The 144,179-nt window shown below is 41.9% G+C and overlaps 3 protein-coding genes across 3 annotated transcripts; 2 read left to right on the forward strand and 1 right to left on the reverse strand.

The window, feature by feature from the left end:
* Positions 1 to 700: 700 nt before the first annotated feature.
* LOC147454840 (UDP-glycosyltransferase 76E1-like) lies at positions 701 to 3,740 on the reverse strand. The gene is made up of 2 exons (XM_086516662.1): positions 3,107 to 3,740; positions 701 to 2,169 (listed from the first exon to the last, which is right to left on the reverse strand). Exons 1-2 carry the CDS (start codon positions 3,693 to 3,695, stop codon positions 1,226 to 1,228), a joined length of 1,533 nt encoding a protein of 510 aa, XP_086372788.1. The 5' UTR covers positions 3,696 to 3,740; the 3' UTR covers positions 701 to 1,225.
* A 28,097-nt stretch (positions 3,741 to 31,837) lies between these two features.
* Positions 31,838 to 91,612, forward strand: LOC147454841 (putative pentatricopeptide repeat-containing protein At3g01580). Its single transcript, XM_086517081.1, has 2 exons — positions 31,838 to 32,036; positions 87,827 to 91,612. The coding sequence occupies exons 1-2, from the start codon at positions 31,838 to 31,840 to the stop codon at positions 89,854 to 89,856; spliced, it is 2,229 nt and encodes a 742-aa protein (XP_086373207.1). The 3' UTR covers positions 89,857 to 91,612.
* Positions 91,613 to 135,177: 43,565 nt separating this feature from the next.
* Positions 135,178 to 139,703, forward strand: LOC147454842 (pentatricopeptide repeat-containing protein At1g73710-like). The gene has a single exon (XM_086516663.1). It carries the CDS (start codon positions 135,245 to 135,247, stop codon positions 138,038 to 138,040), a length of 2,796 nt encoding a protein of 931 aa, XP_086372789.1. The 5' UTR covers positions 135,178 to 135,244; the 3' UTR covers positions 138,041 to 139,703.
* The last annotated feature ends 4,476 nt before the right edge of the window (positions 139,704 to 144,179 follow it).

Genomic DNA, 144,179 nt, shown 5'->3' on the forward strand with positions numbered 1-144,179 from the left:
TAGTGTAGGCTACAATTCAAATTTCTATGAGGCAATCGATGCTCAAGATGACATTCCTTGTAAGGCAAAAAGTTGATGGTAGCATAACTGAGATATAACCGAGGTGTATCTAGTAGGAAGTTGTTGGTGTGTCCATGGTAGCTTCTTTATCAACTTGATCTTCTACATATGCCCATTATGAGCTACAAAGATGGTGTTAAAGTTATGGCATCTCAAGCAAATAGCCCAAGGTGATATTTATTTTGGCTTTAAGTATTTATTTTACTTATTTGTCATTTTCTTGGGTAGAGAAATTTACTAAGGGGGCTACTAAAGGGCCCCCACGCTAGTATAAAAGCAACACCTAGCCCCCATTGTATAATCACTAATTCATTGTCAATTGATTGGTTCAATACTCTCTCTCTCTCTCTCTCTCTCTCTCTCTCTCTCTCTCTCTCATTATCCCCGTTGCTCTTCGCTTCTACATCGTCGACTTTGACAGACACATACCACAGTAGGCTACATGGTCAACTTGCAAAGGTTGCCCTCTAAACAATCACTAGGTTTGACCTCTTAATTAGCTAGCATGTGGCAATTGCCAATAAACCACTAAATCCATATTGAAAAGATTCTAAACTTTGGAAGATAAAGGAACTCACCCTTCACGATAGAGCCACCTCTACTTTGTCGTAAGACCATCACACATCAATGTAAGCATAAGAGCAAAACAAAATGAAAATACTTCTCATAGCCAAGCTATTGAATTTCACAATATAGGGTAAAGATAGCCTTCTATAGAAGCAATAGAAGAACATGATGATGCACTAGGTGGTTCATTTTAGTAAGGAAGTTAGCTTGAGATGTTCCATGGCGTTTAGCCACATGCTTGAACTGGAGGGCACTATCCTTCAATTCCATTCCTTCCTCTTATAAGCTTTTAGGAGGAACTTTACCAAACCTTTCAAACATTCCACAACCACAAATGCATAGTTACCGGGACGGAAAGTCGGAATGGGGAACGAGAACGGGCATGAATTGCCATTCCCTGTTATGGCTACTCATATCTAAGACACGGAATGGGGATTCCAAATAGGAAGTTGGAATGGGAACGGGGAACGGAAGCCTGAAAATGGCCATTCCATGTAACAATGCTTGACCAATGGTCTATGCCTGACCAATGGTCTGCCTAGCCTCATTACTAGTAGCTATGGGATTTGCATGCTTCAACAACACAGGTAAGTTATACTTAACCAGGTCTCGGACAACTACTAGGAACACAGAGATGGAGTAGATAGTCCACAAACCTGAGGATGTTAGAATGAGATGTTCCATGAGTGCCAACAGCATGTCTTACCACTTGCTTGAAATGGAGCGCCCTCTCTTTCACCTCTTGGTTTCCCATAACTTCCTCTATTGCTTTCTGTGCCGCCACTGTTGTGAAGCTACCATCATCCTCCCTCTCCATCTCCACTCCAACCTTCCAATCTTTTACCACAAATCTCGCATTGCACCTCTGCTCTGCTGCTCGAGGGCAGGCCACCATGGGGATTCCCTCCCACAGGCTCTCTAATACAGAGTTCCACCCGCAATGTGAAAAGAAGGCACCCACAGCAATGTGCTTAAGCACCTCAACCTGCGACGCCCATGTCACAATGATGCCTTTCCCCTTAGAGACAGTTCTTTCCAGAAAACCGTCCGGCAAGCTTTCATGGAGATTAGGAGCAGGGAGAGAGTCCATACGGACAACCCAGAAGAAAGGATGGCCACTGGCTTCAAGCCCTAGAGCCATAGACAGCATCTCCTGTAAATTCAGCTTTGCGATCGTCCCAAGTGCTACATACACCACAGAGGCTGGCTTTTGCTGGTTAAGCCACTCAATGCCCTCAGTCTGATCATTTGTGCCGGAATCAAGCGGGTTAGATTCAAATAGTGGACCCACAGGATATATGGGGAAGCCCTGTGCCTGCATAGCATCATACACAGTGCTCTCCAACCCATACACGGAGTGGACCAGGATCCTGTCTGCATCCTTTGCTCGTGCAACGGCTTTCAAAACAAACTGGTACCTCGAATGCGACACGTCACTTATCTGAAGCAGGTCCCTTGGCAGTTCTGTCAAATGGAATGCAGGAAGGCCTGGAATAAAATCGATCAGAGGAGCCTCAAGCTTCCATTTGTCTCCAGAGCCCTCTGTTTTCGACACGAAACGAAGAAATAGGGTCATCAGTAAACCAACAATTAATGACAAAATCCCTTTAAATTTGTGATTGCTGAGATGTACTTGGCACAAAAGAGCAAAAAATAATGGATTCATAATGCTGCTAGCTTGTTTGAAACAACTCGTGGTAAAAATCAGCACACAAAAAGCCAGAGACAATCTCTGGCAACAAGATCCATTAGCTACCATTAACAACAGAGGCAAGTGAAGGTGACGGTGTTTTGGCGGACAGCATGGTAATGACTTAGATCTCTTAAGATACAACAAGCCCACTATAGCCTAAGATTAAAGTAAACGACTATACCACTAACTTTCATGATTTCAGTCGGATATACTCTTTTCTTATTATATGAACAAAAAAGCTCCAAAAATTCTCCGCCCTTCAACCAACTTGCAGGCAAAAGCCAAATGCAAAAATGCATGTCATCTGATCCTTCCCTTTAAATAGTACAAGTGGCAGTCCATTTCTGTGACCCATTGTGATATTTGGGAGTAAAGAAACCTAAGCCTGCCCTTAAATTTCAATTACTGAATGATCTCACATTCATGTGAGACAGTCTAGACATATAGATGCAAAGGAAAAACGCACGAAGTTTTACTTTGTTCCTAGCAAAAGAATTCACCTGATTGCAAGATACCCAATAAAAACCTAATTCCATTCAACGATTTCGTCGCTATATTGTCAAACAGACATAAACGGACATGAGTATTGCTGCAATCTAACTTGAGGAGGTCAAATTCGTTGTGATATAAGCATCTACACAATGCAGACTAAAAACCCTCGTCAAGGCTGCAGATTTACTAGACTTAATCCTCCCCTTTATGTACAGAATGCATTTCACCTGGACCTTATCAATGTTTCCATGAAGAAATACCAAGAAAACCAAAGCGATATGCAGGTGCACTTACCAAGTAGTGGAAGCATGCCTTTGGCTATTATTTGTGGGAGATGGGAAATCATATAGTATGTCGTGCCATTCCCAGTCCAGAAATTAACTCTTGGTATTTCAAATTTGGCTGCCAAATCCTGTGCACCCGGTAGAACTATGTCGGAGATAATGCAACAGATGGGGGGCCATGATGATGAGTGCATCTCTGACGCCGGGGAAAACCCATCTTCATTCACACCGTCCTCACATTCATTGCCACCACAAACCTTTGAGGCAAGAGCAGCATACTGCTGAAGAACAGCTTCGATGGCATTCTGCATGATCGCGACCGAGCCTTGCACTTGCGATGTTGTGGGGAACTCATGCTCTGCGGTAGGGAGCCCGTCTTCAACAATGTGTACGCGAAGGGAAGGAGGAAGTGCAGAGAGCTTGTTGCGCTTGAGAGCAAGGGCGTGAGCACGGGCGGGGTAGCTAAAGGAGACGAGAAGGCCCTGCTGGTGATGCGCGGACGCAAGGAGGGCTGCAAAGCGAAGCATGCCATTGACATGGCCCTCTTGGATGCCGGGTACCACGAGCACATGCCGATAGTGGTTGCTAGCTCCCGCCATGAAAGCTCCCACCGAGATCTAGCAGGAAGCTTATGCCTTGTCGCATTTTCAAATGAAGTCCTCGTATGACGTGTCCCACTAAAAGGTCCGTTTCGCACTTTTTGGCTTTTAAAAAGCAGCCTTAGTGTTGTGTTCGGTTAGACAAACTAAAAAGAAGCCTTAGTGTTGTGTGTTGTGTTGGGTTCAGTGTTCGGGAAAAATCATTTTCACAAACATACAAAAATCCCTCCAAGACAAATCTGAACCGGAAATTTTACAATACCAGCTAATATTTTTGCAAAATTACACTTTTTTTCATGTATTTTAAGCAAAATTTTCTCCTTCTTGCCCTCCCCTCAACCGGCTACTTTGATTTTGCAACCGGCTCAAGGTTAAGCTGAGGCACACTTTTCCCGAACATTGGTTGGGTTAGGCAAACTTTCATTGTGTTTTGTGCCACAATGGACACTTACCTTAAATATTATTTTCATTTTAAAATATTAAATGAATCTTCCTTTTTCAGCTTTCATTTCACATCCTTGACTTCAGTTGCATTCTATTCTTTCAGAATGCTAAAGTGAAGCTTCACCTTGCATAATTCTTGTAAATTCTATACATATACATACATACACACATACATATATTTATTTATTTTACACATATACATACACACACATATATATATACATTAAATGAGCAAACGATGATAAAGGAGAAAAAAATGGTGAAATATGTGAGAACTTAGTTCAAAATTCTTGCAAATTCAAAAATTCGACGAATAATTTCCGGTTTGCTTCTTTGCAAGGAGGAACTTAATAAAAGAGATATCCTTGAACAATGTTTTACCTTATATAATTCTAGTTAAACTCAACCTAATGATTTTATCATTTTCTTGTTATTTTAGAAAGCCAGAGTGACCCTTTCACTTGTTTTCAAGGGTTTCCAAAATGCCCTTCAAATTTTTCAAAACGAGCTCACGCGATCTGCCTACGGCGGGTCTCGCTCGCTCCCTTCTTGCCTGCTTTCGATACTTTCTGCCTACAACCTCTAGCCTTTCTTGCTATCAAAGCAGTGCTTGCTTGGTTGCGGGGAGGCTAACCTTTCTCAGTTCCACGAGGCCTACTTTGGCTGCCTTTGCAGGATATCGCCTATCTTTACTTTTTAGGGGTTACGGGGGCTATCTTTCTTTCTTGATCGTATATCTCGCTCGCTCCCTTCTTGCCTGCTTTCGATACTTTCTGCCTACAACCTCTAGCCTTTCTTGCTATCAAAGCAGTGCTTGCTTGGTTGCGGGGAGGCTAACCTTTCTCAGTTCCACGAGGCCTACTTTGGCTGCCTTTGCAGGATATCGCCTATCTTTACTTTTTAGGGGTTACGGGGGCTATCTTTCTTTCTTGATCGTATACAGCCTCTCAATCTTACTAATGAGCGCACCTAGAAACACTCACACTATATCTAGTCTTATGTCTCTATTTTCGCTTTTGAATGTCTCTATGTGTTTATGAATGCATGTAATGTGGTGTGTACATACCTTGGTGTGTGTGTGAGTAGATGTATATGTACATGTGTGTGTGTGTGTGTGTGTGTGTGTGTGTGTGTGTAGATGTATATGTACATGTATGTGTGTGTATCTTTATACATCTCCCCACGATGCACATCACGTTCTTCCTATGCTTGAAAAGACCACCAACTACCTTACGTTAAGCAAGAGGGACTTTCTCTAGTCTTGCTTCATGATGTTTTTATACAAAGTCTGCATTAAATTCTTGTAGGTAGTTAACACAGATACACATGTACTTGCCATACAAATTGACAAAAAAGTAGCAATCTCGCCAATCTCTCTTCTTGAAGCTGTGGTGATATCCACCTTCTTCCTATTGTTTCCTTTCTTCCAAAGGATAGTAACTTGCACTTGTGCTATTCAACGTCTTGCGTAGAGTTACATGCATTTAAATTGCAAGTATAGGTGATCATATTTCAAAAGGGGCCTTGGTTTTGAATTTAAGGAAAATAGCCTAGAACTTCCTAGCAATCCAAATGGGAGAATTCTGCATTCAAAGCATGGCAAAAACTTGTTGGCATACATATTAACCACAACTCCATGTCTTCCATCATCCCTTGACTATTGTTTTCATGATTAACTATTGATCGGCAATTAACATGTCTTCCATCATCCCTTGATATTGATTCTTGATTTCATGATTAACTACATTGATTTCATGATTAACTATTGATCGACAGCTAACATGTCTTCCATCATCCTTGATTATTGATTCTTGATTTCATGATTAACTACATTGATTTCATGATTAACTATTGATCGACAGTTAACATGTCTTCCATCATCCCTTGATTATTGATTCTTGATTTCACTAAGAATTCATTTGCTCATGTTAACTATTTATTGTTTTCCACATGCCTTCAAAAGGCAAACACAAAATTTGGATAACATATCTCTCTCTCTCTCTCTCTCTCTCTCTCTCTCTCTCTCTCTCTCTCTCTCTCTCTCTTCCTAACATTTCAATTGATGTGTTTAGCTCCTAAAACTTGAGCTTTGCTCCAAAGGCATGGGGCGCGGGCTTATGGAAGCATCTCTTGGGATTAGAGTGCCCTGTGTTAGCTCCAAATGGCTATTGGAGATTTGTGAAGCAAGTGCAAATGTTGCACTTGTGTTGGGACCATCCGCCGATCTATAGCATGCCTACCAATCCATAGCACAAAGAGAGAGAGAGAGAGAGAGAGAGAGAGAGAGGATTACCAGCTCGTAGCCCATAGTTGTTGTCGTCCACTGCTACATCCCTCTCCCTCTCATCAATTGTAGTGTACCATAGCAACAATGGAGTTGGCAGCTTGTATTTGTTATTGTATGTGCTCTCTCTCTCTCTCTCTCTCTCTCTCTCTCTCTCTCTCTCTCTCTCTCTCTCTCTCTCTCTCTCTCTCTCTGTGTGTGTGTGTGTGTGTGTGTGTGTGTGTGTGTGTGTGTGTGTGTGTGTGTGTGTGTGTGTGTGTGCGCATGCGTGTGCACGCATGTTTGTCTTTCACCAAGCCTCTGGCTGCCTGTTTACCTCCCACTGTCTTGTCCAAGCTCGTGGGTTTTGGTACCCTCCCAACTTCCTTGGCTCACGTTGTCTACCAACTCCGCTTGCAGCCACGTGTCCTTCCTGCACTGTGGCTTCCATATAAGAGTAGAATAGATTCTAAGAGACTCCACTTGGAGAGAAACCCTTGCTCCACACTATTTGGAAAAGGTCAAGCACTTATGGTCTTGTCGTTGTTTGAGCATATTTTGCAAAGAAGGCATTCCAAGTAACAACATTCCATATTGGAAGCTTGTGAATGACTACTTATGCTTTTAATTGTGCATCACTTTTGATTTTGGACCAATTCATTGCCAAATATGATGTTTCTTCCAACTACCCCAAACTAACCATCTCAACGTGATTTTTTTTTGCTCATGTCTTTGAGATGTGCACACATGGAGCAAAAAACTGTACTCTTCATGATGGAGCATGGACAGGTGTAACAAAAGAGTGTGGTGATGGTAGGAGCAAGAACAAATTGAGGCATTTTTTCCATGATGGGATTAGAGCAACGGAGCATGGTACTACAAATGGTTTCCCTCCCACTCCACCTATTGGGGATAGATAGTAGACTAAGAGGGAAACTGCACAGAAAACACAAACCGTGTTTCTATTACCACTCACATATTCTAGTTAATCCGCTTGGGTTTGGGAAATAAAAATTTCATCTTGTGTTATTTCCTTTGGAACATATGAACCAAAATGGCATCGGTGGCAACTGCACAACGGTTAGAATAGCCCAATCAACAATTTATGCAACACAATCTTCCTCTTTGCAAACCATTGGACCACACTCTCATGGTTCGGGCATCATTTGGAGGCTAGGAGGAACATAGAAGCATAGAGGGGAATGGTTGCAACTTTGGACTTACCTCTTGATAGGAGTAAAGGAGGAAGTTGGAGAGACAGATTGTGTACCGTCAACACATCTTGTATATCTCCTACTACATGCCTGTGCCAAATGTGGTCGACTACTTCATACACTTTTAATTCTTAGTCCTCGCCCCTACAAACGGCTTTGTTGCTTTTGTTATTCGCATTGATTGTGCTGGCTACGCCACATGATACCTTCGAGCACGCGCAAAAATACAAATGTTGTGTGTGTGTGTGTGTGTGTGTGTGTGTGTGTGTGTGTGTGTGTGTGTGTGTGTGTGTGTGTGTGTGTGTGTGTGTGTGTGTGTGTGTGTGTGTGTGTGTGTGTGTGTGTGTGAGAGAGAGAGAGAGATTTCAACACACGTATCAAATCTCTTGGAGAGAAAGAGAGGCCATTAATGTGGCACCAACAAAACTTACACCTTTCAGGTGGTGAATTGAAACGCTTGAGTAGGGATTGGGGAGTATCACCATCGTAAAAAAAACTTTGGGCATAAAATTTTGAGAGTCTAGATTCAAGACAAACATGGAACTGTCAAAATTGTCATGTGATCAAACCCAAGGCTAGTCTCACATGCTTGGACAAGTCACACACCATCAAGGTTGAGCTACGTTAGCTTGGCGATTGTAGGGCAGGCAATCAGTTGAAGACCAAACATTCTTGCATGTGGTTCTCCCAGTAATCCACAGTCACAATAGGAGCGTAATAATGGTGTTGGTGATGATGCCAATGATGATAGCCCTCTCTCTCTCTCTCTCTCTCTCTCTCTCTCTCTCTCTCTCTCTCTCTCTCTCTCTCTCTCTCTCTCTCTCTCTCTCTCTCTCTCTCTCTCTCTCATGCCTTTTCGCCTTCTAGAAACCCCACACCCCAAAAAAGGCTCTTCACCTTCTCATATATGATCCAACAGTTTGCGTCTCAATCACGTCCACCTGCACCCCTGCATACATGAACCCTCTTGTTGAACCATGTGACACGCCAAAATGTGCTTATCCCTTGCTTCTCCATAATAAAGTAGAAAGATATATGTATATTTATATTTATATATATCCAATTGTATACATTAACACAATTTATTGTAGCTAACGTGGCACTCTAGTTGCCTGCCTTTAGAGGGATCCACCATAGCCCATTTATCTCTAAAGGGCCATATATTTTTAATGTGCCCAATTGCAGCATGTTAGCGCCTCATAATCCCATATGCACCCGAATAGTAACCTACTTTATCTTCATGGGCCAACTAGCCCTACGAGAGGATCGCTTCCAGTGCCATCGCTTCCATGGGCGGCGGAGGTGCATGATCAAGCCCATGGCCAGACTCCCCCATATTGTCTGGTCTGATAGCGTGCTCACGAAGAACCCACTCAAACCTCTGACCGATGCTATTAGCAAAAGCAAAATGGCAGGCACGGACTCCACGCAGGCTTCTTAAGCACTGCTTTTGGTGTTGTGGGAACAAGGGAGATGATGTGGAAGAGATGGGCAACTATGGGAAAATAAACCGAGGGTGATGGCGCAAGAGCTCAAGGGAAAGATCAGCCTGGCGGAGCAGAAGCAAGATGGCAGGTGAGGCCTAAAGTACTTCTCTCCTCCTCTCTCTCTCTCTCTCTCTCTCTCTCTCTCTCTCTCTCTCTCTCTCTCTCTCTCTCTCTCTCCCCTCCCCTCCCACCTCTCTCTAGAGTCTAATCTCTTGGAGAAACCTTGCACAAGACTCCAACTTTTAACTCCAAGGGGAGGTCTAACGCATGCCACAAAAACCTCTAGCCGGTGGTAGCATGGCCCAAGGCCAGCTCTCGCACGTGTGATACAGTGATAGGCATCATGCTTCCAAAAGCCACATGAGCATCGATGAGGTAGGCTGCAAGTCTGCCAGCCACTCTTTTCACTCCTCCATTTCCTCTCTCCACAAGTTCACCCATGCCTCGACTTCCACAAAATGCTGCCCTAGGCATCAGAAGCCCCACCAGTCATATCTTGCATGATATGCAAATTCCATGATTCTACAAAAGTGTACTTTAGATGTGCACGGTAGGTACAACTACTGAGTAGCACTGGCATTTGCAATAAGTGTGCTTACCTGGGCTAGTAGCGGCCATACAGTGGATGAGCCTTGGTGCTCTCAAATTAGAGGGTCATTGGACCCCTCTCCCCCCAGCCAATCACATGCACAATGCATTTCAAGCACATGGGTAATCTTTGGGCAAGTGTCCTCCTTACCCCTTTGAGAGAGAAAGCTTGAAAATATCTAGATATTTTTTGAATTGAACTAGAAGCCCATTGGACCTCTCTTTAGCCCAGCCAATAGGATTCAAGCACACCATGTGGCTAAGCATAGGGAGAGTCTGACATGTGTCCATGTGCCCCTTGAGAAAGGGGGTGCTGCCCTTTGGGTGAATGGGAGGTTAATTCAAAGATTCCCCTAACTTTGGGACTTTCCCCCTCCTTTGTAAGATCTCTTTTTGACTCAAGCACCTTACCCCCCATGCATGGGAAGCTTCTCAAGCACCATCCTCATCAAGCACGAGAAACACCTCAATCACCTTAGTTAGCAAGCACGACAAGTACCTCAAGCAGCTTAGTCAGCAAGCACGACAAGCACCTCAAGCTTAGGTCGAGTTCCCACCTCAAGCTCAGCCCTAGCTTGCGTAAGGTCAAAGGACTTTTAACACTAACCATTGGAGGTCTTTAATGAAGCTAACCCTAAGGTCTTTTAAGCTCCATTAGCTAGCCTTGCTCTTTGATAGACCATCTCTCATTTGGACCCCTTTACCACATTGGTCCCGTGTTGAGATAGATCCGTAAGCACATGTCTATATTTTAACCCTTGTTCCCGTTTATTATCCCACATTAGATTATCAGTTTAATATGAGAAAATCATTTGGATTGGTTAGATATTAAATTTTATGACATTACCTCTTTCTTGAAATCATAGTCGTCCTCGACTATGAGGTAGAAGAGATAAAGCCTTAGTCATTAGTCAATTCTTCTTAACGGGTAGAGGATCCCTTTTTACCCTACGACATCATTCCAAGATGGATGACTAATCCATTTGGTGCTTGGGAGACATAGTTGCCGCAAGCATGTCTGCTCTTTAGTCCATTTCATTCTCCCAAATAGAGTGACAAATTCTATTTGGTGTTTGAGAAACGTTTGTCATCACAAACATGATTCTAAGTATGCATACTACTTAAATTTGTGCACAATAAAAAGAGAATTAGTCTTATAAGACAAAAATATTGATCATTTAAAAGAAACATATACATTTGCTTACTCTAATGTAGCATTGTAAGCATTGACAAGGCTCATGTTGTCCTTAAGTTGTATTCCTTGCATCCATCTAGTATCTTTAAAAGGATAATTTTTTAACTTAATAAGATACCGTCATATAATTTTACCATGTCGTAGTACCTTGTCTTCATACCAAAGGATAGCTTCGGGTTGTAGCACCTCTTCTTGGTCTTCGATTTCGGGAGGGTCTTCAATAATTCGTTCACTTGGTGGCTCTCCTTTGTAGGGCTTAAGTAGGCTCACATGAAAAGCATTGTGTATGAGCCCATGGTTGGGAAACTTGAATTGATAAGCCATCTCATTGATTGGCTTCAAAATTTGAAAAGGACCATAGTATCTTTTTGCTAGTTTAGCATAATACTTTTGATGGCCCTCAGCAGTAGCTTTTTGCCTTTGTTGAGAGATGGATATAGCCTCCTTAACCTTTTGAAAAGATTCTTGCAGATCACGGCTATACTCATCGGCAGCAAAGATCTTCCCATGTACTTTAAGTAGCAAGGGACTTTTAGGTCTTCCCTCAATGATTTCAAAAGGTGCTTTTCCCGTAGAATTATGTACGATATTATTGTACGCATACTTTACAAGAGGTAAGTACTTTTCCCATTGTGAGCGTTGATCTACTTCGATAACATAAGTCTTTAGTAGATCGAGTATCGTAAAATTGGCTATTTCACTTTGGCCATCCGTTTGTGGGTGATAGGCCGAAGAGAAATTCAATCTTGTTCCTAGATTTTCAAAGAGGCCTTTTCAAAAATTATTGGTCATTCTAGAATCTCTATTTGACACGATGGATGTTGGCAATCCATGGTGTTTGAAAATTTGTGATATGAAGAGCGTTTCCATTTGGTGTGCCTTATAGTTTTTTTGACAAGAATAAAATATGCTTGCTTGCTAAACCTATCGACTATTGTCAATATTCCCGTATTCCCATGGATAGACTTGGGTAATCCAAAGATAAAATATATGTATATACTCTTCCATGGTGAATTAGGGATTGGCAATGGTTGGAGTAACCCAGGTTGTTTCCCTCTATGATACTTAATCTTTTGGCATACCACACATTTTGAAACATACTCTTGTATGTCCACTTTCATGGTAGGCCAATAGAAGTATGTCTCTACTCCTCGAAGAGTAGGTTGAATGCCTCTATGCCCCGCATAGGGAGGAGCATGGGATTCATACATGACTTTCACACGAAGGGAGTGGGTAACACATAGCCTATTTCCATGGAGAAGATAACCATCTTGCAAGGTAAATGGATTCTCTTTCTTCCCCAAAGCAAGGGCTGACATTATGTCTTTAAAGTTAGGGTCAGTAGCATACTCATCTATCATAGAAGATAGATCATTGTGAGTTTCTATAGACACCGCATTAACTTTTGGTCGTCGTGAAAGTGCATCGACCACTTGATTGTGCTTACCTGCAATGTGAGCAATATGAAAATTAAATTGCGAAAGAAAATTTGCCCACCTCATTTGTTTGTCGGAAAGCTTTGTTTGCGTCATGAAGTACTTGAGACTTTGATGGTCAGTTTGCAAAATAAATGGAGTCCCCAATAGGTAGTGCTTCCATGTGTTTAGGGCTTGTAGAACAGCTAAAATCTCTTTCTCATAAATGCCCAAGACTCATTCATCCATATTGAGCCTTCAGCTCTCATATGCTATGGCATACCCTTCCTAAAGCAAGACTGCTCCAAGGCAATCACCACAAGCATCACATTGGATCTCAAATGGCTTTGTGATCTGAAGCATAAGGACTCGTGGGCGGTAAGCTTCTCTTTGAGCTTGTCAAAAGCATTTTTCTCCTTAGAATTCCATGAATACTTAATGTTCTTCTTTGTTAAGTCATGTAATGGTCCTGCTATTTGAGAGAATTTTGCTATGAAGTGTCTATAGTATGCACACATACTAATAAAGCTTCTTAGCTCATGTAGATTCCTTGGATTAGGCCATGCTTTTATTACTTCCAACTTTGATGAATACATACGAATCTTGAGAGATAATATGACCTAAGTATTGAATATCTTGAAGGAAAAATCCGCTTTTTTTATTTATTGAGAAAAAGATTGTTCTCCCTCAATGCTTGAAAAATCACTTGAAGATGTTGCTTGTGTTCCTCCAAGGACTTGGAGTAGATGATAATATCATCAAACACTCCAGTGAATGTGCGGTAGGGTCTAAAAATTTTCTCCTTTAATCGATTGAACGTGGCTAGTGCATTAGTCAAGCCAAAAAGCATGACTAGATATTCATAAAGGTCGAACATTGTACGAAACGCGGTCTTTAGGATATCTTCATTGGCTATCCTTATTTGATGGTATCCACTTTTAAGGTCAATCCTACTGAAGTAGGTAGAGCTTGAAGCTTATCAAACAGATCTTCTACCTGAGGTACGGGAAATCTATTTTTGATAGTGATATGATTTAGTGTGCAATAGTCGACACACGTGCGGTAGGTACCATATTTATTTTTCACTAAAAGGACTGGAGAACAAAAGAGAGAGGAGATAGGCCTCACCATCCCTTTGTCTACCAATTCTTGTACTTGCCTCATGATCTCCTCTTGTTGAGCTTGGGAAACTCGATAAGAAGGCTTGTTAGGCGGTGAGCTTCCTAGTAGGAGCTCAATTTGATGGTCATCATCCCCTCGTTTTGGAGGTAATTCCATAGGGATATCATCAATGAACACATCTTGGAATCCTTTTAGAAAGTTAGACAAGTCTAACTCTTCTTGATTCCTACCATTTACACTTGATGAATCATTATGACCTTTTAAGGTCTCTTTGACAAAAATCATGTACACAAAAACTGAGCTTTTCCTTGATTTGTCAAAAGCAGGAGGATTTACAAGTGGTATAGTACGACCATACTCACTAGAGTCTATATACATGCTCTTTTCCATGTAGGTGAAGTAGATTCTCCTTTCAGGGAACTTCATCTTGGCAGCCATGTGGTTGAACCATGGTGCCCCTAGGATAGCATCCTCATGTTGGAGAGGAGAGATGGAAAAGTCTTCTTTGTTGACGTAGCTTTGGACATGAAGCCTCAATTTACCAATTAAGGGAGTAATGGAGGCTTGCTATCCCTTGAAAGCTGTGTCGGCCATTACAGTATCTACCATCTCGAAAGCTGGAATGCCCAACTTGGTGGCCAACTCCGTTGATATGAAATTGTGAGTAGAGCCAGGGTCAAACAAGATGAAGGAATCATGCTCCCTTATCTTTCCCCAAGAATAGGAGAGAGGTGATCCTTTGCAATGAGCATCCTCTTTTGGAGCTTCGATAGTGGAAGCTTTAGGAGTCTCATTACAGGCATTTCTCTTGGGGCAAGAACGATAACCATGTCCTTGCTCCCCACACGTAAAACATTTGTGGTCCTTGAGAAAAGCTTCAAGCTCTTCAGGAGAGAGTTTGTTTTTACCTTTGTAAACTCCCTTCTCCTTGGACCAATTGTTGTTGTTGTTGTCGGAATTTCCTTGGGAAAATTTTTGGGCGTGTGGTTTTTCTCTTTCCATCACTTTTGTCTTTGCTTTCCATGGGTTTGACATTCCGTCTAGCCCCTTTTGTTGAAAATTGATGCGCAAAGCAACCATAGTGTGGTGGATTACTTCGGTGATAGAACTAGGCCGTTGGGAGTTGACGTACTCGGCTATCTCTTCAAGTAATCCCACACAAAATTGTTGCTTTTGCTCAGCGAAGTCGATCTTTTGAAAGACAGTAGCCCTGAGATGTAAATCCCAAAACTTGTCCACATATTTGTGGATAGACTCATGAGAGAAGTTTCAAACTCCGCGATTCGGTAAGCACTTTGTCCTTTGCATCGCTTGCAAGGAATTGCTTCATGATGGAAACTCATAGAGTTTTCCTTGTCTTTGGGGCTTTGCCGTTGCCACAAAGGCTATCCCCCCATTGACGAGCCGATTTTTGGAAGTGCATAGCTATATGGCGTAGCTTGGAGAACTTCGTGAAGCCCTCGTCTCCAAAGGCCGCGTCAAATTGCTGGATGAAGGCCAATACTTTGTCGATAGCACCAAAGGTGCCATCATAGGTGAGAAAAGAGATACTATTTCCTCCCTCTTTGAAATTCTTGAGCTTTTGAGACCTTCACCATGCAGGGTAAGTTTTGCGATGTCTCCCCTCTTGTATTCTCTAGGAGAATAGCCATAGCTATCGTTGGAAGAGGAGAAGGCGAAGAAGAAGGAGAAGATGGTGACCTTTTTCTTGCCCTTTTCTTCCTTTGTTTCCTCTCTTCCCTTTTGGAGTGACAAGGATGTAGAGTATGCTGGTGATGGAGAAGGTAGGAAAGAAGACTACGCACACACACCAACACACATCGAGACACACACAAACAATCGTTACCCTGCAGCAGCCATTCAACGTGCTGCTCTCACTCTTCTTCTCTTTGACCTATTATCCAAAGTATATTTACAACATGGTATAGTCAGTGTCCGGCCGCCCATAGCACAATGGACATATTCTTTAACATCATATTCTTTAACACTCCCCCTCAATCATATGATGGATTTCCAATTCTTCACGAAAGTAGCAAAACTTCTCCTTTCCAAGAGCTTTTGTAAATATATCCACAACTTGATCATTGGTCTTCACATACACCAAATCAATCTCACCTGCCAAAACTTTTTCTCTAATGAAGTGATAATGTACTTCAATGTGTTTAGTGCGAGCATGGTAAACTGGATTCTTTGCCAACATGATGCTGCTAATATTGTCACAATAGATAATGACACTGTCAAGATAGTCAAAACCAAATTCTACCATAAGTACTCTCAACCATGACTCTTCACATGCTGCCAAAGCTGATCCACGATATTCAGCTTCTGTACTTGATAATGCTACAGTTGATTGCTTCTTGCTACTCCAACTTATCATACCATTGCCAATGGAAAATACATAACCACTTGTAGATATTCTATCCATAAAATCTCCTGCCCAATCTGCATCTATGTAACCATAAAGACAAAGCTTCCCATTCTTTTCATAAAACATTCCATAACTGACAGTGGCTTTCACATATCTCATAATCCATCTCACTGCATCAAGATGACTTTTACATAGCTTCTGCATGAATTGACTCACAACACCCACTGCATAACTCAAATCTGGCCTTGTTATTGTCAAGTAAATAAGACTTCCAACCATCTTGCGATACATAGTGACATCCTCAATGTAATGTCTATCATCAATCAACTTCACATTTTGATCAAGAGGTGTATCAACCGTTTTGCACGCTGTCATTCATATTTCTCAAGCATATCCAATGTGTATTGTCTTTGTATCATCCAAATTCCTGATAAAGTGTCGACAATTTTAATTCCCAAGAAATATCTCAACTCAGCAAGGTCCTTCATGTTGAATTCTCTCAAAAAACTCTTCTTGACATGAAAAATTTGTTCATCATGACTTCCAGTGAGAATCAAGTCATCAACATAGATAACAATAACGACTATCTCTCCATCAACATGCTTCAAAAACAATGAGTGATCAGCAGTAGACTGTTTAAATCCAATATTCTTTAAGAATCTGGTTATCTTTTCACACCAAGCTCTAGATGCTTGCTTCAAACCATACAATGCTTTCTTCAACTTACACACATAATATGGAAACTCTGGATGTTGATAACCATCTGGCTGTATCATATAAACTTCTTCTTCCAAGTCACCATTCAAGAATGCATTATCGACATCCATTTGCCGTAACTTCCAACCAAACATACTTGCCATTGCTATCACCAATCTGACTGTTGTCATCTTTGCAACTCGACTAAATGTCTCATCATAATCAAGACCTTTTCTTTGTGCATAACCTTTAGCAACAAGCCTCGCTTTGTATCTTTCCACACTACCATCTGACTTGCACTTGACTTTGTATACCCATTTTGAACCAATTGCTTTCTTTCCACTTGGCAAGCAAACCAAATCCCAAGTGTCATTCTTCACAAGAGCATCCATCTCATCATCCATAGCTGACTCCCATTCTGATTTTCCAATTGCCTCTTGAAAACATGTAGGCTCTTTATGTTGCACACGTGAAACCATGTATGCATAATATGTACGCATGTAACCGTTGTATGTCAATCTATCAACTGGATAACGCACCCTCTTTGATCTTCTCAACTGTGGTGCACTCTTCTCTTCAACTCTTGCATATGGGGGTACATATTCTCAGTATGCTTACTGCCAGGTGTCCGCAAATGTGGTAAACCATGCTCTTCATCGAGGCTTTCATCTCCAGAACTCTCCTCAACCACTTTCTTCTTGCCTTTCTCGTCTTGCTTCTTATCTCGCAAACGACTGCTCCATGGGTTGACACTTCCTGTACTCTCCTCTGCCATATGTGGTCCTGAAATAGTTCTTGTTGATGGTCCTGGCTTATCAACAACATGACGCACATTCTCTTGCTCTTCATATTCATCTTCTATCATCACTGGCTTTGGTTTATACCATGGTTCATGCTCACAAAACCTGACATCTTTACTGACATAAACTTGTCTTGTCGTAGGATCATAGCACTTATAACCTTTCTTTTCAACTGGATAGCCCAAGAATATACACTTCACTGCCTTTGGTTCCATCTTCTTTCTTGCTTCATTTGGCACATGAACATAGCAAACACATCCAAAAACTTTCATGTAGGAAACTGTTGGCTTGATCCCATAAAGTCTCTCATAAGGTGAAATTTCATGAATGGCAGCTGTTGGTGTTCGATTCATAATGTGTATTGCTGTATGAACTGCTTCATCCCAATATGTTAATGGCATATTCATCTCATTCATCAAGGCTCTTGCAATCTTTGCTATGACTCTATTCTTTATCTCAGCAACTCCATTTTGTTGTGGTGTGTATCTGCAAGTAATCTGTCTTCTTATTCCTTGTTCACGTAAGTAATCATCAAAACTATGTGACATGTGCTCTCCCCCTCCATCTGTATGTAGGCATTTAATTTGACAACCATTCTCTTTCTCAACCATAACTTTGAACTTCAAGAATACCTCAAATGCCTCTGACTTTGCCTTTAGAAAGTAAACCCATGTCATTCTGATGTAATCATCTGTGAATGTGATAAAATATCGACAACAATTTGGCGTAGCATGATCACAAGGTCCCCAAATATCTAAATGAACAATTTCCAAAGGACTTTAGCTAATTCTCCCCCTCTTTGGAAATGGTAAACGAGATTGCTTTTCAAATTGATAAGCTTCACAAACATGATCAAAATTCAATCTGCCAAACTTTGGTAATCCACGCACAATTTGATTTGATTGCATATGCTTTAGTCTTCTAAAATTGACATGACCAATCCTCTTATGCCATAACTTTGCCCAATCATCTTGAGTGGCTGATTTGTTTGCATACATACCGCTGTGTAAACATGGATCTCCAGCTTCCAATGAGAACAAGCGACCTTTCTTTCTTCCACGTGCCAATATCTTGCCTGGTCTGCCTTTGGGAAACTCCTCTATGAAGCATCCATAATGATTAAAACGGACTTGCAACCCTCGATATGTCATTTGTTCAACTGATGCTAAATTCTTTGTGATTGAAGGCACATATAGAACATCTCCCGATGTGTTGTATGTCCCGTCTTTTTCTAGCAATGGAACTGAACCAACATGCATAATCCAATGCATAGTATCATCACCTGTAGCGACAAACTCATCCTCTTCTAAGTTCTCTTTTCTGTCAAACCATTCACCATGATATGTCATATGATTTGTGGCACCACTATCAAAATACCAATCATCTGTATGATGTGGCTCCACCATGCTTCCAACAACATGCTCCATAGGAAATAAATGTCCACTTGATCTATTGTCATATATAATTTGATCATGAGGATTGTATCCAGCAAAGTTTCCTCCATGTCTGCCATAACCTCGGCCTCTTCCACCACGATCATGATTTTGATTTAGCCTTGTGTAACATTCTCTTTCAAAGTGACCATAAATGCCACATTTGTTACAATATCCATCTCTTTGAGAATGTACAAATCATCCACCTCCACGTCCACGAGGTCGGGCTCTCCCTGTGCCTCTTTGGCTATAATCATTGTAAATTTGACTTTGTTGGTTTTGCCATTGACCTCTTCCAGCATTGTTTCCACGACCATAGTTTCCTCTTCCACCTCTATTGTTTCCACGACCTCTAGAGTAAAAAACCTGATCTCTGGAATTAATATTTGATGTAGAAGGACCTGAATTGTCTAAATTCACCTCTTCTTGCAAACAAAGGTTTACTAACTCTTCAAAATCAGCATGTGTCCTCGAATAGATATAGATGTATCCAATGACTTGTATTCCGGTCCCAAACCATTCAATGTCACTGAAACTAAGTCATCATCTGGAACTTCAACATTAATGCTCGCAAGATCTTCCTGTATTTGCTTTATCTCTGTCACATAATCTGATATGGATCTATTTCCTCGCCATACACAATGTAACATTTGCTTCAAGTGAACTTTTCGTGGTTCTGTATTGGAACTGTTCATTCTTGCTAGTATCTCCCATGCTTCCTTTGAAGATTGAGCCTTCTTCACATGTGGTATAAAGAAGTCACTAATGCATAGTGAAATCCAATGCATCACTTTCCTTGAATTCTCGATCCACTTCTTGTAAGCTTCTACTCTTTCTTGCCATGTTTTATGTGCTTCAATATTCTCTCTGTTTGGTTCCAAACCAATCTCGGGACACTCTTGTTCACCTATAATGTAGTCTCATAAACCTTTGCCCATGATAAAGTTCTCCATCCTGTAAGACCATATGCTGTAGTTCTCTCTGGTCAGCTTCTCTCCAACAATCTGTGTGACTTGAGTTGAACTTTTACCATCTTCACTCTCTCAATTTCTTCCAAAGGATTTTGACAAAATTTCGGCAGAGTTCCGTTTGTATTTGGACAATATCTCAAGTGACAATCTCAACCAAAGTGCTCATAAACACTGACAAAAAATCTCTCACTGCCAAGTGAAAATCCACTGACTCACTTTGCCACAGACTGACTCAATACTATGCATAAATAGTCTAAAACAATGTCCACATAGACCTGTATGCAAATGCAATCCATACGTTGTCCTGTACCACATATCCATACATCCACCTTCTTCCCATAGTCGTAAACGACATATGAGATCTTTCGCGGGGCCAGTCAGGGGTTCGCTCCAGTACCTAATCCACCTTGCCAAGGTACCAAATCTCCCAAGGCAAGGCTTCAAAAAACCTCACTCGACCCTCACAAAGGCTGCAGTTTTCCAAAATACATTAACCACATATCCATACATAACCACAAAGTACTCAATCTGACAATATAACCGCCTCAACTTCTTCCCACAACCTTTCTTACATAGGCGGTTGTCCATAACGGACCCACAACAACCAAACATAATCTTCGATAACACAATATCATGATGCAAAAGCTCTATGTTGCTCTCCAAAACTTGTATAATGCTGAATTCTTCACATGTAACCTATAAATCTACTGCCGAGTGCAAAACTGGAAATCTCCTATGCCTATGTGAGCTGGCTGTTTGCTGCAGAAAATTTCTATTTTTGGCAAATCTGAGTATGCCAATGCGTCCGGAATGCCCAAAAACATAAAGATAGACTCCTAGATCACTGTATTCCGAGTTCGAGTGAGGGAGTTATGACTAAAAACCTCTCTTTTTGACTGTTTTCTAGAGCTGCAGAAATCTGTGTATTGACTGTAGCTCCTTAAACTAAGCTCTGATACCACTTTGTAGAGTGCGTAGGTGATGGAGAAGGTAGAAAAGAGAACTACGCACACACACCAACACACATCGAGACACACACACACACAATCGTTACCCTGCAACAACCATTCAACGTGCTGCTCTCACTCTTCTTCTCTTTGAACTATTATCCAAAGTATATTTACAACATGGTATACTCAGTGTCCGGCCGCTCATAGCACAACGGACATATTCTTTAACAAAGGAGAAGGACTATGGGTTGACCATTTCCTCTTGGGAGGAGTTGGCGATTGTCTAGACATTAGTCTTCGTAGAGCCACATCTTCAGAGGAGCTTAGGGATTCATTACTTTCTTGTTCTTTGTATTCCTCCTCTCGTATGGGAGAGAGTCTTCTTTTGGAGGTCTCATCAAGAGACCTCCTAATTTCTCTCTCCTCTTGGAGAGGAAGGGAAATCCCATAAGCACGAAGTTGTTGAGTAACTTTGGCTTGCAAAGCAGGGTTGCCCATAGCTTGTTGTAACCTAGTAACAAGATAATTAACAAACATGGGGGCATCATCATTAGCACCTTCATGTGCAAAATCAAAGTTATCAATGTTCATTCTACTCTCTTGGTTACTGTCAGCCATGTTAATTAAACTTATGTGTTTACTTAGTGTATGCTTTGGCAATTCAAAACCTTAGCTGCTACTCCTCTTAGCCTTTGAAAATCAATACTTAAGCAGCTACACCCACTGCTCGAATTGGTTAATTATAGAGAGTAGTGGAGTGCGTCTAACATAGTAGAATTGTCGAAGGATATATTCTTTTGGACTTCTTATGTCTCAATAATGGTAAAGCAGTAGACAAGTCTAAAAAGACCCCATTATTAAGACCAAAGCTTCTGAGGTGTGCACCATATCCCACATAGTGGACTCAACAAAACCGATGATAGATCCCAGTCCCACTTACCCTAATATAATTAACAAAAGAAACAATTAATAGGCTACTTAAGAACCTCTCTTCTTAAGCAAGAAAAGAGAAACCAAATGCTCTGATACGAATGTAATGGAAATGGCCTATGAACTTTAAGAGTAGCGGAATTAGGAAATTAGAAAAAGCACTTTTGTGAGCGTAGCGGGTGATCTTAATTGATGGTAGCAACATAAAAATCGTACTTAGTTAACTTGGCATGAACAATACTTTTCGAAGAGTCAGAGTTTAGAGAACATGAAAACAGTTGAGGACCGGATTTATGTGGAGCCAATCCCCCCTCCAATAGACATTTATATGATAGTTTCTCCTATCAAGAGAGACTTGGTATAATACAATCTTTGTGTTCCTTGTGACCTAGGTGATGCAATCAAGATGGAAAGCTTCATGGATCACGAGCATAACATAAACTTTGTAGGAAGCATTAACTATCCCAAGCCTAAGTCCCAAGGCCTCAAATACCTTCGAAGGTGGAGAGAGCTAGCAAGGAATGAGGGTAGGGAAGAGGAAGAAGAAACATTCCATAGAAGAAAGAAAGAGTTACTCACTTATCGTCACTCTTCTTGCTAGCATACATAATAGCATAGTAATGAAGATGGAGAAGATGGATGGCAAGCTTAAGCATTGAAGCATGGCTCTTGGTTGGATTTGCATTCCATAGCCAAGAGTGCTGGTGTAGGCTCTCACTTCTCAACAAGCTTGGAGAAGGAGATAGAGTTCCTCTACTTTCACCAAGTGAGATTGAATTATGAGTGTGTGAGAGGTTTATACTCCCCAAGCATACCCCTTGCTTGTTTTAGGCGAGCCCTCCTTTTTGCTCAAGCCTGAAGCTCATTGGACCCCTCTCCCCCTAGCCAATCACATGCACAATGCATTTCAAGCACATGGGTAATCTTTGGACAAGTGTCCTCCTTACCCCTTTGAGAGAGAGAGCTTGAAAACATCTAGATATTTGTTGAATTGAACTAGAAGCTCATTGGACCCCTCTTTAGCCCAACCAATAGGATTCAAGCACACCATGTGGCTAAGCATAGGGAGATTCTGAGATGTGTCCATGTGCCCCTCTGAGAAAGGGGGTGCCCTTTGGGTGAATGGGAGGTTAAGTCAAAGATTCCCCTAACTTTGGGGCTTTTCCCCTCCTTTGTAGGATCTCTTTTTGACTCAATCACCTTACCCCCCATGCATGGGAAGCTTCTCAAGCACCATCCTCATCAAGTATGACAAGCACCTTAGTCATCAAGCACGACAAGCACCTCAAGCACCTTAGTCAGCAAGCACGACAAGCACCTCAAGCTTAGGTCGGGTTCCCACTCAAGGTCAGCCCTAGCTTACCTAAGGTTGAAGGACTTTGAACACTAACCATTGGAGGTCTTTAATGAAGCTAACCCTAATTTCTTTTAAGCTCCATTAGCTAGCCCTTCTCTTTGACAGACCATCTCTCATTTCGACCCCTTTACAATTGGCCCCGTGTTGAGATAGATCCGTAAGCACATGTCTATATTATAACCCTTGTTCTCGTTCATTATCCCACATTAAATGATGAGTTTAATATGAGAAAATCATTTGGGTTTATTAGTTATTAGATTTTATGACATTCACCTTCCCCTCCAGGTTCCGGCGTCCTTTCGATCATCCTTACATGTTGCCTCCCATCCGATCTCCTAGGCGTCCACGCTACCCACGTTCATCACCTCCACTTACGGCTCACAATGCCTCAAAGTCCTACAAGATGCCATGTGGACTCCCTGGAATACTCTTCTACATAATAGAGTAGAATAGATTTCCAAAATACCCCTAGTTGTGAGATTAAATTTCTCCAAAGATAAAAAAGAATTGTAGCTTTTTATAAGAAGCCTGATTGTCTATCAATACAAGATGCTAAATCAAGAATGTGAGTTGGTAATGTAGGCTTTGGAGATGAATTGATTCATTATTTTTAGACATAATTGCCTTTTTTGCGAGGTAATTTGTGACAAATTACATGCTAACCGCTCAAAAACGGATCTCAATTTTAAAAAAGGAATAAAGATTATAATATCTTGAACAATCCAACCAAAATATATACAAGTGTATTTTGGGAATTTTTAAAATTTGAGGGTTATTTTGGAATTTCCACAAATTAGAGGGGTATTTTGATAATTTGCCTATTTTTCAACGACACACATTGGCAAAAAAAAACTCAACCTTTAACTTTTGTCGACACTTTCCTTTCGGTTTAGTTTCCTAAAGAGCATTTTCCTATATTGTCTGTCTCTATGCCTCGCTTCCCTGCCAATTGTTGTCCCACCAATTTCTCCTTTAACTTTGCTTTTCAGCTTGCATCCATGGTGAGCATTGTAGAAGATTCTTTCTTGTTTTCCTTTTTGAAACATTGCCTACACAATTCCTTTTTGGACCCTACATAAGTAGTCTTTATAAATTAAAAAAAAAGCAAAACTCACAGTTGTGAGTGAATTATATTTATCAACCCAAATAATTACAAGGTCTTGTCATGCTCGTGTTGAGCCATAACGTCATCCAGGGACCATAATTACATCGGCTATCAGGATAGCCATCCCACCCAACTCGCCCCCTTATCCTTGATACATAGGATCCCTTATCATGTTCTCAGTAGTCTTAGTAAAGGGTTGGATTTTGGATGCATCTCTAGACCATTGGATAAAGCTTGTGGATTAGTGCCACATGGCAAGCTAATGATAATAAACTTTTTATTTTTACTTTTTTTAGGCCTTTGTGAAAGGTAGTTGACATTTGTGTACACCTCTCTTTAAAGAGGGCATCCAGTATTGTGTCAAACATTATTTTTGACATGCCCCAAAGGAGTGAGGTGGTAGTGATGCTTCCCTTTTAGCTAATAAAAAGGAGAAGTTATTTTGCAAAAATAGGGAGTGTTTGATTGGTTTGAAAAGGTGGAAGTATTTGTTCATGTACACTTTCACGTCATTTGCATCTTGAATTGTGATAGAAATGAAAGAAAAATAACTTCGCGTAGTAGTTTATTTTTGCAGGAGTTTTGGCCATTATGCATGTGACCTAAAATCACGCATGTCATTGATCTCTGTCTCCCTCTCCCCAAATTACAAAATCATTTTTCTCTTTGAGAGAGCGGATTGTATTCAACCATTTACATGCTTGAGCCTATTCTCTTACACACAATCTCTACCATACCAACCATTTAGCTTAGCTCCTTGGCTTAGCTCCTACTCTCTTAAATGTGACACCAAACATTGAGGCAGTGTAGGAGAGCCTCCTTTTGCATACACATTCTCCCTTTAAAATTGGAGAGTGTGAGTATTATGCATCAATGGAGCTTAAAAGACCTAAGGTTCAAGCTCCACTAAGACTTCCATAGGCTAAGGTTCCAAAATTCAATTAAAAAATCCAATGGCCAAAAGTGGGGAAAAATGGATGGTTATGGGAAGACTAAAAAGTCTTCCCACATCCCTAGGAAGGAGGGGGCAAGCCCTAAAGGTAGGGGAAGAGAGAGAAACACACACACACACTCCCAAGGTCTCCCTTTACACAAAGGGAATAATGGACACATGGAAGGCTCCTACCCAGATGCTCCCAATCTCCCCTCAAATTCTATTGGATGACCATAGAGGTGGACCAATGAGAATTAGGCTATAGTAAAATTAGTCTAATCAATTAAAAATTCTTAATAAAAGAACCAATAGGAATCAAGCTCCCTAGAAGACTATTGGACAGTCTACCAAGGGGTCCAATGAGCATCAAGCAGCCCAATGGCTTGCTTGATTCCTATTGGCCAGAAGACTAAAAGGTCCAATGAGAGTTTTAATAAATTATTTTAATTATCTAAAGCTCTCACAAAAGGGGAAAGGGGGACACTTGTCACAAGACTATCAACTATGCTTCTTAATTGCTATTGGCTAAGCTCTGCAGGAGCCAATGGGAAGACAACAAGAGCACCACTAACTACATGACAATACATGACAACCTCACAATTTCTAGCCATGCCCAATCCTTGCACATCTCGGTCTAGTGGTGCACGAAGATCAGGACCATCGGGTAATAATCTCATCTTTATTGGTCAGTGACTATATATTAGGGTTTTTGAAGTTTGTGTGCGCTATTGAAGTTCGATTGAGCTATTTTACTTCGTTTGTCGAAGTCTATTTGGGCTTTTGAAATACACAAGTCATTTTTGAAGACTGTTGCATTTTTAAAGCCCGTTCGCGGTTTTTCAACCATTTGCCGCTAGCTCTAGCAACCTCACATTCTCTAGCCATGCCTGATCCCTGCACACCTCGGTCTAGAGGTATAGAGAGATCTGGACCATCGGGTAATAATCTCATCTTTATTAGTCAATGCCTATATTTAGGTTTTGACATAAGTCTATTTTTGAAATCTGTTTACGTTTTTGAAGTCTGTGTGTGCCATTGAAGTGTGATTGCGTTATTTTACTTCGTTTTTTGAAGTCCTTTTGCGTTTTTGAAGTACACAAGTCACTTCTGAAGATTGTTGCGTTTCTGAAGTCTGTTTGTAGTTTTTCTACCATTTGTCGCTAGCTCTAACAACCTCACATTCTCTAGCCGTGCCTGATCCCCACACACCTCGATCTAGAGGTACACGGAGATCGTGACCACTAGGTAATAATCTCGTCCTTATTGGTCAATGTCTATATATTAGGATTTGACATACATCTATTTTTGAAATTTGTTTTTGTTTTCTAAGTCTGTGTGTGCTATTGAAGTCCGATTGTGTTATTTTACTTCGTTTGTCGAAGTTCGCTTGTGTTTTTGAAGTACACAAGTCACTTCTGAAGACTGTTACATTTCTGAATCAGTCCATTTGCGGTTTTTCAACCATTTACCGCTAGCTCTAACAACCTCATATCCTGTAGCCATGCCTGATTCCGCACACCTTGGTCTAGTGGTGCACGGAGATCAGGACCACCGGGTAATAATCTCGTCTTTATTGGTCAATGTCTATATATTAGGATTTGACATAAGTCTGTTTTTGAAATTTGTTTACGTTTTTGAGGTCTGTGTGTGCTATTGAAGTCTGATTGCGTTACTTCATTTGTAATGCACCTCAATGTGATTTGTGCGAGTATGAAAAACTAGGTTCCTCGCAACTGCCAATGCGCTCTGACTATCAATGTAGATAATGTTGGTAGTGTCCTGTCCAACACCCAAATCATCCATAAGGCGTCTGAGCCATACACACTCAACCGTAGCTGTGAATACTGCCCTAAACTCTGCGTCACAACTGGAAGTGGCCACAGTAGGTTGCTTCTTGCTCAACGATGATATACACGAACTGCCAAGCATGAAACAAAACCATTTGTGGACGCTCGCGTGTCAAAACAACTAGCCCAATCTGAGTCTGAAAAAGCATGTAAGTCTGGTGGCAATGATCCCCCCTTGGGATAAAACAAGCCAAGATATAAAGTGCCACTAAGGCAGCAAAAAATCCTTTTGACAGCTTGCCAATGCTTAGACCCTGGGCTATGCATAAATATGATGACCTGTGAGACTGCAAATTGCATATCCGACCTTGTGTTGCATACGTAAATGAGGCATCCAACAACATTTTGATAAAGAGTGACATCTACAGGATCACTAGCATCATGAAGACTCAATTTCAAACATGTTTCCATGGGAGTGGCAATAGATTTGCAATCCTCAAGTCCACACTTACATAGCAATGTCTCTATATAACTTTACTGACACAAGGCAATACCACCACTACACTGCTTAAATTGTATACCCAAGTAATGATGCAACAACCCCAAATCTTTCATCTTCAAAGTAGCATGCAAATCAGCCTTAAATTCAGAAATATGTCTCTCATTCGGTCTAGTGATCAGCAAATCATCGACATAAAGAACCACAATGAGAAGTACATCACCCTCACGCTTTACATACAATGTGCTTTCTGTTGGGTTGTTACGAAAGCCTTGTTTGACCAAATGAGTGTCAGCTTTCTCATACCAAGCACGAGGAGATTGCTTCAACCCATACAAAGCCTTCTTACATCTTCACACTTTGTCCTCTTGTCCTTTCTTGAAAAAACCGTGAGGCTGCGTTACATAAATTTCATCAAATATGTCACCATTCAAGAAAGCAGTAATAATGTCTGATTGATGTACATCCCAATCAAAATGAGAATGCACAGTAGTCATACGACAAGTGGGAGCAAAAGTCTCTTCATAATCTATGCCTTTTTGTTGTGCATAACCGTTTGCAACAAGTCGAGCCTTATGGCGATCGATCTCACCATCTGGCTTGTGTTTTGATTTGTACACCCACTTTGTACCAATGACCTTTTTGCCAGGAGGCAAATCACATAAAGTCCATGAGTCATTTTCTATAAGTGCATCATATTCTGATTGCATGGCAGCCATCCAATTTTTTGAATTCTGTGCTTCATCAAAAGACAGAGGTTCTTCAACATCATGTAAGCTAGACACAGCCAAAGCATAAGAATCTAATGCATAAGATGCATGGTGAGAGCCTGAACGAGTACGACTAGACAAAGGTGCATCCAATTTACTGTCACGCAATGTATGCACCATCCATTTTGGCATACCTCTAGCCTGCTCATTTTTAGCCCTTTCCTCATCAAGTACATCTGCATCAGTAATAGGCTGATCTGTAACATTTTCACAAACCCCCATAGGCAGTACATTTGCCTCATTGGAATTTAAGTTCGTATTTCCACCAATGAAAAGAGGCAACAAAGTGTCATAAATGTCCCGTGAGCTTACATTATTGTCTCTAGTAGACAGCAAGGGCTGAACAGAATCTTCCACAAACACTACATCTCGTGAAACCAAAATACGCTTTGTTTGTGGATGATACAACTAGTAACCTTTGCTTTCAGCACTATAATCAACAAAAATACATTTGACATCCTTATCACCCAATTTTGCGTTGTGTTTGTGGCACCAAAGCATATGCCAAATAGCCAAAAACATGCATGTGCTCAATAGAAGGCTTTCTATCACGCCATGCTTCATATGGAGTAATAGACTGCAAAGCTTTTGTAGGACACCTATTTAGTACATAAGTGGCACACATGATGGCTTCAAGCCAAAAAGAATGTGGCAAAGGTTGACTTTTGATCATACAACGTGCCATTTTTGTAAGTGACCTGTTTTCCTCTCAACAACACCATTTTGCTGAGGTGTATAAGGCATTGTACATTGGTGTTTTATCCCACGACTAGCCAAAAATGCATTAAATTCATGAGACATATACCCCCCCGAGTCGGAATGGAGGGTGCCCATAGTACATTTTGAGACATTTTCAGCAATAGCCATAAATTGTTTGAAGCACATAAAAACTTCGGACTTCGCTTTAACTGGAATACCCATGCATGCCTGGAGTAATCATCAATGAAAGTCACAAAGTAAAGGTAATTGCCCAATGACGGAGTTTGCATGGGCCCACAAACATCACTATGCACAAGTTGCAACCTGCATGTGGCCCTAACTGAGCCATCCTTTGGAAACTTCAAACGTTGTATCTTACCCAAAATACAGCCTTCACAAACATGTTTGACAGGTGCTTCAAGAGGCGGCAAAGAAGCAACCATATCATATTTTTGCAAAATTGAACCATCCTTTCGAAACTTCGAACGTTGTATCTTATCCAAAATACAGCCTTCACAAACATGTTTGACAGGTGCTTCAAGAGGCGGCAAAGAAGCAACCATATCAGGTTTTTGCAAACGCAGCAAACAGGCAAAATTCATATGACCAAAACGTGCATACCAAAGTTTTGCATCTGAAATAGCCCTTGAATCAGCAATTGCATTTGCAAAATTTTGTCCACACTTGTCATACAAAGTGAGCTTATACAGCCCACGACACAAAAGCCCAGATGCAACAATTTCATCACCAAACTGAGATCATGAACTGTATATCTGTCATCCACAAATTTGACTACAAGTCCAAGTCTAGCAAGTGCAGATACAGACAAAAGATTCTTCTTGATCCCAGGTACATAAAGTGCATCAACAAGTGTGAAAGAACTGCCATTTGCAGCAGCAAGCACAATCTTTCCAACTCCCTGAATCGGATAAGAGGCATTGTTGGCACAAGTGATTGAATTCCCATGAGGACAGACTCGAGAGAGGTGAACAATTCACGATGTGAGGTAATGTGCTTTGTAGCACCACTATTGAAATACCACACATGTAAATCTGCATCAAGTGACATGCATGCATCATGGACAACAGGATTGTAAGTGCACTTTGCGCTAAAAGCCCATTTTGCATCAACATCAACATCACAGTCTCCTTTCACAGAAGACTCAACAATGGCTGCATTTGTAGTGGAACCAGCATTTGCAGTGGAACCACTCTCTTTCTTCTTAGCCTCTTTGGCCTTCAACTTAGGACACTGCTTGATCAAGTGATCATTAGCTTTACAATAATGGCAACACATCTTTTTTTTGCCCTTATCACCAGAATTTCCAGACGCATTGCTGCTAGCAGAAGCATTAGGAACAGAATTTTTGCCACTCGCAGCAGAACCATAAGAAGTGGCTCCACTGACGTTACCACCCTCTCTTTGAGAAGCAATAAAAGCATGTTCAACTGCACGCTACCTAGTCCTGTTTTTTCTGGAAAGTGATCTTGCAAAAGTACTAGAAAAAGTCAAGTAAGAATCTGGTAAGGCATCAAGAACAGTCTGCACAAGGGAACTGTCTGAAATGACTTCACCTGCAGAAATAAGTTGCTCATTGATATCCTTGACACCAGCCAGGAAAGTGTCCATATCATCTTCCTCATGCATAATCTTTGACTCCAGCTCTTTACGCAGCAAAGCAATTTTAGCCTCACTGCGTCTTGCATAAAGACCAGCCAAAATATCCCAAGCCTGTTTCGTAGATTTTGATGAACAAATGTGAGGAACAATGGTGCGCTTCATAGACAACGCGATCAATGCATGAGCCTGCACATCCTTTACATCCCAACGAGATTGTTCTGTCGTAGGCAAAACAATTCTAATAGCAGGAATCCTTGCAACAAGACCTGCCACATCCTCAACATTGCCTGCATCCTCAGAACCAGGACGTACATCAGTGCCCTACACAATATTCCAGACGCCCTTTGACACAAGAACATGTTGCATCATGTAAGCCTACATAGGGTAATTGTCGCCATCCAATCTGTCCTTAGCAACAAACATCTTGAACACATCTGTGTTGTTGTCAGCCATGGTAAATGCTGCACTTGATGTGAAAACTGTCCGAAAAGAGGAGAAATGAAGCGGGAACAACACGTGCTATATAGCACAAACTGTAGAGACTGCAAGGCACCTGTTATGTAGAGAACGGCACTGACAAAAATTTTACACAAAATGACGAAATAGCCTGTGTAGTACTGCTTGTCATGGAAACGGAAACCGAAATGAGCCCGAATCAAAAATTTGAGCTGCGAACGCTCGCCAAAGCTCATTGAAATCGGAGAAAATGAGCAAGCGTGTGATGGAACTGCTGGCGACTAAGCCCGAGAGGATGCAACCTACTCTGATACCAATTGTTGGAATTAGGGTTGCAGAGAAATGCACACAGCGTGGAGAAGACGAAGGAAACTCAAGGCACACAATAGAGAGTGTGTTACTTAGTGTCAATGGAAAGATAAATAGCCCTAGAGTGATGGGCGTATATACAATGCATGGGGAAAAAAACCTCCTAAAGAGGGAAAAAATGCCCCGGCGGTCCTAGTGTGTTCACACACATCACTACCATATGTATATGGTAACAACAACACCTATGATAAGTCACAATTAAAAAATTACAATATAGTTGTTTAATTTTTAAATTTATCTACACAAAAATAACAAAACTCATTATAAAATAACATAAATCAAAATAAATCTTTCTTTTAATGATAGAATATCGTTATCTTTCTTTGTTAATGATAATTTTTAATTAATATTATTTATAAAATAACAAAAGTTCATTTTTTATTTTTATTTTTTGGATTGATAAATGTGTGTGTGCATCGTATATAGTGCGTTTATATTGTTTAATGTGCATTTTTGTTTATCTGCGTGCATGTTTATGTGAATGTGTGTCTGTATCTGTGTATGCAACAAAAAAGAATGATAGAGCACTCACATGTGGCCTATTTGAGCAAGAAACAATTGAAAAAATGTCCTCAAACCTGTAAGAAAAAAACACACACACACACACAAAAGAGAACAAATCTACTAGGAAACTTGAAAAGAAGCTTACCTTGTTGATGGGGAGCAGCGTATGAGTGAAAATCTCTACTCCGCCAAGTCTGAGGCAGCAGAACTGCAGCAAGTGAGGAGGAGGAGGGCAAGAGAGGAAGAGAAAAAAGGAGCAAAATGTGCAGGAGAAACCGCGGGTTTTGTTTTTGCAGAACCTTTCAGTACAGGTGCCGATATGTACGCCTGTATAGACATCGGTTTGCACACCGATATGTGCACTGGTATACGCGTCGAAAATTTAAAATTTAAAATTTTAAAAAACTTGATCTCCCCCCAAATTTACCTACACATATACCGACGCCCGCCATTGACGTTGGTAATCTAACGTTGGAATTGAAACGATCTCTTGTATTGCCTTGAGTCAAGAATCTCTCTCTCTCTCTCTCTCAAACACACACACACACACACACACACACACACACATACACACACACACACACAGACACTCACACACACTATTTCGAGTTCAAGACTTGTCAAGTAGATCTTTGAGATTTGTCTTAGCGAATAAGAAAAGGAAATTGTAATAACCTTTGTGGAAAATTGGTTATCACAGTTCCCTCTTAAATACCAGGTCTTAAGTTCAAGACTTGTCAGATAGAGCTTTGAGGTCTCTTGATGTGCTCCTACGACATTAAAATTGATGAGCTCGAAGCATAAGCAAACAACTTCTCTCACAGACATGGCACGAAGAAAAGAATAGACGAGAGAGGAGAGGATAAGTACTTCGTGGATAGCAAACATGAAAAGAGGGAATTAGTCTCTTTTTTTTTCTTCCTCTCTCTCTCTCTCTCTCTCTCTCTCTCTCTCTCTCTCTCTCTCACACACACACACACACACACACACACACACACACACACACACACACACACACACATGCACGCGCACGCATTGGTGGTCAAGCCCCTCGGTTACCCTCTTTGTCTCCCTCCATCAATCTTTATCTCCCTATAGACACATGCAGGCTGGTAGGGAGCTGCATATATTTGTATATGTGTGTGCGTGCATCTCGGGGGGGTCGCGGGGGGGAGGGGGGTCACTACATGTAAAACCTACATATCACGTGCGTTCAAAGACTTTTTATAAAACCCCTTACTAGTGAATTTTTCACCAATGAAAGGGACCCTTTTCCTATTCAATCTGTAAATGTTTTTCCAAGATCATTTTTTCAACACCCTTCTATATGTGAAAATGTGAGAAAATATAAAATAAAATAATCCCTATTGTTGAACCCACGTGATAGTGATTTTTTAATTGTAGTGACCCCCCGAGGTGTGCATGCACACACAAAGTGAGGAGAGTGAATTGTAGTCCATGAGATCGCTCAAGGAAGATGAAAATTCTCTCTCTCTCTCTCTCTCTCTCTCTCTTTGTCTCTTATCACACCTTGAGATTAAGACTCACCGAGTAGAAATTTGATATCTATTCAGATTTTTTTTTATGAAAGTAAAAATTCTCTTCTTCTTTCTCCCTCATTCCCTTTCTCTCTCTCTCTCTCTCTCTCTCTCTCTCTCTCTCTCTCACACACACACACACACACACACACACACACACACACACACATGCGTGCGCTTGTGGACATGCACATGCACACACATACATACACACAAGTTTTGAGTTCAAAGCATGTCGGGTAGATGTTTAGGATCCCTCCAATGAATAAGAAGAGGAAACTATACTAATCTTTTAGTGTGACAATTTGGTTAACACAATTCGCTCTTGAGAGCTAGGTCTTCAATTCGTGACTTGTCAAATAGAACTTTGAGGTCTCTTGATGTGTTCCTATGACTGTAAAACCTCTCTCCTTCTCCCCCTCTCTCTCCCTCTCTCTCTCTCTCTCTCTCTCGCTTTTTAAGCTTTAAGTCTTGGCCAAGTGGATCTTTGAAGGCTGAAATGCAAAACCCCATATGATTTGTAGGAGTGGCTTTAGGTAAGTGATTTGATTTTGATCTAGAGCTATTCATCATTGATTTATTTGCTAAGTGCTTGTTTGCATTTAAAATCGCTGAAAAGTATCCTTTTGAGAAAAAAACGCAATAAAAAGAGTTCTGCGGATATTTTTGCATGGTTGATTGGTGATGAGCATATAAGAGGGCATGTGCAAGGGTTCTATGAAGAAAAACTGCAATTATGTAAACTTGAACATTATACACGTATAATGTCTCAAGGAGCATCTGGAGACCAAATCTGAAAAATTTGATTGCATCAGTGTGTTCAGAAGGGGGGTTTACCCTAAGCACACATTGAAACTAGAGGTTTAGAAGTGCTTGTAAACCAATGCTAGAGACTTGGGGACGCCTGTGAATGATTTCTATCCAAAAATTCATCAACAGACATCATACACATATGATGTCTAAAGGGTGATTTTGGCAACAATTTTGAACTTTTGAGATTATACCCATCTTCTGCATGTTGTGTTGAGCACATACACAAAATCTCATATCATTTGGGCATATAGAGTGAGAGTTAAGGATATTTTACTCTTTCAAGGGATTTAACCCTAAAATTGATGATTTTGTGCAATTTTGACATCCAAAATTTGCTGTGAGAACATATTCTTGTTCTACACACTAAGGGCACCTCTGGTAGAAACAGAATGAGCAAAAGACATCATATGTGTACAATGTTTTAGAGACCAGATCTGAGGTCATATTTTGGGACTGAGTGCATCCTTGTGATCTACAACATGCTATAACTTGCACAAAAAGTGTCAAAATTCAATTATGGAACTTGTTGTGCGTTGCCAGTGTAGTGAGGAACGAGTGAAATTCACTTCATTTTGACCAGTTAGACATCATATGCGTATGATGTCTAAAGGGCACTTCTAGAGACCAAAATTGAGATCTGAGCTTACCAGAGTGTTAAGCACCACAAGACAAACTCACAAATCAAATTTTGTCAAAATTTGAGCACATAGACATCATGCGCGTATGATGTCTCAAGGCCAGATCTGAAAGTCAAATTTCACTTTTGACCACATAGGGGGTTGGGAAATGATGTGTTAAGATTGCTTGCAAAATTTCAACTCATTTGGACATATACTTTTGCACTTACAGAGAATTTTGCAGATACAAGAAGATAAAGGTGAAAGTGCTGATTTTGAGCAATTTTGACCTTTAAAATTTGTTGTAATTACATATTCTTGTTGTATGCATCAAGGAGTACCTTGGGAAGAAATATAAGTGAATTCTGAGCCAAAAGATATTATACGTGTATGATGTCTCATAGGCCAGATCTGGGTCAAATCAGACATTTGAGTATACTTCAGTGTCCTAGAGCATAAAAGAAGTCCCTAACCAAAATTTCATAGAATTTGAAGCTCGTTTGGGCTTGCAACGAGAAAAAGACAGAAAACTACAAATTCATGCTTGTATTGGTCTTAACTTGCTCAAAAAATGTCCAAATTGAATTCTAAAAGTAATGTGAGTTCCTTTAGTGGTGGACTACCTCTGGAGCAAGATTCATCTCATTTGAAGCAAAAAGACATCATACTACGCGTATGATGTGTTTTTGGTGATTTTGAACATTTTTTGAAATTTTGACTATGCAGGGTATATAAGCACACCATTCTAAGCACAAATCTGTTAAAAAAATCTTCATTCTGAGCAAAAAGACATCATACGCGTATGATGTGTTTTTGACCCTGTTGAATCCAAAATCAATGTTTGCATGTTCTACGGGACCTTAGAAGCCAATAGCCAAGTTTCATGGAATTTGGAGCATATTTGGGCCATTAAGTGCCAAAGGACAGAAATTGGGCCAGAGTCAGGCTTGAACTAATCATAACTTGCACAAAATTGGTTTAAATTCAATTTTGAAAGTTGCTGAGAGTTTCCCAAGTGGTAAAGATCCTCTAAAGTAAAATTCACTTGATTTGGTCACAATAGACATCATACGCGTATGATGTCTCTAGTCCTAATTTGGAGATGAAAACTCACCTGGAGCTTCTAGAAGTGTTAAGCATTGTAAAGTAAGCCTAGTGACCAACTTTCAACATATTTGGGTCACATTTGGTCAAGATACATGCAGCAATCCTTGATCCTGAAACTGTTTTGAGTGTTGTTTCAAGTGCAGTTCACCAAAATTGCTCTAACTTTTGATACATAACTCCAAATTGAGTCAGATATAGCTAGGAGAAAAGCTTGCGGGCAATAGGACGCACCTACTTAGAGCTGAATTTTTCCAAGGTTTCCTAAATCCAAACTTTTAGGGTACCCCAAGACCAGTATCCAGAGGTCAGAAGACCACTCAGACTTGACTTTTAGGGACCTGAAAAAGGGCCAAAGGTTCTTATTGAGGACTATTTTAAGAGTATTGAGTGGGTCTGATATTAAGAAAGCTAAGATCATTAGGATGGAGAGCCAATCTACCAATCCTCTTATAGATATGACCAAAGGTAGGGAAAGCCAAGCTAGAAGTGATGAAATGCCAAATTATCCACATTTTGACACAAGCCCAACTACATTACCACCATGGCTATACCCAGATGCATCCATATAACGTGAATTTTACAGAGGTGGACATTTGGTCAATGAAGGACCACAAATATCTCCACCAAGCATGAGAATTCCTACAAGAATTCCAAAAAGGGAGCCACCTGGATTCCCTTCTAGAGCGATAACGAGAGATGAAATGATCACGGAGATGGCAGACATGCCTCCTCAAGTGAATCTGCCTACTGGACCATGCTTGTACCTAGATGCAACCATAGAATGTGACTTTTATAGAGGTGGAATTACGGCCACAACAGGACCATATGTACCATCACCACCCCCTATAACTTACTTCTATCCAAATAAGAGTAGAACCTTGAGAAGATATTATACTGAGAGTGAGAGTGACACATCTTCTCAGAGGAATGATTCACCAAGAATCCAACCCACATTAAAGCCAAAGGTATCTAGTGAGCGAATGAAGCTTATAGAAGGATTAGCTCAGAGACTTGCTCCTCTAGTCAAATCTGACCTCCAAGAACCTCTATGGTGTGAAATTGAGAGAAAATGGATAAACCATACGAGAGAAGAGTGTTAATATAGCATGAAAAATGCTAGGGAGAGGTATGTACAACCTATTTTAGTAACACCTACTCCACTAGATACCTTATGGGGAATGCGCCAAGACCAGGAGGAGTTTCAAGGCCACAGCATGTCTCAAGAAAACAACCTCTACTGTCAGGTGCTAGAATGCCTATAGACATGAGATACACGTCAATGATAGAAACATCTAACAAACAAGTGCTAGTACCAGCCACAATATATTATAAAAACCAAAGTGGGTACTGCCCTTCAAAGCGATAGGAGATGAGAGAAACACATGGAGAGGTGAGGATGGTACAACCTCCACCTCTTGCGTTTCAACATGAAGAATGAAGATACAAGATAGACAAAAGGACATTGCGGTTTATTGCTAAGATAGAGAAAATAGAAATTGATGCGAGTCAGAGACATGTGAGCCAAATATGGATGCACCTAGTCAAAAAACCAAGAGCAAACGGAACAGTTGGAAAGCTAGAAAGGCTAGGAAGCATGTAAGGAACGAGATCAAAAATCCCTAGCTGAGAAGCTCACGCAAGTTGAAGAGAAGATAAGACAACATGAGGAAATGGTTGCACCTTCTCTTACGTAGATACCTCAACCTCCAGGACAACCATCCACAGATGAGAAACCAAGAAGTGCTAGTTCAGGAGGATCGGTGTTGGTCGAGAAGGTTAATGAGCCATTAAATGCCCTCCTAAAAGCCTATGAAACAAGGTTCAAAAACAACCAAACCCAAGAACAGAAGTGGATGGCATATCCATATGCGGAACTAGAAAAAGACATGCTTGAAATGTGCAAGAAAATGATTCGAACAGCCCAAGCTTTACTAGAACCACAAGTTGGAAAACCTGAGGGTGTGATCCTTGTCCCACCTACACCACTAATCCCACCAAGCCAAGAACAAAAAGAGCTAGATTCTAGTCACGAGCACGGATGAAAGCTCAAGGACCACGCATTAAATCCAAGGATAGTGTTGAATACCACCGATAACTCTTCCAAGGGATTTCACATAGCTATACCCGACAGCTGTAAAGAAATAGATGATCTTGACGAATTTTGGAAACAATTCGGAGAGGTCAATGAAGCAAGTGAGCTAAGTAGACGAGTAAACCAATGGGTGACGGAAGAGGAGTGTCTCTTCCACCAATAGAGGAATTTGAGACTGGATCTCAAATGAACCTAGAAGTGGAATCGTATTAGGGAGACAAAGGATCTGTACAGTCTATGGATAGTCAACCCCATTCATTGAGAACACTACCATCCTATACGAGAGTATACGAGGCCAAGTCAGATGTTATTGTAGTCCCATCACAAAGACTGTCTCCCAACAAGGTCATCGATTTGAAAGGGTTGATAGATATTCTATCTACACCAGTCACTTGTACGAGTCTTACCAAACGGCGAGCGAACATTCTCGAGCAAAGAAAAAATCGAGCTACTTTCTCACAAACATTGAGCTTTGTTATAAGGAGCATCTCATGTGGCATTCTATCAATATTGCAGTCACAAAATATTTTATTTGATTTTTTGAGTTTTTTTTTTAAATTTTGGAGGTTTGATGCCGCTACCATGCTGACTCTCTCTCTCTCTCTCTCACGTCTATAGGTGATTTGAGAAACCTCTCTCTCTCTCTACCAAAAAATGGAGGTTTGATGCTGCTACCATGCCAACCAATGTTCAAGAAAAGTGTGCATGAGCTTAGCCTTGAGCTGATTTTTTCACTATTTTCTCTCACAAATGTTCTGGGTGAGCACTGGATGTTGAAAAATCAAAATAGATGGAGAGGGAGAAAATCCGCTTGGAGAATTCATGAAAATAGAGTTAAACTATAAAAAATGTCGATTAGTGGAAAAAATTTCCTAGGTTTGATCTATCGTAAGGGAAATTTGCATGATTTTCCCTGGGAACATTGATACCAACTCTCTAGACCAATCAAGTGGATGGATCTACTTCCATACCAGAATATAAAACCTTATACCATTAGCGACGTCTCCAAAAGAAGTTAGAACTACCATGGACTCTCACCATGACCCCAAACCACCTATCCTACCATGAAGCTCTTGGCTTTCTATTGTACAAAGTCGCAACAAAGTAAAAAATTCCTCATTATTTGCATGAGCCCAGACACGGGTTCTTTATCATGACTCCACAGCTCTGACTTGTCTTCATTCCCATGAAGATATTTCCAGGTGCCCTTCTCCCGCTTCTTCAAAATAATGTTAATTTGAGTAGGCCTAACAATGACACTGCATTTCTCAGGTACCATAGCTTTACACAGACACAAGACACCCAGACGATAATCACCCAGGCGATAGTTCTTGCCGTCAATATCATTCACGGACCTTCAAATCCAAGGATCTTGCCTTAAAATCCACATCAATATCAATTTTCTCCTTGGAGGCCCCTTGAAGAGAGATATCTAGATTTACTTTTCGACATCCTGATCCCATCTAAAACTAACAAGCTTTATAATGAGTTGACAATCTTCGACTTTTTGAGGTATAAAGTAATGTAGCCTTCCCTTGATATTGCGCAGACAAGGCTTCTACCATTTCTAATGTCTATATCTCAAAGGATATAAGACTCTGCATATGAGGCTGCGATGATGTTGCGTAGCTTGCTCAAGTACAGCTTTGAGCTCTTCTACGTTCTCTGAAATATTGCCAACCATTGCAAGCTCCACAAGTCTCTCTCTCTCTCTCTCTCTCTCTCTCTCTCTCTCTCTCTCACACACACACACACACACACACACACACACACACACACACACACACACACACACACACACACACACACACACTTTTGTCTAGACTCTGCAGGTGACTCGATGAGTTGAGAAGTGTCTCTCTCTCTCTCTCTCTCTCTCTCTCTCTCTCTCTCTCTCTCTCTCTCTCTCTCTCTCTCTCTCTCTCTCTCCCCCTCTCTCTCTCTCAACTTGTAATAAGTGGCCGGATTTTATTCACCAAAAAGCAAGTACAACAATGTAAGAGTAGGGGAAAAACTACAACCGCAGATGGGGAGCAAAGCTAGTTGATGACACCCTGTTGCAGCTTGGTTGGTAGGGGGTCAATATCACGACAGCTGGGGGGATTAATGTACTCATCATGGAGGGCGGGAATCGGCATAAGTAGGCGTTATAATATAATGATGGGCCTCCTGGGCGGCATAGGACGGCGTCGTTAATCGCAAGGGCTATTCATTCAAGGAACCGTGGCACAATTTGTGGAGGTGCTGATTGCATAGCCGAGATTGACACCGCATAGGTCAGGAAGGGCGGACACACTGGAGCTCTTGAGCGTAGAGCCCAAAGATGCAGACAACTGCTTGATGTAGCGCTCACGATGACGCGGTCTGCCCTCACCGCCCTCACCCCTTGGTGAGGGAGTACAGTGACTTCACCCCCTTGCACTATCCCGCAAGAGATTGCCGCCTCCCCCTTCTCGGCAAGACTACCCGCCAACACCATCACCACCACTAGTGCCGCCACCACCCTGGAGGTGCTGCTTCTGTTGCCTTACTTTGCACTCACGGACACACAAGCACTATCTGGCTAGCAGCACTGCCAACCTCACTTTCTCTGTGACTTACTTGCTTTCCTCTCTCTCTCTCTCTCTCTCTCTCTCTCTCTCTCTCTCTCTCTCTCTCTCTCTCTCTCTCTCTCTCTCTCTCTCTCTCTCTCTCTCTCAAACTTTAAAAAAAAGCTATTGAAACCATTCCGCGTCCGCGCGGAATGGTTTCAGCAGCTTTTTTTTTAAAGTTTTTGATAGAGAGAGAGAGAGAGAGAGAGAGAGAGAGAGAGAGAGAGAGAGAGAGAGAGAGAGAGAGAGAGAGAGAGAGAGAGAGAGAGAGAGAGAGAGCATTGTATTTAAAGCCAGAGATACTATGCCGCACGAGATTGCCACCTCCCCCTTCTCGGCCAGACTGCCCGCGAACACCATCTCCACCCGCTACCACACTGGAGCTGCTGCTTCTGCTGCCTTCCATGATAACGCTCGTCTTACTTTGGCCTCGCGAACACACAAGCACTATCTGGCTAATAGCACTGCCAACCTCTCTCTCTCTCTCTCTCTCTCTCTCTCTCTCTCTCTCTCTCTCTCTCTCTCTCTCTCTCTCTCTCTCTCTCTCTCTCTCTCTCTCTCTCTCTCTCTCTCAAACTTAAAAAAAAAGCTGCTGGAACCATTCAGCGCCGGCGCGGAATGGTTCCAGCAGCTTTTTTTTTAAGTTTGAGAGAGAGAGAGAGAGAGGCGCGGAATGGTTCCAGCAGCTTTTTTTTTAAGTTTGAGAGAGAGAGAGAGAGAGAGAGAGAGAGAGAGAGAGAGAGAGAGAGAGAGAGAGAGAGAGAGAGAGAGAGAGAGAGAGAGAGAGAGAGAGAGAGAGAGAGAGAGAGAGAGAGAGACTTCTTGGCTCTCAAGCTACCTGCTACGGGATTTGTACGCGAGCAAGAGAGAGGCATGATGAGCGTCGGCATGGTAGGTAGAGGCACAGGCTGCACAACCGATTATCAAGAGGATGCATGCTAGAACCAGTCCACGCCGGCGCGGACTGGTTCTGACATGTTTGCAAGGGCAGACACTACTGAGAGAGCGAGCCACAACACACTACTGAGAAAGTGAGCCACAATGCATCATACAAATGTAAGCAATGGCCTACAATTGTTACCGTCAGCGGCTGCCTCTTGCAAGGACCATGAGGTCATGAGAGACTCGCAGTGTTCGGGAAAAATCATTTTTCCAAACATACAAAATTAATTTCCTTGTTAATTTCAAGAGGAAATTAGGCTATTTTTAAAAGATTTTTACAGTATTTTTGTCTATTCTGGGGCAGCATTTCTCCTTTTCCCGTGCCCTCAACCGACATTTTTGAAATTGAAAACCGCACGATATTAAGCTGAGACACATTTTTCCCGAACACTATGAATCACACACACACACACACACACACACACACACACACACACACACACACACACACACACACACACACACAGGGAGAGAGAGAGACTCTACATCCACGATACGCCATTAGCCTTTTACTTAATGGGCGTATCCCATGATCAGGATGGGAGGATGCATGCTGGGACTAGTGATCCGCGCATGTGGGATGGGTTTTGGCACGTTTCACAATGGTGGAGACACGGGAAGGGGGTGGCCACATCTCATGCTACACAGTAGAGGATGACTTGGAAGCAGTAATATCGCATGTCTCTCATTACTTTGCAGTCAAGTAGCATGTGATGTCTCATTACTCCACATTCAAGTATTGATCACTAATATTGTTACTCCATTTAGACTCCATCTAGTTGCTCACTTTCTTTGACCATCTTCTCCGAAAGGCATGTGGTATATGATCCTTTGGTGTCCAGAATTTTGGTTTTGGTGTGATGATGACGCTGGTCACCCTTGCTCCATGGAAGCATCTCTCCTTCACAATGCATCATCCCTGTCATGCATAGCTTAAGCTTGAGCTCCATCTCCCCATCTCTAGCTACCCAATGCATTCTGCTTCCACCCTCGTCATTAGCATTGTATTCTTTGCCCAATGATCGATTGCATGAGCAATGGTTTTCTACTGGACACATAGCTATCAGGTCAAGATTGGGTAATGATTGAAATCTGCATTGGAGTGTTCATTATGCTCATCTTTGTCGCTATGTTGGCTCAACTCCACAAGCAAATATAGGAAAATAGAGAAAAACCTATCTCTCTTGATTCCCATTGTAGGAATACCAGCCGGAATTCCTCAAAGAGGCCTTGGCCATCCATTCAACGGTGCACCAGTTCATATTGACAGTTTTGTCAAAAAAAAGTGGTGGTTCAAGCAAGTCAAAATATTGAAAAGGATGTGGAAGATTGGATACTAGAGTAAATCATGCAATTAGTTGGGCTTCAGAATCTCCTTTCTTTGGTAGCTTGTTAGTAGAAAGGTAACATGACTGTTGGGATGACTTCTCTACGCCATCATAGAAAAATTTAACGAGAAAGCATGAGAGCTCATAGAAGCCTACATGTTGCAGCAAAAAAGGATTGCATGCCTATTAGCCTCATAAGAAGGACCTTCATGTCAATGTTGGAATTAGGGTTGCAGAGAAACACACACAGCTTGGAGAAGATGAAGGAAGCTCAAGGCACACAATAGAGAGTGTGTTACTTAGTGTGCAATGGAAAAATAGATAGCCCTAGAGTGATGGGCGTATATACAATGCACGGGGGAAAAAACCTCCTAAAGAGGGAAAAAATGCCCCGGCGGTCCTAGTGTGTTCACACACATCACTACCACATGTATATGGTAACAAATCCCCCCTGGAGTGATGCGGTGAACGAGAGCTGGCACATGAGTAAAGGGAAGTGCCATGCCCTGAGGACAGGATCAATCCACAAAGGGGAGTAAGCTCAAAGCTTTGCGGAAAGCTTCAAGCTTCTCACGAGACAATGCCTTTGTGAAAAGATCTGCAAGGTTGTCCTGTGTTGGCACATAAGCCAAGCTGATCTCTCCTGCTGAGAGCCTCTCCCTGACATAGTGGTAATGCACCTCAATGTGCTTTGTGCGAGCATGAAAAACTGGGTTCCTCGCAACTGCCAATGCACTCTGATTGTCAGTGTAGATAGTGTTGGCAGTGTCCTGTCCAACACCCAAGTCAGCCATAAGGCGTCTGAGCCATACACACTCAACCGTAGCTGTGAAGACTGCCCTGTACTCAGCCTCACAACTTGAAGTGGCCACAGTAGGTTGCTTCTTGCTCAACCATGATATACATGAACTGCGAAGCATGAAACAAAAACCACTTGTGGACACTCGCGTGTCAAAACAACCAGCCCAATCTGAGTCCGAAAAAGCATGTAAGTCTGGCGGCAATGATCCCCCCTTGGGATAAAACAAGACAAGATGTAAAGTGCCACTAAGGTAGTGGAAAATCCTCTTGACAGCCTGCCAATGCTTAGACCCTGGACTATGCATAAATCTGCTGACCTGCGAGACTGCAAACTGAATATCTGGCCTCGTGTTGCATACATAAATGAGGCAGCCAACAGCAGTTTGGTAAAGAGTGACATCAGCAGGATCGCCAGCATCATGTAGACTCAACTTCAAACCTGTTTCCATGGGAGTGGCAATAGGTTTGCAATCCTCAAGTCCAAACTTACATAGCAATGTCTCTATGTAACTTTTCTGACACAAGGCAATACCACCATCACACTGCTTAAACTGTATACCCAAGTAATGATGCAACAGCCCCAAATCTTTCATCTTGAAAGTAGCATTCAAATCAGCCTTAAATTCAGCAATATGTCTCTCATTTGGTCCAGTGATCAGCAAATCATCAACATAAAGAACCACAATGAGAAATACATCATCCTCACGCTTTACATACAATGTGCTTTCTGTTGGACTGTTACGAAAGCCTCGTTTAACCAAATGAGTGTCAGCTTTCTCATACCAAGCACGAGGAGATTGCTTCAACCCATACAAAGCCTTCTTATATTTGCACACTTTGTCCTCTTGTCCTTTTATGACAAAACCGCGAGGCTGCGTTACATAAACTTCCTCAAATATGTCACCATTCAAGAAAGTAGTAACAATGTCTGATTGATGTACATCCCAACCAAAATGAGCTGCCAATGCACATAGAAAACGCACAGTAGTTATACGACAAGTGGGAGCAAAAGTCTCTTCATAATCTATGCCTTTTTGTTGTGCATAACCCTTTGCAACAAGTCGAGCCTTATGGCGATCGATCTCACCATCCGGCTTGCGTTTCAACTTGTAAACCCACTTCGTACCAATGGCCTTTTTGCCAGGAGGCAAATCACATAAAGTCCATGTGTCATTCTCTATAAGTGCATCATATTCTGATTTCATGGCAGCAATCCAATTTTCTGAATTCTGTGCTTCATCAAAAGACAGAGGCTCCTCAACATCATGTAAACTAGACACAGCCAAAGCATAACAATCTGATGCATAAGATGCATGGCGAGAGCCTGAACGAGTACGACTAGATAAAGGTGCATCCAATTTACTGTCACGCAATGTGTGCACCAGCCATTTTGGCATACCTCTAGCCTGCTCATTTTCAGCCCTTTCCTCATCAAGTACATCATGTACATCTGCATCAGTAATAGGATGTTCTAAAACATTTTCAGAAACCCCCATAGGCTGTACATTTGCCTCATTGGAACTTACATTCGTATTTCCACCACTGAAAAGAGGCAACAAAGTGTCATAAATGTCCTGTGAGCTTACATTACTGTCTCTAGTACATGACAACAAGGGCTGAACAGAGTCTTCCACAAACACTACATCCCGTGAAACTAGAATACGTTTTGTTTGCGGATGATACAACCTGTAACCTTTGCTTTCAGCACTATAACCAACAAAAATACATTTGATAGCCTTATCATCCAATTTTCTGTGCTGCACTTGTGGCACCAAAGCATATGCCAAACAGCCAAAAACATGCATGTGCTCAATAGAAGGTTTTCTATCATGCCATGCTTCATATGGAGTAATAGACTGCAAAGCTTTCGTAGGACACCTGTTAAGTACATAAGTGGCACACATGATGGCCTCAAGCCAAAAAGAATGCGGCAAAGCTTGACTTTTGACCATACATCGTGCCATTTCCGTTAGTGACCTGTTTTTCCTCTCAGCAACACCATTTTGCTGAGGTGTATAAGGCACTGTACATTGGTGTTTTATCCCACGACTAGCCAGAAATGCATTAAATTCATGAGACATATACTCCCCCCCTCGATCGGAACGGAGGGTGCCCATAGTACATTTTGAGACATTTTCAGCCATAGCCAAAAATTGTTTGAAGCACATAAAAACTTCGGACTTCGCTTTAAGCGGAAATACCCATGCATGCCTGGAGTAATCATCAATGAAAGTCACGAAGTACAGGTAATTGCCCAAGGACGGAGTTTGCATGGGCCCACAAACATCACTATGCACAAGTTGCAACCTGCATGTGGCCCTAACTGAACCATCCTTTGGAAACTTAGAACGCTGCATTTTACCCAGAATACAGCCTTCACAAACATGTTTGACAGGTGCTTCAAGAGGCGGCAAAGAAGCAACCATGTCAGATTTCTACAAACGCAGCAAACTGGCAAAATTCAGATGACCAAAACGTGCATGCCAAAGTTTTGCATCTGAAATAGCCCTTGAATCTGCAACAGCATTTGCAAAATTTTGTCCACACTTGTCATACAAAGTGAGCTTATACAGCCCACGGCACAAAATCCCAGATGCAACAATTTCATCACCAAAACTGAGATCATGAACTGTACATCTGTCATCCACAAATTTGACTACAAGTCCAAGTCTAGCAAGTGCGGATACAGACAAGAGATTCTTCTTGATCCCAGGTACATAAAGTGCATCAACAAGTGTGAAGGAACTGCCATTAGCAGCAGTGAGCACAATCTTTCCAACTCCCTGAACTGGATAAGAGGCGTTGTTGGCACAAGTGACTGAATTCCCATGAGGGACAGACTCGAGAGAGGTAAACAATTCACGATGTGAGGTAATGTGCTTTGTAGCACCACTGTCGAAATACCACACATGTGAATCTGCAGCAACTGACAAGCATGCATCATGGACAGCAGGATTGTAAGTGCACTCTGCGCTAAAAGCCCATTCTGCATCAACATCAGCATCACAATCTCCTTTCACAGAAGACTCAACAATGGCTGCATTTGTAGTGGAACCAGCATTTGCAGTGGAACCACCCTCTTTCTTCTTAGCCTCTTTGGCCTTCAACTTAGGACACGACTTGATCAAGTGATCATTGGCTTTACAATAATGGCAACGCATCTTCTTTTTGCCCTTATCACCAGAATTGCCAGACGAAGTGCTGCCAGCAAAAGCATTAGGAACAGAATTTTTGCCACCCGCAGCAGAACCATAAGAAGTGGCTGCATTACTGTTACCACCCTTTCTTTGAGAAGCAATAAAAGCCTGTTCAACTGCACACTGCCTAGTCCTGTTTTTTCTAGAAAGTGACTCTTGCAACAGCAATGTGCATAATGCATCAAACTTGACAACTTCAGGATTTCCTTGGGTCATCAGTCTCCAAGTACAGGCAAAAGTCTGGTAGGAATCTGGTAAGGCATCAAGAACAGTCTGCACAAGGGAACTGTCCGAAATGACTTCACCTGCAGAAATGAGTTGCTCATTGATATCCTTGACACTAGCAAGGAAAGTGTCCATATCATCTTCCTCATGCATAATCTTCGACTCTAGCTCTTTACGCAGCAAAGCAATTTTAGCCTCATTGCGGCTTGCATAAAGACCTGCTAGAATATCCCAAGCCTGTTTTGCAGATTTTGCTGAACGGATGTGAGGAATAATGGTGCGCTTCACAGACAACGCAATCAATGCATGAGCCTGCGCATCCTTAACATCCCAACGAGCTTGTTCTGTCGTAGGCAAAACAACTCTAACAGCTGCAATCCTTGCAGCTAGACCTGCAACATCCTCAACATCGGCTACATCTTCAAAGCCAGGACGTACATCAATGCCCTGCACAATGTTCCAGACACCTTTTGACACAAGAACATGTTGCATCATATAAGCCCACATAGGGTAGTTGTCCCCATCCAACCTGTCCTCAGCAGCAAACATCTTGAACACATCTGTGTTGTTGTTGTCAGCCATGGTAAATGCTGCACCTGATGTGAAAACTGCCCGAAAATAGGAGAAATGGAGCGGGAACAACTTGTGCTATATAGCACAAACCGTAGAAGACTATAAGGCACCTGTTATGCAGAAAATGGCACTGACAGAAAATCTGCACAAAATGACGAAATAGCCTGTGAAGTACTGCCCGTAGTGGAAACGGAGGCCGAAATGAGCCCAAATCAAAATTCTGAGCAGACCGAGTTTTTCGAGTTCTCCCAAAAAATTTGTCGACCTGCGAACGCTCGCCAAAGCTCACTGAAATCGGAGAAAGTGAGCAGGCGTGTGCTGGAGCAGCTGGCGACTAAGCCCGGGAGGACGTGACCTGCTCTGATACCAATTGTTGGAATTAGGGTTGCAGAGAAACACACACAGCTTGGAGAAGACGAAGGAAGCTCAAGGCACACAATAGAGAGTGTGTTACTTAGTGTGCAATGGAAAAATAGATATCCCTAGAGTGATGGGCGTATATACAATGCACGGGAGAAAAAACCTCCTAAAGAGGGAAAAAATGCCCCGGCGGTCCTAGTGTGTTCACACACATCACTACCACATGTATATGGTAACAGTCAACCCCTAAAGAATTTGCACTTCTATAAGGTTCTAACATGCAATGCTTTCTATTGGTCGGTATGCACATTTTTTTCCCACTTAATTCAAGGGAAGAGTTTCAAGAGTAGCCAAGCTTCGGTTGATGAGGAACGAAATTTGAAATGAGATAGTGGGAGACCTTAGCTATCTATGGTAGCACTATTCCTTTGTGCCAAAGACTAGAGACACATTTTTGCGAGGTCCTGTCACTTTGTCAAGAGAGTATATAAAGCTTTGGCACATAGAAAATAATAAGGGGGAGCATGTTTATGCTATTTATCATGAGGTTTGTTAGTTTTACAAGGTTTTTCTATCTACTTCTCCAATATAGAGCAATGTTTGTTCCAAGATCTCACCAAGATTTATCAAAGAGGATCTCCAAGACAACATCCATCACTAGATAAGTCTAGTTCATATCATTAGATGCCTACCATTGCATACCAACATTACCATCGCGCTTAGTCAAGCTCTAGAAATAAAGCATGTTCGTGAGCTTCCATTACAATATAATGGATATACTGCTTTTGAGATGCCACCACAATGTGACAACTCAAGCTTGTATTGTAAGGAACAACAATTTGATGGGAACTCTTGGACAAAATATGTGACTTATTTAAAGGTGTGGTACGCTTTAATAGGTGTTGGGTAATTTCCTTTTGAGTTGAGGTGTTGGATGGTGGAATCCAACAAGCCATGATTATTTTCTTCAATATAGCTTGCGCTTGCATCAATTTGTTAAGGGTGTTTCTCATATTTGCTCGGAAATTAGCTTTGCTCGGTTCTCTTTGCTCGTTGATTGGAAATCCCCCACTTGTACAATAACTTTAGACGAGTTTCTCAGAATATGACCAAACATGTGGGCTACTGTGGGAAAATGCCTAGAGAAATTTGGTGTTAAAAAACCAATGACTCAAATCGAGGAATTTATCAAAGAGCTTGAAATGTCTCAGCTAAACACTAGGCCAGTGCTGTTAAACAAGGTCGGAGAGTATTATGAAGGAGAAAATTGGAACACCACTCTTCTCGTGGAATTCCAAGGTGTAAAAACCATGGCAATCCTTGACAGTGGAGCTGGTGTCTCCATTGCAATAAAAGAGGTCTGGAAAACATGGGGAAAACTAGCAGTGAGGGCTACAAGGATGAAACTGCAGCTTGCAGACGGACACATGGAAAGGCCCATAGGACTGCTAGAAAAAGTAGTTTTTACTTCTTGTGGCATTGAATATGAGCAAACTTTTGCTATTGTTGACTTTGGCAAGAAGAGCAACTATGACTTCATTCTAGGAAGACCATTCATGAGACAACTGAAAACGGTCCAAGACTGGGGATATGATTATATCTACCTGAGACATATGGAAACCACAACAAGGATAAATATAAAGGACCATAGATACAGGGATGTGACAAGAACATCTATGGAGGAGTTTGATTCCGCTACTGTAGCAGGATCTGAACTTCCAGCATGGATGGGTAAACCTAAAGAGTTGTGGATGTGTGGAGCTTCACAATGCGGAAGCTTAAAGCAAGAGGAAGGCATTCTAGAAAGGGAAATTGAAGATACGGATTACATCCCAGAACCCTTTCCTGAGGAAGAATTAGAGCCACTTGAATGGGAACACATCTTGGCTACTCTCAATGTGTGCACTATTCAAGACGATCCAACAACGAATTTTTGTGATGAAAATGGCTATGATGTCATTCCTTATTTTGCAGTGAGTGTAATCCAAGAAAACGAAGACGAAGAAGAAGACAAGTTCTACGACTCTGTAGAACACTTGAAGCTTCAAGAAGATGCTGACAACGGAAATCCAAACAAGCCAGCAGGTGACATGAGCAACACTTTAACAAATGCACGGTTTTATGATTGTCCAGATCAAAGACCCAAGAAAAAATGTCATTGCTACAAGAATAAAGTGCATCACAAGTGGTTTCCAAAATCTCTAATGGTGGAAACGCAACTGCAACAAGTACCCTCATACATGGCTCCAATACACGAAGAAAATATTCAACCAAGAAGAACACAACCATGTCAACGAGCTACCAACGCTCTAATCATTTTGATACCAAAGTCATCCCAAAAACAGGAATCCAAGAGCAAACAAACAGTAACTTTCCATAACCAGACAAACCACAAAGGGAAAGTGCTAGAATCCAACCTTGCTGAGGATAGCAGCGATAGTGATGATTCTTTTGACATTCCTTACCAAAAACTCAGGTCATCAGCATCACTAGCAGTTTTTGTGACAACCAAAGAAGGCCAAAAGAAAAGAACAAGTCAAGATCAAAAAGTTTGACAAATCTGAATACCAATTGGCCAAAAGCAAGTGTGGATCAAGAAGACTAAGATCTCTAATGAAAAATTACAAGATCCAACACCAAAAGGAAAAGAGTCGAAGCCTGCAAGAACATCTACAAAAGTCAGAAAGTTGCAAGACTTTGCAAATTGTATTTGGGTTTCAAAGAAGTTGACTCAAGCACAAAGAGGTCAGGAGTTCATTTGGATTTCAAAATAGTTAAATTGTCAACTCCCAAAGTATCAACTCCCAAAGTCGGAATCTTGTCCTCAACCAAGAGTACAAGAGCTAAAGCAAAGACCGTGGAAGACTCACACAAAGACAAGGTGGATCCCAAAGAAGTCTCTTCAAACACAAACAAAGCGAGGAAAAGTATGGGTTCCCAAACAAGGAGAATCAGCAAAACAACCAGTAATCACAAAGAAGTGGGTCCCAAAGGGAACCAATAAACCTAATGTACTGCACCGCCGCTTGAATTCTTTCAATTCCTCCTACGGTTACAATATAGTTAGAAGAGAACCCACTCTGAGGAACAGTGCAAAATCAACAACCAACCACAAGGCTAGATTGGATTCCAAAGAAGCATCAAACATATAAGTTAGCCTTTGAAAAAGCTCTACAACCTTCAATCAAGCAAACGGCACATGAGCTTCAAAGACCAGCACATTGCTTTGAATAGGAAGCATCACCAGCAAATGCCAATAAGCAAATTGCTTATACCCACATCTTGCACACCATAAATCTTTTCCATGCATTGACTGTGTATGCATAATAGGGCTACATTACAAGGCCTGCATCGGACCTAATATATGAATATTAGAGGGCAATGTCTGGTGTATTTAATGTTTGCGTTTGATTGTGATGATTCTTTGATAGTCAGAGTATATGCCCTCATAATAGTGTTACAAGAGGTTTACAGGGACAAAAGCCATATATGAGCCCCTAGGAACATTGTACAATGTACATAGCGTTTAGGATTCTATTAGAATGATTTTGCTTTTTTTGGTTGAGCTTATTTTTGGTTTTATTTAGTTGTTTTTGAGATTTTAAAAGAAAACAAAAAAAAAACAACAATCATAATCCAGATGAAGAAAAGACTGAAGAGATGTCGAGCATTACAAAGAGAAGCAGGTACAAGAAAATGAAGAAACTCCATGAGGTATGCCTCAAAAGTACACAAGGCTATGATGTCAGAGGTGAGAAAAGGATGTCGATCAACCTTCAACAACAACATGTGGCCAAACATAACTAAGAATGGTCATAAAAATCTGGGATGGACTACAAGGACAAAGAAAGTTGGTGATGCGACTAAATGAATGCACCCATCAAGTGTAAAGTTGCCTATCGAACATTTCATGCGACTACAAGGCTGCAGGAAGTAGATCTTTATACTGTAAATTTTCTATTTTGTATGTAGCTTAATGAAGCCTTACAAACAAAAGGGACTAACAATACTGACAAGAACAGAAGGTGCCAGAGATGCTCATCAGTCATTTTTGAGAGTGAAGTCCAAAAAGTACCAAATGCAAGTCCAAATCAAGCTAAACTTTGTCAGGAGGCTATGAATAGAGAATACAAGCTAAGGGTTTATAAAAAATAAAATAAAAACCTAGCTAGACATAGATGCATTTTTTTCAAACCTGAAGCCATGATAGCCATCTACATACCTTGTACATCATGTATATGAATTTGGGGACAAATGGACAATGATATCTCATCGATGGTCATCCATTTCAAATCATGTCATATATAGCCCTTTTGAAGCAAGTTACTAACTAGGAAATTAATTGGGGTTTGTCGGACTTTAATCAAGTCATGTATAAGGTAGAAGCAGTATAATGATTTACAAAGCACACAAAAACTAACAGTGGCAAATGTGGCTTTGATCACCTTATTGCAGGAACAAAGGAATCACCAATGAAGAAGGGCAGATATAAGGGTAATCAGAGGATCTCAAAAGATTGTCCTTAATGAGGCGGATCGAATGCTAGACATGGGTTTTGAACCTCAAATCAGAAAAAATTGCCTCCCAGATTCGGCCAGACAGACAGACTTTGCATTGGAGTGCAACTTGGCCTAAAGAAGTTGAAGGTTTAGCCATAAAAATTCTGCAAAATCCTTACAAAGCTATCATTGGTTCACAATATCTGAAAGCCAATCATTCAATTCTACAGATTGTAGACGTTGTTTCTGAAACTGAGAAAGACACAAAATTGGCAGATGTTCATCATCAATTACGATTTTCTTGGATCATGTGAAGACTATGTACATTGGATTGGATGAATAGAACAAGCTCGTGCAAAGGCTACACCCTATACTTTCTTTACATCAGCAAAATGACAAAAAATACCGCATCGACATCGACAACCAGTTCATGTCAAGGACGACATGAACACGGAGGGGGGGAGTGTTGATGGCTGGGTCAACAACACGACACAACTCAACAAAGCCTTATTTTTTGAGAGTTATGGAATGCTAAGGATTATGGTCATAAACATCATTTGTAATAAGTAGGTAGTCTAGTTGCAGAAGCTGAGGTGCAATGGCACTTCCAGATTGTAAATACAAAGCCATTTGACCCCTCAAACTCTATTCTTGGTTAACCTAAGGTGACCTTAGTGTATAAGGTACCTAGGTCACTTTTGTAAGAGAACTTTATCATAATCTAAGTTTTAAGCTGTCGTCGATTGTGTGTGAGAGAGAGGAAGAGAGAGAGCGGGACCTTCATCCTGGTGCTAGTCCCCGCTCGCTCATCACATTGGAGAATCAACTGCACCATTGCGCTAGCCTTGGCAAGAGCTACGCGACAATCCCAAGCATTCCTCGCGAAACAGAGCGAACGCGCTCGTGTATCTACGAGCTCTTTGCAGCTGCAAGTATATCAAACAATGTTTGTTTTTTGTCTGCAAGTAGTCGTTAGAATCATAGCGACATAAGCTATGCATAAGTACTCATAGATTTCAGTTTTGGGCACTTTCAAAATGCGGCTCTATCTTTATACACATTTTTTATAGATGAGTTTAGAGATAGGGTTTTGAGTGTAGAGGCTTAGGGATAGGTGTATTCTAGTGAGAGGATGGTGTTCCATAAGTTTCGTACGATTCTGGTATGCTTTAGTGAGTTTCCTCCCGTTTGTGTGCATATGGGTTGGTGGTGTAGTTGAGAGTAGTTAGATTCTAGGTTTTGGTTTAGTTGGCCTTCCAGAGTGTTGTATGTGTAGGATGGTCTCAGTCTGACAAGCTAAAGAGATTTCCTCCGTGTGCCTATTGTGTCATCTGTGTCCTCGATTGACATTATGTTGATCTAGGTTGTGCTGCATGCACTTTATGGGTGGTGTGATTCGCTCCCGCAACAACTTTATACCAAAAGAGAAGCGATCACCGAGCTCGTGAACCCGTATGCGATCTAAACCTGCATTATGATTCAACACCACATGGATGTGGAAGTATCAATGGGGTCCTCCAAAAAACTTATATACTTCCATTAAAATGTTATCACAATAATAGCGATTCTTGCAAGCCAGTAGGTTAAGAACATTAAGTTCAATAACCAAACAAAATATAAAAGGAATTTGTGTTTCATTGATATTCCTTACCTAACAATATCAAAGCTTTCAATATTGCGCACTACATCATGCGTAGTGAGCAAGTGGATCTACATGAGAAATTTGTTAGTTTGAACATCAAGTTGAAAATTTTATAAAGTATATAATTAGATCTTACCATAGTTGTGATATGGTGGATGATGAAGTATCCAACTTCAAAGTAGATAGTTCCCAATATCTTCTTTGACATGGCATCTATAAATAGGACATTCCAACCCCATCCAAGAAACACCATAACATAAGTTTTGCATGACAATGAAAATGTATAGAGGATTGAATCAACATAACAACTATATTATATGACCCATGCATTGGTGTAATCTAAAATATTGTGCTATCAATACCACTGAAACTCTTAAATCTGTAACAAAAACTTAACTCACAATCACTTGTAGACATGCATAAAAAGCCTCACAAATCTCCTTGTTTATATATACATAAGGCATAAAATTTTCGCATTCTCATATAATGAGATGAAAAAACATGCAAAATATCTACAATTTATGAAAGTAAAAATTCCATAGATATGCAACAACCTAAAATGCTTAGTTTTAAGATTTTGATGCTTTTTTTTGAAGACAAATAACTCCAAATGCAACATTAATGAACCTTCAAACACCAAAAGATTTCATTTATCCACTCCACACAAATTGTCAAAACTCTTAAACAAAAAACAAAACAATAAGTGGCATACCTTTGACATATAAAGGATGCTTTAATGGAGTTGTAGTTGGTAGTACATAATAACTATAATAATATCCAAATTTCCTATACCGGACATACATCAACCACTATTAATGTAAATGAAACCCCACAAACTCTATCTCTTTGTTTGAACCTTTCACCTACATTATACACGCCTTGTGAATGCACATCATCATATGGGATGGCTGGTCCTTAATTTTCAAACAAAAGTGTCTCATAGAAGGAAGTTTGTTGTTCACAAAGAAGAAACAAACTTCAAGCATATGCATAGGAGGAAGTTTGGTGCATGCAAAGAAGAAAAAAACTTCAGGCATATGCATATGAAGAGTGTGCGTACGCGGATATGTGTGCGTGAGAGAAGGAGAGAGTAGAAAGTGTGTGGGTGGAGTCAACCTCATAAATGAGGAGCTCCTTATTCTTGGTATATGTACAAGAATAAGGTGGTGTCAGTGGACGAGCGTCCATAGCCTGGACGGTCGGGCAAGGCACAGACGCTTGTACCCCAACAACCTCCCACTTAAAGGCGAATGTGCTGATAAGTGGATCCTACTAGCTAAAATACTAGTATGTACAAGAAAATAGGTGAGAAACTCTCTCAACCTACACCCATTAGCTTGCTCAATCGATCTACATGTCGTATTGGATTTCGTGGCAGGCAAGCGTGCATACCCATGCTAGAGCCTGCATGTAAATATCGCATACTACTTTGTATGGTCTGCAAAACTCCACTATGCATCATGCTAGTGTTGGTCACCATATGATTGACAATCCCTGCTACAAATTCTCCCACTGCACCTGCTAGGTCGAGTGTCGATACTAACAAGTTGAACATGAGACGCCAAAACACTGACAAAATCTGTGCAAACCTGGCTCTACTTGCCTCTCATACTCAATATGCAATCATTGCACCATCAAGACTATCCATCACAAATGGATGTGTCAACTTTGACTTCTAGAGGACCACCTCCCCCTCATCCATAGGGACTCGATATGTATGTCTAGATATCACCTCATCAGCCTAGCATGAGCATATCAAAAAACTCCATATATGTCATCTTGGCATGTTCCTCTATGGAGCAGTATCTATACACAGTCGAACGAGCCTACTATGTCTCACTAGAGCAATCCTACTCCACCTTTGCCGCTGCAGAGTCCATTGATATATCTTGCAAAGCTAAATGCTTTGTCTCCTGAGAATACTGGAGCTCACTCAATGAAGGAGACGCGTCTGGTCTCTTGCTCCTCACATGTCATGGTAGTAATGGATACTATACCATCTTGCACCTGGGAAACTTGTAGTGGGTATACAATGTATGGCCTAGCACTTTGCGCAATGACTAGGTGACCCAATTGCATTTGGAAAGACTGCTCTAAAAGTAGTACCTACCATCCACTGTCTCTCAGGCATCACACTGAGTTCAAGCTCTACTCAATCCTAGGAACATAACGCATATGTGTAAGCATATAAGATGCACCACTGGGTAGTAACATACATATATCTCATGCACCCTCTATGTCATATGCTGAACCATCACCCAAATGAACACGACCAGAACTCCCACGAGCAAATGTGTTGAACCAATCATGGCATGGTGTGACATGAAATCACCATGCCATGAAATGTTGCGGACTCATCTAGTAGCTATCGGGAGCAAGTGTCATCTTTGTCGGACATGTATCATGGGTGGAGGCTAGAGGTAAGTGTGACATCACTATCACTGGCGTATGTAGCCGTCTCTCTAGTCTATGTCATAACTATCTGTGCATCTCACATCTGTCTCCGCTGCTGTCTCGTGCATCTAAAACAACAGCACCTAATATGGCATGTGTGTCCACAATACCAACATTGCATATGTCGGGAAGATCTAGACCTCCATCTCTCATGAGCCGTCAATCTAGACTTAACTGTGTCACACATCATGTCAATGCATACGCATCAAAAGTGGGAGATCACTCGACCACTATGCTAATCAAGCATAAGTCAATCAGTAGCTCAATAGTGAAAACCTATAACCTGCATGTTGTAGTCTCACACTCGAAATATGCGTCAATGTGAGAATATGAGGAAAAATAAAAGAAAACATGTAGCCACTACGAGCATACCATAAATACACTCCTGCGAGAGTGGGTATAAGAACACTAAACCTTTGTCCAAGCGTCAAAGTGAGAGTAAACACTTGATCACAGTCAAAGTGGGAATAAATTGATCACTATACAATCATGAAACCATGATCAAACTGCATCAAACTCGATGCTCACATATGCATAAAACCAAATCCACAATATCTGCAAACTTTGCACTGGGACAAACTGCTCAACTGAGCATAAAGCGCATAACCATATACACAAGTAGAGATAAAACTAGATCAAAATGCATCCCACAATAAAAATTGCTTGCAAAAATCTACAAAATACCTGTAAAACCTATGACTATCTATCTGTAGCCACACATGCATACGTGATCCTCACTCATGTGAGAGTGGGTACAAGAACACTAAACTATGTCCAAATTGACAAAACCTGTACCCACTCTCACTCATGTGAGAGTGGGTACAAGAACACTAAACTATGTCCAAATTGACAAAACCTGTCAAAGTGAGAGTAAACACTCGATCACTATCAAAGTGGGAGTCAAACTCGACCACAAAGCTATCAGAAAGTAGGCTGCGAATACACGCAAAACATGGCAAGAACCTGGGACAAACGGACATAGTTTCCCTTGTAGTTTGAGCAAAATCTCAAAAAATCTCATCAATGCTGCATAAAGCATAGATAGACACTTGGTGTCTCACTAAAATAGGTCCAGAAATGGTATACATGCACTGCCAAAACCCTGGAAAACTGCCTCACTCTTGAATAAGTGGCTCCATCGACCTGTACCTATGCAAAATGTTGCAAACCTGTGAACTTGCTACCTGTGAGCTATAGCTAGCTCAAAATGTATCCGCAAATGCATACATAGCATGAAACTACACAAAACTGTGCTAGAAATTTCTCTCTGCAATGCCCCACACAATCATTACATAGCTACACTTAAAGAAAGTGCAAACTACGAGCAAAAAACTGTCGAGAAATTGACACACTATCGTCGATCTATAAGCACGTCGACTGGAAACCAAGTGCAAAGCAAAACCAACTGTCTGTGGTCGAAATTGCCATTCGAGAGCCATGCTTGTGGGAAAATCGCTCCGATATGGTCCATCAGAGCTGCTATGCACCGGATGTGTCGTTGAAGCTGAAACTTAAGAATCATCCAAGCCATAATGGCCGAGTCGAAGCCGAAATGAGAAAATCCGCTGCAGAATGAGCGTGGGAGGAGATTCATTGGTGAAGCTATGCTACAGTGGAGCCAAATCGCTCTCGCTCTCTCTTGCTATGTTGAAGATGAAAGAAACTGGTCAATGTCACCTTCCGCCGTCGGACGAAACGAATGGCCAAAAGTCGTAGCTGCCTATGTCGAGGAAAAACCCCGAAATCAAAGAGAAAACACCGCCAAAATGTGTGTGTGCGCTCCCGATTCTCTCCGAGTCTACTACAATTTCCCCTGCATATGCCGATTTGGCTTGCTGAGCTTTGCCTTTCGATTCTATTTCCCGACCCAAGGCTACCCTCCTTCGCTTGCCTTGCAGCTCAAAAAGACCTGCTGCAGCCCGATTTACATCCAAGAGCCCCTTTGTGTGTGTGTGTGTGTGTGTGTGTGTGTGTGTGTGTGTGTGTATACACACACCACAATTCTCAAGCTCCTGCTCGGTGCCTCTCACCAAGTGTTGTGTTTTCAACTTTGATTCCAGCGCTACAACAAGGCTTGCCCCAATTCTCCTTTGCTTTCCTTGCTCGGTCGATTTGGTTGTCCCAATTCAAACACTGTGTGTATGTGTGTGTGTGTGTGTGTGTGTGTGTGTGCACGCCACACACCATCAAAAAACCTGCTGCTTGAACTTACCAGCGTTGTCCTACCCGACTCCTACTTATGCTCTGCTCATTCTGGAAAATCTCATACCTATTGAGATTCTCTTGAGAATTCTCAAGATTCCCAAAACTCCAAGGGGGGGGGCTATGCATGCCAAGGAATCGAGATCCAAGATCTCACCGATCCCCTTCGATGCGGCTCCGATCCGCACTAGATCTGCCACCGCCACCGAGCTCAAGTCGCCATAGCCAAGCTTCGTGCTTCCACATCTCGTCAAAAATCCATCGAGAGCTCTGACACCAGTTGAAGAGTGCATGTGCGTAAATGCATGCATGCGTGGTGCGGAATGCGGTGTGGTGTGCATGCAAGAAGGAGAGAAGGAAAGAGGAGAGAGTGTGTGCGTGGAATCAACTTCACAAATGCGGAGCTCCTTATTCTTGGTATATGAACAAGAATAAGGTGGTGTCAATGGGCGGGCGCCCATAGCATAGGCCGTCGGGCAAAATCCACAGACGCCTGTACCCAAACAACATATGCATCAATGCACTAAAGTACACAGTTAAAGTGGTTTAGTGTGCATGATCCTTGTCTAAAGTTGTCCACAATGGTCATCACAATCTAATAATGGGTCTGCAAAGTGCTAGCCAATTATTTGGGATTGCAAAAAGTGAACCAAATCTAAAGGAGTAAGAAAATTTCTACATGTAAACTTAAAGATAACTCTCACAATTGAAGTTTAAATAGCAAAAAAATATACTGGAATCTATAAAGCTTCCAAATATTTCATTTTGACATTGGACCTCATATAGCTAAGCATAGTTAAAGTAATTGAAGCCTCCTTTTTAATGACGTGCTGCCTTATGTCCTCAAGCCACAAAGGTGGTACTTCATATTGTTTTGACACAAACATCGTCTCAAGTAGGTCTCAAAACTTAATTTAAATATATTCTATGGCTTCATGCCATGCACATCAAGCAACACAACTATAAAACCAAACAAAACAACATGCTCATTATTTTACCCTACCAACTATTTCTAATAGACAAGATTGAACACATCTATATGGCACGGGTATCAAAAGCTCGAGCCATCTTTGCACAACGTATTTAATCGAAGGTGGATCTTGTGTTGCATCACCTCTCCAAATAGAGCAAGGATATGCTCCTTAAGTGCATCAATCTAGATCTGGAAATCCCTATTAGTTATGCGTGACCTATGCATCAATTTGAACTTCTATTTCTCCATTGCATCAACATGTCAAATTGATTCTTCTCAGCTATTCCACCATTGAAGCGCTGTGCACATACACACACCTCATTGTAAAGGTCTACAATTTGTTAGCCACTGCCTTGCTGATTCACATCCAAAAGAGATTCTAGTATCAAAGTTCAACTTCCTAGACTCACTATGGGCAAATAAAGTCCCGTAATGCAGCCAGTAGTTGGCCATTCCCATCACGTACCACAAGACTAGAAGAAGAGGATCCCACACATCGAGCACATCTCTTTGCCTCTTGAACAATGATAGGTGGAGGGCTTCTTCTTGCCTAAAATCTTTAAGCTCTATTTTTATATAATATAGAAGCCCCTCGGTTACCCTCTATGTCTCCCTCCGTCAATCTTTATCTCTCTATAAGAAAATGCAGGCTCCTAAGGAGCTGCAATTATTTGTGTGTGTGTGTGTGTATGCACAAGCAAGCAAAGGAGGATTGATTGTATTTGTGTAATCACTCCAAGAAGATGACAAATCTCTCTCTCTCTCTCTCTCTCTCTCTCTCTCTCTCTTACTAATCAGATCTTGAGATCAAGACTTGTCGAGTCCATCTTTGATACCTGTTCGGCTTGTTCTTATGAAAATAAAAATTATCTTCTTTGTTCTCCCTCCTTCCCTTCATGTCTCTCTCTCCCGCCTCTCTCTCTCTCTCTCTCTCTCTCTCTCTCTCTCTCTCTCTCTCACACACACACACACACACACACATTGCATGAGCATGTGCACACATACATATATACAAAGTTTTTGAGTTCAAGAGGTGTCGAGTAGATGTTTGGGATCTCTCTCAATGAATAAAAAGAGGAAACTATAATAATCTTACAGTGTGGCAAATTGGTCATCTCCCTCTAAATAAGAAATCTTAAGTTCAAGACTTGTCAGATAGATCTTTGAGGTCTCTTGATGTGTTATTATGACATTAAAACCTCTCTCTCTCTCTCTCTCTCTCTCTCTCTCTCTCTCTCTCTCTCTCTCTCTCTCCCCAACTTCAAGTCTTGGACCAAGTGGATTTTGAAGTTTGTTGGCATTCTTTTTTGGTGAGTAGCTTCCACGTTTTCACGAAGGATTTTTGATGTAGAAGCTTCTCCACTCATACCTCATTGTGCTCAATGAGTGAGTGTCTTTTGGACTTCCGTCTTTGCTTCACCAAGCAAAAAATACATAGACTTTGACTCTTATGCCCACTTATACGAGCATGAGCTACACAACATAAATATGCTCAACTCTTCTAGCTTGAGTAGTACCTAGAATGGCTAAGACGCTAGACCATAGAGAATATTACTTGAAGGTTTGGGACTAATGCCTCACTCATTTAGTGGCTTACCTGCCCGACTCTGTCTTTATGCCATGTATATTTAATACATGCTCAAGGCCAAAAACCCAATTCCATAAGCTCTTGGAGAGTTAGGCCTCTTTCATTGTGTTGGTCTATGGATGCCACCATTTTGTCGAATCGCACCGCACACATTTTGCACTGCACGACACTCTTCACAACTCCCCCTAACTTTAGTAGTACTACTAATATCAACCTTTTCCTTTTAGGAAGGTAAAAAAAGACTAATGAATGAAAACCAATGCTTTAATCTCTCCTCTTTCTGAAGTGAGTTCCACGTTTTCTCTTTTTTCTTTGGCATGCCCCAAAGGGGTGAGGCCTTAGTGATGCCTGCCCTTTACGTTAATGGAAAATAAGAAGATTTTAAGAAAAGAAAAAGGATAGTTTTTTGATTGGTAGATACGTTAGTTTGGTACTCATTATGGTAGGAATGCTGTCAAGAAAATGACAAAGCACTCTCTCTCTCTCTCTCTCTACACTTAAAGGCAGTTGTTGCATGTCCCCACCTTGAGGCTCCCACTCAAAGCTCCAACCTCTAGCCCTCTAGCACACACACATGGACATACTTCGCTCTAGGCTTGGTGGTTATCCTCACAGTAAAATTCCAAAATCTTTTATGCAAGTTTGCACAAGAGTTCAGCTAGGAATCTTCAACAGCACTAGCAGGATAGCTGTATAGAGCGAATGAGATGGAAATCAAGGCATGAAGATTACATTAAAATAATGGGAATCCTTTCGATATGACGTGCTCACTCCTTGCATCTACATGAATAGTTTTTACACAGTAGGTTTGGCCATATTCAATTAGCAAGTAGGGATTTTGTTAAACTCTGTTCATCTCTAATTCCTCTGTGGAAGGTAACTTGTGCCTTCTTGTCATGCAGTGAAAAATACGTACAACATTATGCCATTTGATTACTTGCATTGCGCTCGCAAAGACGGGCCCTTGCACAATGCAATGCATGCCATCAAGAGGCTTTATCTGTTCATAACTTGCTCTCTTCAACCTTTTCTTGAGATACTTGTAATATTTATGGTAGCTTTTTTGTTGTGTATGCCCCCCCCAGCTAGAGTTAAGTGTCGAGCACTTCCTCTATGTTGGCACTGGAGGAAGCATTCATTGCCCCTGCCAAGATGGCAGGAAGCACTCATTGCCCCTGCCAAGTGTTGGGGTTAAGGCCTATGTGCCTTGACCGGTTGCCTAGGTCATGGGCACCCGCCCACTGTTACCCTATACTTATAGTGAGTATACTGTATAGGGGGAGCTGCCACTTCACAGTCTCCCCACCCATATCTGTGTGTCGTGTGTCTCCTTCTCTCTCTCAGTCTTTGTCTGTGGTGCTCCCCGATCCCCTTCAATTGGTATAAGAGCTATGGTGACCGCGGAGAGCACGACGGCTTTGAGAGCTTCGAGGCGATAGCTCGCTCGCTCTCGACGATAGAGAGATTAAGAAAGCTTGGAAGCTTTGTGAGAATGCAATGGGAGCTTGTGAGCTCAGTTGAGAGTGATGTATGCTCTTGTGGAAGCTCAAAAAGGAGTGTGGAAGATTGTGTGTAAGTGAAGGTGCTGCCCTAAAACTGTGTGCGCAGCAGCACAGTTTTCAGATTCATTTTTCTTCTTGTAGAATGCAGATCTGAGAATTCTGTCTCCCGGGCCCATCCGCTTCGACGTGGTCTACAACTTTGCAGAAGAAACTTTTTGCAAATTCCTCACCGTTTTGCTGATATTCAGCTCAGACTGACTGTATACAGAAATTCCATATTTTCTGTTGTCGCATTGTGTGCGAGTTTGATGCACTTTTGGAAGCACGAGAGATGCTTGAAGTTGAGTGCATAAATTCTGAGCTGAAGATGCAATTGCAGCTTGTGTTAAGCTTGTGGTTTGAGGGTTTTTTGGTAGACTTGGGCAACGAAGTACGGAGGCGTTTACACACCACCGAAGCGGTCTCGTTAGAGACGCAGGTTTTTGGAGCACACAGGTGGAGCTTCTTTCACTGGTTTTCACAGGATACTTTGGCAGTGATTTTGTGCTTGGATTCATGGTCTTTGCGGATGGTTTGCATATGGTTATGGCGCATGGTTGATGCCCATTATACATGCATTTTGACGAGCACTTTCAAGTGGCGGTGAGCTCTCTTGAGAGCATTGTTTTCGCATTGATCAAGTTTCCGGATTGCAAATCTTTTGGCGTTTGCTTATGCGCGGTCACTCCGTTGATGTATGTTGAGTGTAGTTTGATGCACATTGATTGCTCATTGTATTGAGCTTGCAGGACAATGGTTATTTTGTGTTGATAGCCATTGTGCGTCGAAACTCCGGCGAAATTTTCCCAGAGTTTTATGCGTATCATTTATGTGATCTAGGTAGAGATTGTGGGTTGCACTCAGCATTTGCGTGCGGTGTTCTCTGCAGGTGGGAGATTTGTGCGTGTGTATGCATCGATACCGCACAATGTGGGCTTGGTGATTAGCTCACAGATTGTAGTGTGATACTAGAGCATGCGAGGCTTGTATTGACATTGCGGGAGCTCTATTTTGGAGTGTGTCTCACAGGTTTTACATTGCGTTTCTGGCCATATTTGTAGACAGTTTCCATGTGTTGTTGGTGAGGTGGTTTTGCTTTCTAGTTTGCTACATTGTGCTCATGGCAGAGACAGGTGATCGATCAGATTGTGACCTCTAACAGATGCGCGTGTTTGATGGGTCAGACTTTGCGGCATGGAGAGAGTGTATGCTTGATGCATTGACACAGTGAGGGTTGCATCGACCATTGAGTGGTGATGCAGGTAGACCTTCAAACATGTCTGACGATCAGTGGCAGGAGCTAGAGGAGATGGCACTATCTACACTCTCTTTGCACCTTGCGGAATCTGTATATGCTCTTGTTATGTATGAGACTACCTCGAGAGCACTTTGGCGCAGATTACATGAAATGTATGATAGATATGAGTCATCACAGACTCGTGTGAGACATGTGCATTCACGAGCACGCCGACAGGTGACATGTTGGTATTGTGGTCATTCTGGACACGTTAGACGGCGTTGTTTTCGTCGTATGCGACATCGTAGGAGACATGGCAGTCTCAGAGATGTATGTAGTGATGCCATGGACTCAGTTGCTTTGACAGTTGAGGCACATGTAGTGTCGGAGTATACTAGTGACGGGGATGTCACTTTTACCTCGAGCTATGCACGAGATGCTATACATGTGGATAGTGCACTCCCTTCGCAGTGGTTGCTAGACGCAGATGCTATGTTTCATGTCACGCCGCATCGTGCATGGTTTTGTAGCTATTCTAGCGGGATGCTTGGCAGTTTACGTTTGACTGATGGATCGGTGCATGCGATAGCAGGTGCAGGAGATGTGAGACTGTCATTACCGAGTGGTGCATCTTACTTGTTATGACATGTGCGCTATGTACCAGATTTGACAGTGAGTTTGATCTCGATTGGTCAGCTTAGAGATTGTGGATGTCAGATTTCGCTACGAGAGCGAGATTTTGTGATGCATTTGGGTTCGCTAGTGATTGCGAGAGGTGCCAGGAGTGGTACAGGTTACCCATTGCATGTGGATCACGTGAGAGACGGTGCTGTCTTTGTGATCATGCAGCCAGGCAGAGAGCGAGAGAGAAGGCGAGTCTCTTTTGCTTGTGGATTGCAGGATGCTTTGCATGGAGTGCAGAGCAGTGACCTTGTTGTGCAGGTTGCGTCTACGGATGCACAGGTAGAGCGGGATAGCTCTAGTGAGTCACAGCAGGATGAGTCATCAGGGGTGATGACAGAGATGACTCACATGGATGTTGAGATGTCAGCTATTGTGGAGTCATTTCTTGATATGCTTATGCCAGAGCTTGATGCAGATTCAGGACAGATGGATACTCTTGGTACACATGTGATATGTGGTGGGCACGAGGAGTCACTCCAGATCTCGGAGTCAGAGTGCCATGGTCTCTATGATAGGGGACAGGATTGCCATGAGTTGAGTTCTGAGTTGGAGGTGGCAGAGGTTGCCAGGGTTGCATCAACATTCGGTGTCCTCATGTACGAGATGCTGATCTCGAGGCCCGACATAGCAGCTGCAGTGGGAGCATTTGCAGCAGGGTTGATCAGTCGTTCGATGACTGATCTCGGCATAGAGCATAGGGGAGGTTTGCAGGTATTGGACCGATACTTGCAAGAGTGCATGAGCTCTTATAGACTATTTGCAGATCTTGGAGCTAGCTCTGTGTGGCTTCCGCAGCGGGATGTTTGTCTATCAGTAGAGCCGGATGCACTAGCTCATCGAGAGTCAGTGGGCATAGGTTGAGAGAATCTCTCACCTTCTATTAGTTGTACACTAGTAGATCTTGCTTAAAGGCACATTGGCCTTTAAGTGGGAGGTTGTTGGGGTTAAGGCCTATGTGCCTTGACCGGTCGCCCAGGTCATGGGTGCCCGCCCACTGTTACCCTATACTTATAGTGAGTATACTGTATAGGGGGAGCTGCCACTTCACAGTCTCCCCACCCATATCTGTGTGTCGTGTGTCTCCTTCTCTCTCTCACTCTCCGTCTGTGGTGCTCCCCGATCCCCTTCACCAAGATGGCATTTACCTTAGCCCTTTCCACATTGGCAAAGCAAAGCTAGTTTAGACTCCATGGTAGGGCGCTAGCCTAGGCTTCACTGCTCAAAAGACAACGGCTTATTCTTAGCTTTAGTTATTGCCTTCATTCAAATTGAGAGAAAAGGAAATTGCCTAATATTTTAAATATTCTCATTTTTAGATAATTAAAATATACTACAGATTGGATAATTGCTCGGTGTAATTGAAAATTTTGTTTTCATAGTTATAACTTACAGACAACCCCTATTTATGATTTCTCCAAAACAAAATTTCAAAAAAATGAGATAATGTTTCTATTTAGGCATTTTACTTCTCAAAATCTAGGTGAATTTTTGCCTTTTCCACTTGCTCTTAATTCAAAATGATCTAAAGTTCACAAGTTCAAACTCCTACTTGTCAATAGATGATAAGTTACAAACAAGCACCTAGTAGTAGGTGTGCTAAACGTCTTTTGAGGTGCTTTATTAAGCAAAATGTTCCCAGGTACTGAGGTACCTTTTGAAGTGTGCATATGCAGTGCATGTGCGGAGAGTGAGAAGGGGAGAGAGAGAACTGAGGTACCTTTTGAAGTGTGCATATGTAGTGCATGTGCGGAGAGAGAGAGAGAGAGAGAGAGAGAGAGAGAGAGAGAGAGAGAGAGAGAGAGAGAGAGAGAGAGAGAGATAGAGAGATAGAGAGAGAGAGAGAGAGAGAGAGAGAGAGAGAGAGAGAGAGAGAGAGAGAGAGAGAATGATGTGTGGGGTGAAGCAAAGTCGAAAGAATCAACACTCAATCCTTATTCTTCTTTGTATAAAGAGTAAGTGAGTAAGTTAGAGTCAGTAAGCAAAGTGGAAAGAACCAACACTCAATACTTATTCTTCTATGTATAAAGATTAAGTGAGTAAGTTAGTAGAGTCAGTGAGCGACCAGACACCAGACTTTCGACCTCGGGAAAAAGCACAACGCCTTTATCCCAACAACCTCCCACATAAAGGCGAATGTGTCAAAACTGGTGCTACTAGCTAAACTACTAGTATGTATAAGAAACTAGGTGAGAGATTCTCTCAACCTACACCCACTAGCTCACTCTCTCAATTTGCATGCAGCCGTATTGGCTCTAGTGGTAAGCGAGCGTGCATATCCAATCTAGATCGTGCATGTAAATCCAATAGACAACTCTATATGGTATGCAAAGCTCTATAATGTAACATGCTAGTGTCAATCATCTTACGACTGACAATCCCTGTTGCAAATGCTTCCACTATAGCTGCTAAGTTGGGCCTTCATGCTTCCACTATAGCTGCTAAGTTGGGTCATACATGAGACGCCCGAACACTGACAAAATCTGCACAATCTTGGTTGTCCTACTCCCCTACGCTATCTGCATGTACTGCATCATCAAGACTACTCATCACGTAATGGATATGTCAACGCTAACAGTGGATGGCTACATCCCTTTCACCCATAGGAGGAACTCTGTGTCATGGCATCAACTCATCAACTTTTAGCATGAGCATATCAAATAACTCCATGTCCGTCATCTCTATCTGTGTCTCTAAGGAGTAGACCCCTCTACCTCTGCCTGCATAGACTCCAATGACATCTGTTGTGTTTCACTAGATCACTAGTGCTCTACCTCTATCTCTATAGAGTCTATTGGCATCTCTTGCATATCTAAGTGTTGTTTCTTGTGAGCAAGGTGGAGCTCACCCACAAAGGAGACATGTTTCGTCTCTCGCTCAATGCATGCTAGCAAAGAATTTGAGACCATGTTGTCTCAAAGCTCAGATACATGTATAGGATATACCAAGCCACAAGAGCTCCTCTAGAAATCACTAATGTTACACAATGCATCTGGAAAGACTGCTCTCTAAGCAGTGTATGACACCCAAAATTTGCTAACCGTCTCATTGAGATTAAGCTCTATCTCAGCTGAGGAACATAGTGCACATGTTGTAGTGGATATGATGCACCATTGGGCAATGACGAGTAAACATCTCTAGCATCTACAATGTCAAACGCCGAACTATCGGCCAAATTTAGACAACCAAAGCTCCCACTAGAGAAGGTGTTAAACCAGTCACTATGTGGTGTGACATGGAAGACTACATCCTCATCTAGCAACCAACGTGGAGAAATGTTACCTCTAAAAGACATGTAAGCAAGAGGAATGCTAAAAGCAAACATAACATCATTGTCATTGGCATACTACCGTGCTTCCAAAAGTACACAAACTCGCACATTGTGCAAAAACAAAAATTCTGAAATTTTTAGCATGCAGTCAGTCTAAGCTGAACATCAACAAATCGGTGAGAAATTTGCAAAAATTTCCTTCTGCAAAGTTGTAGACCACGTCAAAATAGAGGGGTGTAGCGACAAAATTTTCAAATTTGCCTTCTACAAGGAGAAAAAAGAATCTAAAGATAATGCTATTTCACACAATGGTAACCTAACAGGACATAAAAGTGTCCTTTTAGGGTTTTGCGAAAAAATTCCAAAACCATAGTAGATCCACTCATTTTGAAAAATCCTTTCATGAGCTTATAGTTCAATAACTACTACATATGGAAAAAATGAGAAACTTGTAATTTTTCTCATCCCTTGGTCACTACAAGCCTCCAAAGTTGATGGAGCAGTGCATTTTGCCCAAAACAACAATTTCTTACGGTTGATTGCATATAAATAAGAGTGGGGATTTTTGTAGGACACGAGATAAAATTCCCCGTTAACTTCAATGGGTTGGTGACCAAAACATATGGTTGCTTTTACCTCACTAAATTTTTTTTGGGCAAAAAAATAGGTAAAAAAAAGTTGCATTTTTGCCATTTTGCAGACCTATCATCAAAGTTTCTATAGTCACCCTCAATACAGATACTATATACATGTTTTCTTAGTTCCCTTTGGGCATTTGGATTCAAAAGGAGCCATGGAGCATGTCAAAAGGATCTCTTACAATTGGGACCTTGGGGGCAATGATAAAATGCTAAATACAGCAAACATGAAAAAACTGGGTTTAGCATTATGACCTCTAGAAATCCATAGAAACTACTCAATATCTAGCCAAGTTTTTAGTCTATGATTAGATATGGTTACTACCTACAAAATACATACAATTGGCCTAAGAAACTAGCAATATTGAGAAATTTATACTTGCTACTCTAAAATGTACCGTATTCTTCAGCAATCAAAAAACTCAACCATCATCATATACTATGCTATATAGCATATTAGGTCCCCCAAAACTCAAGAAATATTAGCTTTATGTTATACATTACACTTACACAATCAAAATTGAATTTGGATATCAAGAAAGCCAGCAAAAAATTCATAAAAGTGCTAATTTTTGCCAAAAAAACAGGATTATGCAATTCTTGTAAATTGGTCATAACTTTCAATTTTAACGCTTAGCTCTCCCTGCAAGCATCAAAACATGTTGAGAACTATGAAGGCCTAACCTCTGGCCATCTAAACCTCACAAACATGAAGTTTAGAGTGGTATAGTTTCCAAAAATTGACAAAAAACCAAAAATAGGACCCGTTTTTTCACACAGTTTAGGTTCAAAAATGTTGTGCAAGAGTAAGGTTAATGGTGAGATCGATACTCAAAAAAAAATGCTAAGTTCTTTTCAGCTCATAAGGCAAATTTGTGGATATATAGCACCTAGAAATTCATTTTCATACTCTTCAAATAATTCAAGCAAAATGGTCACTTAACAGGACACAAAAGTGTCCAAGGACATAAAAGTGTCCTGTTACCATTCTAGTGTTAAGGAAACACCTTCACCTACACACAATCTTCAAATTGTCTTTGATCTACCACAAGAGGATACATCACTCTCAGCTGAGCTCTCAGGATCCCATTGCGTTCTCACAAAGCTTCCAAACTTTCTTGATCTCTCCACCGCTAAGAGTGAGCAAGCTATCGCCTCAAAGCTCTCAAAGCCGTCGTGCTCTTCACGACGCCATGCACTCTGATACTAGTCGAAGTGCGCACACTTGATGCATGTGCGGAGAGAGAGAGAGAGAGAGAGAGAGAGAGAGAGAGAGAGAGAGAGAGAGAGAGAGAGAGAGAGAGAGAGAGAGAGAGAGAGAGAGAGAACATGATGTGTGGGGTGGATTAGAGTGGCAAGAAGCAACACTCACTCCTTATTCTTCTATGTATAAAGAATAAATGAGTAAGTTAGTAGAGTCAATCGGCTACAGAACACCGGATGTCCGACTCGGGCAAAAGCACAACACTTTACCCCAACATCTTTGAGGAGAGAAAATGGGCATACGGTACATGGAGAAGGGGGAGAGAGAGAGAGAGAGAGAGAGAGAGAGAGAGAGAGAGAGAGAGAGAGAGAGAGAGAGAGAGAGAGAGAGAGAGAGAGAGAGAGAGAGAGAGAGAGAGAGGGAGATGATATGCGTTAGTACGAGCATAATTTTTTCATGTTGCTTATTGTTGCAATGTCATATAGGAAGCCAAGCTTTTTGCCTCTCGCTCGTGTGAACGTGTGCAAGGGAGGCCCTGGGTGCATTGGATGAGTGCAAGATTGGCTGAGTGCTAATGCATTACGAAGATGAGAAAATTAGCTAAAGAGCGTGAGTCAAACGGGGCAAGTGTTGGGCCAACTCACCATCACAACTGTGTTTGAGGTCTTGCATGCATGCACCATTAGCAAAATCAAGATGGTGCAGGAGAGTGAGGATCGGAGATAGAGCTGCTTTTTCTGTGGTCTCTATCATGTCAAATGCCAAAGGAAGGCAAAACCAATAGGCAATCGCGAGCTTGTGCAACAGAGAAGGACACAAATAGAGAGGCACCTTGTCTCAACATGTACGTGGGAAGGAAGGGAAGCTAGTTAGGGAAGGGGGTTTCACACAGGCGCAATGATAGAGACATCATTGATGTGGTTGTAGGAGAGTGACAAGCAGAGGAAAACAAAGATGGGAGCTGTAGGTGAAGTATGGGAATGGCAGGTAGGGAATTGGCAGGCATTGCGAGGGAGGAAGTGATCATCTTCTTGAGGGTATGTACCATGTATTCCTTTGTAGCTTTGTGGTTGTGGGCAAGTTTACTGGGTAATTGAGCATAGATGGCCTTCTACTCTTCCATGTATAGTATGTCTCCCAAGATTGCCTTCTTGAAATCGAACAATATGTTGAGTTGATCCTTAGATTTTGGGGAGTGTTTTTGTACGATGTCTAATCTTGGGGTCTCTTCTTGAACCATTTTGTTCTCCAGAGTGGTTGGCTCTCTAGGATGAGTAGTACATGCTCAGTTGTAACTAGGACATCTTCATTGGCATTTGGTGATGGAGCTAGCAGTAGCTTTCTCTTCCAAAGCAGTGCTTCTTGCTTCATCAGTGGTAAGGCCACCATCTCATGCCCAAAAAATTTTGACGTGCTCGTGAGGCTTGAGCATTAGAAGGACCATCGACTCTAGCGCTTTGAGTTTGTATTTCATGTACTCCTTGTGAGATCCCTCTGGCATGTCCTCTATCCATCTTTTCAGCTCATCTTTGGCATTTGGAGTCTTTCTCTTCTTCATTATTTTGCATTTCTCCCCTAGATGTCGTACTTGGTAGATCCACTTGGGGCATGTCAGTGTTTTCAAACTTGACCAGCTATTGTGTCTGGATGATAAGTACTATTGCCTTTGATTTGAGAGCACTTAACTCCAAAGCTTTTGCCTGTAACTCTTTTGTGTGCATCTCCACTTGGGTAGTGATTTCAGATTTTTCTTTGGCCAATTCTTGAATTCCTTTGATCTCTTGTTCTCTTTGCGAGTTAGTTGCAAGTAATCCAGTCATCAGTAGTTGTCGCTATAGCTTTTCTTGTTTGAGCTCAATCTTTAGAGCTTTGACTTTCTCAAGTGTTGCCATTGATACTTGTGATGTAAAGGCCTTTGGGCTTGAGATTTTGCAATTTGGTCTACTAGTTGTGTTGATCAAAGGTACTTCCACTTCTTCATCTTCTTCACTTGATTGGTATTCAGAGGGGATGTCTGCCTTTGTCTTGATCTTCCCACCTAGCTCAAAATATGAATCAATGGTCTCATGTTAGGAGTTCTTGCCCTAGAGCTTTGACCTCTTGTTCTTGTTTTTGTCGAAGTGGTCGATGAGCTCCCTACTATTCTTACCACATGCTTGGACTTATGGAGTGGATTTAGCTGAGAATCATCTTCAAGATGATCCTCGATCATCCCTAATGCTTGGTAGGCTATTCTGGTCAACATTGTCTCTACATTCATATACATCTTCTTTTGGTTGTTGCTCTTCAAGTTAGCTTCCACCATATTTTCCAGGATGTAACTCCCCAAGTCACACTTGATCACTCTTCTTTTTGCTAATTTGATGGCCATCACAACTGCCACATGGAGTATTGAATCTCTGTACCATGGTGCCTTTTGCACTTTCAAGTGCTGGGAGATTAATTGTAGGGGCCATTCTATCTTTGAGTAGATGAGGTCCTTTTAGGTAAGATTATGCCCTTGTTTGATGCCTTGTTTGTTATCCATAGCTTTTGTCTTGTGTAGCAGGTTGTGGCTTTTTGCTAGTAGGTGAAGTGTCTGGCATATCAAATCACCTGTGATATTTACTCTCACAGTAGCTCCATCTTTGTCGGTCGTGTGTGGCCTCTCCATTGTAATGAATTGAGCTCATGAGATCGTGTGTTCTTTAAAAGTCTGTCCCCCATGGAGGTAGCCTGAAAAAACTGTCAATCTAGAGGCATGTGGCACCATCTAGGCCTTCTAGTTTCAGATGCAATGTCCATAGCTCTTTGCAAAAAATTGTAGCTTTAACCTTTGTACCATCCACCGCTTGAAACTTGTTGACAAAGATGTTGGTTGGTATCTATGCAAGATTTTTATCTATTACATTAGCTTTCTTGTTGGATGAGAGGTCTATAACCTCACAGAGTGCTAGCTATCACTCCTTCTAAGGGCATCGGTGCGGCATCCTCCTATCAAAATTCAATCCTTTAGGGCCCATAAGTTGATTCAAAAGTTGTCAAAAAGTCAAAATAATGCAAACTTGACCATAAAATGAAAAATGAGCATAACTTGAGCAAAAAAGCTCCACAATTGACAAAACTTCATCAGTGTGACTAGGACAACTATAGGCACTAAGCCAAACTAGTTCATGCCAATTCTAGGTCAGAGGTGCATGGATCACGATACATGTTGGAAAACATTTTGAGCTTGTCTCTTCACCATATGGCTCTAGCATACTTAAGAGATGCTATGGGTGACAACTTTTGTGATTTGGATCGCTGGTTTGGGATCTAAGCCAAAATTTGCACATTTTTTGCTGGCTTATAGATTTCTAGTATTTTCACAAGGGTTTTGATGTTCAGATAGCTTGAAACTTTAGGGTTAGGCTTTACTTGGCATGTGGGACCTGATAGCTTGGTTCTGGTCTTGAAATTTGAAAAAGGTACATGGATCGCGATCCATGCTTGGTCACATTTTGGGATGAAACTTGGTGGGCATGTTCTTATAGCCTATCCTAGCACAGTGGTGGAATCTTTTTAACTTTGGATCTATTTTTTCTAAGTTTACCCAAATTCTCATTTTATGGCCCAACTTTTTTGACTTTGACCATATTGGTTTTTTGAATCCCACTTTGATAGATCCCTATGGTTAATGAGTATTGATTTTTGCTAGTTTGATGCTTGGAAACTAACTATCAACCGCATTTCTACATGTCTATCAATTTTCATGGCTATCGATTGGTCCTTCTCATCTTGCTCACAAATCCAGCACTCTTTGCAGGCATTTTGGGCTTCTCCTTGAAACTTTTAAGCGTACAATAAGTTCATTTTGCACCTTAAGGCTTTGATTTCTCAAAAGCCCTAATTATGCACTTTGACTCTGTGAAGTTTCCCATACCTTTGAACCTTAGACAATTTTGCACTATTTCTTCCATTACTTGATAACTAATGCACTTGCGCACACTAAGGTCCCTGAATCTACCAAACTTTCTCCTAGGGTACATCCATGTTTTGGGCCGAAATTCTACCAAACTTGAGGGAAAGTATCTAGACATGTCCCCTAAGCTATTGGTCATAAACTTTTGATTTGTGGATTAATCTTTCCTGGCATGGATCAAAATGGCAATTTACAGACTAAAATCTGAAGATTTTGGGGTTTGTGGATCTAGAGGAGTCCGGTTTTGCTAAAATTTGAAAGGTGGTTTTTGCATGATGTGCTCTATCTGCAAGTGAGTTTTGGTCTGATTCTGGCATGGTTGGGGTCATGGATCGCAATCCATGTTTTGGAACATTTTTGAAATGTGATTGCTGTAGTGGTTAGGTGCTATTGAGGGCATGCTCCAGCTGAAATCTTTTTTGATTTTGAGGTGGGGGAACATGGATTGTGATCCATGTTCCACCCTCAATCCAACTTTGATTGAATGGTTGGATTCATCTTTGTTTGGGGTGCTTACTGGCAAAAAAAAATGAGTTTTGGACTTGATTTGACCCACCTAATGACCTCTATCCATTTGCTAAATCTCCAACCTTGACTTGATTGATACAGTCATTCTTGTGTTTTTTGTGCAGTAAGAACTACATGTATTTGTCAAGGGGTGGTAGATGAGCATACATGTAGAATCTTGTGCCTTGTGGTGGCCCGAAATGCCCGTAGGAAGCAAGAATATGGCAACAGCTCTAGGTTAAAACAATAGTTCTATCTCTCTCTCTTTCTGCCTCTAGCAAGTGAAAATGAAGCTTGATTTGCCCTAGTTGGCCTATAAGTGCAAGAATTACCCAGAGTCCCAAGTGCATATTTATTTTTCTTGCCTTGATTACCCATGGCATATCACTTGCGGATCAAACAACTCGTCATTTGGACGTTTGGTCATTGATCGCCCTCAATGTTATAAATTTGATCCGTCGTAAGTTGGCCCAAAATTTGACTTGAACCAAATCTTTCCAAATTTGACATGCTTGAAGCTCTTGCTTTGTTGAACCAGCATTTGTTTTTAAAACTTGATTCTGGCTCTCTTGGCTCATTCTATTAATTTTTTATCTTTATAAGCTAAAATTAAATAAAATTATTATTATTTGGCCAAAAATTAACCAAAATCACTCCACATACTCATATATACATACTCTCACTCTAGGCATCATGTTTGTCAAAAACTGTTCGTATGGCTCGTTATTACAGTGAAAAGCCTAATAAAAGCAACTAAAAATAGCTACTAAAAAGAAAAAATTTAAGCCAAAAAAACACTTTATACACTATACACATGAATTATTATCATCTTGCTACTCAAGATTTTGGAATAGACTGCTACTACCTGCCCTTGTTACACCCCTTCCCATTCTGAGTCGTCGCATGGACAAAGATTTGTGCTATGTACATGGGCGCGAACCATGTCTATGCATGGCCGTGTAATGTGGCCCTATTATGCCAATGGAAAAGATGCATGGGGTAACAATATGCTATGCAAGATGTGGAAATTGAATTGATTGTTCAATGGCTTTTGCTAGAGAGGCTCCATCTATACTACATACAAATAAAAGGAGTTGAAGATGACATGCTCTCTTTGATGTTGGTTTGTTAAGTACCATTGGCTTGATTTCCTGAGTTTGTGGCTTTTTAGTTACCCACTTATACTTTGGCTATGGAGACTGATGAGTTGATTTTTGAGTTGGGTGCCTTGGTCTCTGTTGCCAGGTTGTTTTGGTTGGTTGGCTTGTTTGCGCTTTGGAAGCCATTCATACTCAATTTGATTGGATTTAGGTTTTGGTGATTGTTTGGGTTGTCATTTCCAAGTATAACTATGTCGAGGTCGTTGAGACTTGGTTGCTTATTGCTGGTGCTTTGTTTTTCTGACCACTTGCGGAGTTGTTGTCTGCTTTGGTAACCAAGTCTATTGCGGCTTATTGCCATGATGAATTTTTGCACCTAGACCTATTGTGCGCGTATGTCGCACGTGTCAATGCAAGGAAATTGCCGATACACCGTGTGCAAGCCACAAATGGCTCCAAGCACACAACAAGCCTAAACTAGTAAGCTCAAAGAAGGCGATGGTGTGTCACTCACCGCTCTATGCTTGCTTCGTGGAGGATTCCTCGCCGCGAAGAAGAAGGAGCTGCCGCTTCACTGCGCTCAACCGCTTCGCCGTCGCCGTGCCATCGTCGCAATGCTCGATCGCACACTCTCTCTCTCTCTCTCTCTCTCTCTCTCTCTCTCTCTCTCTCTCTCTCTCTCACGCATACACACACACACACAAGGAGATGAAGAAGAAGAAGATGGAGATGGAGCAAGAGCACTCTTCTATTGCACAAATGAGAGAATGAGTGAATTTTAGGTTTAGTTGACTTTTATATGAGCTCGCCCCATTCACACTTGGGCGCCCATGCTTATACAACTAATCCCTTGAATGTTCCAGTTAGAGTGTGCCTCTTATCGGTGATCACTCTTACCCTTTTCCTATTAGACTGACAAGCCCGGTACCTCACTCTACCAAATAAATAATACAATGTCCGCCGTAGGTTACAACGTCCGTCGTAGGTGATAGGGTGTCCGTGAGCCGTGAGGGTTAACATGCCCCCCTTCCTGATGTAGATTCCATCCTCGGAAGCTATTGAGTTGAAGCTCGTTCGTCAAGGTGGAAGAGCATTTGAGATGAATGTCCTTAGCCTTCTTCAGTCACTGCAAAATCAAACAACATTGACACAGTAAATGTATTCTCATAAGCGATTAAAAAGCATATGCAGTTTTAGGTAGACAAATTGATTGGTAACAAAATTTTAAACAATTTGTCAGCAATAAACATTAAATTGCAATATAATCAAATGCATAAACAGATGTAAAGGTAAAAAATTAAACAAGTCTCGGGTCGCTAATTTAACGGTCGAAAGGCACTAGAGATCGACTATTAATACCATGGGTAAGCTTCTTAATTTTCTCTTGTTAATTAAGTTGTTTAATCGCAAGAGCCAAGTATTTCATGTTCGAGGGCTGACTAGAGGCTATACCTAGAAGACCTTGTAGTTAAGCTACGATAAAAGGAATTTCTCATGAAATCATTGCCTGACCGATTACCTTTTCTTTGACCCCTCAAAGTCTTTTCACAGTGATTCAATTTTGATGTGTGTGCTTATTTTGTATGCCTTGGGTTTTTTGCTTTTCAAGGAAAAGCGCCCACACTGGGAACCTCTAGGGCTCTAGTACCATAGGCGATACATATGAGTGAAGTACCCAATCAAGCTGAGATTTCTCTTCCAGCTTAAGATTTTACAATGTGGCACTTTGATTTTTTGTTTTTTCATTTTCATCATTTTAAGTTTATAACTTTGGGGGGTCATATAACACTGATACACCTCCCCAGGCTCATCACACTAGTAAACTCCCTTTATAATACTTAAGCTAAAGGTCAATAGGGTCAAGCCCACTAGAAAGCCGTAGTACATTTCACACAATGCTGCCTAAATCGGATTAAGAACCTAAGTAACCATTGATTATTAGGAAGGCATTCCCCATGGTATTAAGAGAAGATCTGTAACACCTAACTTGGTCAAACTAGCTTAGTCGGACTGCTTCATTTTTAAATCTAGACAAGTGATTATGACAAAAAATTACATTAAATTAAATGTTTGATACGAAGCAAATGTGTTGGATATTATGCTACCAATCACAATCAAAGCAGACAATCATAGATGCAAAAAAGATAAGGGGCAATGCTAATGGACAAGAAACACCTGTTTGTGTTGATGGTCATGCTTGATTTGAAGTGTGAACGAGAGAAAGATCCCATGAAGTTCCAAATCCTAACCACAGCAACATGTTCATGTACACACTAAGAAACACAAAGAATACCTCTAGGAGGCACATCAGTGGGAAGAGAGAACTTTGCTAATCACTCAACTCTAAAACAGAAACACTCCTATCATACTAATCTTACCTACCCTCCATCACGCAAGTGATGAGGATCAAAGGTGTTTAATGACATAGGTCTTTGTTTCAGTGTACCTGATGTGTAGTTCTGGGCCAATATTTTGACTTTTATTGTGCATACTCGTTTGCTAATTGCTCTTGCTCTTTATTATTTTTGTTTTTTGTGAGTATAAGGCTTTATATGTACATTCCCTAAGATTGGGAGATTGAGAGGTCAGGGAGGAAGGTTGAGAGGGAAGAAAGTGAATGATGGATGTCAACAAACACTCCCCCCTTCCTTAGGTAGATCATACCGTTTGAAATGAGCTTGTCACCCTTTGAAACCAATTGTTCCAGTTGGTAATAGGTGGGGATTTTTTCCAGTAGTTTTCTATTACCTTAGGTGCCTCATCGAGTTGCAAGGGTGGTAAGGTACTCTCCCAGGATCGAACTTGAAGTGGTTCATCAGGTGATTCTTGAACACTGGGAGGTGTGGATTCCTTTGTAGCTTTATGGAGGTCCACTATTGTAGGTGGAGGCTGTGGAGAAGCTTTTACCTCTATGGATGCATTACATGAGGAGCTAGAAGCTTCATGGGACTCCCCCCTTCCTGAGCTAGGTGGAACAAATCGTTCTTTCTTTGGTACCCAAACTAGCGAAGAAGAAGGAGTTGCCGCTTCGCCGCGCTCAACCGCTTCGCCGCCGCCGTGCCATCGTCGCAATGCTCGATCGCACACTCTCTCTCTCTCTCTCTCTCTCTCTCTCTCTCTCTCTCTCTCACGCATACACACACACACACACACAAGGAGATGAAGAAGAAGAAGATGGAGATGGAGCAAGAGCACTCTTCTATTGCACAAATGAGAGAATGAGTGAATTTTAGGTTTAGTTGACTTTTATATGAGCTCGTCCCATTCACACTTGGGCACCCATGCTTAGCCAACTAATCCCTTGAATGTTCCAGTTAGAGTGCGCCTCTTATCGGCGATCACTCTTACCCTTTTCCTATTGGACCGACAAGCCCGGTACCTGACTCTACCAAATAAATAATACAATGTCCATCGTAGGTTACAACGTCCGTCATAGGTGATAGGGTGTCCATGAGCCGTGAGGGTTAACACCTATCTTGTGGTTTTTCTATTGGGTTGTCATCTTGGTTTAGGATTCACCACAAACTACGGTTTTGTAAAAATGGGTTGTACTTCCAGACGTCATCACTTTGTGCAAAGGAGTGACATAAGAGGTTTTGTTAAGTTTAAACCTTAAAGTATCCTCCTACCAGTTGGGTATTGCCTTGTAAGGTCACATCCACGACATGATTGCTTCATTAAGATCTGTGTCCACCATAACATGAAATCGATGTTGACATTGATGGTCGCCGGTTTTGATTGATACATTTGCTTGACCTAAATTGACCATCGTGCCTAACCTTGAGCTCAATTTGATTGGTTGTCAATTGTACATCTGACATCTTCATGAATGTAGAGTACTTCATGGCATTGGCTCTTGCTCCAGTGTCTATAAGTGCTCGCTATGTTGATCTATCTGCCGCATGTATATGAATTCTTACATCCATACCTCAAAGCCAATTTGGCTGTGTCTAAATTGCCAATTGTTGAAATTGGATGTTGTTTTGCCCTTGCTTGTGCTTTAATATCTACAACCTCGCTTTCTCCTAATCCCTTGCTTGATTAGCTTTGGCTTGTTTTTGCATTTTTTCTACGAAGTGTATCTTGTCAAGCATTTTTGTGGTTAGTGGTAGATGATATTTCTTTAACGTGCAACCACTAATCAAGCTGGACATCTCTTATCTAATGTTGCAAGTTTTATGGCACCACTTGATAATATGTCACTAATTACGAATGGGTCATTTCCTCACTTTTTTCAATTTTTGGAGTGTTGTTTTTAAGGTGTAGACTAATACAAAGTCACCCTTTTTAAACTCCTTGTTGATCACATGTTGATCATGGAACTCCTTGATGCATTGTTTTTGTGCATAGATGCTAGTGACAACTCCTAAGCATACTTTATCGAGTTTTTCTAGCTTGTTTATCCTTTGTGATAGCTCGTGGCCTATCCATTCTAGGTTCTTGGCTATTGGAAGTGTTGGAATCAAGACTTTCATGGCAATATGGCATTAATTCTAGACACCATATCAAAAGGTGTTGTGTCAATCATAGTTTTGTAAGCAACTTGATACGCCCAAAGAGCTAAATGTAACTTTTGGTCCCAGTCCGCTCTTGACTCGTTCACTATCTTTGTGAGCACCGTACATAGGACTTTGTTCATGCACTTCACTTGTTGATTAGCTTGAGGGTGATAAGGTGCTGATTTATGATGAATTACCATGAATTCTTCTAGCAAGAATTCAATCACTTCGTTCAGGTAGTGAGTCTCTCTATTGCTACTATTTCCATTCGTAGCCCATATCTTGTAATAATGCTCTCATACAAGAATTGCACTATCATTCTTGCATTGTTTTTTGTGTTGTTTTGGCTTCAACCCATTTGGTCAAACAATCAGTGGCCACTACGATATATTGAGCATGTGTATGATATGCAAAAGGTGTTATAGGTCCGACAAAGTCTATGTTAGAGCAAGGAGGCGTTAATTTTCAGCAAAGCTAAGTAGCTCTAAAATTAGCGCAACACAAAATTTCAGATCGTTGGAGCTCTCAAAAGGTAGCACAAAGGAGAAGAAAAGTACATCGTTGGCCTTCTCAGATAGCACTACAATGTGTGTGTGTGTGTGTGTGTGTGTGTGTGTGTGTGTGTGTGTGAGAGAGAGAGAGAGAGAGAGAGAGAGAGAGAGAGAGAGAGAGAGAGAATTTTCTTTATGTGTGTGTAGAAAGAGAGAGAGACATCTCCCTCCTTGTGTGTCGTAGAGAGAGAGTTCTCAGCTGTATGTGTAGAGAGAGAGAGAGAGAGAGAGAGAGAGAGAGAGAGAGTAGAGACATTACAATTTCTTCAACGTCGGCATCCTCCCTTTTCACTGAGAGAGAGAGAGAGAGACAGAGCAGAGACATTACGATTTCTTCAACATCGGCCTCATCTCTCTGACTCTGGACATACGACATCCGTTCTCCAACATTGATACACACATAGTGTGTGTGCACACCGTGCATCGTCCTCGACATCATCGACATTCTTGACCTCGAGCTTTTTGGTGTCTTTTGGAATTGTCTTTGGTTTTCGGCATCGACTCTTCTCAACATCTCCAACATCTTCGACATTAGCTTTCAGGACATCGACATCACTCCAGACACACACATAGTTTTTAAATGTATGCCTTTTGTGGTTTCTTAATGCATACACCTCTGGATTTTGCCTGAGTCCATGATTCCCACCGCGAGCCAAACCTTTTTTACTTGATTAGTGGGATATAGAGAGACTCTACTTTCTATGTTAGAAGTCTCTCGAGAGACGCATTTTCTTGAGCACACTGCTCATAGGCGTAGATTTGGCATCGATATTACATGCGGTGTTAGCGTTGGAGATACGACCGTAGATCGTATTCAGGTCAAGGCATAGCATTCTGCATCGACATTACAGGTGGAGTTTTGCAGGTTCAGATACACACAACTATAGTGCCTTTTATGCGATTTTGGCAGTCACTTTGGCAACAATTTCTTTGCGGACGGTTATGCATTGATAGATGCTTACTTTTTTGAACACACACAATGCCATTGAGCTCTTTTGAGAGTAGATATCGCGCATGGATCTGTCTACTGCATGCAACAGTTTTTTGGCGCCTGTTTGTGTGCAATTTCTCATGTACATTGAGTTGCGGTTACTGTCTATTGTACTTTGTGTGGAGCCAATTTTTGGCTATTTAGGAAGTTTTTCCCAGTGTTTTTGAGACTCGGACCGGAAGAGCCCTTTCTGAGACTGTGGCTAGTCTTGAGTCTGCTTAGCCTTTGGAGGGTCGTTTGTATGAGGTTTTCTTGAGTTGAGGTGTTCTCGAATGTCGAGACATTTTTGATGTACTCCTCTTTTGGTGAGCTCGTCATAGGCTATGTATTTGGACATACATTTTTGCTTTTGACACTGAGTTGGCAGTCGCATGACAGTTTGTTATGACAGTCTTATGCCCAGTGTTTATGTCAGTTAATAGGAGCTGCTAGACCAAAGCCTTATGAATGCACATTGAAAATGAATATAAAGAAGCAGTGAAGATTGGAGTTACACATTTTTCACATTTTCCCCAAATGGCCATGTATTGTAATTTTTCAATTTATTTAGCCATTGTGATAATTTTAACATGTTACAGGTTCAATGAGAGTTCCAAGATGTAAAGAATAGGTTAGTTAGTGTGCCTAGGTTGCAAATACGGTAAGTTGTGGAGCCACAAAGGTCTTGTACGCCCGGATATTGCACATTTTAAGCCTCGGCTAAGGTATAAAAGCCAATTTTTGTATCTTTGGACCTAAGTTTTGGATAATGAAAGTGAGTGTACGCTGTAGTACAGTCCTGTGAGCTCTCTGTTGTGTCTCCCTCGTGTGGTGTTGCATTGCAAATCCGAGCATACCAACGCGCTCGCAGGTGAAAGCTCTCTCTTTCTACGTAAGTTTCTCGCGATGAAGTTGTGTTTTTAGGCATACCCGTCTACGAGGTATTTTCATTCCCTACGCACAATACACACATCTAAACTGGTTTTTGACCATAGGAATAGATAAAGCACATCCTAAGGAAGCTATAGAGTGCTTCAGAGTTCGAAATTGACTGACCTAAAATAAGTTGTTTATCTTATGCGCGATTTTTTCCAAGTGTCAAAAATGACATCTGAGCACATGAGAGTGTTGAGGATACTCTGCACATTCTAGGGTAGTAAGTTTCATCGCATTTGGAGCATTGTAGCTACATGAAATCAACATATTAGGCTTGGGTGTCTGACACACACGTGAGACCGATATAGGTGAGAGCACACTAGACTTGGGTTTTCAGAGAGATTGGCCATCTCTTTTAGCCTCTATGCACTAGTCGGGTTAGCTATGTCCCATAGATTGACATTTTATGTCTGTGGTTCTCGCTTTGCTAGCATTGATATGGTGAGGCTTGGCAGCCAACCAACATTTTGGCACCGTTACTGAGAACGAGGTAACCTAAACTAGAGAAAAACCCAAAGCATTCACTAACATTTCCACTTCTACCTCTAGTTTCGTCTAGAGCAACACATTTTTATGCCTTTATCACGATTGAGAGGTGCTTGAGAGTAGAGATACTCGCTAAAGACCTCGGTAGCTTTAGTCTAGTAGGACGGATTAGATGAAAGATCCTTGAGACTAGCTAGTGATTGGTAAGGGTATCACCTAAGTAGGAAGTAGAGATTTGAGATTGAGGCTGAAGCTTTCACTTTTTTACTCTTTTTTCATGTTCAGTAGGAGTAGAGTAAGTAGAAAACCATCAGGATTGCATCTAATCTAAGGTGCATTGAAGAAACCTAAAAAATTGTCAACTCTATCTTAGGTGCACCTAAGATAGACAGGGGGTTCTGGGATTGAAACTGAGAAGTTGAACTTGCAAGGTGGTAGACCACCTTGTTTAGGCCATCCCCATTAATTTTGGAAACATTTGAATCACTAAAACGCTTGGTCAAGCCCAAAATTGTAAAAAATCGTAGACTTCAGAGAAAATCAACAAGGAAAAGTCAAATCCGGCCAAAACTTGAAACCAAGGTGTGGATAAATAAATCAATCTGTGAAGAAAAAAATGAAAAAGATCAAAATCTGGTAGGGTTTTATCTTAGTCATGCCAAAGATAGAAATCTCTCCAGAGAGGATATTTTGCCAATATTTGAACTCACAGGGTCTATTTAGACCATAATACAACTCCTAAGCAAGTTTGATCAAATGTGGAGGAGTGCAAGGTTAAAAACACCAAGAAAACTAGAAACCTTGACTACGGGATCGAAAAGGGTGACAAAACATTGGTAAACTATCCAAACTTTATGAAACTCATTGAACAAGCTTGAAATCGCATATAAGAAGCTAAACAAATCACACTGGTAAAAAATATGTTGATTTGACACCAGGATTACATGTAAAAACCCAAAAAAATCACCTTGGAAAAAAATCTCTTGAACTAGTGAAAATTTATCTTATGTGCGTCGAAGATAATTTTTTCACTAGAAAGGTGATTTTTATATTTTGACACTAGGGTTAGCTTTTTCTTATCATAGGAACCCTATTCAAGTGGTCAAACTTCAAATTTTGGAGAATTTATCTTAGGCGCGCCAAAGATAAATTCTCTACCAGTAAGGTGATTTTTTTATTTTGATACCAAGGTAAGCTTTGTCTTATCATAGGAACCCCATTCAAGTACTCAAAGTTCAATTTTGGAGAATTTTATTGTCGGTGCACATAAGATAAATTCTCTACCAGAAAGGTGATTTTTTTATTTTGACACCAAGGCAAGCTTTGTCTTATCATAGGAACCCTATTCAAATGGTCAAAGTTCAATTTTGGAGAATTTTTTCTTCGGCGCACATAAGATAATTTTTCTACCAGAAAGGTGATTTTGGCAAAATTTTCATTGACATAGCTTCCATTGAACATTATAAAGCTCTTGAGCAAGTTTGAACAACTTTGAAGCTATGCAAAGACTTGAAACATCAAAACGATGGAAACCTTCAAGAGAGGACCAAAAGGGATGGTAAACTACCCACATACAGTTCAACTTTGTGAAACACAATGGAGAGACTTGAAACTATAGGTAAAAACCTAGGAAAATCGCCCTGGGCATAAATCTCTTTAAATAGTAAGTTTTTTTGTCTTTGGCTCTCTGAATATAGCAATTTTATCTTTGACACTCCAAAGATAGCTTGTTATCTCCAAGGGTACATGCAGTTGCAGATCAAGCTATTTAGAGCCATAGTTTTGTATTGTTTCAAAGGGCTGCAATCAATTCTGATGCATTCGAGCTAGAGTTGCCCAACTCTTGTGTCTAGAAAGTATTCAACTGCCAAAATTGCTTTGGCACAAGTAATTTTTTCAACTTGAGAAGGAGGAATTTTACCATGCAACAAAAGAATATGTGAGGAGACAACTTTACAAACCAACACCCCATGGACTCAAGTCGAGCCGAGAGTTCAAGCGGACCTAAGCGAGTCAATGGCAGTAGCAAAGACATAAATGCAATAGAACAAGTTTTACAGGTCTATGGCTACAATGGAGATAAGGTTTTGTATATAGACTTAGAAGGCCATACATATCTTATGAGTAGCAAAGCATAGGAGCCACGATCCTATTGATCAAAGTGAAGCCAGATTTAGAGAACTCGTAGATGTTCACAGATTTCATGTGGAGCCAGCAAGTATTGCAAGCTGAAAGATGAAGTGCAAAAAATAGACCCAAGAGTTTATCCAGATATTTGCACAAGCCAGTAAACCATCCAGTTGATGCATATGTAATCAGGATCATTGTACATCGATTATAATGGTCATAACTACAGTCGAGAGCCAAAAATGGAACATCCAATAGATTAGCCAATAGAAGCCAGTCTAATTGGAGAACCATGTCAAAGGTAGTACAAAGGTCAAGACGGAGCAATCTACAGCTTGATGCTCAGTGTTCTAAAAGAAGAAGTTGACAACTTGGCTAGCATAGAAGCATAAACTTCTTAGAAAGAGCTAGAGATGGAAGAACCGATTAAAATACAACCATTCATGGTGTATTGCTTAGATTCTGGAAGAAAAGGTAGACATTTTTTATAAGATTGTCCAAGAAATCAAGCCAACAAGGACATAGCAATTGCAAACCAAAGCATGGACAAAATGGAAACGAAAATCTCGATGTAAGTGCATCTACTCATCATTGTTGATGCAACCAGATGTTACTGCATTACAATTAGAAGCACTAGTAAAAGCACTACAAAGTCAAAATTTGCATAAAATGATGCATAGGCATAGGCACATGAAAAGTTTAAAATTGATTCTTTGAATAAATATTCCTGCGTGAATTTGGTCAAAGTATCCAACTATCACCAAAAGTCAAAAAGAGTGTGAAGTTTGCAAATGATTTTGCATCCACTTTCACTAGTGTGCAATCATTCACGAGTCTAAGGGATACATCAAAGAGAATGATGTTAGAATTGTATGGTACACATAATTCATGTGCACACTATGTCGATCGAAAAGGACAATTGTTCAAAAAGGATCGACCAGTGTTTTGAAAGGCCCACATACAACTCATAGAAGTGCATCGAGTGATAGATCGAGAAGGATGGTTCATTTTAGAGGATAGAATCTATTATAGCCAATCCTCTCTAGAGCTGAATGACATTACCCGAGTGAACTCAAAAATCTGTTCAGAGCCAAACTCTCCCCCATCGGAAATTAAGCTTCGACGATGTGACCAGACTAGCATATACTTTGACCAAAACAGTCTTAGGTATAGACGAGAGTCTAACATCTATGATGCCTTGGATCCTAAAGCCACATAAGCTCATGTCATAGGAGACCCATGGAATAGACAATATTAGGGTGAAGATAATGCTATCTACAACTTGATTTGGGGAATAATATGTCATGTTTCACGGAGGTTCATAAGAAATTATGCAGAAGGTTTCCAAATGCCAAACATCAACAATGCTACACACAATATGCCTTCACAATCCCAAAAGGTGAGATTAGACCATGCACAATATCTTGCTATTCGAGAGGGCCCTAAAAGTCAACTATGAGGATGAGCCTCCACACTATCTCGCACGGGCGGCTTCAAATGGGATCTACGGTTGAGGTGATTCGGATCGTTAGATGCACATTTGTAAATTTGGGACATTTGGTGAATTCGGGGAGAAAAGTAAATTTGGGTAGGTTTGTAAATCCAGGGCAATCCGCACCCCATGTCTTGAACCCGCGACCTCCCCTCTGAGAGCCATGTGCACTAACCACTACGCCCGCATGCGTTCATTGAAATATAATGGATTCGAGTATGTCATATTGTAAATGAGGCCGATTAGTAAATTCGGGGCAAATTTGTAAATTCAGGCAAACTAGTAAATTCGAGACAACTGTCGAATCTGGCGGTCCACGATTGGCGCACCCCACGTTTTCCTCCTCCACCATCAATTCCATTTGAGCCCCATTCGAGAAGGGCTGGTTACCTTGATTGTGTAATATGACGCTTCAAGAAGACAGACGCCACTTGGTAGCATTTCATTGGATGGAGTTAATTATTATTAAAGAATAGAGAGGGCGAAGGATGGTGAGGTAATTCTGGAAAAGGAATGGTAGCCGGGGAGAGAGAGAGAGAATCAGGTGCGCAGTCTTCTGCAGCACACACACACGGGGGGGGGGGGGGGGGGGAGAGAGAGAGAGAGAGAGAGAGAGAGAGAGAGAGAGAGATCAAAGCTTCCTGTTTGGAATTCATGTCTATTGGAGTGCATTGATTGCGGGATATGCCTAACAGGGGCGGACGGGTCACTAATTGACACCTCCCTAGGGAGGTGGGATCAATGGCCCACAGTAGGCGTTGGTGAGGCATGTGCAATCCAGGCCGTTCGATCGTCATTTGAACTAGGTGTGAACTAAGAGTGAACTCGGAGGTATGTGCACCACACCAAATTTGGTGTGAACTTGGTGTGAATTCAACGTGAACACGGTGTGAAATGGGGAGGGTCTGCATACCACACCAAATTTGGTTTGAACTCAATGCGAACTCGGTGTGAACTAGGCGTAAACTTGTCCGTGACGTCATGATCTATAAACTTACCACACACACACCTTTCAATGAGGGTGTGTTAGCATAGTGGTTAGAGTCAATTTTCAAGGTTGAGGATAGTGGGTTCAGGTCTTGGATCCGAGAAAGTGAGAATCTTTTGCATTCCATAGGTAATCCAAAGATCACAATCAATCGGTGATCGTGAGGCATTGATAAGGTGGCGGGCGAGGAAGCTCTGGACTGGAGCAAGGAGAAGGAAGGGGAGAGAGAGAGAGAAGGAATCAGCAAAGCTTCCTCTTTGGAATCTTGTCTCTTGACATGCGACCAGGCTCTTAGGCTACGTGGACCAACCAAGTAAAGAACGTCTCTCCTCTCCTGTCGTCAGAGATCTCTCTCTCTCTCTCTCTCTCTCTCTCTCGTCCCACTCGCTCGGCTGGCTCGAACGAAGATGCCGTGCCACTGGAACGAGGGTGTGCGCCAAGGCAGGGCAAGGAAGCAACGAAGAAGACTCCATCCAAGCCTTCCGTGACACGAGAGCCCTGTTCGACACGGCCATCGCACGCTTAGCCTATCTTCCTCTGCTCAAAGCATGCAGTCAAACAAAATCCCTTTCTCATACCAGACACATCCTCACTCACCTCACCCTTCTTGGATTTGACTCTGATGGCCTGCTAGGAAGCTTCGTTGTGGTAGCCTTTGCCAAATGTAGAAGCATTGACGATGCCCTGTTTATCTCTTGCAGCTTGCCTCACCGGACAGTCTTCTCATGGGGAGCCATCATATGCGCATATGTGGAATGCGGCAGTTGGCTCAAAGTTCTGGACACGTTCTGGTCTATGCAAGATGATGGTATCAGTGCAAGTGCCATTGTATATGCCAGTATTCTCAAAGCTTGTGGCAGCTTGGCGGATCTCTCACAGGGGAGAATCTTCCATAGAGAAGCAGTCAAACAAGGATTTGCAGGAGAGTTCTTTGTTGGCAACACCCTCGTGAGCATGTATGGAAAGTGCAGTGCTATTGAAGATGCAGAGGTCATTTTCTGTGCATTGGAAGAGCGGAATGTAGTCTCGTGGACTGCAATGCTGTCTGCGTATCTTGAACAGAGGCAGGCCTGTCAAGCTTTACAAGTGTATCGGCAGATGGTGGAAGAGGGTGCTAATCCAAATGTACTTACTCTTGGCTTTGCTCTTAAAGCATGTAGCATTCTTGCTGACAAAGAGAACTCTATTAATACAACAGGAGACATCAACATCACAAAGATTTTAGAAATGGGACGTGCACTGCATGCATTTGCTATTAAAAAGGGCTTTGCTTGTGATGTTGTCGGCAGTACTGCTCTTCTATGCCTTTATTGTAAGTGTGGGGTTATTGCAGAGGCAGAGAATGTGTTTGAAGCGGCGAGCCTTCGTGATGTTGCAATGTGGAACTCGATGCTCTCGGCATACAAAGATCAGAATCATGAGGATCGGGTCTTATTACTCTACGGCCACATGCTGGACAAAGGGGTGACTCCAAATCAGCTTACGCTTGTAATTGCTTTAGAAGCATGTGGCAAGATGGCAAAGGAGGATGAGACTTATATTGCCATGGCTCTTGATATTGGACGGGGTCTTCATTCTGACAGCAATAGGAAAGGGTATATGTGCGATGTCTTAGTAGGTACCTCCCTCTTGAATATGTATGGTCAATGTGGGGCGGTCCTTGATGCTGAGTTAGTATTTGACTCTTTGCCTCTACGCAACATAGTCACATGGACTGCAATGCTTTCTGTATGCACAGATCAAGGGGAAGCAGAAAAATCATTATCCTTATACTCACAAATGCAAGAGGAGGACATCACATTTGATGATATAATATTCTTGGGCATTCTTCAGATGTGTGGCAATGTTGGATGCTTAGAATTGTGTAGACAAATACATGCCAACATTGTGTCGGTTGGGTATGACAAGATCCCATTTGTTGGAGCTTCTCTTATCCACGGGTATGGGAGGTGTGCGAGTGTGTGCAATGCCCAGGCAGTTTTGGCCAACCTTGCAGAACCTGCTCTTGAGTCGTGGAATGCATGCATAGTGGGCCATTCAGCAATAGGAAGCCTTGTAGCAAGCATGCATATATATGAAGAGCTGAAAATGACTGCTATGAACCCTGATGAAGCAACATTTGCGGCAGTTCTTTCTGCTTGCAGCCATTCAGGCTCAATCGCTGACAACTCTCAATATCTAGGCTCGATGAGCAAAGATCATGGGTTAACTCCAAATGTGAGGCACTTTTCAAGTACTGCAGATCTTTGGGGGCGTGCAGGGCGTGTGAAAGAAGCATATGAGTGGCTGAAGCAGATGCCAGTGCAGGCTTTCCCTGTGGCCTTTTCATCGTTGCTCGGTGCTTGTCGCATCCATGGTGATTTGGAGCTTGCAAAAGTAGCATTTGAGCATGAAGTGAGAGTGCATCCAAATCAAGCTGATGTTTACATACTCTTATCAAACTTGTGTATGTTTGATGGTGATGATGGAGATTAATGATTTAGCAGAAAAAGTAAAGTGAAGATTCAACCACGGCTGCCAATGTTTGCAAGCATTTGGAATTCAAAATGTCTAGAGTGGGCACTTTCATATTTGCAGACAAGGCTGGTGTATCATGGGTAGCAGTAATATTTGTCGGTTTTCATCATCATGATTTCTCAAACCCACGTGAAGGTCTTGCATAAGGCGACCAACTTTCAACGTGCAAGCATGGTGAATCCATCTAGAAAAAGACCTTTCCTTTGCATCTGGTTAAAACAGCCTAGAGCTTTTTGGCCCTACTCTTGTTGTGCACATCATGCAATGAGTGCATTCCAAGAGTCCACACTCTGGATAGAAAACTGAAAACAGCCTGGAGCTTTCTGGGCCTGGTCTGGCAATGCGTATCCCGTGACCATTGCATTCGAAGAGATGCCATTCCCATCTTTCAATGCATCTGACAAGCAATATTTTGGGCAAAATGGTCATGAAGAACATGCCCATGTCGTATTGCATCTAAGAAAAGCATTTCAGAGCTTCCTCACCTGCCCTTGCTTGACATATCCAGATATACAAGCACTCCAAGGGACTTCGTCCGGTTGCCAAGCACAACATCATTTTTCAACAGCCTCTGACTAACATTATCAGGCTAATTTTTGTGCCCGTATCAGCATCTTGCGTAGAGCCACATGCCTTCACGATGCATGCGAAGGTGATTGCATCTGGAGAGAGGCCCTCGCTTTGCATTCGCTGAAAACAGCCAAGAGCTTTCTGGCCCTGCTTTTGTTGCGCATATCCCGCAATCAATGCACTCCAAGAGATGGCATTTGGGACAGGAAGCTCCTCGGGCACATTTCCTTTCTGAAGAGTACCACATTTAGCATACGTATCGACCAAGGCATTACCAAGCATGACAATTTTTTGCAACAACGCTTGACTAACAATATCAGTGTAAACTTTTTAAGCCCATATCAATATCTTGCGTAGAGCCAAATGCCTTCAAGATGCACGCATAGGTGATTGCATCTGGACAGAGGCCCTCACTTTGCATCCGCTGAAAACAGCCTAGAGCTTTCTGTATAGCTCCTATAGGCTATTATGCGTATCCGGCAATCAGTTAACGCCATTCCGAATAGTAATCTCCTCAAGCACCTGCTGAAAACAGCCCAGAGCTTCTTGGCCCGCAGTGCATTCCAAAAGACGACATCCCGTAGCACATTTGGCATACATATCGACCAAGGCATTGCCAAGCACATCAATTTTTTGCAATATCCCTTGACTAACAATATCAGAGTGAATTTTTATGCCCATATCGGCATCTTGCGTACAGTCACATGCCTTCAAGATGCACACTTATGTGATTGCATCTGGAGAGAGGCCCTCACTTTGCAACATGGAGCCAAATGTCATCTGTTTTCAGCAGATGCAAAGCGAGGCCGTGAAGCAAACTCTGCACACCTAGACTGACGATTGCAACCGAGAGATAGTTCTGAAAGTCGTCAGCGACAATGACGATTGAGTTGCTCGAAAGGTGGATGCACAATGAGACAAAGGTCTGAATGTGCATGTATGCTAACGAAGTAACAATCAACCTGAGCTTGCAAAAAGTCTTGTGGTTCCTTCTCGAGGTTGGACAAATTTGACATTTTCTTGTCATCTATCTCATGTAAGAAGATGGAGTAAATAAACAGATTGGATTTGGATTTCATTAATCTGGAAATGGTTGAAGCCGATATAAGTGGGACTTACTCAACCTTCAGTTTTACATCAAGAACTATATCTCTATCCTTTTTATTCTTCAAAGTTGCTTTTTTGCCCTATAGTCGACCACCACATTGTTCTTATGGAACCAAGGAATTCCCAAAAGGACGTCACACCCCTCTAGAGGATGATGTAAAAGTCCTCGTGCCCTAGATACCCTTGACAATGCAACCGAAGTTTGCCTATGATAGGTGTAATGGCAACATCCCGTCCTAGTGCCGCTAGAACTGCCTCAGCAAGTGGTCCCATTTCATGTGGCATAATTCCGAGTTGAGCCACCAATTCAGTTGAAGTGAAGTTGGCCTTCGCTCCTCCGTCGAAGAAGATGAGAGCTTCTTAATCTCGTACTTTGCCCCATGCTCTGCAAAGCTCCGTACTTTCATCCGTTTGTTCAGGGTTAGTTCCCACAAAATCTGCTACCAATCCTTTTGTCTTTCCTTTCTTTGCTCGCTCCTCTGCTGCTTTAGAACCCTCTAACTTGTCCTCTGACTGTTCTTTTGGTGCTTTGTTACGGCACCTGGCAAACATATGCCCTTGTTCCCCACAACCGTAATATTTACCCTCTTGGAAGTATTCAACACGTTGCTCCACTAACAATCAAGGACCTAAAGGTTTCTTTTTGTGTTGTTTTCCCTTCCTTTTGTTAGTGTTGTTTGTGTCTTGTCCGGTTTGAATTGTGACTAATCCATCTGTAGGGTATGCAATGTGAGAGTGCGCGTGTGCGGAAGAGAGAGAGAGAGAGAGAGAGAGAGAGAGAGAGAGAGAGGATAAGAGACACAAACGCTATGTGTAGGAAAGGGGGCGATGAGCCCCCCACTGACTACCAGAGCAAGAGAATCTCAGTACAACAGATGATGCAAGTGGGTACCTCCTAGCCCTATGAATAGGTGCCCAAGTGGAGGTAGGGCAAGACTTGATGAAAATCCCCACGACCCAACAAAAAAATGATATATGGAAATATATGTGGGCGCCCGGACAAAAGTGGATGGCCGGCCCCAAACTCGGGCGGCCGGTCCCAGAGAAACCTAGGCTATGGGTGGCCAGCCCGGAGACATACTAGCCGTAAAAGTATGCCCTAGACTTGTGAAGCAACTGAGTGCTGTAAATCTAACACCCCCACTCGGCACTTGATGCTGAACAAACCGTGTGAAGCCGAAGATGTAAGGCAAATGATGAAGATGTCTGCTGCGATGTCCACTGAAGGACGATACTTTGGTTAACTCCGCGAGTGTAGCAACAGTCTGGGTTGTCACGACTGCCAAGAAATCTCCATGGTAAAGTGTCGTCACGAGCAGTGTAGCAAACTGCTGTACTCCACCGATACAGGGTGATGATAATGCATGAAGGTCCCGAACTGAGTGTGAAAACAACTCCTTATCGTAAAAGAAGTGCCAATAGACCTGCAAGTGTCCTTCCCAATAGGATATGTGGTGTCTGTAGTTAAACCGTCTGGAGAAAATGGGGAAGCCCAGGAACCGTCGTGAGCATGATCGGAAACTTGTCAATGCATTAACTTGTAACCCAAGGTGGCCATGTGGCTAAGCTGTGTAAAACTCCAGGAAGGCTTGATGTAGTAATCTATGCCATAAACTCCTCCGAATCAAGGAAAGCCAGACTAAACAGTCTGCACTGTAGAAGCTACCGTAAGCTGCAACAATCACCGATAGACCCTACGGACCACCATCATAGGGTAATCCAAGATGAGAGGAAAGCCAGACTAAGCAGTCTGCGCTGTGAAGGACCTCTGAGAAGAGGTGTGGTCAGACCAAGCTGTCAGCACCATAATCATCTTGTAGAAGTAGGGAAGTCAGACTGAGAAGTCTACGCTAGGAAAATCTGGGAATCACCAGACCAAGATGTCTGTGTCGACCTGCCTGTAACTCCTACCTCCAGTCCTCCGGTGTAAACCAAAGTATAATCCCGCCAACAATGCCACTAGACCTGGCCGGGTCGGTGTGGCTCTCAAGGTGAATGAGCTGGGAGTTGTCTACTGCCCAGGTCGAGGGAGGAGTCTGCTGTGAGGTTGCCGAGGATGAGTATGAGCAACTCTAAAGGTAAAAATCCAACAGTGTAGAAGAGCAACAGCACTACCATCCAAGCCAAGCTTCAGGTGACTCCGGATGTAGTCGCGGGATGCCTGATCTCCATCTCGAGGGTAAACTCTCAAAGAGAGTCTAAAGCACTGAAGTCCAACTCCAGTCTGTAGATCCAAGCAATGAACATGTCCAAGAAGACATCCAAGATCCTCTCTCTAAGTCCACGTAGATGCTCCTGTGTAAGCAAGTGATTTGACATGTCGAGGTCAAGTGGTAAGTGCCTGTCCACCCAGATGGTGGTGTCCTCTCTGGGAATGTCGAAATCCCATATGCCATGAGCATCGCTATATCGCGTGCGAACGTCTCTGATGAGTGCATAGGTGTGTCCATAGCAAACCACAAGTCACCACCCCCTCTGGAGTGCACAACCGCCGAATGATGGCTCGAGTGAATGGATCTTTCAAGGATGTGACGCCCATGTATGATCAAGCCGATGTCGAAGCTACCGTGTGCTGCAGCAGTCACTGATAGACCACCTGGTGTCCGGATAGGAGGCAACTCCATCCTCTGTCAAAATCGCAAGCCAAGTGTCTGCTGTCCACCCAAAACCGCAACTGTGAGGTGATGAAAACGCTGCTTCCAGTGAATTTCAGCGTGCTCGTGTGCACTCGGCATAGCCCGGAGCATTGCAGAGGGTGTAGGGAGAATGCTGAATCAAAGTAGCCGTCCCAGATGGGCTAAAAACAGAGAAAACAGCAAGCAACACAAAGCTGAAATCTGGTCTGAATGATGAGGATTGTGCCGGCGATGCACTGGATGCAAAGCCGTAGGGTAGAGGCAAGACCAAGGGTGTCCTTCGTGCCACAAACAACCCCATGCCCAGAAAACGCAGTTTCTTCCCAAAAACGCAGTGGCTCCCTTGACAAACGCAGATGGAGAAAGTGTTGTCCCGGCGAGGAAAAGGGCTCTAGAGGCCAGTGCTGGCAGCCATCAGTAAAAACGCAAGCCATGGTGATGAGATCTTGCAAAAACGCAAGTAGCAGGGCATTCCATCGCGAGAAATGCTGCCCATATGATTGCGCCACCCCCTCTTGCGGAGATCGTTGGCTGTTTTGCAGAAACGCTGGTTGTTGTGATTGCTTGGGAAGAGGAACCTCTTGCTTAAAAGCGCCTTGGAACATGACAAAGCCTGAAGCTGCTGATACCATGTGAGAGTGCGCGTGTGCGGAAGAGAGAGAGAGAGAGAGAGAGAGAGAGAGAGAGAGAGAGACAAGAGACACAAACGCTATGTGTAGGAAAGGGGGCGATCAGCCCCCCAATGACTACTAGAGCAAGAGAACCTCAGTACAATACATGATGGAAGTGGGTACCCCCTGGCCCTATAAATAAATGCCCAAGGGGAGGTAGGGCAAGGCCTGATGAAAATCCCCTTGACCCAACAAAAAATTGATATATGGAAATATATGTGGGCGCCCGGACAAAAGGACAGCCAGCCCCAAACTCGGGCGGTCGGACCAGGAGAAACCTAGGCTATGGGTGGCCAGCTCAGAGACATACTAGCCGTACAAGTATGCCCTAGACCTGTGAAGCAGCAGAGTAGTGTAAATCTAACACGTAAGAGTGTCCCTGTGCATTGCAAACAATAATCCCGTATTGTCACAAACTGCTGACGTGTCAAAGCCCTCAAGAATGGAGCCAACTTGCAGATGCTGGCCGAGGGGCCTAAACCCTAAGAAGAACAAGTAACAGAAGAAGAAGTCCTACCAACTTATGGGGACCCTATCCGATGAGGCCCCAAGAGACATCAAGGAATTAAAATAAAGTAGGACCCACACGCACACACACACACACAAAGGCTTGCGCCAAAACTGATGATATGGCAGCTGTACGAAGGCTCCGAAAATTCCGCTGACTGCTGACGTGGCAAAACAGTACGGATTTTCGCTTTTTACGTTGGCAGTGTTGACGTGGCAGGATTGTATGGATTTCCGTGATTTACGCTGGCAGCTTTTTTGCATTGCTTTTTTACCAGAGCATACCGGCATTGCTTTTTTCAATAGCGACTCAACCACATGCTCAAAGGACCAGGCAAGCTTTCAAGACAATTTTTGCACGCATTTACATGACTTCTATGTTTGAAGTCAGGATTTTGGCAGAGTGGGGCAACTTGAAAATGCTTGCCACCCGAAACCGTGGATGACTATAACCAGACGTGTACCTTTCAGTGTCCTTCTTTAAGTTTATTTCCTTGGCGGACCAGTGCGAGTGCTATATTATTGGACTACCATCACCATTGCATGAATATCGTCTTTCCAAGCAAGTCTCTACCATGCAAGAGCTTATGGACCATGCCATGGTCGGCTACAAACTGATGAAGGGAAAGCTAGAGTTTACCACAGAAGAAACTTTGACCACTAACCACAACTCTCGGCAACAAAGAACAAATTCTCGAGTCTCGTGAAAGTAAACCACAAAGGCCTTGTTTGACACCTCAACAACAAGACACCTTACTACAAGAAGGCCGTTGTTTTGGATGCTTTCAAACAAGACATAACTATTTTGGTTGTCCCCAACGCACTGACAGATCCGCGGAGCGGACTCCCACATTGACGGTCGACAGAAACCTTGGACCATCTCCAGCCAAACGAGCTAAACCGGCCATTGGATTAGTAACTGACATTTATGGCATACGCTTTGAAAGTACAAATGAATTGTGTCGAGCATATGGCAAAGTCAACGGTTTGAAAGCCCTAATTTTCTTTGACCTAGGAGCTACAGAGAACTTCATCTATCCAGAATTCTTGAACCTGATGGACTTTGATTATGATACAGAGGGTGGAGAAATTGAAGCTGAACTAGCCACAGGGCAAACTCAGAAAGTGGTACCACTCATTGGTGCTCTTCCAATCACTATCCAAGATTATCATGGAAAAGCCGATTTCCACATTATAAAGTTGGGCAATTGTGACGTTCTAGGCATGCCTTGGCATGACAAGAATGATGCGACTCTCCAAGTTCGGAACCGAACCATCACCGTGATGCAGAAGGGCAAGCCAGTTGTCCTCAAAGTTCGGTTGTCCGAACAAAACCCTGAATGAACTCTCTAGTTGTTTTATAGTTAGATACTTTTGAACTTTGCTCGAGAAAGTATCGGTTGAAACTTTATTTAAAATGGATGGTAGTTGTTTTGAACCTGTCTTGGTGCCGATTTGAAATGTTTGACTCTGGTTTAATACTGGTTTCAATGATTGGTGATTTTACTCCCGGGTGAAGGGTGAGAAATGATGTTTAAGAATGCTTGTTCATACTCATGGCCCGGACCCTTGTGGTTATTTGCGGGGGGAGTAATGAATGATTGAAAAGTGTTTTTTATACTCATGGCCGGGACCTGCATGGTTATTTACGAGGGGAGTATCAAGAAGTCTGAACAGTGGTTACTCTCAGCATCTCCAAACGACGCAGGCTGCGGCCCGGGGACGTTTGGTTGTAAAAGGCCTCTATATCTCATGGCCCAGACCTTTTTAGGTTATTTGCAGGAGGAGTGATGAGGGAGTCGTTGAACAGCTCATGGGCCGGACCTGGATGGTTATTTACGGGGGGAGTATTCATCGGCAGCTTTATGTTTCTATGTCTTGGCATTATGATGTGCCAACCACTAAATATTCCTAATTGGATGAGATTGCCGAGGTATGTAATTTTAGTGCATCAAGACACTCCTGGAAGATCAGTGCGGTCTAGGTGTGATGGTTAATTTTACTACACCAGAATATCAAGAGTTTTGATCTGGACGAAAGGAGAAGCCAACTCCTTGATCAAAAGAGCCGAAAGGAGAAGCTAACTCCTTAACAAAAAGAGCAAAGTGATTGTCCCTCGGAATGAACCTCGAAAATTTTTGAGCTAACTTGAGTTGTTTTGCAGATATGTTGTAATCGTAGATGATTACTCTCTTTCAAGAAGGGGAGATGTCACAAGCTGCTGATGTGTCAAAGCCCTGAAGAATGGAGCCAACTTGCAGATGCCGACCGAGGGGCCTAAACCCTAAGAAGAACAAGTAACAGAAGAGGAAGTCCTACCAACTCGTCCGATGGGGCCCTAAGAGTCATCAAGGAATTAAAATAAAGCAGGACCACACAGACACACAAAGGCTTGCGCCAAAATTGATGACGTGGCAGTTGTATGGAGCTCCGAAAATTCCGTTGACTGCTGACGTGGTAGGATTGTACGGATTTCCGTGATTTACGCTGACAACTTTTTGGCATTGCTTTTTGACCAGAAGCTTTCGAGTTTTAAGGCTTTTCACTTTAACTGCTTTTTAGGCCAAGGGCCTTTAAATATGAGGCTAGGGCTCATTCTTTGGCATGCTTTATAGAGAAGGTGCAGAGTCTAGAGTATCGGCTTGTACTGTCTTGATGCAATATAAAGAAATATCGAAAGGGGCGCCAAGGTTTGGGGCCAATACTCTTTGGGGTGGAATTTGGCCACTCCCTGCCACGTGTCGTATCTCTCTTTCAGTTCAGTTGTTATTGAAGTGCTAAAAGCCTGTTCAATCTGTTCTTTTCTATCGGCACGTGGTGCCCGTCTTGTGACACGTATCTCTTTAGGTATACCACACCGAAACCGCTCTATCTGCTACTTGAACATGATTTTCTTGAAAGAGGAGGCCGGTAAGAAAGTGTCCCAAATTCTCTGACAGTAAGTATCTAATGTGTCTTCCTTGGTCATCCTCTGATGATTCCAAGTTGTGATCACATCATGTTCGTATACTTGAGTGACCCATGAGGAAGTAAAATTCGTTTGAACTGAAGTTGTCACGGGGATAGACACCACGTGCCAACGGAAAAGAACAGACTGAACAGAAAGAGATAGAGAGTGCACGACATGGAGTGGCGGAATTCCACCCAGAGAGAGCACTGAGTCCTTGGCTCATATTTAAAGGCCCTTGGCCTCTCAAAAGCATTTTACATGAAAATCTATAAACTCAAAAGCATCTGGTCCAAAAGTATCTTTCCCAAAAGCTGCCAACGCAAAACAAGGAATTATGTACACTGCCACGTCAACACCTGTCTCATTGCAAAAGATGAAAATCCATACAGTTGCAACATCAGCATATCAACGCAGATTGCGAGCGGCCATACAGTGCCATGTCAGTAGCAGTTTATGCGAGAGATTGTGTGTGCGTGGGTATATAATATCTTAGATTTAACATCTACTTTTAGCTAAATGATAGGCCGGTCTTCATTTTACATATTCTCATGTTCAAAAACTTTTTAGATCCTTCATTGTAGAGGGCCGCCTTACACATGCTGAAAACATAGACCACATTATTGAAGACTTTAAAATATGTAGACATGAAAGCTTTAACTTGAATTGATGATGCATTAAACAAATTTTTATCTTTAAACTACCAAAATAAATTATCTTTATTGTAAGTTTCAATATTATTATAGGTATTCTATTATGACATTGTATGAGACGGGCTACTTTATAAGTATCATAAAATACTACCATATAGAGTAAGAGGTAGATATCGTGGAGTTCATTGTACGTGAGCTGGATATGCAACGGTTTATAAATTGCTAATTTTTATATGGACTCTACAATATCAATGAAAGGATCTTTAGAATCTATTCTTTGAGTGACACTCCTCAACAACTTGGTTGGAGTATTCAACGAGTTAGACCTTGGATTTTAAGAACCTTGATTAGTGGGCTAAACTTCTCTATATGATCAAATATAATCATTATCTCTAAATTTCTATATTTTTCTACTAATTATCAAACATATATTTATTACAAATGTTAATTATTGAAATTGGATTATAATCTACATAAAAGAGAGAGAGAGAGAGAGAGAGAGAGAGAGAGAGAGAGAGAGAGAGAGATTCAAAGACAACTTCAACAACGAACACCTAGAGCAAATATCTACTTTATAATTAAGTGAAAAAATAAATGATTAAAAATTGAAAGACAATGAGCACATTTGATTATTTAAATAAGTTTAGCTTATGACAGACTCTATTTGAGGCTCTTAAAATCAAAGTCTAACGCGTCGAACGGTCCACTCAAACCGTCGAGTTACTCAAAAGTCTAAATATTTACTCGTTGTATTGTATGATCCATATGAAATAAATAATTTATAGTTCGCTCGATACCTAACTTTCATACAATGACCTACACGATATTTACATTTATCTCTTTAAGTAATAGCTTATGATACTTCTAAAGTAGCGTGCTTTATATAACGCCATAATAAAATGTCTGCAGTAGTAGTATTGAAGCTTACTAAAGATAAAATTTCATTTAAGTAACTTAAAGATAATTTTTTTAATAATCTCTTATTAATTCAAGTTCAAGCTTTCCTACCTACCTATCTCAAAGTCCTCATTAATGTGGACTATGTCCTCCTCATGTGCAAGGTTCCTCCACAATAGGTGATCTTAAAAAACTTTGAATATGCGAATACATAAAATGAAGTTCAACTTATCATTTCGCTATGAGTAGATGACAAATTCAAGTAATTGTATGTGTTGAATGTAAGAAGGTGCATCATTAAGGACATATAAAACCATAAGATATCGTGTCATTCTTTCTCTTGTCATTAGTTAAAAAATGGAGATTAAAAAATTTGAGAGAGAGAGAGAGAGAGAGAGAGAGAGAGAGATGAAAAGAGATATATAGTACTAAATATAAAAGAGACATAAACTACTTTAAAATCTTTTGATGTATCATTCAAACTTTAACTTCTTAGAGACCACATTAGGCATATAAATCCATAGACCTATGTTATATACATTTTGTAAGATGTGAGAGAATGTTTCGACTAGAGTGAAAATCCTCGATCAATATGGTATAGTGATTATCAGCAACCCACACCAAATATGCATTGAGTGGCCTTTTGTTACTCACAAATCAAATATTAACAAATATTTGAAGATACTCCCTATTTAATCAATTGAAAATCATGGTAGTATCCAAGAATTGCCATAGAACTATCCATTTAAATACAACCTTTCATAAACACTTATAATGACACACCTTTGATAATAGTAATCTCACTAAAAACGTCTATAAATTACAAAGTACGTAATGAAAATTGAAGACTATCATTTTTTGCATGCTAAAACTCTTACAATATAACATGAGTCGTATCAAACAAATTCACCAAAAACAAACTTGGAATTCGTCTCTTCCATTGTGGTGGATCTTCAAAAAGTATCTCAACGTATAAGATAATCTTTTGAACCCAAGAAATTGGATGATTACCTACATATTTTATAATTTGCATATAACAACACCACTCGCACTGCCACATGTAAATCTCCATTTGAAATTGTGTATGGTCGTTCTCTTCTTGCTCTTGCTTCACGTCTTTCTAATGTGGTGCTTGTTGGTAATGATTTTACTGTTAATTTTCATGATGTTTATGCAAGTGTGCATTCTGCCATTAAACATTCATAGGAACTTTATACTAAGCATGCTAACAAGCACCACAAGGCACGCCAATTTAAGGAAGGTGATTATGTTATGTTTTACATTGAAAAACAAAGGATCAAAAGTGTTGATACTAATGTTTTTGTTAAACTTTCTTCTCGTTTATACGATCCATTCAAAATTGCTACTGTGGTCAATGCTGTTTCATTTCGTTTAAACTTACCTTCACATTGACACATTCACAATGCATTCCACATTAGTCTTTTAAGACCTTTCAAAGGACCCCTTCCTGCACATCACATTTATGAGGTTCAGTAACCCAAAGGTTTGGTTGATTTTTCACCTTATAAAATAAAGCACAAATACCTATAATAAATTGAGTGATGTAACTAATGACATAAGTGACTCCATCTGAGTGCCTCCAATATTGATCGCTATTGTGACTCCATCTAACTGCTTCCAATATTGACCGCAATCATCATAATAGATGCATTTCTTACACGTGACATCGCAACATATAATTATTCGTGAGAGAAGACCGATGATACAAAATAGAGACCAAGAACTTTCAATGTTTGCCCTTGTGCTTTGTTGATTGTCATCTCAAAGACTAGTCTGACAAGAAATTAACACCACTTTATTTGAAATTGAAGACCCTAAAAGTTCATTCTATCCTTGAAATAAAGATTGCGTAACACCATATTAGAGAATTTGAGAATTTTCCAAGTCCCATTCTTATACATGGAAAGAAGTGGGGACGGGATAACATGTCTTTAAGTTTCTCAAAACTCCATAATGTGATCTTTCACTGGAAAGCACCTTTGAAGTGGAATCTATCGTGCCATTGAGCACACAATTTGGAGTAAGAGTGTTCAAGTTATGATGACTACAAAGTTTTGACCATCGGTCATAAACTCATGGGAAATTCCTAAATTCTCTAATATAGTATTTCCTCTCGAATATTTTATATCGCGATTATCTATGTTTCCATTATCTTGCAATGAAACTGTTTGCATATAAGTTTGGTTCCATTATATAGTCTACATCTTGGATCAAAAGCATGATGCGAGCATTTTCTTTCAAGACTAAAGCATGAGATGGAAAGCCCCCACCGAGATCAAGATTATTCAAATATTCAACAATGTATAAATATATGTTTTTCGTTGATACAAAAATTGAATCTATACTAAGATACTCTTTGTAGTCTCCGCACAATCTTTGAAATGCAAATTCATTGACTATAGGTACCTCCTTATTTCAAGGAGCAAGTATTGCTCGATCTCTAAAAAAAGCTAGCATGTTCTTGCATGTCACATAAATATTGAAATATGAACTTGAAGAGGTCTTGTAGACTAATTGTTGGCAGCATCATATGCAAAGTGTTCTGACTCTCTCTAAAATTTCTCCATCAAACACGTCTCCTCCAATAGAAGAACTTTGCCACCAAACAAAGAGCCTTGTTGCATTATATCCCTTAAAGTTTTATCTAATGCCTCAAATGCACAATGATGTATCATCGAAGCCTCATCCCATATAAGCAAAGCTGCGTTCCTTAGGAGTTTTACAAATTAACTAATACCAGAGATACACTTTTTGGGGGACATTGTCTCAGCAGGTGTGCAGATGGACCCGGCTAAGATAGAGACTATCCGTGATTGATCCGATTTGAAGAATGTCCATGAAGTTAGAAGCTTCTTGGACATATGTTCTTACTACTGGCGGCTCATTAGAAAGTTTGCAAAGGTTGCTTCCCCTTTGCACATCTTGACAAAGAAAGGAGTCCCTTTCTCGTGGGGAACCACATAGGTGGCTGCCTTTCAGACATTGAAAGAGAAATTGACTACAGGACCAGTTTTGACTTTGCCGTATTTGCAGAAGTTATTTGAAGTATATTGTGATGCTTGTGGTCGTAGTCTCGGTACGGTCTTAATGCAAGAAGGCCATGTCATTGCCTACGAGAGCCGATTGTTCTCAAGGCCAGAATTGATAGCACAAATATATGAGAAAGAGCTTTTGGCGGTTATCCATGCTCTTACTCAGTGGCGATATTACCTACTCGGAGCCGATTTTATGGTCTTCACAGATCACCAGAGTTTACGCTACTTCTTGTCACAGAAGCACCGATCGGAAAAGCAGATGCAGTGGGTGAACATCTTGTCATAGTTTCACTTCTAGATTGTCCATGTGCAGGGATAGAAGAACTTGGTGGCAGATGCTTTGTCCCGAAAGCCGTTGGTTCTGGCTATTTCCGCAATACACCATAGAAGCTTTGAGGATATGGTCGATCAATATGCCACAGATCCATATTTTGTAGATGTAGTAGCGGGATATTCCATTCGGGATGGCAACTTGATGAAGAAAACGATGTGTGTTACACAGCCGTTGAGGGAAAAAGTTTTAACCGAATTCCCTTGTCGACCATTTACGGGCCACCGCGGCATTTCTACCACCTTGAAAGATGTGGAGAGATACTACTTTTGGCCGAGACTCAAGAAGGACATGGACGATTTTGTATGCAGTTGCTTTGTATGCCAGAAGGTCAAGTTTGACAGGCATAAAGCACAAGGATTGTTACAGTCTTTACCCATACCCACCCGCCCCTAGGAATGTATTGCAATGCTTTCATTTTTATACCCCGAAGAGAGAGTGGGCATGATGGCACTGTCATCGACAGATTTAGCAAGCCAGCTCACTTCATTCCAATGAAGAAAATAGTCAAGCCGGATCATTTAGCGAGACTGTTCATTTCACAGACTTTGAGATTGTATGGCATGCCTGAGACAATTGTCTCTGACAGAGATCCCCGATTCATGAGTTTGTTTTGGAAGGCTATTTGGGAGAACATTGGCACGCGGTGGCAGTTCTCGTCATCTTTCCATCCGCAGACAGATGGGCAATCAAAAATTCCTAATTCAGTTGTACTAGATTTATTGAAGTCTTACATCGCGTATCAGAAGACTCAATGGGAAAAGTATTTGCCCTTGGTGGAATTTGCCTACAATAACAGGATTCACTCTTCGACGGGGAAGGCGCCATTTGAGATCAGTGTCTGCTAAGACAGTTTATGGCCTCTGTCTGTTTTGCAAGCGTAATCAAGGGCGATTAGAATGCTTTTAAGAGGGGGGTATGTCACAAACTGGTGATGTGACTGGCCCTTCCGGTGGCGCACACACACAACTTCCCCGGCTGGCGGCATTGCCACGTGGCAATAGTGTACAGACCCGTGATTTGCGGTGCCATTTGCGGGCCCGTGATTTGCGGTGCCAAAGCGGGCTGCTGACATGGTTGAGCATACGGATCTCCGTAAAAAGCGGCAACTGTATGGATTCTCAGCTTTTGCACAAGAAATCCTACGCAAGTGAAAATAGCAGCTTTTTGGGCATTGCTTTATTTTTAAGCCTATTTTTACAAAGATGGTAGCTTTTGGGGCTCTGCTTTTGGCTTCCCTTGTAAACCTTTAAATAAGTGGTTGGGCTCCCACTCTGCAGAGCATCTGGACGCAGATTCTGAGAGTGAGAACCCTCCCACTCCTTTGTACCTTGAGTTATAGATTAATATAAAAAGAAATACTGAAATGGGTGCCAGTCTTTGGGGCCAATACCTCTTGGCATGGAACTCCGCTGGGCCGTCTCGAATCAATTGTGAACTGTGAACTGTTTTGAAGTGAATCTGTGATGTGTCGCGGTAGAATCTTGACTTGGAGTGTCCAAATTAGTTACAGTCTCCACCTACTGAGTACAAACGAATGGAGATGCAACGTCAACAACAAGTTGATGCTTGTGCCCAGCAAATGCTTTAGTATTCCAAGGATCCTCACTATGTGAAATTTTTGGTTAAGCACCTGCTTGACGAGATGCACTCCAGATGGCACACCACCATCCATTCACCTCTAAAGTCAACCTTGAAGAAGACGACTACACCAAGGACTCCCGCTTAGAAGGTGTACTCAGGGAGCGGATTGATGAAGCAGTAGAACGGCGAGTCAACCAACTCATGAACACGAAGAAGTGGCCAGGGAAATAGAGTCGAATAGCAGACTATCCAGGCTACTTGGGTCAAAGATCTACTTTTGAGAATGCAAAGAAGGCAAAGAAAAGTATGAGGATGTCACCACTTCATCCTCATCCTCTTCTGACAACTAGGATAGCTTTTCTACCTTTGAGTCCAGTGACTAGGATAGAAAGAGCAAGAAGAGGAGAAAGACTCAGAGACACAATAGATGCAAGAATAAGGCAAAGAAGAGCCGATCCCATAGAAGACCTTGGAAGTATTTGGATGGTTTGGTGAGGATTCTTCCTCCTCAAACAATTCGGATTCTCGTGAGCCGATGTTTTCAACTAAGAGGAAGCACTTTTACAGGCCAACCAATACGATTTTCTTGAGGACAAAGGCAAGAAGCCCAAGGATTTCAAGGAGGGTGGGCAAGCAATAAAGTTCGATACTTTTTCTGGTTTTAAGGATACCCACAAGGCCCTCACTTTTATCCAACAGTTTGACATTGCATATTTTGGAGGACGCTACTCAGAGATCCAGAGGGCGGCACCTTACCTCAAGGGGAATGCACAAACCTGGTGGTCTACCCTGCTTCTACAGAGGGAGGCACCAACAAAGTGGCTTCTGTCACAAAATGCTGAAGTATTAAGCCACTGAAGAACAAAGCCAACTTGCAAATCCCGGCCGAGGGGCCTAAACTCTGAGTGAAGAAGCAACATAAGAAGTTTTTACCAACTTACAAAGTCTTGCCGAGTGGCCTATTTTTAAAGAGGAATTCCCACCAACTTATGGGACCCCGTCTAATGGGGCCCAAAGGACCTAAAGGCATTAAAATAAAGCAGGACCACATGCACACACTCAGTCTCTCACATAAACTGCTACTTAAGTGACACTCTATGGATGCCCGCAATCTACGCTAACATTCTAACGTGGCAGCTGTACGGATTTCCATGTTTTACACTAACAAGTGATGTCGTGGCCCTTGTTTCCATTGGCATCTTTTTTCAAGCCACCGTTCTTTTTTCTTCAAAGGCAGTGTCATATAGTGGTGGATGTCTATAGCTACCAAGCCGCACACTCCAAGGACTTAGCAAGTTTTCAAGAAATGTTTTTGCCCGAAGTTATATGCCTTCAAACATCTTTCTTTTGAGTGTAGGTTCTGGCAGAGCAGGGTATCCTGAAATGCTTGCCTTGAAAACCCTAGCAAATTACAATTGGAAATTTTTGGACATCTCACAATAGGTGTCTCTTCTCGAGCTGATAATCTTGGAGGTCTAGTGTGATTGGTATATCTTGGGGCTACCATCACCGCCATAGGAACACTGTCTATCGAGGCAGATTATGTTTTTTGGAAAAAAATGTAACTTTTTTCTATTTAGATTATAATATATTCCAAAAGCATAAAAAATAATGTTTGACACAATAAACAATGCCCCTCTTTAATGAGAGAGATACACAAATGTCAGTACCCTCTCAGAAAGACCTAAAAGAAATCATAGTAAACAAGTTATTATCATTAGCTCGTCATATGACACTAATCTGCAAACTTTATCCAATGGTCCATAGATGCACCAAAATCCAACTCTTTACTAAAACTTAGCACCCAAAATCCAACCCTTTACTAAAAACTACTTACATAGTTCAATAATATTTGACACAATACTCACTTCCCCTCTTTAAAGAGAGAGGCACACAAATGTCAACACCTTCTCAGTAGGGCCTAAAAGAAATTAATATTTAAACAAGGTAAAAAGTCACGAAGGCCTGCTAAAGTGAAGTAGGGGTGACAATATTGAACAGTAAGCAAGAGATGCAACTTAGAGAAGCCGAGTGCTTGCCACGGCTCTTTTGGCCGGGCCATGTCAATGGCTTTCCCAAACAATGTCAAAATTATATTTTATCTTGAAAGTGGTGGCATATCCTCCTTTGTGGTGTAAATTTCCTAGTGAAAGATAAAATTTCTCTTTCTACGGTTTATTAACCCTTTTTGGCTTTCTAAAAAAAGCCTTAGTGTTGAGTTGGGTCATGCTTACTTTCATTGTTTTCAATGCCATGATGAAGACTTAACTTAAATGTTATTTCCATTTTAAAATGTTAAATGAATCTTTCTATGTCACCGTTGATTTCACATCCTTACAAGGCTTGACTTCACTTGTATTCTATTCTTTTAGAATGCTAAAGTAAAGCTTCACCTTGCATAATTCTAGTGAATTCTATACATATACATACATACACACATACATATAGTTATTTATTTTACACACACACACATATATACACACACACTCTAAATGAGCAAACCATGGTAAAGGGAAGAAAAAATGGTGAAATGTGTGAGAACTTAGTTCAAAAATCTTGCAAATGCAAAAATTCGACTATTATTTTCAGTTTGCTTCTTTGCAAGGAGGAAACTCACTCCCTTAATAAAAGAAATATTCTTGAACAATGCTTTACCTTATATAATTCTAGTTAAACTCAACCTAATGATTTTATCATTTTCTTATTGTTTTAGAAAGCCACAATGACTCTTTCGCTTGTTTTTAAAGGTGAAAGTTTGGTAATTGTAAGCAGCAATCCAAGTAAAAATACTTCTTTTTTTTTTTGCGTAAATCCATGTTAATGGTTTGATTTGACTTGAAAATAAAGGCATTAAAAAAGCTTTTTAAAAACTAAAAAACCTTCTCAATTCGACTAGGTAAGCAACTTAATCATATTTGATTTGCAATAGAGCACCTCAGAAATTCAATAATTAGCACATGGTTATAGTACATTAAAGTATGTTTCAAATCTTTTGTCTTATAAAGTCACAAACTTGCTAAATTTAATCTCTTTAATTTTAATTTTATCTTAATTTTAGCTCTCTCTCTCTCTCTCTCTCTCTCTCTCTCTCTCTCTCTCTCTCTCTCTCTCAAATACACGCACACATACACACACACACACATAGATATGAAGGTGCCGTGGAAAGCGTGTGCGAGTGCGAGTGCAAGTGAGAGAGAGAGAGAGAGAGAGAGAGAGAGAGAGAGAGAGAGAGCTGCTTTGGATGAAGTGCACATCAATGTTATCCTGTTGTATTAAAAAATGAGTGTATAATGGTTAAGTTAGTAGATGGGTTAGTACTAAGTGGGATGTCCGGCCAGTTGGCTTGAATCCCAACAAACTCCCACTTGAAGGCCAACGCAGCCCAAGTGACCTGGTATGTATAACCGTGAAGCAATATAGGTGGCTTCAACCTATACCCATCAACTCACTACAATGTGTAAACCGCTCCAAAGCTAAGCCTTTCGTCAAAGCATCTGGTGGGTTGTCGTCGGTGTGTATCTTGACCAAATCAATGAGATTTTTGGCCAAGAAATATCTCACAAAATGATACCTGACTTCAATGTGTTTCAATTTGGAGTGAAACGCGGGATTCCTTGCCAATACAAGAGCACTCTGACTATCACAATATATCATTGGAGTCTCATCAATGCCAAGATTTTTGACTAAGCGAGATAACCATATAGCCTCTTTACTTGCATCTGACATAATGCAACATACTCTGCTTCCGTAGTGGAAGACGACGTATAATCTTGAAGACATGACCTCCAAGATACTGCTGCTTCAGCAAATATGAAGGCATAGCCATATGTCGATCTCCTATTGTCGACACAACCCGCATAGTCTGCATCCGCATAACCCACGATGGATGAATCACTGTTCCCGAAGCGTAAACACCTGCCGACCGTACCTTTGAGGTACCTAAGAATGTGCTTCACTTCTTCCCAATGCTTGCTGCCAGGATTTGCCATATATCGGCTCACCACTCCCACTACAAAAGCAATGTCTGGTCTTGTGGCCACCATAGCATACATGAGATTGCCCACTGCCAAAGAACATGGTACCTTAGCCATTTCAGCTTGCTCAGCATCAGATTTGGGTGCATCTTCCTTGCCGAGTTTCAAGAATGCCTGCATTGGGGTACTCAATGCTTTCCCCCCTGCATATTGAAATGCTGCAAAACTTTCTCATTGTATGTTTCCTGAGATGTTAACCCTCACGCTCACGGACACCCTATCACCTACGACGGACGTTGTATTATTTACTTGGTAGAGTCGGGTACCGGGCTTGTCGGTCCAATAGGAAAATGGTAAGAGTGATCGCCGATGAGAGGCGCACTCTAACTGGAACATTCAAGGGATTAGTTGTCTAAGCATGGGCGCCCAAGTGTGAATGACGTGAGCTCATATAAAAGTCAACTAAACCTAAAATTCACTCATTCTCTCATTTGTGCAATAGAAGAGTGCTCTTACTCCATCTCCATCTTCTTCTTCTTCATCTCCTTGTGTGTGCGTGTATGAGAGAGAGAGAGAGAGAGAGAGAGAGAGAGTGCGATTGAGCATTGCGGCGGCACAACGGCGACGAGGCCGTTGAGCGCGGCGTAGCGGCGTCTCCCTCTTCTTCGCGGCGAGGAATCCTCCACGAAGCAAGCGTAGAGCGGTGAGTGACATACCAACGCCATCTTTGAGCTTGCTAGTTTAGGCTTGTTGTGTGCTTGGAGCCATTTGTGGCTCGCACACGGTGTATCGGCAAGTTCCTTGCATTGACACGTGCGATATACGCGCACATTTTTGGCGCCGTTGCCGGGGAATGCCATACACTAAGCTTGAATCGCACTCTGTGCTTCTTTTGTGGTGCAATTTCAATTGTAGGAAAGGTAAGGAAGGAGGGTGTGTGTGTTGAGAAGAAGGAATTGTGTTACTACTGTGTATTTTTTTTGTTAATGGAGTTTTCAAAGGTACTGTGTATATTCTTTGTGTATTAAGGTTGTTAATTTTCTTTGTTAATGGCGTTTTCAAAGGTACTGTGTTTATTCTCTGTGTATTAAGGTTGTTAGTTTTCTGTGTACAGTAAGTAGGAAGTAGATTTGTGAGAGTTAATAGAGTGTGTTAGTGTGTAACAGTAGGTGTATTAGTTACAAGTAGGTAGATAGAGTGTGTTAGTGTGTAACAGTAGGTGTATTAGTTAGAAGTAGGTAGATAGAGTCTGTGTGTGCTCTCGCGTAGGCCGCGGCAACCTTATCCTTAAAAAATAAAAATAAAAAAAATAAAAATAAAAATTCTAAAGGTAGGATCGGGGATCGGGAATATCTCCCAGACCCAAGCCCAAGCTCACGCTCAGGCTTAGGCCTCAGTCGCCTTTTAAAATTACGAATTTTACCTTCACACGTACCTAAAAATTGATTTTTTGAGGACCAACGGAACTTCAGACGCCCGAAAATTGTGTTGTAAAGCACACAACAACCCTCTAAGTGATACGCTCATTTCTAGCTATCACACACTTTAATCAAAAGAATCAAACATTAAAAAACATTAAAAAAACCATTAAAAACGTAAAAAACACGAGTGAAAACGGATGCTTAAAAAAGGTAAGCGGTTAACCTTCGAGGTTATTTGCCGACGCTTGTAGGGTGGCAAAGGCACATGCATCTACGCTCTGGTTGTGTGCTAGAGACGGAGCAACTAGAGAGAATTTCGACTTACGCGAGTTCTCAATATCCACCTACTTTAGGTCCCGGGCCCTCGACGGGACCCAAGGTAGTACAAACCAAGACCCGAACATAGCGGCTAGTGACTCTTCCTCTGACTACGACGCCATGGAGGGTTCCGAATGCCTAATCTCGATAGCTCAAGCCAAGACATGCATGCCATGGGCCTGCGGTCCGGGCCGAGCGTGCTTAGCAGCATGAAGGAAACCTTTAGTAGAGCCACTCGCTCCAAACATGGAGCTAATGATGTAAATGAGGGGGATGGGGGAGTAAATTCTCCATTCATGACCAACGTAGACCCTATACCCTTAGAGAATGTGCACGTGAATACTTCATTCACTGCACCTCCCGGCTCTTCAGAGTTATTTCCCTCTGAGATCATATTACCCGATGGTAGAAGCCTTGCCGAAGTGCAAGAGGTTGAGCGATATATCCTTGCAGCGAGGGGAAAGGAAATTGAGAGCTTACGCAAGGCCGAGCAACGAAGAGAGTTAAAAGCGAAAGCCCCTATGTCAATATCCTTGCTAAAAGAGCAATCAAGTGCTCCTGACTTAACAACTGCTAAAGGGCAACCTCTAGAAAGCAACATTGCATCTAGCTCAAAGGACACCCCTCGCACCTCAATCGTAGATGGAGTGTTCCTAAATGAGAACTGGGAGTACGAACTACAAACGGAAACTTTGACCGACCTATACACATGTCACACCTATCACGTGGGTTGGTTAGATGTCCTACAATCCACAATGGGTGCTACTAGTGTGGAGGATCAACAACAAAGAGTTTGTGAGGTCATCCATAGGGTCATTGAGTTAGAGAGCCAGAACAAGGGGATCAACATGCCTTCAACGGGTCTCATGCAATTCTTAGATACAGGAAAGGCTAAACAACCGACCTTATCGCAAATGGAGACTCCTTCGGTAAGTCCGATGAATCCTCCATATGTTGTTTCTCCAGGAGTCTCAGTGCAATCTGAGCCCACAAGTGATAGCTTCACCTTTCCAAGTCTAGCTCATCTTTCCCTTGATGACACCACGGCTACCATGCCTACCCCAATGATGGGCATGCCGAGAAACACGCCATGGACCTCATTTGTTAGTAAAGCACCACTACATGGTAGCTCAATGCCTGCAACAATATCTACAAGTGTGTACCAATCGTATACACCCATGGCTCCTCATACTCATGTAGTCCCTACCCCTCGCATTGTTTCAACTACCTATGCTCCACAACCACAACACCCAAGTTCTTATTTCCATGGGACTATACCGGCTAGCATTAGCATGTCACATCCGACGTTTGCTATGCCTAGGGCCACACATATGAACTATGGACCACCACATGGCACAACATCGTACCCAATGTGGAACCCAAGGTCTTCCTATGCGCCAAGCCCAATGCGAATACCTACTCCACGTGTAGTCTCTGGAGCACCTCCACCCACGGTGCCTACTCACTTAGGTGACTTGGCAACATTTTCTCAAGCTATTGGTCGATCTATTGCTGAGAATATGCGTAACGCACCTGATAGAGAGCCTAGAAGTAAGGCAGTACAAATAGCCAAGCTCACACAAAAATTTAGTGGAGACGGGGATGTGAGAAAGCATATCAAAGTGTTTGAACAAATATGCGATTCTCTAGGAGAACACAATGACCTACATAAGAGCAATGCTTTAAGCCTAACCTTAAGTGGAAAGGCTGGGGATTGGTATAGAACCCTAAGGGTGGAAGAAAAGACGATTTACTGTACTCTTAGGAGACTGTTCTTGAAAGAATACATACGAGAGGGAGTACTTTGGGGTGTAGCCTCTCAGCTCCAAAATGCCCAACGAGAGGAAGGAGAGTCGGTGAGAGACTTTATAAGTCGCTTGAAGCATTTGAATTCTCGATGTAATCCAAATGAGCGCTTCAACAATAACCAATTGCTTGATAGATTCATTAGGGGATTACGACATGAGGATATCTACAATGGCCTAGTCATTAGAGGTATCACCACTTGGGAAGCAGTCACCACCAATGCGATCCAATTGGAGGATAATTTAATGATTCAAGAAGAAAGAGTGTCTGTTGAGCCTAAATCTATTAGCTCGCAAGCATCGGGGCATCAGCCAATGACCCTAAAGCATATTGCTAAGGAGCCAAAGATATCTGAGATGACTTTAGCAGATCTCACCAAGGCTATTCAAGAGAGTCTTAGAGACAATCGTGCTCCGCAAAACAATCATATGTATCCAAGAAGGGAGCAACAATGGTGCTCAGTATGCTATGGACCACTTAGTACCAGTGAACGCCCTACTTTTAGAGTAAAATTCAATGGAAATTGCAAAGCATGTGGAAGGTATGGTCATCAAGCTAAGGCTTGCATAATATTTAAGCGCGCGATGGCCAATAGACCAACCTTAGCATGGACAGACACACCTCGAGTGCCTACATTGATGCCGGCCCCACCTCAAACATCACAACACATGGTCCCTAGGGCCCAAAATGTTGTTCAAACAACACCTTTACCACCTCCAGTGCTAGGACCGCAACCACCACATCCGAGAATCACTTCTGTGAATCAAGTCGGTTGTGAGTCATCTATTTCTTGTTTGGAAGGCTGTGAGGAAGATATAGATCCTAATATTGCCTATGGGATGGATGTGCTTGAAGAAAGTCCACAATACTACATGGAGGACTATTGGGGACAAGTCAAACCTGTATATCAAGTAGCTGCTCTTGCGGTAAGAGGCCAAAATATCAATTACATTGCTAAGAGATCACCTCTTTAATGCTATGAGTGTGGAGGTCCACATCGTGTAGCCGAGTGTCCTATTAGGCTACAAAAGAACGCCACACTAATGCAAACCAATCAAGCGAGCATGTCTACAATGCCGATACTCATGTGTAATCGATGTGGCATAGATCATTTGATTACCCAATATCCAAATAATCCAAATGCACCGAAGATCACGCCATTAAACTTGATTGAAGTTACCGAGGAGCCATCACAAAGTACACCTGTAGTACCAATAAACGTACTCACACGATCGATGCTCCAAAAACAAAACTATATTCTTGAGGAAAGAGACATGGCATCAATTGCCCAATCTCAGAAAAAGAAGAAACAGGAAGAAAGAGATTGCAAAAAGTAGCGAAGTCAGACCCCAGTTCAAAGACCAACATAGGGACTGGTGACGACCCCGTATATATGAATGACGCTGAAGAGGATTCTGATTCAGGAGAAACCATGGAGACCAAAACGACCAAACCAACAAGGAAGATCTTCATGAGCCACAATGAGGAGGATCCAAAAAGAAGATAGGAACTTACCCAAACCCTACAGAGGAGATTGAGCGAGTCAAGCAATTAAGGAGTTTGGTAGAAGATACCCAAAGGGATCTAGAACCAGCACATAGGAAGATCCAGATTACAGACACCGTGTTCCCTACGCAACAACAACCTCACTAAGTCCATAGACCCTTAGACACATCTAGTGTCATCCAAGAAGAAAGTGACTTAAAGTCATGGGAAAGTAGGCGTACTCACTTCTTGATGGAAAGAATGTTTACAGAGGGACTACTTGATCCTATCGAAGAAATGGAGATCCGATCTTTCCCATGTCAAGGGACTCAAGGCCAAAAGGTGCCGTTAAACATTGCCAAAGTGATGGATTTCATGTCTTCAGAAGTTAGAACCACCATCATGTCCAAACTATATAAAGACCCTGAGCTAGTCTCAGCTCTTCGAGTCTTCCTCAATGGAGAACTAAAGTTTGGGCTACCACAATTTGCACAGATGGATGGAGCTGGGGAGATGCCAATAGAGGAGGAACACATAGATCCACAACCCAACCTAGATGAGAACCTTGTTATAGAAATACATGTTAACAAGTTGGGACAATACTTTGAGGGTGATGAATCCAATGCGACTATACCAATCACTACTAAGTGATTAACTGTGAAGGCAATCCTTGATGGTGGCGCTGGGGTTAGCATTGTGACTAAAAATTACTGGGAAACTATGGGAAGACCTCACCTTGTGACCACAACCATAGTAGTGAAGATGGCCAATGGGTCTATTGTTAAACCTATTGGGATGCTAGAAGATCTCAAGATCAAGGTCTTTGGACATAAAATAAGGATTACCTTCATTGTTATGGATTTCTCCAAACACACTATGGCATCGGAGATGATCTTAGGACGTCCTTTCATGAGGGAAGAAAAAATGGTGCATGACTGGTCTAAAAACCATGTCTACTTGCAGTTCCAAGATTCTGTCATTCACGTGGATCTTGTTACTGGTCGAGCACATCCTCTAGGAAACAGGTTTATAATTGATCATAGATCTGACACCACAATTCACTCGGCCCCATTGTAGTATTGTTACACGTGTAAAGCGGACATTAATGTTGGGGAAGATTCTCCTTATATGGATGTACTACCTGGGATGGCTGAGTCGGACAATGTGGATTGGGTCCACCTAGCAGCAACCATAGACACTTGGGGAAATAGGGGACGACCTGGGTAACACCTGAGGGGGATGAAATTCATGTACCCCTAAATATGCTACAAGCAATGCATATAGCTTCTCACAAGACTCATCCTCATATAACAAAGAAAACATACAAGTGGGTCCCTAAAGCTTCTTTAGCGACCATAGCTAGTGCTAAAAAACAAAAGCCTGGTATCGTCCCACTCGCTCCAAGAAATATAAGGAAACGTGGCGTTGGATTCCTAAACGACTATTGGAAGACCAAGGCTACTATCAAGGAAATGATCAAATCTGGGTGCCAAAACGTAGATTGTGTTCTTACCTGTCACCTGACCCATGTGAGCTCAATCCCGTAGCTCCAAAATGAATCAACAATCATGGAAAGAAAAAAATCACAGAATGCTACACACCCGCTCTAGAGCTCGTTTGGGTACTGAAGAAAGAACGATTTGTTCCACCTAGCTCAGGAAGGGGGGGGGGGTCCCATGAAGCTTCTAGCTCCTCATCTAATGCATCCATAGAGGTAAAAGCTTCTCCACAGCCTCCACCTACAATAGTGGACCTCCATAAAGCTACAAAGGAGTCCACACCTCCCAGTGTTCAAGAATCACCTAATGGACCACTTCAAGTTCGATCCTGGGAGAGTACCTTACCACCCTTGCAACTCGACGAGGCACCTAAGGTAATAGAAAACTACTGGCAAAAATCCTCACCTAGTACCAACTGGAACAATTGGTTTCAAAGGGTGACGAGCACATTTCAAACGGTATGATCTACCCAAGGAAGGGGGGAGTGTTTGCTGACATCCATCATTCACTTGCTTCCCTCTCAACCTTCCTCCCTGACCTCTTAATCTCCCAATCTTAGGGAATGTATATATAAAGCCTTATACTCACAAAAAAAAATAAAAAATAAAGAGCAAGAGCAATTACCAAACGAGTATGCACAATAAAAGTCAAAACATTGACCAGACCTACACATGTCACATCCGGTACAGTGAAACAGAAACCTATGTTATAAAACACCTTTGATCCTCATCACTCGAGTAATGGAGGGTAGGTAAGATTAGTACAATAGGAGTGTCTTTGTTTTAGAGTTGAGTGATTACGAAAGTTCTTTTTTCCCACTGATGTGCCTCCTAGAGGTATTCTTGTGTTTCATAGTGTGTATAGGAACATGTTGCTGTGGTTAGGATTTGGACCTTCATGGAATCTTTATCTCGACTCACTCTTCAAATCAAGCGCGACCATCAACACAAACAGGTGTTTCTTGTGCATTAGCATTGCCCCTTATCTTTTTTGCATCTATGATTGTCTGCTTTGATTGTGATTGGTAGCATAATATCCAGCACATTTGCTTAGTATCAAACATTTAATTCAATGTCATTTTTTGTCATAATCACTTGTCTAGGTTTAAACATCAAGCAAGTCCGACTAAGCTAGTTTGACCAAGTTAGGTGTTAAAGATCTTCTCTTAATACCATGGGTAATGCCTTCCTAATAATCAATGGTTACTTAGGTTCTTAATCTGATTTAGGCAGCATTGTGTGAAATGTACCAGGGATTTCTAGAGGGCTTGACCCTATTGACCTTTAGCTTGAGTATTATAAAGGGAGTTTACTAGTGTGATAAGCCTGGGGAGGTGTAACAGTGTTATATGACCCCCTCTAGTGGGCTTGACCCTATTGACCTTTAGCTTAAGTATTATAAAGGGAGTTTACTAGTGTGATAAGCCTGGGGAGGTGTAACAGTGTTATATGACCCCCCCAAAGTTACAAAATTAAAATGCTGAAAATGAACAAACAAAAAATCAAAGTGCCACAATGTAAAATCTTAAGCTGGACGAGAAATCTCAGCTTGATTGGGTACTTCACTCACATGTATCGCCTATGGTACTAGAGCCCTAGAGGTTCCTAGTGTGGGCGCTTTTCCTTGAAAAGCACAAAACCCAAGGCATACAAAATAAGCACACACATCAAAAGTGAATCACTGTGACAAGACTTTGGGGGGTTAAAGAAAAAGGAATCAGTCAGGTGATGATTTCATGAGAAATTCCTTTTATCGTAGCTTAACTACAAGGTCTTCTAGGTATAGCCTCTAGTCAGCCCTCGAACATGAAATACTTGGCTCTCGCGATTAAACAACTTAATTGACGAGAGAAAATTGAGAAGCTTACCCATGGTATTAATAGTCGATCTCTAGTGCCTTTCGACTATTAAATTACGACCCCAGACTTGTTTAATTTTTTACCTTTACAGCTGTTTATTGTTTGATTTTATTGCAATATAATGTTTATTGCTGACAAATGGTTAAACTCTGTTACCAATCAAATTGTCTGCCTACAACTGCATATGCTTTTTAATTGCTTATGAGAATGCAATTACTGTGCCAATGTTCTTTGATTTTGCAATGACTGAATGAGGCTAAGGACATTCATCTCAAAAGCTCTTCCACCTCGACGAACGCGCTTCAACTCAATAGCTTTCGAGGACGGAATCTACATCTGGAAGGGGGGCATGTTAACCCTCACGGCTCACAGACACCCTATCACCTACGACGGACGTTGTATTATTTACTTGGTAGAGTCAAGTACCGCGCTTGTCGGTCCAATAGGAAAAGGGTAAGAGTGATTGCCGATGAGAGGCGCACTCTAACTGGAACATTCAAGGGATTAGCTGGCTAAGCATGGGCGCCCAAGTGTGAATGGGGTGAGCTCATATAAAAGTCAACTAAACCTAAAATTCACTCATTCTCTCATTTGTGCAATAGAAGAGTGCTCTTGCTCCATCTCCATCTTCTTCTTCTTCATCTCCTTGTGTGTGTGTGTATGCGAGAGAGAGAGAGAGAGAGAGAGAGAGAGAGAGAATGCGATCGAGCATTGCGGTGGCACGACTATGGCGAGGCGATTGAGCGCGGCGTAGCGGCGTCTCCCTCTTCTTTGCGGCGAGGAATCCTCCATGAAGCAAGCGTAGAGCGGTGAATGACACACCAACGCCATCTTTGAGCTTGCTAGTGAAGGAGTACGAGCGGAAGTGCGACGCGAGAGAGAGTGCGAGAAGAAGAGCACGACGATATGGTGAACTCGCTCTACTGTAATGTGTAGAGCATAGTGAGTTCTTATTAGGTTTTTACAAAAGAATATGTGTACATACCTGGCGGCGCGCCCACTTACCTGGGTGACCACATTGGGCTTTATACCCCAACAACCTCCCACTTAAAGTCCAATGTGGTACTTTAAAAAACCAGACATGGAAGCTAGTTAAATTACCACGGGGCAAAAAGGCTCTACCTTGTAAATGGGTTTACAGGTATAAGATCACCGCTCATGATAGTCAGCCAAAGTACAAAGCAATCATATCTGACTGCATGGCAATTGCCAATTCCCGGAGTCCTTCATTTGCACTGCTTCCTTGTAACATGAAGGCTCATTGCAATCAGTCAACATGACATAGTTCATAGATGGAACAAACCTATCAGGAGGTCGCGTGACACGTCCAGATCTACGCACAATAGGTGGCTCAGGCTCAGCCACAACCTGTGGTTCCACTCTATCCTGTCCTTGCTCCTCTTGAGCCCTGACATTATGTCTTGCACGTGCAGGTCCATCTTCTTGGAAGACAACTCTTGTAATCTCCTCAACCCTCTCTGGTTTAGAATGATATTTGGATTCATTAAAGTGAACATCATTGCTGCGGACAACCTTTCTGGATTCGGGATCCCAAAGTCTGTACCCCATCTCAACAGAATTACCATAGCCTAGAAAGATGCACTTTCTACTCTTTGGCTCAAGTTTGTTCCTAAATTCCTTTGGAACGTGAGTATATGACTCACAGCCAAAGACTCTGAGATGCTTGTATGAGGGCATTTTGCCTGACCATACCATCTCTGGCACTGAATCCTTCTGCAAAACCTTGCTAGGAGATCTATTTACAAGATGAACAGCTGTTGATACATCTTCAGCCCAAAACCCATTTGGCAGCTGTGCATTAGACAACATACTTCTGACCTTCTCTTGTATGGTCCTATTCATCCTCTCAGCAACACCATTTTGAGGAGGATTGTAAGGAGCAGTAAGTTCACGTTTTATACCTTTTGACTCACAAAAGTCCTGAAAGGCCTTTGAAACATACTCTCCACCATTGTCAGTGCGTAAGCATTTAAGCTTCTTGCCACTCTGATTCTCCACAAGTGTCACAAACGTTTTGAAAACACTAAACGCTTCATCCTTGTGCTTGAGAAAGTAAACCCATACTTTCCTCGAGTAATCATCTATAAATGTCATAAAGTAAGAAGCTCCCCCTAGAGATAGGTTAGGCATAGGTCCACACAAATCACTATGAACAAGTGCCAACTGTGTATCTCTTCTACTGCTTCTATGCTTATGTGGCTGTTGTGTTTGCTTACCATATAGACAATGTTCACAGAATTCAAAATCATTAAATGACAAGCCAGGCAAGTAACCAGAACGAGACAAGATTTCCATTCCCTTCTTGGACATATGTCCTATCCCGCTATGCCACAAAGAAACGTTCGGCTGCTCGGTTACATTGATTACATTTTTAGAGACATTTGATACATAAATCATGTAAAGTCCTCCAGACTTTACTCCATGTGCTACTGTCATAGAACCCTTGGATATCTTCCACATGTTCTGTCCAAAAGTGGTGACGTAGCCAGCATCATCAAGTAAACCTGTGCTGATCAAGCTCTTTGTAATTGCGGGAACATGTCTCACATTCTTCAGCGTGAAAGAGTGCCATTCTGAAACTTCAATTGAACATCTCCAACACCTAAGATCTCACATGTCTGCCCATTGCCTAGCCGAACATGATCTTTAGTGGTCACATAAGAGGTAAACCACTCCTTGTTTGGAGACACATGAAGTGATGCCCCTGAGTCTATAATCCAGTCACTCAGTGCATTTCCATCAGATGCTATAAGAAGAGCTGAGTCCATTGTATTCTTCAAGAAGTAGATGTCTCCTGACACTAGACTGTTATCCTCTGCAACAGTGTTTGTCACATTTATTTCTTGAATCTTCACTGAGGACTTGTTCTTCTCACTATGGTCTTCAGCTTTCTCTTTGCCTTTTTCTGCTTTCCATTCTCTGCAGTCTCTTTTCATGTGACCCTTCTTGCCACAATGGTAGCATTCTATGTCACTCTTGCCTTTAGCACTGCGGGACTTGCTACGAGACTGATTCCTCTTTCCACCTTTGTACTTTTCTTTGGTCCTTCCCCTGACAACTAAGGCTATTCCTTTGCCTTTGTCCATTGTCTTTCTATTGGTTTCTTCAGTAAGCAGACTTCCTTCTACACCTGCTATGTTCAAACCATCTGGAGGTGTAGAATTACTCAAAGCTGTGCGAAAAGTGTCCCAACTTTCCGGCAATGTGATCAACAGGAACATAGCTCTAACAGGTTCATCAAACTTGACACCTTGAGCTGACAACTGACTATAGATTGTGTTGAATTCATTCAGATGATTGGACATAGGTGTCCCTTCTTTCATCTTCAAGTCAACAAGCTTCTTAAGCCAGTATACCTGTGAAGCTGCACTCTGCTTCTCATAAAGATCACTCAGCTTTAACCATGCTTGATAAGCCGATATCTCGTCTGCTACATTGAAGTAAACGCTTTCTGCCAAAGTCAGCATAATGGTAGAAAGTGCCAATTCATCCATTTCACTCCATTCATCTTCGTCCATATCTTCTGGTTTTATCCCCTTGAGCTTTATAGGTTTTATCTGCTTCTTTTGTACCAACACGTGCCAAATCTGCTTCTTCCACAATGGGAAATTGGTTCCATCTAGCTTCTTGATATTGTAAAGAGCAGTGTCCTGTGATCCAGCCATAGCTACGCTTCACAGTAGTTTACTTTTCTGGGAAAAATTCGGCAGAGTTTCCCCTGTAAACTGACCTCTGAACCAATATCAACCTGTCAAATGAACCAAGAAAGCTTCAGATTCTGCAGAAATTTTGGCAGAGTCTCCTTTGTAAAATGGCCCTGGTGTACTAAAAACAGACCAAAAAACACTGTCTCTTTGACACTGTAAGCTGCGGGTAAACCTGTCCTGCACCTGTACTGTCTCTGACTGTCCTGTCACTGTCCTGTAAGCATAGACTGCGACAATGCCTCAATGGAAGTGAAGCAAAGATGCAATCCCAACTGTCTAACTCACAGTCAATACATCCTAGCTGCTTATCTAAGGGTGCTCGAGGGATCGCTCCAAGACCTGTATCACCGAAAGGATCTCAACATTCGAGAATCCCCCAGCTCAATAAAACCTCACTTGACCCTCAACAAAGGCTGCAGTAAATTTGACAGTACATAGACTTCCCACAAAGTCATACATCCACAAATTTCCCACTGTATGCTGTAATCGCTGCGGCGGTTGTTTGCTGCGTGGCTCACAGCCAGCAAACCCTCAACAGACATACATCATCTCTGACAATACATCCCATGTGGAAGTATCTGCAATGTCAAGATGAAATCTAGAATATCAAGCAGCAAACACAAGCCACCTGATGAACTAGTGGATGTCGCCTACAGGCTGTGTGTAGATGCGCCCGTGTCGTATGTGACACGCCTCCAAGAACTGTGAGCCGTCCTTCGATGTGTAGACAACCACAAATCAACACTCTGGGAGTGTCGATATCCTCAACACCTGCAGTCGTAGGCCGAAAACCCCAAATTTGCAGAGTCGGATCTGCACCCGTCGAGACCACGTAGTCGAAAATGGCCTGCTCAGACCTTTGTCGAAGCCGAACAGTGGCCGAGTCTTCGCCTGTCGAATTTCACTCCAATCTGAGCTGGTGACTCTAGCCTCCTGCAGTGCTGCCCCGAGCCTCGATCTGAGCTCTGATACCAGTTGAAGGAGTACGAGCGGAAGTGCGACGCGAGAGAGTGCGCGAGAAGAAGAGCACGACGATATGGTGAACTCGCTCTACTGTAATGTGTAGAGCATAGTGAGTTCTTATTAGGTTTTTACAAAAGAATATGTGTACATACCTGGCGGCCCGTCCACTTACCTGGGCGACCACATTGGGCTTTATACCCCAACAGCTAGTTTACGCTTGTTGTGTGCTTGGAGCCATTTGTGGCTCGCACACGGTGTATCGGCAAGTTCCTTGCATTGACACGTGCGACATACGCGCACATGAGATAACTCAAGAATACGATGTTTGCAATCTCTTTTGATTCGCATGCCAAGAAAGTGTGTAGCATCCCCCAAATCTTTCATTGCAAATTTATTGTTAAGTGTTTCTCTTCAAGTTGGCAATTTCCGCAATGGATTTCCCAGCTATAAGCATGTCATCAACATACAAAAGTGGAATGATCATTGAGCCATCATCTAGCTTTCTTGTGTACAAGCAGTGATCCTCTTCGCTTATTTTATATCCTTGAGACCTCATACATGCATCAAATTTATGATACCACTGCCTTGAACCTTGCTTTAAGCCATAAAGTGCCTTTTTGAGCTTACATACTAGCTCCTCACGAGATGCGTTCTCCTGAAAAAACCCTTCAGGTTGCTGCATGAAAACATCCGCATCGAGATCCCCGTGAAGAAATGATGTCTTCACATCCATTTGGACAAGTTCCATGTCCTCATTGCTACAAGACCAAGTACGGTTCTAAGCGTTGTCATCTTGACCACATGCGAGAAGATTTCATCAAAATCGACTCCCTTTTGCTGTATGAACCCTTTGGCTACAAGTCTAGCCTTGTACTTTGGATTTGGATCACCTGAGGTAAATTTATGCTTGTAAACCCATTTGCAAGGTAAAGCTTTTGCATCATTTGCCAGTTCTACCAAGTCCCAAGTGTCATTAGCCAGAATCGAGTTATACTCAGATTCCATAGCTTGCTCCCACTTCGCCACATTATCCGTCATCATGGCTTCTCGGTAGCAGCTTGGCTCACCGCAATCGATCAACATGATGTAATGGAGACCTGGCTTAAACGCGCAGGTGGACGAGAGACTCTAGTAGACCCTCTCACTCCTTGACCATTGCTATCCGCTCCCTTTGGAGCATTGCTAGTGGAAGGTACATCACTAGCCCGCTGAGTTGATATCACTGTCTCTGAGGCAACATCCTCAAAAGTGACTCTCCGAATCTCTATTTCCTTGATAGGTTCTTTATGCATCTTTGACTCATTGAAGATCATATTTGAACTACCCATTTCTCCATCTGCACCATATCCAATGAAAATACATTTGTGTGACTTTGGCTCTAACTTTTGTCGAAGTTGTTTAGGCACGTGAGCATAAGCTTCACAACTAAAAACACATAGACGGTCATAGTGGGGCTTACGTTTAGACCATAACTCTCTTGGAATCTCATAATTCAATGGCGTACTAGGCGAACAATTTATAATGTGCACTGCGATCAAGACGGCTTCTGCCCAAAAGCCTTGTGTGAGATTTTCCCTAGAAAGCATGGCTGTGACTCTTTCCTGAATCGTACGATTCATGCGCTCAACAACTCCATTCTGAGCTGGTGTGTATGGTGCAGTAAACTGCCTTTTAATCCCCCTTTTAACATAGAAATTGTCAAACTCCTTGGAGACATACTCTCCACCATTGTCAATCTGCAAACTCTTGAGTTTCTTGCCAAACTGATTCTCAACGAGTGCCAAAAATTTCTGGAACACAGGAAGAACTTGATCCTTATGTTTCAAAGGATATACCCATGCCTTTCGAGTAGAGTCATCTTTGAATGTCACAAAATAGCTGCCCCCCTAGAGATTTGGTTGACATAGGACCACAAACATCACTATGTACTAAATCTAGAGGTTCAGCTTGCTTTTGACCCAATGGTAAGTGAACGGACCTAGTCTTTTTGCCATAGATACAGTGCTCAAAGTAGGAAAGTCAACATAAGACAAGATAGGTAAGTAGCCAAAACGAGTCAGAGTTCTCATTCCTTTTTGGCTAATATGACCTAGCCGACAATGCCACAACTCAGTAGACGGCAACTCACCTATAGATATGTAATCATGACCAATATCTAACACATGCATGGAATACAAGGTACTATGCTTCTGACCTTTGAGTACAACAAGATTACCTTTGCGTACTATCCACGAACATTGACAAATGTGGTGTTGTAGCCCAAATCATCAAGCTGACCAACAAAAATCAAGCTTTTAGTCAACTTGGGCACATGTCTGACATTACATAAAGTAAAGTGCGTGCCATTCCTTAGATGCAATTTGAAGTTTTCGACACCCTCAATGTCTAGTTCATAAGCATCACCAAGTGTCACTTTGCCACAAGAGTAAGAATAAGTAGAGAACCACTCTCTATGTGGTGTCACATGGAAACTCACATCAGAATCTATTACCCAATTCTGTGCATACTGCACATCTTCTGTAAAACAAGAGCCTCGATAGGTAGATCTGTTGTGAAGACCAATCGTCAAAGGTAAGTGGTATAAAAACCGCTGGAAGAGTCTCTACAATAGGAGCATTTGAAGACTCTATCACATTGATCTCCTCTAACTTTTCTTTGCCCTTGTTTGAATCATCAGACTTAGAAGTGTCACCGGATTGTTTATCCTTCTTGCTTTGCTGCCATTTCCTGTAATCCTTCTTCACATGCTCCTTTTTATGGCAGTGATAGCACTCGACATTATGCATAGAACCCCGAGACTTGCTGCGTTAGCCCCCACGTTCCTTGCTTTTGGCACGACTTTGAGTGCGACCCCTCTGTCTATCACTAGCAACATTCGCATCACCATCCTTCTTGCCTTTGAGAGATTTCCTACGAATCTCCTCGGTAAACAGACTCCCAAGGACGTCATTGTACACTAGACCGGTACCAGGTGCTGAGTTGCTAATTGCCGTACAGAACGTATCCCAAGACGAGGGTAAACTGCATAGCAAGAAGATACATTTGATTTCCTCATCGAAGACCAAACCCTGAGTGGTCAACTGAGTGAAAATGATATGGAACTCATTAATGTGAAATAGTGTCCTCTTCCTTCATACGAAGGTCAAACAGCTTCTTCATCAAGAAAACCTTATTAGTGGCACTTTTGTTCTCATAACTGGAACACAACTTATCCCATACATCTCTAGCAGTCCTTTCTCCAACTATAGTAAAGTACACAGATTCGGCGAAATGCAAATGGAGGGTAGATTTGGCCTTAGCATCAAGTTTCTCCCACTCAACATCTGTATACTCGCCCTTTGGGCGCTCCATGATAGGATCCAGCTGGCCTTTTTGTATAAGAACATCTTGAATCTGCTCTTTCCAGATAGCAAAATTTGTCCCATCAAATTTTTGGATATTGTAAATATTCTTTTCACCACTAGATGACATGGCTGCAAGCTAAAGATAATATGGCGATAAACACTGGTAATTTTGGGAAAAATTCAGCAGTTTCCCCAAAAAAACTGACAGAATCTCAATCCAAAACTGTCACAAGAGATCTGTAACGCATCAAAAGTAATGCTTTCAGAGCATAAGACAGGCGCATCAACCACTAAGTGTGCATAAAAAGTCAAAAGCTGACCCAAGACTGCCAACACGACGTCAAATGCACCTAGCCCTCTCTATACATGTCCACTGGCGAGGCCACAAAAAAGGGGTACTCCAGCAACCTGTATCATTGAAAGGATCCAACATTCGAGAATCCCCCAGCTTAAGAAAACCTCACGCTATTGACCCTCACAAAAGGTTATGTAGACAAGAAACCAGCCTAGTCTCAGAAAGGGCCTCCGAACCGAGTCTCATAAACGGTTGGGACTGCCAGAAACAAGCCAAAAATCGGCTCCACAAAAGGTACATGTGGTACTTTCCGCAACTCAACATACATCCACTGTCAACAATAATGCAAGATGCAGTATACGCGCTCAAACAGGCGCCAAACGAAATGTGCAAGCAGTAAACAAATCCTTGCGGGGAGTAAAATTGCTCTCAAAAGAGCTCAAGCACTATCAAAAGTGCCAAAACAATGCATATCCGCATCAAGTACTCCCACTGAAATCTGTGCTGATGCTTAACACTGCAACCTGTAAGAAACTGGATGTCCTGTATATATGCAAGAACCTGTGAGGAGATGGAATCCTGAAAAACCCAAGACAATGTCGATGCCAAAAAGTGCTCCTAATCAGCCCATATACACCATCTCAATAACACATAATAGCCATAAAACGGCTATATACCATCCCAAAATAGTCTTTGAACAACCTGTACCTGTGTCCTGTACCTATAGCTGTAGCTGTAGCAAAAGTGGAGTTGGAAAATACAACTCTTGAAGCGTAGCTCGGATGAAGTTTTCGACTGCACTAGTAGCTTCAAAAGGGGGTAAAACCCCATGACCTCGCAACTTAAATTTTTCAAGCAAGGAGAAGGCATCTACGTGTCACTCCTTGGGTCACTTCAAAGAAAACTTTGCAAAATGTTTCATTTCTTTAACCTTGGAACTTGTAAACCATTTCAACTTTCAACTTGACAAGTTTAAACAAGTGAAAGGGTCACGATAGCTTTCAAAAACAATAAGAAAGTGATAAAATTGGTAGGTTGAATTAAATTGGTATCAGTGTTTGGGAAAAGATTGCCTTAGATTAGTCTTGAGCTGATTGAAAATTGAGACTAGCTAGCTACAAACCATGGTAAACGGAAGTAAAACCGATGAAATATGTGAAAAAGTCGTCCAAAAATTTTGCAAATCTCAAAATTTCTGATAGTATTTCCGATTTGTGAGGAGGAAACTCAAATCAACATCCGCTTAATAAAAGAGTCTTTCTCGAATGTTAACACTGACTGGAATCAAGCTATAAAATGAAAAAAATATAAAGTCATGTGAAGTTGTGAAATGAAAGGTGAAATAAAAAGAGCTAATTGATATGTGTGTGTGTGTGTATATAGAATTTATTAGGATTATGCAAGGTGAAGTTTCACTTTAGCATTCTAAAACAATAGAATGCAAAAAAAAAAACATATGTGTGTGTGTGTGTGTAAAATTTAGTAAAATTGTGTGTGTGTGTGTGTGTGTGTGTAATTTACTAAAATTATGCAAGGTGAAGCTTCACTTTAGCATTCTAAAACAATAGAATGCAAGAAAAGTACAACATATGAAGAATTGTTTGTAACATTGATACTTGAAGAATTGTCAAGATTCTGCAAAATTTATTGATTTTCTTCAAGGCAAGAGAAGTGGCAGCTCCTCATGGGCTTCCATTTTTCCATCAAAAGGGAAAGATTGATGGAGGGAGATAGAGAGGGTGATTGCGGGGTTGAATGCCAGTAAGCATGTGTGTGTGTCAGTGTGTGTGTGTGTGTGTGTGTGTGTGTGTGTGTGTGTGTGTGTGTGTGTGTGAGAGAGAGAGAGAGAGAGAGAGAGAGAGAGAGAGAGAGAGAAAATAGTGGTAGCTCCTTATGGGTTTGAATTTTCCCATAGGGAGAGAAATAGTGGTGGAGGGAAACAAAGAGGGTAATTGAGGGGTTGTGCACCAACACGTGTGTGTGTGTGTGTGTGTGTGTGTATGAGAGAGAGAGAGAGAGAGAGAGAGAGAGAGAGAGAGAGAATTGTCATCTTTTTGGAGTGATCCACTCTCTCCACTTGTGTGCATACTGACACTTATCAACACCTACAAATGTGTGTGTGTGTGTGACCCAATGGCCACGTTTTTCTTGGCTACAACAACATGCGGGTTGGACACTAGTTTAATATAAAGGGCAACCTTTGTTTCCATTTCCTTTCAGCCAAGAGATGTAATTTTAAGGTACGTATTGAAACACTAAAAGTTAAATGAGCAAATATTTTACGTATAAAATAAATTTTTTTAATAGCAAAACTCGCAATTGTGAGTGTATTATATTAATCAACCCAAATAGATACAAGGTCTTGTCATGCTCGTGTTGAGCCATGACATCATCCAGGGACCATAATTACAACAGCTATTAGGGCAACCATCTCAACCAACTTGCCCCCTTATCCTTGATACATAAGGTCCATTATCACGTTCTTCTAAGATATTTTAATTACCAATAGCCAAGATTTTTCCCCATCCTAGGCATGCTCTCAACTGACAACAAGGCACAAGTAGTCCTAGACCAATCCTCCAAGAGTTGCTTGCACACGAGCGTCCATATTAGCACTTTGCTTTCTTGTATAATTTCTGCGAAGCTTGCCACCTGAAGACCTCCTTCAAACACACGACGGTTCCTTGTCTACCATACATTATGTAAGAAGAAGTACCTGACGATTTGAGTGCTAATGAGGATGGTAGGACCACCTGAATTCTTCCTCCAAGGAATAGATTAGTCTTGTAAATACCAAATTTCCATGTTCTTTGGACCCACTTGCATATTTTCCCTGCGAGGCCTTTGATAGTTGGGAAATCCATGAAGAGGTGGGCCTGATCTTCACTAGCCAACCTGCACCCCAAGCATTGATATGACCCAATCCCTCTTTCCTGAATCTTTACCCCCGTCAGTAGAGCACCGCAAATTACCTTCCATAGAAATACCTTCATGTGCTGCGGAACCTTTGGCTTCCAGATGTTCTCAATTACTTTCTCCCACCTTTCCTCCGGCCATTGTTTTTTCCATAACTTGTTAAGGGGGCTAGACCAATTCTTCTTATGCATCATTGTATGGTAAATGTCTTTAGGATGGGGTTTCCATAAGAGACTGCTTCCAGGCATTCCAATCAAACTCCGAATCACAAATAGTCATCACTACATTGTGAAGCTCTTTCATCACTTTGTGGACCAGCAAGACCTCCAAGCTATTCAGCTGGTACTGGGTAACCATAAGGTCAATGGTTTTCCAACTCTTGTTGTTACTGTCCCAGAAGTGTCTCAGTCGATTCAGACCCTTATTATTCAGCTTCCTGGCTGTCTCTATCCAATAGGGAATTTGTGGCGGATCTACAACTTTGGAAAGCCAGGGGGACCAATGCAAAATGGGTTCTTGAAGTATCTGGTTTTTTCCCCCCACTTTAAGACTCCTGCTGCTCTATTGCATTTTCTTACCAATTCTCCTGAGCTGCCCCCCAGTCTTAGGGTAGTCCACGTCAGGGCTAAGAGCTTGTCATGAACCTCCACCCCTCTCCACTTTCCGCCTTTCGAGCCAAGTTTAGCTGCTTCTATCATATCTTTGATCATGACAGCCCAAACTTTGATCCTATTTAGCCAAGGAAACAACAAATTTGGTGCAACAAGCTTCTGCATGGGCCACAGAGTTCAGAATTTTGAGGCCTCCTTGATTCCCAGGCCGAGCAACTGATTCCCAACTGGCCCTATGGAAAAAATCAGGGGGGCTTGAGGGCAGCCCTGCTTAATAGACCTTTTGAACTCAAAAGAGCCCACAATTCTATGTTGAATAGGATCTCTGACTGGCTTCCAGCTCCTAGTACACTTACCACACGACATAGGCGCGGCCCAAAGCCAGAGCTTCCATGATGGCTTCTATATATGTCCATATTATTCTATCATAAGCCTTATCCAGGTCCAACTGTAGCAGTACACACTCTTGCTTTGTGATAGTTGCATACTCAATGCCCACCATTGCTGCCAAGATGTTATCGTAAATGGACCTTCCTTTGATGAACCCATGTTCATGGGGGAGATGATCTTGGTTAGTAAGAGGGCTAGTTTGAGGGCTACAGCTGTAGGAATAATTTTGTAGGCCATCAACATCATCGTTATAGGGTGCCAGTGTTTCAGTTGAGAACAACATATCTGTTTGGGGATGGGTTTGATAAGCCCTCTCTTTACACTTATCTCCAACGACCCTTCGACAATGGCTTTATTGGCCAACCTTGTGGTTGGGACCTTGAGATCGTCCCAAAATTCTCTATAGAATTCCACCGTCATCCCATCCCAACCAGGGGACTTTTCCTTGCCAAGGGCTTGCAATGCTAGTGAACATTCGTCTTCGAAAAATGCCCTTGCCAAGAAATTAGCTTCTGAGTGGGGAATCTTATTCTTGACACTCTAAAGTAAGGACCCTCTGGCTTCTTCCACTTCTTAGGACTGGATCTCTGGCCGTCCAATTGATTTGACTAAGATAGCTGAGCATCAGACCAGCCATCTCATCCTGGTTATGAACTACTGTCCCTTTCTCATCAAAGAGCGAGCGGACATGGCCTCGACTCATGGCCTCGACTCTTCTTGATTTTTAAAGCCCTAAAAAAATGAGCTTGATTAGAGGCTTCAGGTTGAAGGAAGGTCTCCCTGGAGAGAAGCCTTGCCTTTCTAATATCTTCTAACTGCTCATTAGCAAGGTTAGATTTGGCTTCGAGCCATCGTTGTGCTCATCCTCAGTAGCAAGCCCATTGGCCTTTTTGGAGGTAAGCAATTGTACCTCCGTTGTAAGATGCAGAAGGTGTACCTCCCTAACTTTCTTGATTCGGGGGCCTGAGGTTTTGATTGCTTTCTGGATGCTCCAAGCAAAGAGGTTCCACACATTGTGTTTGTTGAGGTCGACATCTTTTTTGAGCTTACCTAGTGCTTTCTTGGTTAGATTCCTGAAAAGAGGGTCTTTGAATAGGTGTGCCTCTGTTACTAACAATTTTTCCCCACCTCTTGGGGTCTGCTCCTCCTCTGTATTCTTCTTAAGTTGTACATGCAGAGGTATGTGATCCGAGAGGCTTTTTGTTGGGACTACCTTCATCTCCATCAACGACGGCATCCAGTCAGCTTGGTGTGAGCAATAGCATGTGTCCAGCCTGAAGGCAGTGCGGGCATACAAGAGGCTTGTGTAGCTGAACCCAAGCGTGATGTTCCATGGGCCAATTTCCCATAAGTCGATCATCGCCCACTTTTCGCATAAACTTTGCCATTTAGACCTTTTTGAGCCAACTAGCATACTGGAGGATCCTGCTCTATCCCTGCTCTTTTTTACCATATTGAAGTCGCCAACCAACAACCACTCACCTTCAATAGGAGTATCTCTAAGATGCATCCATAGTTTAGCTCTCTCTTTTACATTGCAAGGGCCGTACACATTCAGAATGGTGAAGGGAAGCCCTTCCCATCTGATTCTAATCCCCAGGATTCTGCCGGATGGGTGGTTAAGAACCAACTTCGGCTCCAATTCTCTGTCAGGCATGCTGAGGACGCCACTGAAACCGTTACTTCCTTCTCCATAGAATACCAGTTTCTTTCCTAGCACCTGCTTTCTCTTGCTATGAGCATCTAAGTGGTGTTCCTGGATGGCCCAACTGTTGACTTTCTTCTCCTTTTTTATTTCCTCCCAGAATAGAGTACTCTTCTTACGGGTTTTCAACCCCTTTACGTTCCAAGATTGGATAGTAAGAGACTCCATCAGTAATGAGGGGTTCATTGGGATAGAGGAATGAATTCTTCAGCATCCAAATCATGCCCCCCCCCCCCTCCTTGGTCTCAGGAGAATCCGGGGGTTCCAAGTCAGAGGATTTCTTTTCTTGCAGTGCTGCAAATGGATTGTGCAGGGGGACAGTGAACCCCCCTCCTTTCACAGGGGTGGAGGATGGATTAGATCCTTTCACCTCGATTTTTATCATGACTTGAAGCACTTTGGAGTCTCTTGCCACTGCCTTCACCCTTTTGGCTCTTTTCAGACCAGGGACTTGAACAACCGTCACCGTTGTCACTGTTATAAATTTCGGGGTAGCAGCAGGAGTAATGATCCTGTTATTTTTGCCTTGCACCTTCGAAAGTTCGTTGTATGGGAATCGATTCCTCCACAATCTTTCCCTGCATCTTCATATCCATTTTGTCACCTACCATACCTCCTTTATCCTTCCCTTCATTTGCCCCTTTGTTACTACCTCCTTGCTTCTCCAGCCCTTCCATCGGGGTTTCCATTTTACTAGGGCCCTGTGCTGCCGGAGCTGCAGTACCATTAGACTTCAAGGGGAAATCTTTGGCGAAGTGTCCAAAGTTGTTGCATTCAAAACATGCTCCAAAGTATGTTCCAAAGTTTAGCGGAATAGTAACAAGCCCAACTCCGACATTGATAACCATGCTCTTAGGTGGCGTTTTAGACACATCCCAGCCTATACAAACCCTGTTTGAGGTTCTGCCAAACCCTCTCTTGTTAGGTATAAATAAGGGAGTGCCCAATTGACTAGCAAGCATCCTGAGATTTTCCCATAGCCAGCTAGGCAGTCCCACAAACTCAACCTAGACCGGATGAAACCCTTGAAGAGATTCAGCTAAGTCAAAAATTGGCTCCCAAGGCACCACACAAACCGTAGTACTATTAAATACCAGGGGCCCTTTGTCAAGTATCTGTTCCACATCGAAGGCCTCGTTGAATCTCACTGAACAAAAACCTTTAGCTAGGTAAGAAGTACTTTCAACTGCTCCTCCATGACCAAGAATTTGAGGGCCCTGAAGCCATTGAATCATCTCAAACCTGTTCGGGATTCTTCCACTATACCCAAATACAAGAGTTAGCTTAGCTTGCCTGGCTAACTGTTTTTTGATAAGCATTGGTGGAATCGCTACAGTAATAGCCTCGGCAACCTCCATCTGCTGTGGCAAAGACTTTTTTAAAGCAGAAAAGGCTCGATCTGCCAACCCGTCTTCTATTAGCCCACTGTATTCTGTTTGGGAGCAAGTTCTTTTGTTGTTGTTAGGGCCAGACTCAATCATTTTGTTAGCTTCCGTGAGCTCTTGTTGAAGTCTAGCTCTTGTATTCTGCAGTTTTTTGATATCTACTTCACTCGACATCCCTTCTGCTGAGCCTTTTCCATAATCATTAGAGTTAGGCCCCTTGAGTATGCTAGCAAATGAAATACCTGGCCCACGAGCAGCACATGCACTTGACTCCTTATTTACGTTCGTACAGATGGGACCTTGAGGAACCCTGTCTTTGAGGGTTCTTACCTCGAATTTGAACCCTTGAGTTGAGCCCATTTTCTCTCTTGTTTCCTCGGAGGGAACTTTTTCAATCGAGACAGTTTTGTCCTCTTTCTTGGTTGACGCCTTTCGCGAGTTGGGGCTCGACATTTCTGCATCATCCATCAGTTTCAACCCCGAGCCACCGCCTTCATCCATCGGCACGGCTATCTCCATTTCGGAAAATTTACCCGCCGCTAACATTTGTGAAAATACGCTAATATCTTCACTTACGACTAGAGCGCCGATTTCCATTACCGATGGTCGCAGACTTTCAATACTTGATTAAGCTCAAAACCTTAAGGGCAAACTGGCTCTATCAAACAAGTGATAATCTCCTCCCCTCTTAGACGAAGATCGAAAGGAGTCAAAAAGGTTTACAAGGGAGATACTAAACTCAAGGCTAACTTAGAACACCAAAAAGTACAGGCTTTCGTAGATAATCGCGATTATTATCAAGGAGACAATAATTGTAGAACCTTCACACGACGTGAGTGTGTCACCACAGCATAGACTCTCTGAGCACAAGGGCGCACTGCGCACAGTAGGAATGCTTAGAAAACTTGGACGATTTGCATGGCATATACACCTCACGGGCGGAGAATTCAGCGCACCAAAAATGCAAGCCGGTGCTCCGATTATCGCCTTCCTTCTTAGATAATAATTGCAGGGAGCAAAAAGATAATAATCGCTTGATAAGCTCACTACTATGGCAATAAATAATCGCTTGTTTGATACCAAATAAGCGCACTCTTTGGCAGATGGGGGAGCGACTCAAGCCCTTGGCCGAGGTACAACAATGAATTACCAAGCACAATCCGCTGTGCTCTAAGCACCTCACTTGAAGGCACATGCCTGCTACCGAAGCCCTTGTTGACTCAATGGCTCCCCAAAGCTTGCACACCAACCCTAGCTAGTACCTGCTTAAGAAAAGCTCTTCCAAACCTGCCTCAGCTACCCTTCCTGCGCTAGCCCCCAAAGTATCGCTCCTAAGACAGATTTTCTTCCATCGCTCTTTCTCAGCATTCGCTTGTCAGTTAAATAATATTTTAATTATCAACATGAAAAGGCAGGTCTAATCACTAGAGCAAATAATAAAATTTGAAATATGAGTGGAAGGTACCATTAACAAACCAAAAGAAATGAAAGAAAAGACCTAGCAATTATCAATGCACTCACTTCGATGCAAAATGGACACGTGTCCAACATTGGTTCAATGTGCATCGACAGTCCAAAATTTGCACCAATTCTTCACCCACCCCACTATGGCCTTCTGCATGCCAAAAAAGTTTATTATCATTAGCTTGCCATGTGGCATTAATCAACAAGCTTTATCCAATGGTTCAGAGATGCACCCAAAAATCCACCCTTTACTAAGGACTACTTACGTAGTCCAAAAACCCTCAATAGGTATGTAATGAGCCTATCACACTTCTATTTTGCTTACATAAAGATCGACAACATTTACTACTCGCCCAAGTTAAGTAGTAAATTACAATTTTATGCGAAAAAGGCTCTTTTTAAAAAATTAAATTTTTTATTTTTAGCATTTTGAACTCAAATATGACTCTCAAAGTCTTAGACACATCCTTACAAGATGCTCAAGAAGTTTCATGAAGTTTATATGTCGTATGAAAAAGTTATGATTAAAATACTAGAATCTAAGCTTGAGCCACTTTAGTGGCTCCATCCACTTTTGTGGCCCTTTACAAGACTAATGTTAAGACCCCATGTTTTGTTGGCTTTGTGGGATGGTTCAAGACGCTCTCCGGCATGTCTGGTGAAGGGTGGCATGCTTGGTCTGACATGGTGGCAATGGCGGGTGCTTTTTCGAAAGTGTTTGGCTCTTTCTACAAAAGCCTATTCTGTTGGTGGTTTGGCTTGGTGGGATCTTGCCGTATGTTCTTCTTCTTTTGGCTTCGGTGATGGAGACTACTAGGCTCCGTCCATCTTTCGGCTCTATGTTCAAGCTCGGGTGATTTTCCCTTGGTGGATTTTAAGTATGTGGCAGATGCTTGCCATCCCGATGGTAGCTGAGGTGGCTTACCCAGGTTCTCTTTGGCTATGTCTGCTTCTAGTTAAGATATGTTTGTTGGGGTGGCTACCGTGTTCGCCAATGTTCTCTCTCGTCGGTTTGATGGTCTATCTCGTCTTGTAAATTGTTTGGGTTGTATGATGAAGATGGTCATGTGGTCTCCGTGATGCCATGGCTAGTGTGAGCATGGCTACCGATGTATTCAATAATAATCTCACAATTGTGAGTTCTGCTTTTTAAAAAAAAAGACCCCGTGCCACAAGTCAAAGACTTACCTAACGAAGGTTTTGTAGTCACCACGTACTTCGAAGAATGGCCATGTCGACGTGCAGAGGAGCTGCCGGCACTTCTAATGGCCATTTTCAAGATCGGCAGAAAGCCCACCTCTTTTCTAATTCGCCATGGCAGATTTCTGTAGGAGGTTTCATGTATTACAATGGCTCCACTCGACTCGCACGCTCTAATTTTTGTTTAAGGGCTAGGGTTCTAGAGATCGGCAGGGAGAACACGAGAGCAAAGAAGAACCACGTTTCAAAGATTCGGGAAGTCCTAAAGGCTCTTCAAATGCACTCCGATGTCCAGTCTGCTTTGCAGCCATGGCAAGGTAAGCTCCAACCTAAAGAAGAAAGTATTATTCTTAGTGAACAGCAGGATTGGAAGGTTGCCATGGATCTTTTTGCCTGGTTTAGTAGCCAAGATGATTACATCCCCAATGTCTTTCGATATAACATCATGTTCAAAGTACTTGGTAAGCATCGCAAATGGGATCTGTTGAGTGAGCTTTGGAATCAAATGTTTCATGAGGGAGTGCGCCCCACAAATGTAACATTTAGCACCATTATCAATGCCTACACAAAGGCAGGGCTAATCAATCAAGCAATTGCATATTTTGAGGCCATGCCGAAGGAGAGCATTATACCTGATGAAGTCACCCTCAACACCATGGTTAACCTTTACAAGCTGTCAGGAATGTATTCTGAAGCAGAAAGCTTTGGCAAGAAGTTCCTCTTTCCAGAAGATGCTAGGGCATCAGATCACAACCAGCCTACAAATATTGAAACATATAATACATTAATCGATCTGTGTGGCAAGTCAGGGCGGCTTGCAGACGCTACCCACGCGTTCGAAGAGATGATGTCGCGTGGGATAAGACCCAACGCCGTCACTTTCAATACCATGATACACATTTGTGGTACAAATGATCGCATGGAAGAGGCAGAGGCCTTGTTTCGAAAAATGGAGGAGGAGAAGTGTGAGCCAGATGTAGGTACCTACAGTATCCTCATAGCTTTGCTTATCAAGGCTGGAAACATTCAGGCTGCGCAACATGCATTTTCCCGCATGAAGAGCTCATCAATCTTGCCAAACACTGTGACATATAGAACCTTAATTATTGGTTATAGCTTGAGAGGTCTAGTTGCTGAGGTGGAGAATCTTATTGAAGAGATGGAAAAAAAGGGCTTTCCTTTAAATGAAACCATAATGGTCCATCTCACCCAGATGTACATTGCAGCTGGGAATGATGCAAAGGCCTCTCACTACTTTGATAGGCTAAAGTTGTGCGTAGGACTTGATGATAATCATTTTTTACCTTTGATTGATGCTTATGCGGAACGTGGATCTTGGAAAGAAGCAGAGAATATTTTCTTTTGTGCCGCTAACATGGGTTTGACAAGATGTACCTCGCTCTACAATGTTATGATCAAGGCCTACAGACTCGGGAAAATGTACCAAAAAGCTTTCAAGTTGTTTGTAAGCATGAGGGAAAGAGGAGTAGAGGCAGATGTGGCTACCTACAATACAATGATTCTTACTGCATGTGATGCAAGTGAAGTTGGAAAAGCCTTGCTTATGTTATCAGATATGAAGATGGCAGGTTTCGAGCCCCATTATTCAAGTTATACGGCAATTGTGGTGGCATATGGCAAGGAAAAATTAGTAGAGAAAGCCAAGGATGTGTTCAAAGAGATGGAGGAGGTGCATCCTATGGTTGATATGGTGGCATATAGTGCTATGGTCAATGTTTATGCTGATGCAGGTATGCTGGAGGAAATGGAAGCCACATTGCACGGCATGGAAAGTGCAGGACACATACCCAATTGCACCGTGTACACCTCAGTTATGAAGCTTTATGGTAAACTTGATATGGTGGAACAAGCTGAGAAACTGTTCACAAGGATGGAGAGTATAAATGGTGGTCCAGACCTCTATGCCAAAAATACCCTTCTAGATATTTACGGTAAAGCTGGAATGAGAAAAGCTGCATGGAGCTACTTCCAGAGAATGCAGCAAGAAGGTCACATAAACCAAATTTCCTGCAACATAATTTTAACCATCTTGGCTAATGAATCAGGTTGGGATAAAGAGGCTCTGCTTGTAGCAACTAAGATGCTGGACTCAAGATTCGTCACAGACGTCCTATCTTTCAATAATGTGATCGGAGTGTTTGTAGGCAATGGGAAGCAGCAGGAAGCTTTTGAACTCTTCAAGCAAATGATAAAGCAAGGAATCACCCCTGACTTGAGAACCTATGACCGACTCAAGGATATTTTAGAAAATCCGGGTTTGTTAAGAGAAGCGATTGAGGAGCTTGGATTGGCTCGTAAGGAGGACACATCCAACAGCATACATAGACTAATTGCCTTTACAAGCCTATACAGCCTTGCAGAGCTGCCCGTGCAAGCCATGGAAGCATGTACTAAAGTGATGGAGAGTGGTGTACCTTTGAGCCTACCTGCTTGTAATGCATTCCTGAATGCGTATGGCAGCAATGGCCAATTTGATTTAGCTGTAAGGCTCTTCATGGACATGCAGTCAAAGGGCCCAAAGCCAAATGCTGTTTCTTTCACAAGCATGCTTTTGTTATATGGCAAGGAAGGGCTGGTTGAAGGTGTGACTCGGTTATTCAGCAGGATGAAGCAAGAAGATTGCACCCCGGACGAGTCTACATTCAAAGCTCTCATCAAAACATACAAACGAGCCGGAAGGTTTGATCTTGTCAGTATGGCCACACATGAGATGAAGTTTGTTCAGTTCTTGAAAGAGAGTGGGGGAACTATATTATCAGAGGGTGAATCTGACATGTCGGAGGAAGAGGAGGTTGACTAAGAACATGATGATGGGATGGCGCAAGCAGACCATTTTTTCCTTGGGGATCCTGCAGCTAGTATCTGGTCATCAAGAAGAGGTCTTGATCAAGAGGGTACCATTTGGCATCTGTCGTCATGTTTAAACATGCAGCAAGTGTTCAGTCATCAAGAAGAGGTCTCAATCAAGAGGACCATTTGGCACCTGCTGGCATGTTCAAACTCGCAGCTGGTCATACATAACTGCTTTTGGGCAAGTTAAGAAGTCTGAAGTCACACAATGCATTGAGACTCTCAGCCAGAAGATGGAGATTCACCATAGAGCTCTCGAGCACCGTCGGAAGTGTCGAGGTTTGGGGATCAATCTGTGAAAAGGCAGCTCATGAATCTGTACATTAAATTGCTACCTGGAAGCTGTAACATTTTACTTTGTAGTGTCATGGTTAAAGCCACGCATCAGAGTCTGGATATGTTTTTTCCCTGTGGTTGCATTACGCCATGGAGTTGCTGAAGTTAATGGCACCGTCAAATCCAGTTAAGTTGTAACAATGACTCAAATTGAGTAAGGCAATACCATCCTTTGTTTGTAGGGTGAGCCTGCCCATCTTCTAAAAAGTGGGGGTCAGCAAGATCTCACTGCATTGAGGATCAATGAGCTGGAATTGATGTTGCACCTTTGGGCAAATACTGTAGATGTACAAGCTGGAATTGATGTTGCACCTTTGGGCAAATACTGTAGATGTACAAGCTGGAATTGATGTTGCACCTTTGGGCAAATACTGTAGATGTACAAGCTAATAGTATGCCCATGAGACCTTTTGTGTCTGAACTCTACCCTCGCCCATGTGGGAGACTTTCAGTGAAAAGTAGGGATGATGCTACAAGAATCTCGATCTGCTTGTTTGCTCCAACCTTCCGACAAATTGGTCGTGTTGGACTAAGTAGATGTGCAATTAATTGCGTAATGGTAGTGTTTATGGTGATTAGTGCTAGGATTTTACCGAGAGATCCCTAATGAAGATGGGTTGGGGGAAAACCCCCTACACATACCTCTTCATTAATCTTAGTTGCTGCTCATCTAGAGTCTGCAAGGGAAATGTCACACAGCTTTGTGTGTCTATCTCCCACCACCTACATGTGTTCAAGTCAACCACAAAGCTGTTCTAAGACATTCTCAGACAACCAAGAAATTACTGAAGCTTCACCTGATTTTTCCTTTTTGTCGTCCAAGTTTGAGCCGGCCACCCACCCATTTGTGTGTGCCCCTTTGTGAAGTAGATAACAAGCTCCTCAAATTATTACATGAGGTAACTTTTCTACTGCTGCTTTATGCATGCATGAACGCGTGCGCACACACGCACGCACATAATTTTCTCGTCAATTCTAGTTTGACATCGAAATCGTGATGGTCAGTCAGTTGGAGTGGTAAGCTTGAAAATATGTCATCATGGAAGGACTTGCTTCGACTAGCTGTTTGCTTACGTTTGTCTTGTTCATTTTATCTTGGACTTGCTCCAATTCATGTTTGTGTGCTTACAATGTAAGCATAACACTCCGGCTCGAATATAAGAATGAATCCTTCTCCTAGGATGAAGGGATGAAGATCTATACTGCTATCATACAATTTTGAGTGTGTCCCATCTATTTTCCATTGAAGTGTAACCAAATTTCCTGGTTGTCTCAAATCTTTGATTTCAATTATAGCTTAGGTATAAACACTTGCGAGCAGACCTCGATGAGCTCTACTTTGGAGAGCTTATATCTTCTTCTTCACCTTTCTAAACAAAAAAAGGAGTTGCGTGTCATATTAACACTAGTTTGGTAACCTAACATGACATAAAAGTGTCCTTTCAGGGTTTTGGAAAAAAATCAAGTACTTTCATAATATGTATGTGTTTTTAAACGTCCTTACTTCAGCTCGAAGCTAACACCACAATTTAATGGTAAAAAATAAGAAACACTCACAACTCTTGACTGAATGGTCGTGAGGAGCTCTCAAAGCCAAAAAGAGTGCTCAATTTGAACAAAAACAGCATATTTAATAGGTGAATCTTATTTTACACAATGTAAAAAAATCTCTAAACAATGCGCTTATTTTTTCCGTAAACATCAATGAGTTCTTGATCAAATTCTATGGTTGTTGTAGGCCCAAATTTTTTATTTTGAACATAGATTTAAGTACAAAAAAGGTGCATTTTTTGCATTCCGTTGACCTATCATTAATGTTTACATGTGTACATCCTTCATTATTTTTATAAATGCTTCCACTTTACACACTTTGGTTCTTTGCTTTCATGTTCAAGCACAAAAAGCATCAAAACATGTCTTTCTAAGACAATTTGGAACATATCTATGAAGTTCAAAAAATGTACGGATGAAAAAACTGGCTTCCACAATATGGACTTCTGTATGGCATATAAACCTATCAAGTTGGCACCAAATTGGAATTGTACACCTATATTTGGACGTAATCTTGAAACGTACCACATTTGCTGAATGAAATTTAGCAATTTGAAGCCAGCATAGTATTAACTCAAAATGAGTGTGATTTTGACAAAATGAAAAATCACTTCCACCTTTGTGCTTTTTGCTATTTACGGTATTAGGTTCCCCAAAAATCAAGGAAGAAGATTTACATAGTGAGAACTCCATAAACACACTCAAAGTTGCCTTTTGAGTATAAAGACACTTCCAAATATTAATCAAAATGTAAATTTTACTAGTAATCAGTAAGAATTTTTTTTGTAAATGGGCCATAACTTCCAATACATAGGCTTACCATTTTTGTAAAGCACCGAGCATCTTCTACCCGTGCTAGCTATGTAGCACTTTAGAGGTCATTAAGTTGTGTTTAGGGCGAGTTAATATCAATTTCATGAAAATTGGCCAAAAACAACACATGTTTTGGCTCAAGCTAAGTTTAAAAATGTTATTCAAACTCAACTATAAAGGTGGATTTAGTAGCCCCAAAAAAATCCAAGTTTTTTTCTAGTCATAAGCTAGCTTTGTGGATATAGAACACTTTAGAACCTACTTGGCATCTCAAGCAATAATTCTAAAAAGTTGCGAGTTAAGAGGACACAAAAGTGTCCAAGGCATTATGATATTTTGGAGGTCTTTTAGAGAGCCTTATTGAGGAGAAAGAAAAGGAGGCGCGTCCAATGAGCATCAAGGCAACGTAACATAGAAAATAGAAGAAATAAATCAAGAAATACAAAAAGAAGACCAAACATGAGGTAACATGTCAATTTTTACAGGGTTTTCGATATCCATATATGTGGACCCGCTATAAAGAAAGTCTAATAGTAATAAAGGTACTAAAAGTTAGCTACAAAAATCTATCATACTCCCGCCACCAAAAGCTCTTGCTCCATTTAGCAAGTGTTCAAAACTGAAATTTCCTCCATTGCAAGAAAGTTCAAGCTTTCTTCTTTCACTCAGAAAGAGCCGTGGCTTCTTCTTCTTCTTCTTCTTCTTCTTCCCGCCCTAAAGCTCTAGGGGTTGTTGTACTCTCTCCCCAGCTAGCCTCACCATTAGGTCCCAAGGAGGCCAAGTAACACCATATGCTCTATCACCATCTCAAACTCCATCTATATAGATATGGCAACAATAGACGATATACAAAGGTTCTTGGGTTTTCATGCAACCAAGAAGGAGGAAAAGATCCTCTACAACAAATCTATTTCGTTTAGCATGGAAAGCACGAGTGCTAGATTTCAAAGTAGAGGTCGGCAAGAAAACTGTTAAGGAGGTTTTGGTTCAGCATGTCTACAGTAACTCTGACGTGATTGCAAATGGCGGAGATGTCTCATTGATTTATCATCCATGATGCAAATGTAAGTGTTTTCTTACCCTTCCTTCTGTATTCTTGCTTTCAGACCTTGCCGGTCTCTTACTTTCTTTTGGTTTCAAAGAGGTAGAACTATATTAAAAGAGGTAGATCTAGTTCTCTAAAGTATTCCTAAATTCTAGTCAGTTGTTAGACTAAGTGGTCTCTTACTTTTGGTTATTGCAATTGCAGATGTCTATCCTTCTTCATACGAGAATGGGATCCAGTGGAGTGTATTGTAGGTTTCATATCTGTAATCCACGCTAACATTAGTGCTTTACAGTATGTTGGAAGAACTAGCAAGAGCTTTGCAGATGAGGATATTTTCTTCTACGAACTGTCATAAAACCTAATATCTACTTTTCCTAAATTTTTTCTCATATTAAACTGATCATTTAATATAGGAAAATACCAGGGGAGAGCAAAGGTTGGATATCGGAAAGGTTGCCATACCGGTCTCAACAGGGGATCCAAAAGACGAGAATTGGGGATCCAGATGGGGATGGTTTGCTAAAGAGAAAAGTACATCAATGGGTTTAAAAGACCTCTAGGTTTAACTCCATTAAAACTTCCATAGAGCAAAGTTCCAAATTTTTACTCTAAAAGTCCTAGGCCATGGAAATTGCTCTTCGTGACTAAAGTGCTGAATGCTAAAGTCAACAAAGTGGCTACAACAAGAAGACAAGAGAGTGGGTGAGCTGGGATGAGACAAAACACACACACACACACACACACATACACAAGCTTACCTTTACACCTAAAAGCAAATAGGACACATGTTAGGCATGCAACAAAACCCCCAATTTTGCCTGAATCCTATTGGATGGACAAAGAGGTGGACCAATGAGGATTGAGCTAGTGTAAATTCAATTTCTTATTTTAGAAATGCTTGATAAAAGAACCAATGAGAATTAATCTCCCAAAAAGACTATTGAACAGTCAAAAGGTCCAACGAGAAATAAGCAGCCCACAAATTTTCTGAATTCCTATTGGTCAGAAGACTAAAAGGTCCAATAAGAATTTAGATAATTAAATTAATTATCTAAGCTTTTACAAAAAGGGAAGAAGGATGGACACTTGTCACAAGGCTCTTGACTTGGCATCTCAAATGCTATTGGCTAAGCTTTTCAAGGGCCAATAGGGAGCTAGCATGAGTAAAAAGCTTTCTCAAATGCTATTGGCTAAGCGTTTCAAGCGCGAATATGATGCCAGCAAGAGTAAATTGGAGAAGCGGTCGCCCAAGAAGAGAGAGACGTCTCACTTTTGCCTAACACAATTACACACACACACACTCGCACAACTCATGTGTAGAGCAAGAAAGTAATCTCCTTCTCCAAGCTTTAATGGAAAGCTCATCTTCTTCTCCAAATTTTGAGAATGGAGGCCTACACCAACAACTCTTGGATATGGAATGCAAATCCAACCAAGAGCCAAGCTTCAATGCCATGCTTCTCTCCTCTATTATCTAATTACTAAGCTAAGCTAAGCTAAGCTAAGCTACAAGAGTAACTAAGTGAGGAAATACTTCTTTCTTGTAAGAATACTTCTTCTTCCTCTACATCTAGTCTCATACCCTGCTAGCTCTCACCATCTTCGAAGGTGTGTGAGGCCTTGGGTCTGAGACCGCGAGGGAATTGATTTTATGTGTTATCACGTGTAAGTTTGGTGCATGAAGCTTCCATCTTCAGTGCACCAATGAGTTTTTACCAAGGAACACAAAGCATTGTATTGTACAAAGTCTCTCTTAATGGGAGAAGCTATAATATAAATGCCTAATGGAGGGGGAACCGGTCCATGTAAATCCGGTCCTCAATACTTGTCAATTGTTCTATTTCTCTCCCTCTTTCAAGTATTGTTATGCCAAACTAATTAGGTGTTATGCTAATATTGCTATCTCCAACCAAGCACTCTTCTATGCTCATTAGGAACTTGTTCTTAATGAAATGCCCACTATGTTAAGTTATTTTTGCTATTTACAAGCTATTTAAACCCTTAAATGCTACATTGGTATCAGAGCTATCGGTTTCTCTCGCAAGAAGAGAGGTCCTCAAGCTTGCTAGAAACGGTTGGTATTATTAATTGCATGAGGGCAAGTAGAATAGGGATTTATTATCCTTGAGGTGCGCCTGTTTCGTGCAGTTAACGGGGTATCACCGTCGAGATCTATGGTCTTAATAATGGAGTCCTAAGGGTTTTGCCTACGGCTTAACCATTATTGAGCTATTAGAAGCTTGACTGGAACCGGTGCCGACTGGGCTATGATAAAACCTCTCTTCTATTCGTTGCGATTAATGATATTTCGAGCCACGGGTATAGATGCTTGAGTGCTTAT

The sequence above is a fragment of the Adiantum capillus-veneris genome, chromosome 7 (assembly GCF_014529385.1).
Source record: "Adiantum capillus-veneris isolate H3 chromosome 7, ASM1452938v2, whole genome shotgun sequence".
Lineage (NCBI taxonomy): Eukaryota > Viridiplantae > Streptophyta > Polypodiopsida > Polypodiales > Pteridaceae > Adiantum > Adiantum capillus-veneris.

What these genes read in the sequence shown, in the direction of transcription:
- LOC147454840 (XM_086516662.1), bottom strand. Translation starts at nt 3,695, where the DNA reads ATGGCGGGAGCTAGCAACCACTATCGGCATGTGCTCGTGGTACCCGGC. An exon ending in AGGCATGCTTCCACTACTTG is followed by an intron (nt 2,170 to 3,106) that starts GTAAGTGCACCT and finishes TGTCGAAAACAG; the next exon opens with AGGGCTCTGGAGACAAATGG.
- LOC147454841 (XM_086517081.1), top strand. Translation starts at nt 31,838, where the DNA reads ATGAGTGAAAATCTCTACTCCGCCAAGTCTGAGGCAGCAGAACTGCAG. An exon ending in GCACACCGATATGTGCACTG is followed by an intron (nt 32,037 to 87,826) that starts GTATACGCGTCG and finishes GCGCCAAGGCAG; the next exon opens with GGCAAGGAAGCAACGAAGAA.
- LOC147454842 (XM_086516663.1), top strand. Translation starts at nt 135,245, where the DNA reads ATGGCCATGTCGACGTGCAGAGGAGCTGCCGGCACTTCTAATGGCCAT.